At 36.6% G+C, this 120,213-nt stretch overlaps 5 protein-coding genes and 1 pseudogene across 11 annotated transcripts; 3 read left to right on the top strand and 3 right to left on the bottom strand.

Moving 5' to 3' along the window:
- Window positions 1-13,933: 13,933 nt before the first annotated feature.
- Window positions 13,934-42,455, top strand: Pdlim3 (PDZ and LIM domain 3). Of its 3 annotated transcripts, none has more exons than XM_027927044.3 (8): window positions 13,934-14,131; window positions 23,369-23,520; window positions 24,750-24,834; window positions 32,169-32,236; window positions 36,017-36,280; window positions 37,830-37,955; window positions 40,467-40,583; window positions 41,732-42,455. In XM_027927044.3, exons 1-8 carry the CDS (start codon window positions 14,039-14,041, stop codon window positions 41,919-41,921), a joined length of 1,095 nt encoding a protein of 364 aa, XP_027782845.1. In that variant the 5' UTR covers window positions 13,934-14,038; the 3' UTR covers window positions 41,922-42,455. The 3 variants fall into 3 exon arrangements, with proteins under 3 accessions (XP_027782845.1, XP_034492484.1, XP_027782846.1); XM_034636593.2 differs by having other exon boundaries at window positions 37,830-37,954; window positions 40,472-40,583; XM_027927045.3 differs by lacking the exons at window positions 32,169-32,236; window positions 36,017-36,280 and adding an exon at window positions 31,616-31,803 and having other exon boundaries at window positions 37,830-37,954; window positions 40,472-40,583.
- Window positions 42,456-44,768: 2,313 nt separating this feature from the next.
- On the bottom strand, window positions 44,769-45,699 carry LOC114085644 (aldo-keto reductase family 1 member B10 pseudogene; annotated as a pseudogene).
- A 12,877-nt stretch (window positions 45,700-58,576) lies between these two features.
- Window positions 58,577-71,910, top strand: Ccdc110 (coiled-coil domain containing 110). The gene is made up of 7 exons (XM_027927164.2): window positions 58,577-58,676; window positions 59,015-59,266; window positions 66,825-66,880; window positions 67,168-67,233; window positions 68,508-68,618; window positions 69,411-71,538; window positions 71,861-71,910. Exons 1-7 carry the CDS (start codon window positions 58,577-58,579, stop codon window positions 71,908-71,910), a joined length of 2,763 nt encoding a protein of 920 aa, XP_027782965.2.
- A 5,353-nt stretch (window positions 71,911-77,263) lies between these two features.
- Window positions 77,264-96,273, bottom strand: Cfap96 (cilia and flagella associated protein 96). 4 transcript variants are annotated; one of them, XM_027927204.2, is made up of 8 exons: window positions 96,118-96,273; window positions 93,213-93,378; window positions 90,932-91,151; window positions 87,737-87,874; window positions 87,570-87,645; window positions 81,947-82,126; window positions 79,315-79,484; window positions 77,264-78,427 (listed from the first exon to the last, which is right to left on the bottom strand). In XM_027927204.2, the coding sequence occupies exons 2-8, from the start codon at window positions 93,310-93,312 to the stop codon at window positions 78,379-78,381; spliced, it is 933 nt and encodes a 310-aa protein (XP_027783005.1). In that variant the 5' UTR covers window positions 93,313-93,378; window positions 96,118-96,273; the 3' UTR covers window positions 77,264-78,378. The 4 variants fall into 4 exon arrangements, with proteins under 4 accessions (XP_027783005.1, XP_071465338.1, XP_071465339.1 ...); XM_071609237.1 differs by lacking the exon at window positions 79,315-79,484; XM_071609238.1 differs by lacking the exon at window positions 96,118-96,273 and having other exon boundaries at window positions 90,932-91,077; window positions 93,213-93,327.
- A 325-nt stretch (window positions 96,274-96,598) lies between these two features.
- On the top strand, window positions 96,599-115,967 carry Ufsp2 (UFM1 specific peptidase 2). Its single transcript, XM_027927080.2, has 12 exons — window positions 96,599-96,673; window positions 100,556-100,634; window positions 101,727-101,910; window positions 101,995-102,061; window positions 104,147-104,304; window positions 104,710-104,902; window positions 105,942-106,088; window positions 108,899-109,063; window positions 109,287-109,411; window positions 111,561-111,637; window positions 112,628-112,752; window positions 115,806-115,967. The coding sequence occupies exons 1-12, from the start codon at window positions 96,671-96,673 to the stop codon at window positions 115,890-115,892; spliced, it is 1,410 nt and encodes a 469-aa protein (XP_027782881.2). The 5' UTR covers window positions 96,599-96,670; the 3' UTR covers window positions 115,893-115,967.
- A 60-nt stretch (window positions 115,968-116,027) lies between these two features.
- Ankrd37 (ankyrin repeat domain 37) lies at window positions 116,028-118,791 on the bottom strand. 2 transcript variants are annotated; one of them, XM_027927082.3, is made up of 5 exons: window positions 118,528-118,789; window positions 118,161-118,313; window positions 117,306-117,397; window positions 116,494-116,697; window positions 116,028-116,247 (listed from the first exon to the last, which is right to left on the bottom strand). In XM_027927082.3, coding segments are annotated over exons 1-5 (477 nt in total). In that variant the 5' UTR covers window positions 118,555-118,789; the 3' UTR covers window positions 116,028-116,246. The 2 variants fall into 2 exon arrangements, with proteins under 2 accessions (XP_027782883.1, XP_027782882.1); XM_027927081.3 differs by having other exon boundaries at window positions 116,028-116,697; window positions 118,528-118,791.
- Window positions 118,792-120,213: the final 1,422 nt, after the last annotated feature.

Here is a 120,213-nt window from a genome sequence, read left to right on the forward strand (position 1 = left end):
TGCACGGAGGTGACCTGGGTCTTGGTAAACCGTCATATATTCCTATGTTAAGGGAAGGCATGGAGGACTGGGCTTGAATCTGAATCTGAGTGACAATTATGGTGGCACCATTCACCAGAACATAGAGGACAGGGGAGGGGAGGAAGCAGAACATTAAGATTTTGGACAAGCTGAGTCTGAATATTTCTGAAAGAAAAAATTAAATCAATATATGGATCTTTTATCCAGCAAAAAAAAAAAATGAGAGAGAGAGTGTGAGAGAAGAAAAGAAAGAAAGAAAGTCTGAGGCAGGAGGATCTCAAGCCCAAAGCCAGACTCAGCAACTTAGTGAGACCCTAAGCAACTTAGTGAGAGTCCATCTCAAAATAAAAAGGGCTGGGGAGGTGGCTTAGTGGTTAAGCACCCCTGGTTTCAATCCCCAGTACCAAAAAGGAGAAGGAGGAGGAGAGAAAAGAAAAAAAGGAGGAAGTTAGGGAGGAAGAGAAAGGGAGCGAAGAAGGAGATAAAGCAAGCTTTGGTTGGGGGAGATGGGTTTTATTTTCAAGTTTAAAAGGCCACGGGTTTTAATGAAACCACCCAGTGAGATTCCAAAACATGATATGAGTCTGAGAAAAGTTTTTATTTAAGAGGCAACTATAGAAGGGGCCTTTTCAAGGAACTGAGAAAAACTACATTTAGTGAAATATATCAGAGAAAATCTAAATCTAAAGGGTCCAAGGGAGGGACATTTCAACAGTACACCAAGGCCCAGAGCCTTCACTGAGTTTGACTTTCATTTACTTCATGAACATCCAATCGATGTCTCCAACGTGGTAATTTCATTATTTTAGGGGAGTTTCAGCAAGTGTGTTTCCGATGGAGAGAAGGCTTTCTCTCCGATCACACCCACCTAACCAGGATTTAAAACTAAAATGCTCATTTCCTGCCCAATGTCACCAGAAAACTGGGGAAATCAAGGCAGAAGTACTGATTTCTTTCCACTCCATAATGTGCCTCCCTTTTAAGATCTCAGACCCTTATTCTAGAATAATATTTTTCCATATAATTTAAATGTGGACTATTTAAAGTAGTCAATAGTTATTGTTACCAATTTTTCATCTTTAAAGAACTAAAAAAAAAAAAAGAAAACTAGACTCCACAAATATGACTAGATATGGAACCCAGTTCTCTCTCAATTTAACTGACATGTCTAGTACAGAACACACACATTTTATTTGTTAAGAGACCAGCCTTGGATCCCAGTGGTGAACAGGTGGAAATGCTCAAGGAGAAGGCCAAGGCGTCTGTAAGAGATTAAATGCTAGCATGAGCCCTTCACTTCAAACCTTCTGAGTAACTAAACCAAGGCCAGGCACTCAGCCATCCAAACCAAGAGCTCCCTATACAATTCCCCCGGGTTTCTGTCCACTCTGTTCTCGTTTGAAATGTTTTTATAGTGATGATAAACTGACTCCAAATAGGAAAGTCCCCAAACACATGGTCTCTGTTACGGAAGAGTAGGTTCAGATGTGTTTCTATTATAAATATGCACCCCGGCTCTTCTGATTACCCTCCAGTGTTGGCAAAAACAAGCAAAGGTGCTTCGAGAGAGGCCAGTGAACTGAGGCCAGTGAACCCGAGCAAGTAAAATACCACTCAGTGGGAGATCAGGTATTTCTGATTTGGGGAGACACATTTAGGCAGGAATTTCCAGGATCCCCACAACAGCATTAACAAGCTGTTCTGAGCAGAATCAACTTCAGCTTTCACAGGAGTATTCTCCACTGTTTTTTTGTGACTCTATCATTGTCTCCGGGAGAACGAAACCTCATTTTGAATAGAGCTGTTGGCTTTTCCCAAGTTCACTGCACTCACCAGTTGATAGGGGTTAACTGTTAGAAGCGCTCCAGGGCAAAGGTGCATTCTCACAAGGCAACAGGAAGAAGTCAAAGAATCAGGAAATGGGAGGAAGAAGTATTAGGTTGGAATCCAGCTCTGGAACTTGCCAAGAATCCTTTATCTTCTCACAGTCCCGGTATCGTAGGATAATTTCTATCTTGCAGAATTGTTTTAAGAATTAGAAGCAAGAGCCAGGCGTGGTGGCTGTCACCTGTAATCCCAGCAGCTGGGGAGGCTGAGGCAGGAGGATGGAAAGTTCAAAGTCAGCCTTAGCAAAAGCTAGGTGCTAAGCAGTATAGTGAAACCCTGTCTCTAAATAAAATACAAATTAGGGCTGGAGGTGTGGATCAGTGGTTGAGTGCCCCTGAGTTCAATCACTAGTACAAAAAAAAAAAAAAAAACAGAAGCAAGAATGCTCGCTGCCTGGCACTTTATGGAAACTCTTCTAATCAAATCCACTTTCACAGAACCAGAAACATAATTATCCCATAAAGAAAGAAGCATCTTTCTCAACCTTCCAGTGACAGAAAGCCACATGTCCTCATTCAGCTTGAAATCCAACCAGAAGACAACCCAGCAAGGATGTAAATGGCCCAGTTAAGCTGCTTCAATGGGCAAAAATGTTAAAATCTTCTCTGTCCTGAGCCCCCCCACACACACACACACATAGATATGCATGCACCCTCTTTCTTCACAACTCTACTATTAGCAAAAACACTATAAAATGGCAGCCACTACAGTAACAGGATCTGGTGCCCCAGAGGGGCTCCTATTTGCTGCTCATACCACAATGCCTCTGTTCATGTTTCCCAGGATACTAATGAGTCCCTTGATTGTTATTAGTTAATTCAGAACAAACAATGGGAAAACTCAGCGACATTTCAGAAGGGAATACCAAATGAACTTGAGCTGAACCATCGCATCGTCCCAAGGAGTGTGAAGAAGTGGGAATGAAACAATATGAGCTCCTGCCAACAGTAAGGGCAGACACAAAGCATGGAATTCAGTGTGGCTAATTCCCCAGAAGAGATTTCACCAGGGCCCAAATCCTCCAAAGCATGAAAATCACATGGGCGCTTACCAAAGAGGAAGTCAGACACAATGCACGGAAAGGGCTTGGGAGCACTGGCTGGCTGCCCGGGCCCTTGGATAAGTTGGTTTGTCTGGCCAGACCAGCAAGTACAGGCAAATACAGCAAAGCAAGGTGAAGGTGAGGAAGATGAAACTGTAAACAGTGGGGATCAGGGCACTCATCACGGAAGGTGCTTCTTGGTAGGACTATTGTTGAAGGAAGAATGGAGAAGGAAGAATCAACTTCCCAGTCCAACAAATCTCAGAAACAAAACCTGGTTCTACCTAATAACAGACCATCAACTCAGTGGCTATGTGGTATATTCAAGAGTAATATAGTCCCGCTCCTGAAATGCAGTCTAATGTCTGATTGGAAATGTAAAAAAGAGCCCTCATGAAAAAGTCATCTTTGTAAACATATGTCTCTCAAAATTTGGATCAATGTTTTGTGCCTTTGTTTTACCCCATAGCAGCTCTCACATTACCCACTATTTTGTTAGGTAAGAGGATAATTAAATTAAAATCATGTTACATTGCCCAGATTTAAGAATTGAGAGCTGGGGATATAGCTCAGGAGTAGAGTATTTGCCTAGCATGTGTGAGTTTCTGGGTTCACTATCCAACACTGCAGAGAGAAAGCGGGGCGGGGGGGGGGCGGGGGGGAGAGAAGCAGGAAGAAAGTTTGATATAGACACCGACTGTAAATAGAATCTTCTCAGAAAATAACGTTTTAGTGAGCTTTTTTCACTACTGGGACTAAAAGACCTAACCAGAACAACTGCAGAGGAGAAAATGTTTATTTGAGGGCTCACAGTCTCAGAGGTCTCAGTCCATAGAAGGCCAGCTCCATTCCTCAGGGATCCAGATGAGATAAAACATCATGGAAGGACAGTGTGGCAGAGGGAAGCAGCTTACATGGCTCTTAGCATCAGACAGACTCCACTTGCCAGATACAAACATGTACCCCAAAGCCACGCCCTCAATGCCCCACCTCCTCCAGCCACACCCCAGCCTTCAGTTACCAGTCAATCCCATCAGATGATCAATTCATTGATTGGGTTAACGGTCTCAAAACCCAATCATTTCTTTTCTGAACCTTCTTGCATTGTCTCGCACGTAAGCTTTTAAGGGACACCTCACATCCAAATCATAACAATGTGATAGAAAAAAGAAGAAGAAGAAGAGCCAGAAAGAAGGGTCAGGATAGGAGAAAGTACAAGGTATAAGAAATCACAATCCTATGTGTTGACTTTAATTATTGTTTCTTAATGTGTGGTCCACAGACCACCCACAATGGAATTTGGCCCCAGCAGTTTAATTCAAACCTTTTGTGAATGGGGCCTTCAAGTTTGCATTTCTAATAACTTCCTAAGTTCTTTTAATGCACGTAAAATTTGAGCTGGCTAAGGGAAAGTCAAAGTTAAACAAATACATATTCTTCCCTTAAAAATATGAAGAAAGACAGTATTTATCCAAAAGAATTAAAGTTAGCATACTATAGAAATACATGCATACCCAAGTTGATAGCAGTGCAATTCAAAATAGCCAAACTAGGGAACCAGCCTAGATATCTATCAACAGATTAATGGACACGTGCCTGGATAAAGCAAATGTGATATATATACACAGTGGAGTTTTATTTAGCTATAAAAAACAAAATTATAATATTTGCAGGGGAATGGATAGAACTGGAGAGCAGCATGACAAGTGAAATAAGCCAGACCGAGGAAGTCAAGGGTCATACGATTTCTTTTTTATATGGAATATAGAAAAAAGAGGATGTGGAAGATCTCATGAAACAGAAGGGAGATCAGTTAGGGCCCAGGAAGCAAGTCAGAGGGAGGAAGCAGGGGAGGACAAGGGGAGGTACTAGAAAATGAAATTGATCAATTATGCTCTGGGCATGTACAAATATGCCACAAAAATCCATTATTCTGTATAATTACTATGCACCAATAAATATTTTTAAAATAAAAATTGTAATCATTGTTCATTTTTAAAAGATAAGAGGAAAGAAAAGGAGGTAAGGAGAGAAAGAACAGAAAGGAGAGAAGGAAAAAAAAAGAAATTACTTGAGTACTGTATGAAAAACAGCTTTGGAAAAGGCATCAGTGACCAGCTACCAGTCTCTCATGACTGTCCCACAGTGCAGAGACCAACTCTGAATAGCACCCATGGCATGTGCCGTAGGATGAAAGAGCCTCTGGGGCTTTCATCAACAGAGCTTTGCTGTGTCCTAAGGACAATCAAGTACTGGTGTAGGTTCCTGATCCAGAGAATGACCAGATTTCAACCTTGAAAGTATTCTGTGAGGTAGAAAGTATGGTGGAGTTTTTTAGCAGGGGAGCTGTGTCAGAGGGACACTTGGCCCTGTGAAGAGGTGAAGTCCCTAAGTCCCCCAAAAATAGGCAGGTTAGAATTTAAAATGACCTAAAAGTAGGTCATCTATCATTGTACTGCTAACACCTCTTCATTTATGGGAACTCCAACTGTACTCAAAAGAAAAGGGGTCAGTCCTCTTTGAAACCTATACATTCACCTGTCTTTCGGACCAGTTCTCAACCTTGCTTCATCCATTTCCCTCTTCTGTTTCCTTAGCATCTTCTTCATCCTGACTTCAGCAAACATCAATAAGTCCCTCCCATCTTAAAATATATATATATGTTTTCGTGACCGGCATCTCCTCTTCAGTTGACCATCCTAGGTCTTCCCTTCCCTGTCATGAACAATGCCTTGAAAGGACTTTCTATCTTCACCTCTCCTCCTCCTATTCTTCAAACCATGGCAGTCTACCTCCATCCTTGCCATTCTGTTGACATGGCTCTAAAACCTCCAGTAACTTTGTAATTACCAAATCTAACAGGCATAACTTTAACCTCATCTCCCTGTAATATTGGCCTTCTCTCCTGCAATTTCTCTCTCCTTCCAGGTCTTCCATGTCACCACTTTCATGGTTTTCTTTAAACTGTTTTTTTTAACTTTTTATTCTAATTTGTCATATATGACAGCAGAATGCGTTAAAATTCATATTACACATATAAAGCACAATTTTTCATATCTCTGGTTGTACATAAAGTATATTCACACCATTCGTGTCTTCATACATGTTCTTAGGGTAATGATGTCCATCTCATACCATCCTCATTCCTACTCCTATGTCCCCTCCCTTTTCCTTAAACTTTTTATAAGAGAAAGATCATCCTCTTTTTCTCCCCCTTCAATGCTATTGTTTCTGCTGTTCCTCGGGGTTTAATCACTGAGCATCTGTTCTTCTTGCCTTGTACACCCAATTTCCTTGAGAAATTTATTTCAGTATCTGTTACTATGACTGGGAGGTTACAAATTAGACTAATAATTAGCCTCATATTTAGAAGCTTAAAACAACCATTTCATTAAGCTCACAGATGCTATGGGCCAAGAATCTGGGAAAGATACAACGGAGATGACTCATCTGTACCCTACGATGTCAGGTGTCTGAACTGAAAGGACCCAGAGGATGGGGGTGACTTACAGGCTGGGTATTGTGTTATAGATTGAACGTTTGTGCCATCAGAAATTAATATGTTAAAACACTAACCCCAAAGTGATGGTATTCCAAAGTAGGACTTTTAGGAGGTAATTAAGTTTACATGAGGTCATGAGGGTAGAGCCCCCCTAGGAGATTAGTGTCCTTAGGAGAAGAAGATATTGGAGTTTTCTCCTAAAGATGCAGCAATAAGGAGGCCATATGTAAACCAGGAAGAGAACCCTCACCAAACACTGAAGCTACCTACAACTTGTTCTTGAATCCCTCAGGCTTCAATAGTGTAATACATGTCTTTTGTTAAAACTATCTCATTAGTGGTATTTTGTCACTGCAGCCCAAATGGACTAAGACAGACTGGAAAGAGGACTCTTTACTCATCTCCAGTGTCTATTCTGGAGTTATTAATTGTAGTTCCAGCCATAACCTCTCCAAGCACCCTGGGCTTCCCTACATCATGGCATCCAAGAGCTTTTACATGGCAACCTGGGTCTTCAGGCACAGAAGTTAACAATCAACAATGTACTATCTCCACCCTCTTTTCTGACCTCACCTCAGAAATCAGTGTCACTTTCACCTCACTTCATAGGTAACATAGGAGTCACAGGTCTATGCGAGTTCAAGGGAACAGGACATACACTCTACCTCTCGAAATGGAAAATATCAATGAATTTGTAAACATTTTTTAAATGCCTAACATCCATAACCACCAATATATATAACATCAAAATATTTATCTCAAACCCAAATTTCTAGCTATACATATCCAGTTGCTTACTATTCGACTACCACTAATAATAATACAGCAAATGATTCGAGGCACGAGGCATGCCAGACACAGTTCTAAGTATCTGATATTTATCAACTTGTGAAAACTTGATAATAACTCCAGAAGGTCAATATTATTCTCATCACCATTATATATATATATATATATATATATATATATATATATATATATATATATAGTTGGACATAATACCTTTATTTTATTTATTCATTTTTATGTGGTGTTGAGGATCAAACCCAGCACCTCGCATGTGCTAGGGAGCACTCTACCATTGAGCCACAACCAACAGCCCCCTTATCACATTTTTTAATATTTTAACTTATTTCAATTGATACATAATAATTGTACATATTTTGTGGGAGTAGAGTATTATATTTCAATATATGTATACAATGTGTAATGATCAATTTAGGGTAATTAATATATCTGTCCTCTCAAACACTGATCATTTTTGGGGGGAACATTCAAACTCCTTTCATCTAGCTATTTTCAAATATACAATAAATTATTAATTGTAGTCATCTTACTATGACATAGAACTCTAGGACTTATTCCCCATCAAACTGTATTTTTAAAAATATTTTTCCTAGTTGGAGATGGACACACAATACCTTCATTCATTTGTATGTGGTGCTGAGGATCGAACCCAGTGCCCTACATATGCCAGGCAAAGTGTGATACTGCTAAGCCACAACCCCAGCCCCAAACTGTATTTTTGTACACACTCATCAACATTTCTCTAGCCCCCAATGCCTCCCCAACCTCTGGTAACCACTGTTCAATTCTTTACTTCCATGAGATCAACCTATTTAGTTTCCACACATGAGTGAGAACTTGCAGTATTTTTCTTTCTTCGCCTGTCGTCACCATTTTAACAGAGATGTTGGACAAGTTACATTAAGTTCGTCCAGAAAGTACAATGGAGCTCTGTATATAGCCCAGACTGTCTGGCTCCAAATCTTGGTTTTTGAACAAGGGCAATATGTTGCACAGATATTCTACAGGCATTTCAAAACTAGTACAACCAAAACAGTGTTCTAATCCACCATCCCCTGATTAAAATGAAAATATCTTGCAGTACTTCCTTCTTATATATTCTCTCCTTTGTTAATAATTCTACCACTCAAATAAAGCCCAACACAGAAGGTGTAGAGTTATTCAGTTCTCAGTTATTCAGTTATTCAGTTCCCCCTGTGAGTTTTGTCCCCAGATTGCATCAATGAACCTTTTAAGGATTTCTGTACCTGCCCACTCTTCCCTTTTCCTATTGCCCCAATCAACATCTTCCCCTGGATTGTTGAGTTAACTGGATTCCCTGCTTCTTATCTCCTTCAATTGAGATCCAGCTTCCCACTTCCCAGGATGATGCTTGCAAATGCAAATTTGATTTTTACACCACTCCCTTAAAACTCTTCAAGGCTCCTGAAAAAATAAACTCAAAATGTTATTGCAGCATACAAAATCCCCTCGGATATAGCCCGTAACTACCCTGACTCTGGTCTCCTTTCTCTACCCAATGTTAAGTTCTATCCATACCAAATGACTTGCTACTTCCTAATTTGCCGTCTGTTTCTTGCCTCCCCATACACACTCTACATACTACTTTCTACCTTGAATATTCTCCTTCCTAATCCTGTCCCAATCCAGCCAGGAAAACTCCTGCTTACCCTCAGAGATCCAGCTATAACATTCCTTCTTCCCAAAAATTTCCCTTGACACCTTTCCCAAGGAGAGTTACAGCATTCTTATTCAACACTGTACAAAACACTGTCCCATTGTTCCCTTTTAAAGGGGAAAAGAAGGAGGGGGGAGGTATGGCACATGCCTATAATCCTAGTGATTTTGGAGGCTAAGGCAGGAGGATAGCAAGTTCAAGGCCAGTTTCAGTAATTTAGTGAGATCCTAAGCAACTTAGTGAAACCCTAATCAAAATAAAAAGGGGGCTGGGGTTGTGGCTCAGCAGTAGAGTGCTTGCCTAGTGTCTAGCACGTGTGAGGCCCTGGGTTCATCCTCAGCACCACATAAAAATGAGTAAATAAAGATATTGTGTTCAACTACAACTAAAAAATACATATTTTTAAAAAATTAAAATAAAAATTATAAAGGTCTAGGGATGTGACCCATTAGTTCAGCGTCCTTTAAATCCCCAGTACAGAAATAAAGAAAGGAGGGAGGGAGGGAGAGAGAGGGAGAGAGGAAGGGAGGGAGGGAGAGAGAGGGAGAGAGGAAGGGAGGGAGGGAGAGAGGAAGAAAGGGTGAGGGGGGAGAGGGGAAGGGGGAGGGAGAGAGGGAGTGAGAGAGAGAGAAAGAAAGAACCAACCAGTGGGTATGGTTGTGCATGCCTATTATCCCAGTGACTAGAGAGGCTGAGGCAGGAGGATCCCAAGTTCAAGGCCAGTCTCAGTAACTTAGTGAGGCCCTAAGCAACTTAGTGAGAGCCAGAATCAAAATAAAAAGATTTTTTAAAAAGGCTGAGACCAGGCATGGTGGTGTACACCTGTAACCCCAGTGGCTCAGGAGGCTGAAGCAGGAGGATCAGGAATTCTAAGCCAGCCTGAGCAAAAGCAAGGCACTAAGCAACTCAGTGAGACCCTGTCTCTAAATAAAATACAAAATAGGGCTGGGGATGTGGCTCAGTGGTCGAGTGCCCCTGAGTCCAATCCCGAGTATCGGAAAATAAAAAATAAAAGAAAAAGAAAATAAATGAAGGAGTCATGGAAAAAGAACTTCTTCTTATAACAACACCCAAACCAAAAGCAGGAATTTCTAGGAATAACAGGGAATTGGCCAGTGCTTCTTCCTTAGAACACTCTTGCACAGCTACTCTCATTTCTTCCTTGACCGTCACCTCTGAACATTTTCCTCCTGACCTCAGCAAATGTTGGATATAGAAAAACTGCCCATTTCAGGTCCTTGATTCCTTAAAACTCATTATGAAGTGATGTTGTGTAGGTGTTACCTATGTCTAAACAATGCCAAAACGGCTAGTTAAAAAAAGCAAAAATAATACTAAAAAAAACAACTGGTTCTATAAACCCGTTTATGAGATAATGTATATGTTAGGAGACATCAGTGAGCTGTGTGTGGACTGTTGAGCATCGCAGCCTCCTGAGGGAATAGGTCTGGCATTGGGAACTCCCCACCTCTCACAGGGATTGACCACCTGATGCAGGTGAACTTCCCCCTCAAGCTCTGCCAAAGACCCCCTACAGCACCTGAGATGGGTGTGACCTGCCAAGATGCCAATCAACCTTCTGACTGCAAGACAACATGAAGCAAGACTCCGCCCTTGAAAACTTGTCCCTGCCTTTGATTGTACCCCCTTAAACAAACCACTGGAGCCATTTTTCCTTTGGTTCCAGCACCCATATGGACTAGGTCTATTAGGGGCTTCATTTTCTGTAAATATATTTTGAGTATTTTTGCTTTGTTATTTACTAATTATTTGAGATTGTAAGTTTTAGGGTGGCTTGGGTTATCCTGGGCAGGAAGAAGGACCCCTTAACGAGACGCTGGCCATCATCCCCACTTCGATAGGTATAAACAACTAATTGTGACAATTACACATCAAATAACTTGTCTAGTTTTTTTGGGTTTTGTTTCCTGAACTGACTGTGTGTGTGTGTGTGTGTGTGTGTGTTTGTGTGCATGCACACAGCCCGTAACAGACAAAGGAAATGTGTTCTGCAGTAATATAGCCAACCCAAATAGGCAGAATCAACAGATTATATTATGATTATTTCCCCCAAAGATACAACATAGGTGGGTCACTGGAAAATTTTTGGAACTAGAAAAACACAACTATGCCCTGTGGATTTTATGTTACCTACTACAGTGGGCAAAGTAGTACCCATCCTGGTTTTGTGATTTACCCTTTCCCACGCTGGCCCACTTTGCTTATAGCTTCCTGAATCTCCTTTCTCTTTTCTCCATCTGTCTTAAAACTGCATCCAAACAGATTGCTCTACTGAAAGTAACCCTCAGCTCTGCTCTCCTAAACTGATATGGTTCTATCTTTTCGGGCATTAAGTCCAAAACCCTCATTTTTGGGTTTCCAAAGCCTTTCATACTTCTCTTCCCTCATCCTTCCCCACTCCTTGAAAATCAGAACATATTGACATGTAACAGAAATACTTGATTCCATACTGAGACCCAACTCAGACCTCAGGAAGTCCTGGGTTTTCAATTTTGGTTTTACCATTTTTCAGCTTTCGCAAGTTACTCAGCTTCTAAGAATTATTTCACCTGGAAAAAAAAATGAACCTAAAAATAGCAGTCTAGTAGACAGGCACAGATGAACTAAGATCACATGGTATATAAATCAATCACTATAGCACCTGGGCCACAGAGGTGCTCAATGAACAATCAGTCCCTTCCTTTTCCTCTAATTTCATCCAGTTTGGGGATCTTCCCAGTTTCTTATTCACACTCCCTAGGAACCCTCACTTTGGCTGCAGTGTCCACACAGGGCAGCCCCAACTCTTGGTTATTGTTCCATTCACCTCCTTGTGTCAAAAACACATGTCTGGAGACTGAATTTGAGGGAGGTGACAAGTGCTCTGCTCAAAATTATTTATATTCATATTTTAAGTATATCGATTAATCATCCATATATACTTCTAGATGGTTCATTAGATTGGGTATATGTTTGACCAACATTTTAGATTTAGATTCCTGCATTTTAAAAAAATAAATCTTGAATGTATCTATAAATGTGTTAATGTATATTACAGACACTCATAAATACATATGAGTGCATACATATATTGTTTAATTGTAGAAGTTCTTTGTATTTATTGAGCACTTTTATTGTGTCAAGCACTGTGCAGAGGTAGCTCGTTTAATTCTCACAGTAATCCTACTATCTTTACAATTATGACACCAATTTTACAGATGAGAATTTTAATTAACTTGGGCAAAGTCAAATAACTAGGAAGTAAATATTAACGCACTCAAAACTACTAAATAACAGATTGTGTTGAGGTGCTTGTGGGGTTTTTTAAATTTTAAACTTATTTATTTATTCTAATTCGCACATGACAGCAGAATGCAATTCAATTCATAGTACACATATAGAACACAATTTTTCATGTCTCTCGTACACAAAGTAGAGTCACACCATTCATGTCTTCATACATGTACTTAGGATAATGATGTCCATCTCATTCTGCCATCTTTCCTACCCGTTGCCCCCTCCCTTCCCTTCCCTCCACTTTGCCCTATCTAAAGTTCCTCCATTCCTCCCATCCCCACCCCCCACTATGAATCAACATCCATATATCAGAGAAAATATTCATCCTTTGTTTTTTTGAGATTGACTTACTTCAATTATATATTTTCCAACTCCATCCATTTACCTGCAAATGCCATGATTTTATTCTCTTTTAATGCTGAGTAATATTCCATATACCAGTATTATATGGAATATTACACATATTCCATTGTGTAATATTCCACTGAGTAATATTTCATATACCACAGTTGCTTTATTCATTCATTTATTGAAGGGCATCTAGGTTGGTTCCACAGTTTAGCTATTGTGAATTGTGCTGCTATAAACACAGATGTGGCTGTGTCACTGTAAATATGCTGTTTTTAAGTCCTTTGGATATAAACCGAGGAGTGGGATAGCTGGATCAAATGGTGGTTCCATTCCAAGTTTTCCAAGGAATTTCCATACTGATTTCCATATTGGTTGCACCAATTTGCATTCCCACCAGCAATGTATGAGTGTGCCTTTTCCCCCACATCCTCACCAACACTTATTGTTTGTATTCTTAATAGCTACCATTCTGACTGGAGTGAGGGAAAATCTTAGTTTTGATTTGCATTTCTCTAATTGCTAGAGATGTTGAACATTTGTTCATACATTTGTTCATTGATTGTATATCACCTTCTGAGAAGTGTCTGTTCAGTTCCTTGGCCCATTTATTGATTGGGTTATTTGGTTTTTTGGTGTTATGATTTTTGAGTTCTTTATATACCTTAGAGATTAATGCTCTATCTGATGTGTGGTAAAAATTTGCTCCCATTCTGTAGGCTCTCTCTTCACCTCACTGATTATTTCTTTTGCTGAGAAGAAGCTTTTCAGTTTGAATCCATCCCATTTATTGATTCTTGATTTTATTTCTTGCTCTATAGGAGTCTTGTTAAGGAAGTCCGGGCCTAACCCGACATGATGGAGATTTGGGCCTACTTTTTCATCTATTAGGGGCAGGGTCTCTGTTCTAATTCCTAGGTCCTTGATTAGAATCCATGACCAGTACAGAAGAAGAAATGACAGAGAAGGAGCTCAGGTGGTGCTTGTGTTTTGATTCAAAGTATAGGGGCTATAGTTGGACGGCTTTTCATCTCCAGTAAAGTGCACTGCTGAGCTCGGAGTAGACGTAAACAGGAGGACAGGTGTTACTTTAAGAGGGTGATGGAAGCTGTAACCTGAAGCCTTCTCCAGCGCTTGCTTGCTCTCAGCCAGAGGAGTCTGGGAGGCTGCACCCAGCCAGCGCGCATCTGTAAACTCCTGCGGGTCAGGCGCGCCTTGCTTCCAAAGTTGGAGCTCTCCTTGATGGGAGGGGGCGGGGAGGAGGGGAGACCGATGACGTCACTCGGGAGCGGGGATAAAGCTCCCTGGTTGCACTCCGGGCTAGTAAACGGCCCCAGGGAGCAGAGTGGCTTGTGCCGCTGCGGAACTCCTGCGGTGTGCCCTGCCGCCCCTCTTTGCCCCCCATTCCCAGGCATCCAAAGCGCTTCTTCTGCGGAAGGTCGCGCCCAGAGGCACCATGCCCCAGAACGTGGTCCTCCCAGGCCCTGCGCCCTGGGGCTTCAGACTTTCGGGGGGCATAGACTTCAATCAGCCTTTGATCATCACCAGGGTAGGTGTTTTCCAGTGTTGCTTTTGTTACAATTCGGGGACTCGCGACCCTGGTTGCGCAGCGGGTGCCTCAAAGTGAAGAGTGGCCTGGGAACCTGGGGTGGGGCGGGCGGGACGGTGCACTGGTGGGTCTTGGGCTTCTGGCTCCAAGTTCGAAAGGCAACAGCAACTGGCAAGTTGAGGTTTGAAGGATGCAGAACCGTTTTGAGACTTAACAAAGTCAGCTTGAAAGTTCTCCGCATCCTCTGGGTCCCCAGCAACAGACAGAACGACAGGTATCAGAGAAGGTGAGGCTGCGGGGACTGGGGCACCTTCTCCTCTGTGCACCCACCTCCCTTCTGTAACAAATAGATGGGGTGCAGGGAATGCGAAAAGAAGCATTAAAAAACACCCGCGGTTTTTTCTTGGAAATAGATGCGCATCTGAGCGATTTTCTTATTTGAATGACAACTTCAGCAGGGCGCTGTTCGCAGGGCACAACCTCGGCTGGCCAAGCTGGAACCGCTCATATCAGCCCAGACAGGGAAAATATTACTAATGTGTGTTCCTGGGTTCCCAGGCATTTTGAAAAAATGTTTTTCCATGGCTTTGGAATCATCATCCTTTAACAAACTACAAAGAAAGTGTGTCACTTTTTAATTTACCTAGTGGAAAGTTACCAGACTGATAACTCTAAAAATAATACTTTAATATCCAAGTCAAACTTTTCCTTATTTAACGTTTTGTAAAGCACTATCTAATTAGGAAAAATGAGAAAGTAAAAATGAAACCACAGAGTTTCTCCCCATCAGTGAATTTCTAGAATTAATTCTAAAGCATTATTTGCTTTAGTTGATCTTTTTCTAACACAAGTATTTTTCTTAATAGAAAACAATTATTTCAGTTACAACCTATAAAGCATTTTAAACCTAACTTAAAGGAATAAGCTTTCTGAACATTAAACTTTCATTTTCCAACTGTTAAGTTTTTCTCTTTTTTAACTGCTTGTAGTTCATTTTACAAATATATATGTATAATCTGATCGCTCATAGATTTTGAATAAGGCAATATCTTTTAAATTCTGTCCTATTTATATTTCTATGAGATTTGAGAACAAATATTCTTTTAAAAAATATCTCAAAATGTGTATCATAAAGGCCGTATAATAGATCATTTGCAAGCTTGGATTTACATTTTTCAAAAACATATAAACACATCTGACAAGTGTTTTTTATGAGACATGAAAATTTAACATAGCCCCAAAAATGTTCCTAAGTAAATTAAGCAGAAAATGCTCCTGTGATCTGAGCCAAGCAATTCCTTTTATAGACTTACCAAAGAAAACAGTTTCCATTATCTCTATTAAGAAACATTTTTAGTTTATGGAGTATAGCTTTCATTTGTTTATATTAAATTAAACAAGCTTTTGAGTTCTAACAAAGAATAAATCATATTTAGGCTAAATCCTAAAGAAATAATTTTGTCACTTCGGGGAACTAATAAAAGAAATATTTTTGTTATTACTGTACAAAATGTCAGTATAATTAATCATATGTTTGAATTTTGAATTGTTGGCATTATACGCAAAGTTTATTTTAAAGTATTACACCTGCAGTTGGACTAACAAAGCTATTGGTAAATTATCTGATACAATGCTAATTATGGATTCTTTGAAATGCCAGTTCTATCTTGAATTTCTAACTCAATTAATTTGTGTCACTCATTTTGACACTTGATTCAATAATAGTGCATTCCCAGATATGAGTATTTCATTTGAGTTTACCTTTTCAATGATTTTAATTCCAGGAGAGCTGGTTAAACTGAACTGTTTTTTATCCCAAGTGTCCCTGAAGCCATGTACAGCATAGATTGTTGTTGAATGAATGAATTCATATTCACTTGGACTTTAATGCCTTAGTGAACAGACCTAGTTAATATTTCCACCAAGATGATAATAATACTGAAAATCATTTGGAACAAAACTAAAAGGTGTTACTCAGAAATAATTTGTGTTGGGGATGTAGCTGGGGATGTAGCTCAATGGTAGAGCACTTGCCTAGCATGAGTAAGGCCCTGAGTTTAATCCTTAGCTCCACAACAAGCAAACACATTAAAAACACCAATAATTTCTTTAAAAAATGTGTTGTTTTTAGGTGGAATTTTCTATTTTACAATTTTCATTTAATTTTTTGAAGTAGCAAGTGTGTGTGTTATTGTACTCTTGCTTGCCATGCATTATTCTAAGCCCTTTGTATTCACTAACTTACTTAAATCTCACCATAATCCTCTGAGAGTAGTAGTAGTAGCAAAACCAACTTTTGCAGAATAAAAGAAGGAGGATTCACAAGGCTCATTAGCCTGCCAACAATCACAAATAGCAGGACGGGATTTGATGCCAGATCAACTTGCCTCCAAAGCCTGCCTTCTGAAGCCCATACTTGTGAAAAATTCCATTTATTTTTCAGATAGTTCTGTTCTGAGCTGTCCGATATGTCACAGGTTCTATCAATACTATGTCTTCAAGGTCTAATAATTTCCATTTTTCCTCCGTTGTTATTCAAGATTTCATAACTTTCATAACTGTCCCCATCAAGACATTGATCTCTCCAATCCACCCTGCATTTTCTTACCACCCATGTTTTTTAAAAATTTGTTCCAATTAGTTATACATGACAGCAGAATGCATTTCAATTCATTCTAGACAAATGGAGCACAACTTTTCATTTCTCTTGTTGTACACGATGTAGTGTAACACTGTTAATGCAATCATACATATACATAGGGTAATGATGTCCATCTCCTTCCACCATCTTTCCTACCCCATGCTCCCTTCCCTCCCCTCACTCCCCTCTGCGCAATCCAAAGTTCCTTATTCTTCCCCTGCTTGCCCCCAGTAATTAGAGAAATGCAAATCAAAACTACTCTAAGATTTCATCTCACTCCAGTCAGAATGGCAATTTTATCAGAATATAAGCAACAATTAGTGTTAACAAGGATTGCTGGTGGGACTACAAACTGATGCAACCTCTTTGGAAAGCAGCATGGAGATTCCTTAGAAAACTTGGAATGTTACCATCTTTGAAAAATGCAGGGTTGCTCCTCTCTCTCCCATTCTTAAAAATCCTTCAATGGCATCACCAACTTGTGGAGAATGAAGTTTGTAACTTTAGCATAGCATTCATAGCTTTTCACTATTTATTCCAACTCAGCTTTCGAATTTCATTTCTCCCCTCTCCCCCGCTTTCCTCCTCTCACTCCATACCTAAGCAGTGGTACCACTACACTGGGGCTGCTTAAATTTCCCTAACATGCCTTTGCTTCAAATGTACCCCACTCTTCCCTAGAATTGTTTTCCCCGCTGTCATTTGTGCCTGTGGAAACCCATTCAAACACTACTCCCCCCACCTCCTTCTTCTAGGAGTAGTGTGGCCGTCTGTTTGATTACATGGCTTTGGGCCTATTACATCTCCTTGCTGTGGAGCTTTGTATCATGGGTATTTGTGTATATCGTCCTACTAGATAAGGTGCTTCCTGGGGGCAGGAACTTACTACTTCGGGGACCATACAGTGCCTAGCACAATGGTTTGTACGTCATGTATGTTACAGAATTAAATATAGACACAATATGAACAATTGACTAAAATGCTCACTTTTTACATAACTTTTTTGGCATGAAATAGGTGCAGATTGTGTTCTCAAAAATATTCCCCAGTAAAGATAAATGAGAATTATTTAAATTATTATTTAGATAACTTATTAAGTATACAAAGAGTTGAAACAGAAATATCTATAATGTCACAAAAAGTTCCATGAATGATATGTATTTCATCAAGTCAGTTAAATGCTTTTTGTCCTCCTACAAGCCCCGCCCCTCCCTTCCTGCCTTACTCTATACAAATGCAGACTGCAGGTGTTCCCAGGCTAATGTTGGAGCTACTTTACAATGATATAAAAGTGGTACACATTCAGTACAAACCATACTTGGAAGTTTGAATTTTGACGTTTTTCCTGGGCTGGTGATATGAAGTATGCTACCCTCTTTCGATGGTGGGCTGCAGCAGTGAGCTGTCAGCCACAGGACCCTGAGAGCCAACAACCAACACTCTACAGTAGACCGTGTTATTATAAACTATGATGTTCGGTAGGTTAGATGTATTGAATGCATTTTGACTCAGGATTTTTTTCAATTTTATAAAGTAGTGGAGCAACTGTGTAACCATGCTCCTAGACAATGGAACTGCAACCAGTTTGTGAGAGAGGGACAAATATAATTCTCTCCCTCATTTAAAATTGAAGTTCACAAAATTAAGAAAAAGGGTCTCTTCTTCAAAACTGTTTCCAAATTATTCCATGGGGTGAATCTTCCTATCATTGAACACACACATATGCGCGTACACAGACAAATAGTTTCTAGGCAATAAGTGTGCTATACTTTGTGCAAGATAAAATTTATGTTTTGAATATTCAGTTTAAGGGGGGAGAGATTATTTCAAATTCCATATATAATTATCCTAAGTATTTCATAGAATGATATAAAAGTGGCACAAAATGTTTAAGGTTCACATCTCTAAGTGAACTTCTTTTGATATTCTTGCAAGAAGGTTCTAAGGAGGCTCTCTTGGACATTTTTGAACCATCCAGAAAGTGGATCTGCTCTGATAGACAAGTTACAGGTTATTTGCTCTCACCAAATCCAATAAGGATTGCAGTACAAATTAGTGTTGTGTATGTGACATCAAATGATTACATACGTCTGATGCCAGTCTCTTTTCTCTTTAGATTCCTCTTTCCTACCCCTTCACTCTTCCCTTCTTCCTATTCATAGCACACGAAAGTTCCAAATCAAGACTGAGATCATTGTAACTAGGAACATTGTGTGGACTTGAGTAACAACAAAAGTGTCAGTGCATTCATTTGTGTAGGCTCTAACATATATCTTTAATCCAAATGTGAACTTTTAAAAAGGTAAGTGTTGGCTGAATGCAATCCTTTTTCAGGCTAAAGCAAATGTAGTAGAAAGGTTGATGTGAATAAAAAAAAACCTATGTAATTTTGTGCTAGCAAAGACTGCATCTACATGAAAGTGTTTTCATGTGCTTAAAACATTCACACATCCACAAATATCTACTGTGTGTAGAATGGCTTGTGTGTGAATGATATTGTGGGATGCAGTTATAATTTAGACAGATTTCTACCCCCACCCCCAGAAATAGATACATTAAGAAGAGAAGATACTACCAAGATATGACCTGCCCAGGATTCTACGGGAATTGTGGCGAAAGAGATAGGAGGAGGCAGAGGAAGTGATTCCTGCAGCAGAGGCACATTGAGGTAGTGTAAGAGTTTGAGCTATAAAGTGAGACAGACCCAGGGGCAAATTGAAATTTTCACTAGATGATCCTATGCTAGTTTCTTGTGCTTTCTAAACATCAGTTCTCTCCTCTTAAAAGAGAGATGGCTACTTTGTAAGATTGTCTTAAGAATTACATGAGATCATAGAATTACATGACATTACATGAGATCAATAATGTTATTATAACAATAAAATAACAGTTCCCAAGCCTGGCTGCATTGGAATCACCCATATAACATTTGAAAATATCCATGCCAAGGTGCATGCAGAGATTCTGCTATAACTGACACAAGGTACAGCTCTAGAGACATGAATTGTATATGGCTACCAGAGGGCTTTATGCCAAGAGAGGCATGGGAAGTGTATTTGATAAGCCAAATCTCATGATTTTGACCCATGCCCCTAGTGCAGTCTTTCTGTATATACTTGTCTTCCTCAATAATTTTAGTAATTTTTACTTATTTTTGTGTATGAAAAATGATGTTCAGCTGTGCTGTCCAGCCTGGCCCTGAATTCCTGGGCTCAAGCAATCCTCCTACCTCCCGCCTCGCCCTTCTGAAGAGTTGGGACTACAAGCAAGCACCACTGTACCTGACTGCATTTTTATTCTTAACATCAGAATCAAATCAGAGGCATGTCTTGAACTTCCCTTGTGTCTCCCACAGTAAATAAGACATTATACATGCTTTGTGTTTTAAATTATCTTTTTCCCAGATGGACCCAAGTAATAGGTTAATATGAATAGTAGAAATCATCTGAGGCATTTGCTAACGCAAATTCCCTGGCTCCTTTCCTAGAGATTCTGATTCCTGATTCCAGACATCTGGAGTAGGAGGGCGTCTTTATGTTCAACAAGGACCCTAGGTGATTTGTGCAATCAAACAAGTTTGAAAATAGTGCTGCGTGATTGATTTCAGTGCTATGTCCAATTATCTCTCTAATATTTTCAATATTTAAGACCATAATGAATCTGAATAATAGTCCTTTAAAAAAAACTCTGCCTCATTTCAGCTGTCTTCCCCCAACTCAGGAAAACATAGTAATCATCAACTGTGAGCAATAATATAAAGTAATAATATAACAAAAATATTACAGTAAAGTAATAATATAAAGTAATTCTGGGAAGTAATAGATTCTTAATTTAAGCAAATGATTTAACTTACTAAAACCAGGCCGGGCATGGTGGCACATGCCTGTAATCCCAGCGGCTCGGAAGGCTGACGCAGGAGGATCACAAGTTCAAAGCCAGCCTCAGCAAAAGTGAGGTACTAAGCAATTCAGTGAGACCCTGTCTCTAAATAAAATACAAAATAGGGTTGGGGATATGGCTCAGTGGTTAAGTGCCCCTGAGTTCAATCCCCTGGTACCCCCCCCCCCCCAAAATTAAAAAATTAAATTAAATAAATAAATAAATAAATAAACTTACTAAAACCAGCATAATTTAGCAGTCATTTTCTGATTGCCAGTTCTGATGAACTTGAAGAATAACAAGGAGTAGATGCATCATATTAAGAATAACAAGAAGTAGAGGCATCATATTTCTTCTTATTCCCCATCCCTCTCTCTAAATCCATTCATCTTCCTATTTCTCTCTCCATTAAGGCGTAAGGACAGCAATTTCCAAGTTGAATACAAAGTCAGAAGTGGGTTCTGGCTATCAAACACCTTTCCTTTAGCTTCTAGAACACATGGTAAGATGACTGTGAAGCTGCTCTCACCAACCAGAAAGGCACAGGTTACTTAGACACCTCTCCTCAGAAAACAGACAGTCTTCTTAATCCAGTCTTTCTTAGAGAGTTATTGGGATAGTCAAAGATATGAGGGGGTGGGAAGCTTTGCAAATGTAATATCTTGCATAATTATGAAATAGTAGTCTTAATGTTAGTACTAACACTGTTAGTAAATGTCAGTAATCTTCAATCTCTAAGTTACTCAGATGTTCAATACCTATTCAATAGGTAAGTTCAGTATCTATTACTTAGATTTTCAATATCTACATTCCAATAAGCCTGTATAAAATGTGTGTAGACACGTATACACAAAACTCTGCTTCCTACTTATCCTAATCAAAACTGTATTGAATGTTATATAAATTAAATCCATTTACATGACTTAGTAAAATTAAGAGAGGCTTTAAAAGCAAACACAATAAGCTATGCTTTCTCATGTTTTAACTCAAAGAAATGCATCCTGGTTTTAGAAGTTTAAAAATAGAAAATACCGATTTTGACTTACCGTATCTAGAGAAAAATGAAAAGTTTAAGATTATTTTTTCCCTACGAATCACATCAAGAATGGAAATTTTTGCTTGTCTAATAGTTCTAGGTCTGGGAGAATTTCTAAGTGGAAAACAGTGATAAAATACCTTCCAGAGCTAAGTGTAATAATCCCAATTGTCTTCACCCAGCTTCTACCATTCTACCAACTGTTGCTATTGAAAAAGTATCATGATCACCACAGTGAGACTATCACAGAGGTAAAGCAAGTACAATAAATATTTCAGTGATAAGACTGAAGATCTAGGACACATGAGAATTCATTATTTTTTCAATTTTATTTGTTTAGATGAATTGAAATCTCCCTTAGAGATACAAAGTTAAATAGAATATATAGCTAGAATAAGCAAATTGAGGGGAAATGAATTAGTGAGTGATCCTTAAAGAGAGCATTAGGGACTATCTAGTTTATTCCTGGAGCAGTTTGAAATATGAGTCAAGCCTTATGTATTATTCTGCTCTAAATACTAGGAACTTCCAAGCATGACAATGACAGGTTGACACTAGTAACCATAATATTTGAGTACGGAATATTAGCTCTTTTTGTTATGTGAGCTCTCACTTAAATAGCCTTTTTGTTCATTCTTTCATTTATCATTTATTAATACTAAACACTATGAAACATTAGAAATCAAGGTGCTTCTTGACTTAGAATGGAATTACCACACAATAAATCCATCATAAGTTAAAACTGCATTTAGTACACCCAACCTACTGAATGTCACAGCTTGCCAACACAGTGCATTGCAGAGCATTGGTTGTTTACCCACTTGGTGGCAAGGGTGACTGAGAGCTATGGCCTCCCTGCTACCACTCAGCCTAATGGTATCAAGGAAAGATCAGAATTCAAAATCTGAAGTGTGGTTCCTACTGAATGTGTATCAACTTTGTACCATGGTAAATTTGAAGAACCACAAGTTGAACCGTCGTAAGTCAGGGACCATCTGTACACATGATATACATGTAACCAAGAGTTTACAGTCCAGTTGAGAAGACAAATGATATAAAAGTAAATAAACGAACATAATTTTCAGGAAGGAAATGAACAGAGTGTAAAGGTAAAAGATAATGGGGAGAGGGACTAGAGAAGCTATTCCAAATGGATCAGGAGGTTGATGAAAATATAACATTTGAGCCTAGACCTGAAGGATAAGGAACATCCAGATGAACAGAGGGAGAAACATTTCAGGAAGAATAACAGTGCATATAAAACCCCAAAGAGAGGGGAAAGGAGAGGGAATGGGAATGGGAATGGGAAAGACAATAGAATGAATAGAACACAATGTTCTGATGTTCATCTATGAATACAACCACCAGTGTAACTCCACATCATGTTCTACCACAAGAATGAGATCCTAATTAGAATAAGTTATACTCCATGTATGTATAATAGGTCAAAATGTGTTCTACTGTCATATATATCTAAAAAGAACAAATCAAAAAATAAATAAATGAACCCCAAGGAGGTACAGAGTTGGCCTGCTTGAGGAACTACAAGGAAATTAGAAGTTGTTTTAAATTAGATTTAAGATTTCCTGCCTAGTTAAACATTAAAAACGAGGTTAAAATACAAATGTCAGGCACAAAATTCAAGATGTTGGTTTTTAAATTGTGCCATAATTTCTTCCAGATTACTCCAGGAAGCAAGGCAGCAGCTGCCAACCTCTGTCCTGGAGATGTCATCCTGGCTATCGATGGCTTTGGTACGGAGTCCATGACTCATGCTGATGCGCAGGACAGGATCAAAGCAGCCGCACACCAGCTGTGTCTCAAAATTGACAGGTGCCCCTTAATTAATGGTGTTAAAATTCGATCTTTTTTGCAGGAGAACGTGAACCACAGCTACAAATGGTTTCATCGTCCTAGAGAGAAGGACTGTCATAGCACCTAGAATTTTGACTGTTTTTTTTTTTTTTTGTGTGTGTGTGTGTGTGTGTATCAGCCACATTAGTCTATTCTTCATTGAAGTCCATCAATCCAGTAGTTGTTGATAAGTCATTTTTAAAAGTTAGAATTCTCTAGAGTGTCCAAATAATGAAGACGCCAAATGAATTTTTTTCTTCCTTTACTAACCCAGTCAGTCGACTATAATAATAGCCATAGACCTTGTAAACTCTGAACAGAATGACTAGTAGTCCTGCTGTCCTCAATATGGTAGACAATGGAATGGAAAGTACAGAGGCCCCTAAGAGAATCTCTTCACTTGCCAAAATGTGTTAAAAATCAGCAGTTAATATCCTATAAGTCATTGTCATTTTTTTTGGACAAAATTCAGGCCAGAAGAATATTACAAGGTATGAGAATTCATGTGCATATAAGTGTGTTAGATGTGAGATCCTTCTGACCAAAAAAAGAAAGAAAGAAAAAGAAAATGAACCCAAACTCTTGTCATCAGACCCCTGATCTGAAACAGAACCATAAAAATAATGGCCAGTTATAGTGATTTTTTTGATATACATTTATCATATCATTACTGATTCACAATTATTTTTCTTGGTACAGAGGCTCAATGAATTGGCCAATCCACCAATTTCATGCGTGAAATAGATTCTTTTCCCATTTATGCATAATCTGTGCTCCTGCCAAGCACATATTCCCCTAGGAGTCATAAGGTCCCAGAGATGCCTGAGAAGGGCTAGTCAAAGCTCTGTTCCTGATGACAGTAGAAAATCTACCCAGTCCATCCTTCAGTGCTTCCTGTGGTGGCCTGAGTAGGATAAGAGGGAAGAAGGGGTGACCTGGCCTTTGCCTCTTGGGATCTGCATTCTTCAAGGGCAGTGCCATTTCCCACAGGCTCTGGGAGGCCAACTCTTTCCAGTGTACAATGCAATCTAGGCACTCTTGGTCTATTCTAGATTCCCCCAAAGGACACAGAAACATAAGACTAATTGGTATGGAAAAATACAGAATAATAAGTTAAAAAAAATTCCTTTGGCTTAAATTAGTCGCTAGTACTCTCAAAAAAAAATAATAGGAAATTAAAGTATACTAAAACTTTGTTCTATTTCCAGGGCAGAAACTCGCTTATGGTCTCCACAGGTATCTGAAGATGGGAAAGCTCATCCTTTCAAAATCAACTTAGAGTCAGAACCACAGGTATGGATGTTAGAGTAAATGGTATTTGCATTATATTTCCTTTCAATGATGGGATGCTTCCAAGAGGAAGAAATGGGAAATGTAAAAATTGGAACAAGACCTGATGAAATGGTCGTCTGTCTTTACTTTCTGAGATTAATTTATGTGATACATGTTTTCTTACATCAAGAAAAAAGAGAAATATGCCTAACAAACATCTTGCTAAAAGGCAAGTATGTTCTCATCAGGAAGCATTTGGCTAAATTTACCTAGAGTCCACTTGTTTTTTCATTTCTTATCATGGACTCCTGCCAAAAGGCTATGAGGTAATCTAAGAAGTTTAAGTTGTTAAAACAAAGCAAAATAAAAATAGGCTCTGCCACTTGAAACAGGTGTCTCTAATCTAATCGTTGTTGGGAATTTGAGTTCTTCAAGGTCTTTGCCCAGATCTTATTTGACACCCTTCTTTAATTCCCAATTCTGATATTCTGTAATCAGATTTATCTTACAAAAGAAAAAAAGTTTTGTATTATGTTATCATGGAGATCTTCTGCTTATGCAGCTGAATTGCAAAAGATAGAGAACTTTCCCTTGAGGCAACTCTTATATCATGAGCTAAATGAATCAAATAATCTGATGCTTGTCTGTGTCTACTTTCCAAAAGTAAAAAAAAACAAAAAAACTGAAATTAAGTCAAACCTTAATTGTGATATCTGAAAAAGAGGCTCCAAAAAGAAAAAAGGCTGCTGTTAAAATACAAATTCCCACCCCCACCAAAATAAATACCCTATGTAATCTTTAGAGTTATAAGATTCTTGTCCTGACTTTTGACAGGAAGGAAGGTAGAGTTTGAGCCTAAAACCACAGGAGCAAAAGGAAGAGTAAGGAGACCCCAAAGGGAAAGAGCAGGACACTGAATATTCTTGAAGACAGGAACCCTGTGTCTATTCTCTTCTCTTTGGCTCTTCCAGGCCGTAGACCACAACAGCCACTCAATAAGTGGCTAACAAAGGAAAGAAAAGAATACAGGACCTAATGATAAACTGCGCCTTTTCTAACACTGGCCAGGGCCAGTCCTGGGAACAAATTCCCAGAGCTGATCTGCCACCACCTCCAGCTGTTGCATTGTATAAGAGATCTTGAAAGTTCAGTGGGATATTGAGGTCAGGTAAGACTCACTCTTCAGGGTAGGTGAGCAAAGGATAAAATCAACCAGATAGGTAATACAGGTTTAATAATAACCCTTATTTGAAATCCTTGAGACCAGAAGATTTTTACATTTCAATTTTTTTTTATTTTGGAATATTTGCTTATACATTTTGAGATATTTTGTGGCCCAAGTCTAAAAATGAAGTTCATTTTGTTTTACATACATTTATACACATAACCTAAAGATCATTTTATGCAATATTTTTTAGTGTGCCTGTGTTTTGATGGCAACCCATCTCATAAGGACAGCTGTGGAATTTTCCACTTTCTCAAAAAGTCACCTATTTGGAGCATTTCAAAGTCAGGATTTTTGGATTAGGGATGCTCAACCTGTAAATATAGTGATAAAGGATCTGAAAGCTGATGGTGATTTACCCTGGCTAGGTAGGTTGGTGAGAAGAAACACTTCCAGGGGGAGAAAAAGTCAAAGAGGTAGAAAAAAGAGATTGGAAGAAGAAAAAATGAAGTTCTCCAAGCAAAGCTATCACCTATATATAGCCCTTTGGATTACTGCCCAAACCCACCTGTTCTTCCCACCTTCATCTATTCTTCACTTAGAAGCAACACAAGAGAAAAAAAGTGACTCTTTGGTGCTTTATTTAAAGAAGACCAATCCAAATTCTTGCTAGCTCCAGGACAAATTAGATGGAATTCTTCATTCCTTTGTCCATATACAGCATCATCCAAAACTGCACTTCACCATTTTGCAAATTATCTTTCCAGTCAAATTTTCTTCTAATTTTTTAAAACCCTTTTTCATCAATATGAGATGTAAGGAATAGAACTGACTAGACAGATTTGATCCAAGTTCCAAATCCCCACGGTCACTGCTCCCACCCTGACACAAAGATAATTTACCAGGTAGTATTCGATTAAGCACAAAATGCACTTAGACAATCAGAGCCTGCTTTACTAGTATCTATCCAGATTTGAAGGTTAAAGGTAATTCCTGAGTTGTAGCTCTGGAAAGCACCTCTTTTGCAAATCTGTGAGCATTAATTTATGACTATGATTATTCTAAGAATTAGATTTTATGGCTTAATACTAATTTTTAAATAATCTGTCCTCTAGTCAGTCGTGTATTAGCCCATGTGGCCCATTTTGGAGTTAGAAAATATGAACATTTATGAAACTACAACTGGAAAAAAAGGAAATGAGATTAAAAAAAGAAAAGGTAAAGATAAGAGCTATAACCGCCAGTCAGATGGAGCCTTTAAAAATTCCATTAGTTTGAGTCATGACTAACTCTTACTGGCATCCTCTCCATGAGGCCAGTGTTTGAAGGGCTCAGAGATAAGAGCAATTTCAGGGTCTCCTAATGGACCAAATGGTTTCTACTCCTCATGAGACTCTAATGCCAGATTTCCATATGACCAGTTCACGTAACTTGTGCTTCAGGACAAACATTCTCTACACAAAATAGGTAAATTTCAGTGTATTGCCTACTATCTGAAAATCCTATGGCATAAACTAGGGGGGAAAATGTGGTTATGAAGATCAAACAGTGAATTTAACTTGCATACTGAGATCAGAGAAACACTAAGCTATGATTATTTTTTAAAATAATATGAAGCTATGTAAAAAGATCCTTTTTTAAAATCTTAATGAGAACTCTGCAAATAGAGCAGCCTTCTGGACAACAGAGGTGTGCCAGTTTGAGAAAAAAAATTCATCATGCTTTAAAATGTCATTGTAGATAGTGAAATTCCAATTAACAATACAATATTCAAGCTCTTGTTTCTCAACCCAAATCAAACTTTTATCATAGGTATTGTGACCTGTGCTTTACAATAAAATATTCTTTTTCATTTTAAAAGTGATATCTCTTCATTGCAGAAACATTATATCTATCAATCCATACCCAGTCACAAATAATTAAATGTTTATATGTTTTTTTCTGTTGTTCTTTTCTATACACAGGTTTAAGCTTAGGAGACTTTTTCTTACAGAGTAATAATTGACATAAGAATTTTTAATCTTTCCTTTTTCATTTTCCATACTACCACTAAATAATCAAATTTTGTTTTCATAAACTTAAACTTGAATTTTAGGCTTATAAAGGACCTTAGAAATTGTTTAGATCAAATCCCAAGACTTGAATTAATTCTTTCCATAAGGTCCTGAACAGTCTAGGAGCAGATATACATGTTTTTCTATACAAAGCATTACTGTAGTCTAAGAGTATGTCAATAGTCCTTCAAAGGTGACATTCTCAAATAAATCATTACCCTTATTTTTTAATATTGGTTGATCAACTCAAAAACATGTGCCTATCATAGTAGAAAGATGTTTTTCAGGAAAAAAAAGATGGTTCTTCTCTAAATGAGAAGAAAGCTCTCTCCATTTTTATACAAAGGATTTCATCTATGCCATTGAAGATCTGATAATCAAGATGCACTTACATATACACAATGGAATATTATTCATCATTAAAAGAGAATAAAATCATGACATTTGCACATAAATGGATGGAGTTGGAGAATATAATGCTAATCAAAGTTAGCCAATCCCAAAAAAACAAATGCCAAATGTTGAATCTGATACAAGGAGGCTGACTCATAATGGGGTTGGCCATGGGGGGCACGGGAGGATTAGACAAACTCTAGATAGGGCAAACATGTGGGAGGAGAACGGAGGGGCATGGATGTAGAAAAGAAGGTGGAATGAGATGGACATCATTACCCTAAGTACCTGTATGAATTCACAAGTGGTGTAACTATACTTTGTATGCAACCAGAGATATGAAAATTGGGCTCTGTATGTGTAGTATGAATTGTAATGAATTCTGCTGTCATATATAACAAATTAGAATTTTTAAGAAGATGCAAATTACATGCACAGTCACTGTATATTTTCATAGAGTTCACTTTAATCTGCAATGTTTAGATAACTGCAATGAGAACAGGAAACATTTGAAAAAGTCACTGGAGAAGATAAGGGTGACTTTATTTTTCATTTGAGGAGTGAGGATGAGGGAGGGGTAATTGGGCATAGATTTCAAATATGATGAAATGCAATTATTTCCTCATTGTGGCTTGGTCAGATATACACTAGCTTCCTATAGTTTGTTTCTCTCATTTCCCTCCATTTTTAAATGTAAGTTACAGGGAAATGTATTGCTCTGATGGAGGTGAGCATATCCTGAGACTTTAATGGTGGGTCATTTCTCCAAGGTAGAAACTGAAGGTGAGTTGTCCTTGAGTGCTGACATTGCTGAGGTCATTTCAAGGACTCAGAAGACCCTTATCAAGAGCTGCAGTCTCCCAGTGTCAGCAAAGCTCTGTCACATTTCTTAGCCTTATCTGCTAGCTCTAGCCTTATCTAGCTCTAGCATTTCGCTAATTGAAAATATCATCCCTTAATATAAGCTGCTATGGTTTAAAAATAAGAGTTTTTTAATTGTCAATTAATTTTGGATGATTACTTTTTGAATTCCTAGGAGATAAGAATTACTTGATGGTTTTGTCTGGATAGAATAAACACAAGAGCTGGACTATATTAACTGCTATATAAATTTTGTACAGCTATTTGTCTGTTACTCATTATTTTCCAAGAAAAGAAAAAAGGAATTAAAATGGGACAGCAAACTTCTAATTGGATTTGTCTTTTGATTCTGTTTGATGGTCAACAATGATGTAAGACTTGGATAGAAAGTTTCCTTTTAGTGCCATACTTAAATTTCTGTTTACCTTTGGTATATACACTTCATTGTGCTTTTGGGAATGACTCTGAAAACCAATAAACTAATGCTTTGCAAAGCCTAAATAAAAGTGTTTGAAGTCTGTGTTAGAAATATTTCCCCTTATGAACTGAATGGAAAATAGAGTAATTTTTTAACAAAACGTGCATTTGTGACCTTTGCAATGTATATAACCAAAATGGAAAATGGTGAAGAAAAGGCTTGGTGATATTTAACTTATGTATTGCTATTGATAAGACTACAGATTATTAAGATGCAAATAATTTCAGGAAGATTACATTATTTACAGTATAATTACCATCCATGTTTATTCCTTTTAAGGCTAAGAAAAATCAAGGGCAAAGATTTTTCCCATAAAGCCATTTTATTATGTTAATTAATTATAAATTTAATTCTATTCACCAAGATTTTTAAGGCATCTCATGCTTTGTTTAAAAAAAAAAAAAAAACTAAGTTCTTCAAAGCTTGAGCCATTTAGTCCTGCCTAATTTACACTGTAATTAGCCTGAAAGATTTATAATTCACTAAAACTAAATTTCCCTCTATCTTTTTTTCACATCAGAAAGAGTTACAAAGACCTGGATCATGACTATTACCATTACTTACAATTATTTCCAGTTCACTATTTTCATGCCATAATAATGGTTAATCATAAAACACAGCCAATCTGACTTCATTATTAATTTAGCTAAAACAATCAGATTGTACCTCTGTGTAAATTTTTAGCTACACACATTTTCACACGTTCTGCAATTCAAAGCTGGAACATTTCTAAAGTTAAACTTTAGAAATGTCCTTCTGCTACAACAGCAACAATAATGTTGCCTTGGCCAATTCCTCTGCAGTGAGCCACTGTTGTGGAGGAAAAATTTAAATGAAATTTATCAGTAAATTCAATGTCACTATTGAAGAATTGGCTAAATTGCATTCAATTCAACCCTTCTTTTCAATTTCAGAAGATAAAATAAGAGGTTTTTACTGGCTTTACAAATTTATACAACCATTCAAAACTAGAAAACATTATTCCTACATTAACAAATACTAATACAGGATTTCAGATCTCTGAGGCGTGCTTCAAACTCAGAGTTTAGGATTCTGATGTGTGGTCCTTTTCCCTAAGTAAAGAAGTAAAAATCCTTTTATGACTCATATACACTGCTTATCTCTAACTTACTGACTTTCCAGAACTAGAATAAATAGGAAGAGTTCTTTAAATACACAACATGAAATCACTATAATAAAAGGGGGATCTATAAATGTTGTTCCTACTTTCACAATTATTTTAATCATTATCATTTCTTCAAAATTTAAGATTATAGCCTAATCCAAATTAAGAATTTTTTGTTGTTGTAGATACCTTTTAAAAATAGCATTTTTACCTAGATTAGTTAAAAACATTTCAGTGTATTTACTCATAAACCATCATTCTATAGATTATGTCTTAAGACATTGGGGAAGATTTCCCAAGACACTATCAGAAGAGAAAGCATATGTAAGTTCTTCTTGAAAAAATGTTAAGAGTAATAATTTTTTCCGAGCCAAAAATCTCATTTCTGACACAAATTTTCAATATTCAAATGAGTCATTACAATTTCTTAAAAGCATAGATGAAGTCAGTAGGGAGCAGACAAGAGATACAATATTTGAATTATCTCGTGATATTTTAAACAAGGTCAATTCCTTTGCAGGGTAACATTTGGTAGGTGAATATAGCACAAGAAAATTTCAGGGAAAATGACAGAAAGATGCACCTCTAACTCCTCCTTTAACCTTTCTGTCAATCTCATGGCAGGTAAGGATGCCTTTATTAACAATAGCGATGCTGTTAGTTTTGCTTACTAACGGCTTGTTGTGCACTCTGTGGCCTTGTGTATTTTGTCTGCCATTGTACAGGAATTCAAACCCATTGGTACCGCACACAACAGAAGGGCCCAGCCTTTTGTTGCAGCAGCAAACATTGATGACAAAAGACAGGTAGTGAGCGCTTCCTATAACTCACCAATTGGGCTCTATTCAACTAGCAATATCCAAGATGCGCTTCATGGACAGCTGCGGGGTCTCATTCCTAGTTCACCTCAACAGTAAGTACTGGTCTCTCAGTTCTGGCCACAATGTTCTTGACCTTGATAATATGGTTTCTTTTCTTTTCAAAAGTCCAGCTCTTGCTGTTTTTCTTTTACTTTCCTGAAGGCACTGTTGGATTTTTATTTTAAAGACAAGCATCTAGAACATGGTTCTAATTGTTTTGGAACCCAACCAGGCAGTTCCTGAACATTTAGTGAATAGATGGTTAAAAGAAGAAATCGTCCGGTTATATCACCACCCTTCTTAGTCATGTCAATATTTGGTGGTAAATAATCTTGTCTGTACAGTTGTTGTTCAATTGCTTTTATTTTTAAAAAGTCATCTTCCACTGAGGGATTTTTGTAACCCTTTGTTTTTACAGGATGTGAACTACTTTGAACACAAGCACAATATTCGGCCCAAACCTTTCATAATCCCAGGCCGAAGCAGGTCATAAATTCTGAGATTGTGAAGTTTGAACTGCATGCTCCTTTAATTCATTCTTACTAATTACCAAGAAAGTAACTTGTAAGATGTTTGCAGTGGCTCTTCTCATCGCATAGCTCATTTCAAAAGCAAAAAGAAAGGAACTCACTTAGCAGAGAGCAGAGGCCAAATAACCTCCATTTCTGTGAGTAAATATTGACAAGATTATAGAGCTGTGAAATTTCATGTGATCCCCATGTGTATTTATAACTAGTCCCCTGCTGCTCTGGGGATCCCATCCAGGACACGGTGACCTTTGAGTCACTCAGACATAGTCTATCCCAGGTCAGGAAAGCCCAGCCAGCAGGGACAAAAATGGAATCGTGCCCTGGGTCAGGAGTAAGGAAGCCGACAGGGAACACAGGGAAAGCTGAGGTCCCTCCACAGGCTTGACAGGTGCTGGTCATCCCACCTGAGTATCTGCTTCTCACTCCACCTTCAAATCACTAAGTCCAGCCCTTACATAAAGATAAACTGGCATTCTTGTGGATCCTTGCAAAGAATCTTCTCATCCTTGCAAAGGAAGAGAAGCCCTCTGACAAGGAACTTTTCCACTTGCATGAAAAAAAAGTATAAAGTAAAAGTTGAGAGGGAGGGAGATGCATTAGATACCCTCATGGAGAGCACTGTACAAATTAGAACAATAATAAGCCAGGTCAAAATTCTTATCCAAACAATCAGAAAAAGCTATCATCTCTAGATGATCCTTTTCAAATACCTTCTCTGGAAATTGAACTTCAACCTAAGGGGAAAGAACTAATAATGCCCTGTTTCACCACATGGTAATAAGGACAAGCCAGTGTGAGTCTATCATTTGAAGGTCTCCTTTAATATAGCTAAATTTAGAAGATGGGAGGAGAGGTACAGGAATAAGGATTTGCTTAAAAACAGATGCCAGTGAACAAATTATAAAAATGCCTCCTCGATCCAGCACGCCTGTAATCCCAGCAGCTCTGGAGGCTGAGGCAGGAGGATGGTGAGTTCAAAGCCAGCCTCAGCAAAAGTGAGGCACTAAGCAATTCAGTGACACCCTTGTCTCTAAATATTTACAAAATAGGGCTGGAGATGGGGCTCAGTGGTTAAGGGCCCCTGTGTTCAATCCTTGATAGCTTTTTCTGATTGTTTGGATAAGAATTTTGACCTGGCTTATTATTGTTCTGATTTGTACAGTGCTCTCCCCCTCCAAAAAAATAAGAGGCCTCCTCATCTTTCTTTTCTTCTTGTGCCATATCACTATTTTCTCTAGCTTCTGAACTTTCTGCTTCCTTTGAAAGAAGAATCTTTAGAGAGGAAATTTTAGGAGGCTACAAACCAAGCCATTACTGCACTATTAATGAACAGTTTATTTAATCTGAAGTAAATTGGACATGCTAAATTTGTAATAGCTCTGATTCTTTTAATTATTCCATCATAATTGAAGTATTTTAAAACACCCGTGTTTTATGTGCAAATATGTAAAATTTAAAGCCAAAGATGTAACTAAAAATATATGCAATGTATTTTATAGATCCAAATGTTAAAATACAATCCCTGCAAGTGGTTTTTGGACAAATTGCATCCAGAAGCAAGCCCCCCAAAGTCTGTACACACCCCAGAGAAATTCACGCTCTGTCACAATGACCTGAGTGTAAAGCTATTGAATGTGTCATCAACCTTGAAGGTGGTTTTTCCTCCTCAGGAAAACTCACTGATACAAACCTACCCCTTTAGCAAGGTCATGATGACCATGATAATAGCCACAGTGACTGGAGTCCATGAAAACTATTTTATTTTAAGCATCATTTTAAGAGATCTTTAAAAATTGTCCCAGAAATTTACAAAGGTTATTTTGGTTGGCTTAGGGTCTATATTTTCCATCCCTCTAATAGACATGAACCACTAATAGAATGATAAAAAAAAATAGGAAATAGAAGACACAATCCTTGCTTAACTAAAATTATATAAACAACCATGCCAATATCTCAAAACCCCAATAAATAAAAGAGTGCTAATTACAAAGTAAGGCATACCTATAATTTCCATTTGATAATATTTTATCCAGTATCCAGCACAATGTCTGACTTACAGCCAGGCCAGAATAGTTCTAAATGCTTGCTGAACACCTTCAGTATTTTGAACCCCAAATCTCTCAAGATTTCACTCAGTATTTTAAATCCTAAAGTACCATTTCATAAGCTGAGGTCAAATCAATGTAATCTTAACTAAACTCACTACAACTGAAATTTTACTTCTTTTACCAGCTGAAGTTAATTTTAGGATCCAGGGTAGTGTTGAGCCTACAAAATGGGTGAACAATGCCACTGGATATGATCTCACCAAGGTGCAAATTGAGTTTTAAACAGGTTCTCAACAGCCAGAAACTGAAAGAGAAAGACCCATTTACCTGCCTGGTTTGGGCTATGTAGTTCAATTAAAATTGTATAACACAATCTGAAAAGAAATTTAATCCATTTGGTGATATAAGTTGTTAAGACTAATCAGGCTGCAACAAAATCACTATCCAGTATCTTTCTGGGTTTTGCTATCTACATGAGATTGAAGCCCTAGAGAGTATACTCAGAAATGGGATTACACTTAAAACCTGAGAGAATATTGAATTTGCAGTAAATTAATCATATAAATCCATCATCCATCTTAAGTTTATAGTTAGCTACACTAACTGACAGGCATGAGAGAAGTTTACATGAATACTAACATTTCTTTTTTGCTTTGTCTTAAATGATTGAGCTTTTCTAAATCTCTTAATATATTTTATTTTCTCCTAAAATGCATCTAATGCTGCACTTAAAATTGCATGTAGAAAAATGTTGTGACCAACCTCCTATTCAGTTTCGTAAGGAATATGAAATATCCCTAGTTCTTAAATTTGCATGACTGGCCTTTCTGATATATTAGTAATAAGCCCCTATAACTTGTCTTCAAAAGTTAATGAGAAATATGCCTGGAAATATATGCGTGCTTCCAAAATTTTACATGAAATAGCTGTGCATCAAAGAAATATATCTTAGTCCAAGGGGAGCACCTAAATAATCTGTGACTATCTTATTTGTCCTCTAATAATTAATGGCAAGGTGAAAAGCATTTATTGGCTATTTCTAGATCCTGTATTAAGCTATGGGACAGTGTTTTAAAATAAAGGAATAAAACAGAAAATATCAAAAGAGTAATAAAATATTTACAAAATATTTTTAACACAACTTTATCTTATAACCTACAAGGTGCCAATTGCTATTCAACTGAAGGGCCTCTGTATTACTGAAAGATATTTCTTATTTTGAATATTTATTTTACATCTTTGGATCTTCCTGCTACATATTCAGCTACTATATGTGGAGGATCGTTCATTAATGTTTTAATTTTAATTAGTGTACTTCAGAAATGCAAAACAATGTCTAGCCAATATCTAGTCTATAATGTTGTGAGGTGTAAAGTTATTTGGCTTATTTTTTTTAAAGGGAGGATAGCTTCATCTATTCTATTTACTTTATATACAACTCTTTCTGCACTTAGCTTAACTCACAAATTGCCTGGTAGAGCCAACAAATGCGGTATCACCTGCGTCTTTGAATTTCATTAAACTTTTCCAATCATGAATCGTCCTTTTTAAAAACAAATTCTAGCTAGCGTCTTAGTTGGATGTAATTCACCTCTCACTTTTTGCCTTCCGTTCCTCACAACCTATCTGTCCTGTTCTCTGTGTCTGGTGCCTTGTGTTGTCTCTGTGTTGCGTGGTCCTTAACACAGTGGATGCAGCACTCCCTCCGGTATTGACGGTGGCAGTGGACGTAGCACCCCGTCTTCTGTCAGTACTCTTAGTACCATTTGCCCAGGTGACTTGAAAGTTGCTGCTAAGATGGCCCCTAACATTCCTTTGGAAATGGAACTTCCTGGGGTGAAGATTGTACATGCTCAGTTTAATACACCTATGCAGTTGTACTCAGATGACAATATTATGGAAACACTTCAGGGTCAGGTTTCAACAGCTCTAGGGGAAACACCCTCGATGAGGTAATGCCAGTCTTTTTGAACCATGAGCATATTAACTAAACACATGGGCAATGTCAACTTTAGTGGTATCTTTTAATAGTATCTTAATGGAAAGAAAACTATGTGGAAAGCTTTAAAGAAAAAATAATGAGGATTTATTGCAAATATCTAGTCCTGGTGGTCAAGAAGATTGGAGGAATTATCAAAGGCGATAATGTGACAGCAATAAAATAATATTATATAAGAACCAAAGTTTATGTCTTCTGAAAGCTCTAATGATCTTCACAAACATCTGATTTAGTACTTCTCAAACTGATTTATAATTTACACTATGTCTGTCTTTTGAGGGGTCAAAAATTAGGAAGGGGAGGGAGGGTCATAGAACTTTCATGAGATGATATCTCTTTTAATGGCAGTGTGTGAAGAGGTAACTATTTTTCATTTAAAATATTTGACTCACATAGAGTTTTATAAGTGAATACCTCAGGTTATGAAAGTAAATATTTAATTCCCATTGAGCTTTACTTTGACTTTTTTCTTATGTATTATAAATATGTTTCAAGTACTTTTGCCATCACACTTTTTCAATTAAAATAATTTATTATGGGATAAAATCTTATTACATCCTTCAATATTGCAGAATCACTTTTTATAAATCATTGTGATGCTTAAGAATGCTATGTAACAATATCTTAAAGATATTTCATGATAAATTCATTGAGTTAATAATATATCTCAGTCATTTTGCAAAAAAATTAATATGTATGATTATTTTCAAATATAATACAGGCAATTAAAATATGTGCATATTACTATCTTTTCTAGATAATGCAGTTAAATGACATAAAGAGATAAAGTTTTTAGCATCTGATAAATAGTAGTATGGTGATATTTTTAATTGTTCATTATATATATTTGTAGAAAACAAATTAAAATGAAGCTGCTATAATTCTGAATGGATTTTAATGTAGCTATTTTAAAAAGGTAGGATAACCAATTTAACAGATGTATAGATGAAGATTTCTACATTATGTGTTTTAAACAATGACAAATTGAATTGCATTGACTTACAAGTTAAATGACACTTTTGTCATTTCCACAAAACAAATTAACCTTAAAAACAAAATTAAGCAATTTACCCTTAGTGAAATATAAAAGTGAATCTGAGCGTCATTACAAATTTTATGACTGAGAATAATCGAACTGGGTTCACTCCTGCACTATCATGTGTATTTCTTTTTTCTGAAAAATTAATTTTATTCACTTCTATAATTGTATATATCTATCAGACACAAGTCTTGTTTCTTAAAATATCATTTCCTAACAATCACCTTTTGATTTCCCTCCAAAGTGTTTTGCCAAATGGGGAAGTACTGATGTGATTCCCAGGTCTGTTGCTCAATGACGTTTTTAAGGCAACATTTTTAATGTATTTACATTATATTTTTAATTAGAATATTTACTTGAAAGTCAATCTCGGTTCAGTAGTTGTTGTACACATAGTGATGACTGCATATTGAAGTCTGTTGCTGCTCCTGATGATGCTTCACCAGCCATACTTGTGTTTCAGTGAACCCACAGCCTCGGTACCCCCCCAGTCAGATGTGTACCGGATGCTCCATGACAATCGGGAGGAACCTACACAGCCTCGCCAGTCAGGCTCCTTCAAGGTGCTCCAGGAATTAGTGAATGATGGTGAGCAGCCACTAACATCTGCTAAAACATTATTGATAGAGGCCATTGGAAGGGTGGGACAGGAGGAGTACAACAAACATAACTGGATAAAAGTCTAAAAGATGTTTGGGGGGTTTGTTGTTGTTTTTGGTACCAGGGATTGAACTCAGGGGCCCTCAACCACTGAGCCACATCCCCAGCCCTATTTTGCATTTTATTTAGAGACAGGGTCTCACTGAATTGCTTAGCACCTCGCTTTTGCTGAGGCTGGCTTTGAACTCTCAATCCTCCTGCCTCAGCCTCCCAAGCTGCTGGGATTACAGGCAGGTGCCACCTTGCCAGGCCTAAAAGGTGGTTTTAGTCAGTAATCAAATGAATCATTGCTCAGAAGGATTTGGGTGGTCCCTTGTTTAGGAAAGGAGTCTTCAGGTAATATCCAAGTAGCCACAAAATGAAACCAGTCATATAAAGTCACCAAAGAAAAATTCTATCCATGGTAGTCAAGGGTAACCCAGATCATGAATCATAAAATCCAGTTTTAAGTAGACATCATAAAATTCCTCAGCCGCCCAAATTTAGGACATCATCAACATCAAAGTAAAAAAAAAAAAATGAAACATTGTAATGAATCTTTAAAATGTTCTGAATTCTGTGCAGAGTACTTTACACACATTACCATGTAATCTTCACTATAACTTATGGAGGTAGGAGCTATTATTTGCCCTATTTAATCAATAAGAAACTGAGATATAAGGAATGCAGGCTTATCCAAGGTGACACTGCCAGTAAATAGCAGAGCTGGGCCTCTAGCCCATTGCTGCTGTCTACCGATCTTACAGTCTTACCCATGCTTTTCCACCCCCAAAGATATATACTTGTCCTTTAAAAAGTTACACAAAAATGCAAGAGTCCCATTAAGATGGGTACTGTCAAAAAAAAAAAAAAAAAAATGGAGGGCTGGGGATAGAGCTCAGTTGGTAAAGTACTTGCCTCACATGCACAAGGCCCTGGGTTCAATCCCCAGTACCACAAAAAAAAAAAAAAAAAACAGAAACAAGGGTTAGTAAGGAAGCTGGCACATACCTGTAATCTCAGTAAATTAGGAAGCTGATGTAGGAAGATTTTAAGTTTGAGGCCAGCTTCAGCAACTTAGAGAGACCCTGTCTCAAAAAAAAAAAAAAAAAAAATGCCTGGGGATATAGATGAGTAGTTAAATGCCCCTGGGTTCAATCCCCAGTACAAAAAAAAAAAAAAAAAAAAAAAAAGTTGGCAGGTATATGGAGATTATGAGAACTTTTGTGCTTGTGCATTGTAGAGAGAAATGTTAAATGGTGCAGCCACTGTGGAAAACAGAATGGTAGCTCTTCAAAACCTTAAATGTAGAATTAACAGTCGTGCATGCCTGTAATCCCAGTGACTTGGACTGAGGCAGGATGATCTTAAGTTCAAAGCCAGCCTCAGCAACTTAGTAAGGACCTAAGGGATTCAGTGAGACCCTATCATAAAAATAAAAAATAAAAAAGGGCTGGGGATGTGGCTCCATGGTTAAGTTCCCTGGGTTTAATCCTTGGTATGAAAGAGAGAGAGAGAGAGAGAGAGAGAGAGAGAGAGAGAGAGAGAGAGAGAGAGAGAGAGAAGGAGGGAGGGAGAGAGAGAGAGAAAGAAAAAGAGGGAGGAGGAGGAGAGAGGAAGGAAGGAAGGAAGGAAGGAGGAAGGAAGGAAGGAAGAGGGTAGGGGGGAGGGAGGAAGGAAAAGAAAAAACATGGAATTAACCAGTGAAGCAGCTGGAGATATGTATCCCAAAGCAGAAACTCAAGCAGATACATGTACACCAGTGTTCACATTATTTGCAAGAGCCTTGGATAAACAAAATGTGGCATATACATAATATATTATTCAGCTTTAAAAAGAAATGAAATTCTGATACATGCTGGAACATGGATGAACCTTTAAAACATTATGCTAAGTGAAAGAAACCAGACATGAAAGGATAAATATTGTATGATTCTACTCATATGAGACAGCCAGAATAGACAAATTCATAGTGACATAAGGTAGAATAGAGGTTACCAGGGACAAGGAATGGAGAATTATTGTTTAATGAATACAGAGCAGATGATTAAAAAAAGAGTTTTAGAAATGGATATTTAGGATGGTCGCACAACACTGTGAATGTACTTAGTGCCACTGAATTGCACACTTAACAGTGATTAAAATGCTAAAGTTCATGTTATGTATGTGTTCCACAATAAAAATAAATAAATGAATGAAAGCTGCCCTCTGCTCATTTGAGCATTTTGTAAGAGCTTCCTCCAAAAACAAAAACAAAACCAAAAAAAATTTAACTAGTTCTCTTTTTTGAAAGTTCCTATTTCAGAACCAAGTCTCTTCTTTGTCAACTGGTCCTGCTCTTTGGAAATGATAGCACAGATAGAACTTAAGAATTCCTTAGGTTAAAGTGCACACTTTAAAATAGAAGCAAAGTACAAACTGGAGCCAACTGTTCCTTGCCATAAATGGAAACACTTTGTTTTTCAGATGACCGTCCTGCTGGAACCCGAAGTGTGAGAGCTCCTGTTACCAAAGTCCACGGTGGTGCTGGCAGTGCTCAGAGGATGCCACTCTGTGACAAATGTGGGAGTGGCATTGTGTACGTATTATTTTTAACCCAAAATTTCACTATAAATCTTGGTGGCCGTTTTCCATTTCTTATACTTTGAGACTTTATGTAGAAGAGGCAACTATGAAAAACTTAAATCTCTACCCATCAACTTGAAATATAATGCCCACAAACTTTAGCAGCAATAGCAATTTTACTTTTATAAATAACTCTTGTGAAAAAAATGCCCAAATGTGTTTTTAAATATAATTTCCAAGAATTGTAATTTAAAAGCCCTCCCTTCTTTAATATATAACCTTTTAATACTTCCTTTTCTCTGTAAACAGAGAGAAACAAATATAGGGATCATCAGGTTGTTAATTAAAACACATTATCTTTACCCATTTGCTTAAGTTACACAAATGTTAACATATGATTTTTCTAAATAGTCAGGCTCCATTTCAACAGACTTCATGTTTAAATAGCCATGCTTGCTAACTGGCATTTTCAAGTGAACCAGATTATTAGAATCTCTGTGCTACATGTGTCTCATGTAGCCACTTGTCTCACCTCTTTTTGCTGTTTCCCTATCATAAGCTCAGGCACCCAAGCAGTAACATCTGTCAAGTGATTTAGGCTACATAGGAAGAGGGCAGTGGGGAATGAGCCTGATTGGAACCAGGGGAGGAATGTGAAACAGGAAAGAGTAGAGCAGGTCGCTTGGGAGCAGAGAGAATCTTAAGGAAAAAAAAAAAAAAAAAAAAGTCATGATGTCACCAAAAGCAATTATTGCACTAAGTTGGAGTAAACTGTTTCCACCACAGTAAAGGCAAATCCACCCACTCCCTGAGAATCTTTACAGAGTTTGTCTTATCTATATCAGGTCTCTTTTCAAAGAGGAAAGAACTCAGTATAGGATCCTATGGGTTGTTGGGTTGGTTGGTTTTTTGTCTGCAAACTACTTGTTTGATGATATGAAAAAATATTTGTACATCAACCCCAGAGAGAAGCACGGGATGATTCAGTCTGGTTGTCTCCCACCTTCCTGTCACATAACTGTCACCTCCCTGGGCGGATCTACAACTGGAGACAACTGTTGTTTCTAGAATGTGAAGCAGATAACACCTGCCTTCTGTGTTGTGTTCTCTCCCTTTGTGTCACATACTCTGTTTTTCACTTGAACTTGTTCCTCCCAACAGTGGTGCGGTTGTGAAGGCCCGGGATAAGTACCGGCATCCTGAGTGCTTCGTGTGCGCAGACTGTAACCTCAACCTCAAACAGAAGGGCTACTTCTTCGTGGAGGGGGAGCTCTACTGTGAAACTCACGCAAGAGCCCGCACGAGGCCTCCGGAGGGATACGACATGGTTACTCTGTATCCCAAAGCTTAAGTCCCCTGCAGCCGGAGCAGGCTCGCATGCACGCACCCACGCACATTCGCACGCAAGGAATGGCTTTGGGTAGGACCATGGCAACTGTCAACTCCGAACCTAAAGCCAAAGCTTTTAGATGTTTATTGGAGGGGGAAAAAAAGGGAAGACAGATGCCTGCTCTATGACAAAAACATACGTTTAGCTATGTTTTGCAACTCTTTTTATCTTTGGGGGATAGCAATAATAACATTTAGAGCAATATTTTTTTTGTATATCGTGCTTCAGAATTTGCATTTATAACATGATCATTCAAAGCATAAACATCAAGATATTTGGGGGAGTCGAGTTATCTTTCCTAGACAAGTTGATTTTGGAAATTGTGCTAAATACAAAACAATAGTCTTGTATTCTAACATAATTTGCAACTGTCTGTATCTGTTTTAATTATTAGCATGCATGTCCAAATTCCCAGGATTTCTCTGGTTTCATATTCAAACATCTATATCACTGAATGCAACAAACATAATAAATATGTAAAATGTTTTTAAAATACCTAATGATGTGGCACTCAATGAATTTAGTTAAAATCAACATTTCAATGAAAGGGCCCAATCATATCTTGACATGTACAAAAACACCCAAATATTTTAATATTTGTTGGTTTATATAACTCACTCTTTCTTAAGAGCCCAACTTTTCTGCTGATGGGAGGAGCATTTAAATTTTCTAGTTAAAGTTAATTCTGATTAAGTTTACTTGGCTTTGATACAGTCTCTTTCAATTGAAATGTCCCTTTCAGATAAACACTCAGGCAAATGGAATTTTCAAAGTCCATCAAGGCTGTTTGTATGCACTCAATGATTTACCACTGCCTCCTCCTCCTTCCTAAGATAGCATCTCTAGGAGTAGACAATTTAAGAGACATCTTAAAAAAGGTAGAGACAACCAATTTCCTGTGTCCTGCTTATATCCATTGCTGAAATCTATGGTTTCACTTGGGGTCTGTTTCTCAAAATGGTACCAAGCAATAACCCCATTTCCACCACCACCTCCAGAACTCTTAGCTCAGCCTCCCAAGGAGTCAAGCATCCTTTGCATATCAAACATGAACTCCATCTGGCCTCTGGCCCAGGCAGTCTGCCATGTAGGCTCTTGGAGTTATGTTGCCTCTCAGCCTCGTGGCCCTCATGGCAATGCCCTTGACTTGCATCTCTCACCTCCTTCCCATGTTCCTCATCAGGGACACATGGGAACTTCTGAAACTGTCTCCTCAAAGTTCAAACCATGGGGAAGCAGCAGGGTGGAGAGATGGGAATTCTCTCGGGCCCTCTCTCCCCACCTCAGCACACAGGCTTCTCTACCCTACTGCAGCTGCTGGTTAACCTAGAGCAAGTGTTCTCCTCCTGGGGTGTCCCAAATAGGACACCAGTTTTATTGCTATGGGATTCTCCCAAACTTATTAACTAATTACTTCTGACTCTGACCTCCCAGGCATCCAAGACTTATTTTACCAGAGATCTGACTCAGTGAGAAGAGCCAGAATACCTGCCTGGCCCCTGTACGCATTTGAGATGCAACTTCTATGCCCAAATATTTATTTACAGAACTATTTAAAAAATAAGAAATGATTGAGATAAAAATATGAATGTATCCAAAATACATTTTTAAAGGAGTAAAAGTTTATCTTGGAGCTTATGGTTTCAGAGGTCCCAGTCCACAAACAGCCAGATCCATTGCTGTGGGTCAGAGGTAAAGAAGAACATCACGGCAGAGAGGAATGGCTGAGGAAAGCAGCTCAGAACTTCACGCAAGGAAGCAGAGAGCCAAAATACATTTTTATGCAAAGGTTATTTTTAAATATTTTGTCCTGGGAAACTTAAATATTTGGAAACTAGAGAGTGAATGAATTATCATTGGCTTAGAAAACCTGAGAAAGTTTAAAGCTAATGTAGCAATGAGAAAACTGAAAACCAATCCCTTTAGAATCTTCAGAATTAACAGGATGAGGCACTTTGGGACTAGACAATAAAGGTGTAACTACCATAAGAAGGACTGAGTGGAAGCTGTTTTAAAATCTCTTAATCCTGGAAGTAAGTTCCTTTGTCCCCCTACATGCTCAAACATACTCCCCATAATTTCCCAGTAAGTCTGTATTGTCCAGAAAAAGTGAGGCAGAACATCTTTGAACTGGAATATGGACACACAGCCAATGGTAGGTGTTGCATACTGAAAAAAAGAACAAATTAAGTAAGAATAAATGACTCAGGAAAAAAGCGTACATTAGGCATTATGTTGTATATGAATGTACACTGTATACTAGACATTAGTTGGTATTTTCCTTAAAATTATATTTTACATATATGTAGTAGATTACACAATGAACTGCTTAAGTTATGGTTTAATAAGTAGCTTTTTATTATTTTTAATTTTTTTTATTTTTACATCCTCAGTGTTAGCAGAGATCCTGTTGTTTAACAAACATTTGTTCAGACAAATAGGTGGAAGAAACAGTCACTTGCTCATCTGAGTCATACACTTGCCTGTGATAAGTCTTCTCCTAGTTCAATATATGGATCTAAATAAAACCTTGCCTTTGGGAGAGGGAGAAGGGGAAGGAAAGGAAGGTTCTGGGAAGGAGACTGAGCAATTAATGTTGCGTGCATGTACAATTAGGGCATAACGAATCCCATTATGTACAATTATAATGTACCAATAAAAAAATTTTGTTAAACCTTGCCTAGATTCTGACAAGGTCAGGCACAGTATGACTTCATATAAACTTGGCTAAGATAGGCCTCAGGGAGAGGGAGTTCCACTTCAGTGAAGAGAAAGAATCCACCAGGTGTTTCATCAGGAGATTCAGCTTCAGTACTCGGCATTGAAGGGGTATTCTGCCAAACGGGCCTGGTCAGCCAGAAAACAGGCCCTCCGGTTTTTGCTGAAGCTGAGTATGGTTGCCAACTCCTTATCGCTCCATTTGAAGTCAAAGACCTGAAAGTTCTCGACAATGTGTTCTGGTGTCATAGACCTGGGGATCATTCCTCGGAATCTGGAACCAGATCAAAACCTTAGCAGAGGATTATTTTTTGTGTTTTGCGACAATCTCCTTAATCTTGGGGTCCTCCCGTAGTGAAAGGTCTTCTGATTTGGCCCAAGGTCTACCTGGAGAGCCCAAGGGGCTGTAGGCTATGACAGTGATTCCCTTAGGGTGGCAGTACTGGATCATTTTCTCCTGGGTGAGGTATGGGTGAAACTCAACCTATTTAGTCACTGGTTTCCATTTGAGTCCGGGCTTCTTCAAGATCCTTTCCATTTGGAAGTGATTGAAGCTGGAGACACCAAGTGCTTTCACTAACTCCTCATCCTCCAGCTCCTTCATGACCTCCCAGACATCCAAGACTGTTATTTTACCAATGAGGTTGTTGGTTTTATCATCTTTGTGGAAAAAAGTCCTTCCTAGACAGAAATCCCTGGGGCCGATAAGATAGACATCCAGATAGTTTAGTTTCAGATCCTTGAGGGTCTTCCAACAGGCTTCCTTCACAAGATTTCTCTCAAAGAAGATGCACTACAACTTTCTCACAATAAAAAGGTCCTCCTGCTTCACCATCTTCTCCTGGATATCTTCTCCTACCTTATTCTCATTCTGATTGGAGTAGGCACGGTCTATGTGGTGATATCCTGCACCAATGGCCACCTTCACAACTTCTTTGCCTTTGCCTAGGGGAGACTTCCAGGTGCCCAGACCCAAAATGGGCATCTTGGCTTTGGTGCTGAGCTCCACAAAGGTAGCCATGGTTGGAAATGGTTCTGAAAGAGCAGATAGATATCTAGTGTCTTCAAGAGGTTTTTATAATAAAAATAAAATTGTATAGTTCTAATCTGAAATTTAGAAGAGATATGTTTTGGGGTTTTTTTGTTTATTTTTTATTTTATTTGTTTGGTTTTTGCACCAGGGATTGAAGCCAGGGGCACTTAACCACTAAGCCACATCCCCAGACCTTTTTAAAATTTATTTGTTTTTTGTTTTGTTTGTTTGTTTGTTATTGAGATAGGGTCTTGCTAAGTTGCTTAGAGCCTCACTTAGTTGCTGAAGCTGGAACTGAACTCGAAATCCTTCTGCCTTACCCTCCCAAATCTCTGAGATTACAGGTATGCACCACCACACCTCACAGAAGAGATATGTTTTAAATGGGATAATTTAAACTATGTGACTAAGGCCAATTAAGCATGCCCTTACATTTCACATTCATTATTTTGAATAAAAAAATGTTCTTTTAAGAATTCAAGCTAGAAATTTAAACATGGAAAAAATTAACTACAGAGTAAAGAAATAGAAATACATGTTATATAAAAATTGTTCTAAAATATACAAGATACAGAACAAGAATGAAAATAACAACATTGAAATGATAAGAGATTCAAACTTTTGGCCAAGCATAGTGATGCACATCTGTAATCCCAGTGGCTAAGGAGGCTGAGGCAGGAGGACCATGAGTTCAAAGCCAGCCTCAATAAAAGTGAGGTGCTAAGCAACTCAGTAAGACCCTGTCTCTAAAAAAAAAAAAAAAAAAAAAAAAAAAAAAACACAAAATAGGGCTGGGGATGTGGCTCAGTGGTTGAGTGCCCTTGAGTTCAATCCCCAGGGGGGATGGGGAGAGAGATTCAAACTTTGTAAAAAATCAAACAAATATAAAAGCAAGATTTCTTCCTTACACCATTTGTCCTTTAATAATGAATTCATAATAGGAATTATACATAGAAATTCATGCCATGAGCAAAGAATGACAACCAGTTTATACTTTAGCTCACATAATAGCATATTTTCTTAGAAAACAGATTTAGTCACTATTCACAAATTTATAAGCTTTTGAAAGCTAACTATAATCAATTAAGCTATCCATAATTAAGAATAGGGCTTCTATGAACTTTGGACTCGTGATTAACTAAATTACTGTTTCTCAGAGTGAACTTAGGAGAGAGTTGCCACACTCTACTGAAAAGGTGATTGATTGAATGAAAATAATTCTAGTTATCATATTTTTGCAACCTGGTAGGCAGGATAGAATAAAGCTTAATGGTTAATGTGACCCACTAAGATAAAGTTTCCTAATTGCCCAATAAGTGTACACTCCAAGATTAGCAGAATGGAGCTTTGGGTTTCTTAACTACTTTATTCACAAACATCTGTCAAATTGTCCTTGGAACAGATCTGATTTCAGTCCTAAGAAAAACTGCTACTTTTAATGATTACTCTTTATTATCATGTCACCATGGCCTAAAGTTCTTTTCTTTTTTTACACTATGACATCTGTATTTAAGCATAAAAAAGAAGATTGAAGAAAGAATGAGGCATAACAAGTCAATAAGCCATTTGCTTTAAGTATATGACATGTAATGATTATGCTCTCAGGTCTCCGGCCATCGTGGGGAGCACTTAATAAATATTTATTGAGTACCCACTGAAAAAGAAAGGTTAAGATGACATAACAAAATAGTCTTTTAATACTTTTGCCCATATTTATAAATTAACTTTTTAAAGCTGATTAGAATGTTGCATGTGATTAATTTTAGAACTAAATACCTATAATATGTGGTTGCTTTATCATAATGACTTCCATATTTTGAAGAAACATTATCAACTCTCTATTTGATTGTTTGATTATCAAACCTAAAATCAGATACTAACATTAGCTTTTTAAATACCTGAGAACTTTGTCTAAGTAGGTGGAGAATTAAAAAAAAAAAGTTTTCTTCTCTCTAGAAATAAGGGATATAGCACACCTTGATTTATGAATTATCAGCATAATTACATATCCATAATTTAAAAAATAAATGTCTAAGACCTAACTACCATTCCCATCATAAGTATCCTGTAAAACCTGACTTTAAGTCTATATAAAATACAAAATGTTTTGTTAGGGATGAAAATTACTCTATTCATTCATTTCTTTCATTATTCATCTGGTTAAAACGTATACATGGGCTGGGCGCCATGGCACATGCCTATAATCCCAGCGGCTTGGGAAGCTGAGGCAGGAAGATTGCAAGTTCAAAGCCATCCTCCGCCAAAGTGAGGCGCTAAGCAATTCAGACCCTGTCTCTAAATAAAATACAAAATAGGGGCTGGGGATGTGGATCAGGGGTCAAGTGGCCCTGAGTTCAATCCCTGGTATCCAAAAAAAAAAAATAGTATGCATATTATCTATTTCAGCACCAAGAGCAAAAATTTGTTATAAGTTTGAGATCTACTTCTCACAAAGCCAAATTCCCATTCCTCCTCCTTTCACAAAGGACACAAGTCAAAAAGCCCAAGTGTTTATGCATTACCCATCATAAGTATAGGAAAAGCAGTAGAATGAATCAGACGAAACTTTCCTATGTTCTTATGTGAATACATGACCAGTGTAACTCCACATCACGTACAACCACAAAAATGGAAAGTTATACTCCATATATGTGTGATATGTCAAAATACATTCTATTGTCGTGTATAACTAAAAAGAACAGATTAAAAAATAATAAATAAATAATATATAATAAATAAATAATTTGGTATGCACATAGCTGGCTCATTAAAGCGCTTAGGCTATGGTCCCAATGTCACACATGGGCACCTGCATATTACCAATTGGTGCCATTTCCTGCGATGCTGCGTGGCCTACCCTTTCTTGCATCTAGGATTCCAGTTGCTGCATCTGAGTTTCCAAAGTTCCCAAACACCATCCTTCTAGACGATGACTTCATTCTGCAAACCTTTCATTCCTCCTCAAGGATACATTTGTCCTTGACCCCAGTTTCTCTGATTAGCGCTTAATCTGCCAGCTACTCTAAGGGATTAATTCACGCTAACAAGTACTCATAATTTTCTGCTAACCTTTTTTATGTCAGATATTCATATTTTGTTCTCAACTATTCTTTAATCTAAAGGATGGTCTCAAGTGGCAGAAACCTTAGCATATTGTTTAGAGAAAAATACTATGGTGGCAAACACTTAAATGTCTCTCAAATGACTTCTTTTATTAGGAACAGGGAAAAAAATGATCACTCGTTCAATACTCAATTCATCCTTTTGACTTTAACTTTCAGAATTGAGATACTCTTCAGGTCAATTCAATTTTTAACATGTTTTATTAAAGGATAAAACACATACTGAAAGGTATCCACATCACCAGTGTACACACAACACAATGAGTTTATTCACAATGAGTGAAGAAATAGGTGACCTGTGATCATCCATGGGTGAAGAAATGAGATATGGCTAGCTTTCTAAGCCTACTCCAGCCCTCTGTCATTTACTAACATACCCTAGTCTCTAAAGTTTTCTGCTATGCCAGCTCCTAATACCATATATTGATTTTTAGAACACCAAAGTTTGACCTTCATATAAATAAAATCATATAGCAAATACTCTTTTGTAACTTTGTTCCATGTGTTGACCTTTTCATTACTCTTCATTTCTTTCTGTATTTCCATGTTTGAATCTTTAAGAACTCCCTTTATTTATTCTTTTATTAAATATGTTATATATGACAGCAGAATGTATTACAATTCATACTACATATATAGAACACAATTTTTCATATCTCTGTTTGTACACAAAGTAGAGTCACACCATAAGTGTCTTCATATATGTACTTAGGGTAATGATGTCCATCTCATTCCATCTTTCCTACCCCATACGTTCTCCTTTCCCCTCCCTCCCCTTTGCCCTACCTAGAGTTTATCTAATCTTCCCATGCCCACCCCCAACCACATTATGAATCAGAGAAAACATCCGGCGTTTGTTTTTTTGGGATAGGCTAACTTCACGTAGCATTATATTCTACAACTCTATTCATTACCTACAAATGCTATGATTTTATTCTCTTTTAATGCTGAATACTATTCCATTGTGTATGTATACCACATTTTCTTTATCCATTCATCTACTGAAGGGCATCTAGGTTGGTTCCACAGTTCCTTTATTTATTCTTTAGGGAAGATATGCAAGAGGCAAATTTGCTCCATATTAGTTTTTCTGAAACTTTTTTATTTCAGTGTCATTTGTAAAGGCTCTTTCAATCCATGAAGAATTCTAGGTAACAGTTATTTTCTTATTTTGGTATCCTTTTATTATGGTTTTATACACACACATACACATACACACACACATATATATAACATAACATTCACTATTTTTAGGTATATAATTCAGTGATATTAAGAGCATTTGTGGTGTTGTACAACAATTATAAATATCCATTTCAGAACCTTTTCATCATCCCCACACAGAAACTCTGGACCCATTAAATAATAACTCCCCCTTCCATCTCAATCCTTGGTAACCTCTCATTGCATTTTCTTACTCTGAATATGCCTATTCCAGATAGTATCATATAATATTTGTCCTTTGGTTTTATCCACTTAGTAAGATGCTTTCAAGATTCATCCATGTTGTAGCATGTAAAGAATTATATTCCTTTTTAAAACTGAATATTCCATTGTATCAATATACCACATTTGCTTATCCAATCATCTATCAATGGATGTATAGCTTGTTTCCACCTTTTAGTTATTGTGAAAAATGCTGCTATAAACATTGGTATGTATATGAAAGTTATTTTATTTCAGTACCTTTACTTTTAAAGATTGTAATTCATGGTTTCTAAATTATCACTAAATATTATAAATCCAAATACAAAGGCAAAATATGGCAGCATCAACTCCCATAAGTTATGACCCTGTACCTACAAAGAGAACTAATCTCCCTCTGATGACTACATATAATTAATTGAGTATATATGTATATTTTTAATTGAATGCTTTATAAAACTTGACATAATTTATTGCTCACATTCATACCTTATTTCTAAGCCTTACAACAACTTTGCAAATAAATATTTTACAGATGAGGAAAAGTTTCAGAGAATTTAATTTTTATGCAGAACCAAACAAGTAGAATAAAAAACAGCATTTAAATTCACCAACCTACCTAGTAACAAGTAATAAATACAGTTTGGGAATCCTTAAATCTATGAATTCTAAACATCATTAAAATTCCCCCTCTATATTGGGTCATTTATATCACTTTACTTTAAAGTCTATGTTTGTTCTTTTATAATTAAAAATAAATTCTTCCCAGAGAACTAGAAAAAGTAGTGTGGAATAATAAAAAATGACAAACAGTGATGTTACTATGTAAAGATGTCATGTTTGTCTGGAAAGAGCTCTGGGTAAGGATTTGGTTCCTGCTGCAGCCCTGCCATCATTCAGAAAGATGGAATGGATGACCTCTAAGACCTATGCCAGCTCATACATTCAGCAATCTGTACTTGAAAAGTCTTCTTCAGTGTCAACTGGGTTGGGCATTCCATTTAGCAAGGGTGTGCTGTCAATGGGGCCAGATTCTTGGTTCAATTTAGAAGTTTCCTTCTGTTCCATGGTCACAAATGACACCTCTGACTCATGCCATGGCTCACAATAGAAGTGAAGCAAAAAACAGATGTGTTATTTAAAATGCATTAGCTCCGTTGGAAGTACACAGTAGTGGTATCCTTACAGGGCTAGGGAAATGTGCTATTACTATTGATATGTGGCAAACTGACCTGAGGCAGGGCAGCTGGCCAATGTCTAAAAACCAGAAAGGAGTTTAGCTCCAAGGAAAAGAGAACTCAGTTCTGTGAGCTGAATTAAAGACTCCTCAATTTAGAAGACTACTGCTTCTAAATGTGCTGAGACTGATAAACCCCTACACCCACTCTGGAAACTTCACAGAGCAAACACTGATGACCTGAGTATCTGGTTACAGAGAAATGAGCTCACTATTGCTTCTGCCTCTATCATCTCTAGCAAATGGCCAAAACGTCACACATTTTAAAAGACTGTTGTTAATTCTCCTCTTCTTAGTCCAAACCATACCTATTACTCTATTCCTCAAGATCTGTCCTATTCATTTTTTCTACTCAATCTCTCTATCAGTGAATCTTATCCTTACCCTACAAATCAAGTACTCTACTACACTGAGATTTCATTCACTCCAGTCAGAATGGCAACTCTTAAGAAAACAAGTAACAACAAGTGTTGGCGAGGATGTGGGGAAAGGGTACACTCATACATTGCTGGTGGGACTGCAAATTGGTGCAACCACTCGGAAGCACTATGAAGATTTCTCAGATAACTTGGAATGGAACCACCATTTGACCCAGTTATCCCACTCCTTGGCATATACACAAAGGACTTAAAATCAGCATACAGCCACATCAATGTCTACAGCAGCTCAATTCACAATAGCTGAGCTATGGAAGCAACACAGGTGCCCTTCAACAGATAAATGGATAAAGAAAATATGATGTATATAGTGGAGTATTACTCAGCCATAAAGATGAATGACTTTATGACATTTGCCAGTAAATGGATGGAACTGGAGACTAACATGCTAAGTGAAATAAGCCAATCCCAAAAAAGCCAAAGGCCAAATGTTCTCTCTGATATGCAGATGCTAACTCACAATAAGCAGAGTGGAGGCAAGGGAAGAATAGAAGTTCTTTGGATTAGACAAAGGAGAATATAGGGAAGGGAGGGTGGATGGGAATAGGAAAGACAATAGAATGAATTGGACATAAATTTCCTATTCTCATAGATGAGTATATGACCAGAGTAACACCACATCATGTACAACCACAAGAATGGGAAGTTATACTCCATGTTTGTACAATATGTCAAAATACATTCTACTGTTATGTATAACTATAAAGAACAAATTAAAACAAAAAAAAACCTCTCTCTTTTCCTAACACCTATTTATTCTTAAGATACCTTGATATTTCTATGTCTCTATCCCTTTAGTATATGAAACTTCCTAGAGTCAGACTAACTTCACTCTCTCAATAACCCCATTGTACTTCTAAATAAGTCCTCTTAGGATCACAAGTTCAAGGTCAGCCTCAACAAGTTATCAAGATCTTATTTCAAGATTTAAAATAAAAAAGGGCTGAGGGCATAGCTCAGTGGATGTTTTACCATCCAAACATCCCTGGATTCAATCACCGGTACTGCAAAAATATAATAAATTTTTAAGAATATTAAGTAATTCCTCTTAAAAGCAGCAAGCAGCTTCCTAAGAGCCGAAGCTGGTGATTATCCTTGGTTATGGAGTTTATTCTCTTATATAGATAGAATCAAGTTAAAATTCACACATGGGGCTGGGGCTGTAGCTCAGCGGCACAGCGCTTGCCTCGCATGCGTGAAGCACTGGGTTCGATCCTCAGCACCAATAAAAATAAACAAAATAAAGGTATTCTATCCATTTACAACTACAAAAACATTTCTTAAAAAAAAAATTCACACTAAAGGCAAGTTAATGAAGACTGAGTATAGAGGTGTTTTCATTTGAATCAAGCCTTTGAGCTGTGGAAGAAAGGCCCATAAGTCACCCAAGACTAGCGTGTTGGTCCTCTCTGGGCTCAAAAAACAACTGCCCAAATTTGTTATATCTTAAGGGTGGCTTAGTCACTTCTTATATTACTAAAGATGTCATCTATGATTAATGATAGCCTTGTGATCTCAGGTTAAAAAAAAAAAGATCTTATGAAGCTAGAAACCCCAGAAAAGTATTTTAGCCTGGTAATAAGTTTCTAAGAATAGATTTGACTAGCTTGTTTTCTTCAATGCTCTTGAATTTGTTCCAGATTCTTAAATCTGCAGCTGTCGGTTAACAGGTGAGGGCTCTAAGAGGAGAATTCAAAGATTGTAAAATACTGTGATTCACAATTTTTTAAGTTGTAGTAAAGATTTTAATTCCATTCTTTAAGCAATGAACTTCACATCAAAAAAGGTCACAGATTTTTTTTTTTTCAGAGCAGTTGGTAGTCTGATCAACATAGGAGACCAGAGAAAGTTTATCTCCTAGTTATTGCTCTACTTTCTATGTGACATGAGACCAAATGAAATAGAAACAGTATCACCATGTGGAGAAGATAGTACAGGTGAAATGTGATACTATATCAAGAAACAGAAGTCTTTAGCTCTAGTTTATACTAGTTTAAACATGTTTATACTTTCTCTATATGTTTACAAAATTTACATGAAATACTAACTTACTTCAGAGAATTCTATCACATTATGGGAAAAAAATTAAGACATGCTGATTTGGGCAAAATCAAAGTTTCAGCATCAGGAAGTCTAATATTGGCCAGTTTTTAAAAAGTTTTCGAGAAGTTCCTTATAACCATCCTATATTAAAACAACTTTTGTTCATAAAATTCCACAATCCATCAACACCATGAAGTGTCAGCAAGAATATTTCAACAAAAGCAATTATTGAAGGAATAATTACATATAGAGGGAGGAAACCTAAGGTCCCCCAGAGTATTTTGAAACAGGAAACATTGTTGACCTATTTTCAAATGAGACACAAATCCTTCAGTGTCATCTGAGCAGGAGATCTTCACAAACAGTGACCCAGAGATCTGAGCAAGCAGACTGCATAATATGACAGGTTTCTCTGGATATCACTAACCCTTTCTTGCCTGTGCATGGAGAATCTGAGTGCTGTAGAAGACTGAGTACTCAAGAGCTGTCAAATAACTTGCAAGAATCTCAAGAACCAGTTTTTACTGGTTCACCCAGGATAATGGAATTTTCCCCATTTTGAAAGTCCAAAGGAAATCTGATTGTACTATTCTCTTTTACCTAGTTCTCTACTACTATTCTCTTTCACTAGTTCTAATTTGTCTTCTAGATAAGCAAATAATCACTTTATCCGAGTTTCACAACATAGCAATGAGTAACTTTAGGGTCAAGATGATAGATTTTGGAGAGTTTCCATAGGAAAAAAAACAGACATTTTAAAAATACATTCAAAAATATAGATAATATAAGAAATTATATTCTTTGCAATTAATATAGCATCAGACAGACTTACATTTTTTAAAATGGCTATTGACCCCTGTTACTCATAAAAATCAATTTCAGATGAATAGCAAATCTAAATATGAAAATTAAAACAACAAAGCTTCCGGAAACAAAAATGAAAAAATCATTTCAGGATCTTGCAAAAAGCAAAGTTTGGGTGTCTAATCCCAAGGAGGAAAAGAAGATCCCCCTGAAGAGAGGAGCACTGAGGTCAGAGGTTAGATCCCTAATAGGGTGAGCAAGTGATCCTGCATGGAACTGGCTGGGGCATGATGACATCAGCACCCAAGGAGGATGGGGAGATCTTCACAAACAGGAGACCCAGCCAAGAAGTGAGGACAGTGTCAAAGTAGAAGAGAAGCTCAATGGAGTGCTGAGCCCAGGTAGAGCAGCAGAAGGAGAGGGCACAACACACAGGAAGTAGGACTTTGCTCAGAGAAGTGACTCCATAATGGATAATGGATGTTGTGATTCTCATTGTTGGTAAAGGAAATTATAAATTTGGAAAGAAAAACCTAGAAAGAGTACTGTGGTGTTGGACTGGAATTGGAGGTGTCATGAACTTATGATTCCCGTTATATAGAGATCCAGAGAGTAAATGTGTTTGTGTGCAAATGTATGAATGCATGTTTGCACTTCTGTACAAATACAGACCTTCCCAAGATGGCCTGTGAGCAGTTACACTGCAACAGCAAATGCACCCTCAGCACCATATCCATTCTCCTCTTAAACTGAGAAGAAATGGCTGACCACAGGGCCGGGGCAAGGAGAATATAACTGAGCCTGGGATGTCTGGTTGTGTCAAGAAAATTAAAAAAAAAAAAAAAAATACTTCGGCAATGAAGGAAACATGCCAAAAGTACATAGAAGTCTACTACACAAAAACAGTCCTTGGCCAAATTAGGGAAATTTGAACAATATAAATAATGTTAGTAGCAGAAGATAATACAATAGAACCTACTGAATAACAGGAAACACTAATCCATACAAAAAATATAAATAAATGAACAAAGTAAAAGCTGGTGATAAGGGGAATCTTTACGTAGTGTAAAGTATTTCTCTACAAAATACTTATTAATTACAAAGGGAAACAAAAGTAACTTTACCAGAGAATTTTAGCAGGTACCACCTTAGTAAAGCCAATTAATGAACATCATCACTGAGACAAATCACAAATTAGACAACACATTCTCCTGTTATCTCTTTAAAAGACATCCTTTTTTCTGATATTTGACCTAGGATAGTTGAATCTCTTTAAATAAGAAAGAACCACAGGAAAAAAAAATTTCAACAATGGTATGGAATCTCAATCTAGTCTGTGGGCCTTCCTTAACTACTGTCTGTACCCACTGAAGTAGGAGCCTTCACATGGATTGTACTCATTCTCACAACAACTGGTCTCCTATGCTATGGATAGGTAAACTGAGGCTCAAAGAGGCCAAGTTATTAAGTCACTGTTATCAGTTATTAAGTCACTGTTACCCACTGAATTCAGAATAGAGGGAATTTCAAGTATAAGTTGTGACCGGTGGCAAGAGCTTTAAGTGGTCATGAATAATCAGATGAGACTTTCTCCACTTTTCACAAATGCTGTAAAATGCCCCCCAAAGAGCTGGACCCACCACTCATTCCCATTTTTTAGAAACATGTTAATTATCTGTACCAATTCCAGATTCTCTTTTCAAATAACAGGGTTACCAAATTCTGTGGTTCATGTGAGGCCCTTAACAAGGGGTGTTTTCTGAAGTGTGCCATTCTTGTGGTAGGCATTTTCATTATTTAAAACATTTTTCTGAATTTATTATAACTTTGATGAATGTTTAATATACTAATTACAATAATTTTCTGACAAATTAATTGGGTCTTGTTCTAACTGAAAATAACATGATTTCATTTCCAAAAGAGAAATGAGTTTGATCACCAAGAGGCCTGTTGACCTAACACCTAAAATAAGCTGTCCGGCTTACTAACAAGTCCCTTTTATGATGAACTAATTGAGAAGTATCTTAAACTTAAACAAGTCTCTATTGAAATAAGTGCACTGTCTAATTTTGCAAGAACTATCATCATCTGTTTTTTTCCTGTTTTTTTTTTTCTACCTGGTATGACTGAGCCTTCTTATTTAAATCCACACATACTTTCTATGTAATAATCAACATTCACTTGTCATCTGTTTTAGTCGGTTTTTTCTCTGCTGAGACCAAAAGACCAGACTAGAACAATTAAGGGAAAAAAGTTTATTTTAGGGCTCATAGATCTCAGGGCTCAGGTGAGGCAGAACATCATGGCAGAAGAGTGTGGTAGAGGATAGCAGCTCAGTACAAAGCAACCTGAGAAAGTAGAGAACTCCACTCACCAAGAACAAAATATATACCCCAAAGGCATGCCCCCAGGGACTCTCCTCTTCCAGCCACAGCCCACCTACCTACAGTTACCACCCAGTTAATCCCTATCAGGGTATTAAAGCACTGATTAGATTAAGACTCTCATAACTCAACCATTTCATCTGTCAACTTTCTTGCATAGTCTCACACATGAGCTTTTGGAGGATACCTAATATCCAAACCATAACACCTTCATAATCCACAAATATTACATAAGTTGGAGTTATTACAGAATATTAAGTTATGCTATTTATTATATTACTAGAAGTTAATATTGCATAAAATATAATAATTCATTATAGAAATTTCATTAGCATACCATTTAAATTTTTTTAATGTAATGGCTTTCTTTTCTTTATTTAGCTTTTTATTGGTGCTTTATAGGTGTACATTAGGATGGGATTTCTTGTTACGCATTCATACATGCATGCCATATAATTTGGCCAATATCACTCCCCAACACTTCCCCCACCTCCCCTTCTTCCACTCCCTGCTCCCTCTCCTCTACTGATCTCCCTTTGATTTTCATGAGGTTCCTATCCCACAACTTTTATTTTTTCTTTTTTCCTCCCTAGCTTCCACTTAGGAGAGAAAACATGCAACCCTTGACCTTTTGAGTTTGGCTCATTTTACTTAACATAAAGGTTCCAGTTCCATCCATTTTCCTACAACTGACATAATTTCATTTTTATTTATGGCTGAATAAAACTCCATTGTGCATATATGCCACGTTTTCTTTATCCATTCATCCATGATGGACACCTAGATTAGTTCCATAGATTGGTTATTGTGAATTGTGCTGCTATAAACATGGGAATGTAAAGACTTTAATCTACATTCTCTTTTCAAAATAATGCAATTTATTTAGAGTAGTGATTTAACAGACACATTAAAGTTCTCAAAATTATAATGTATTAAAATTGTCTACAATACCATAAATTATCAAATCTAAGAGTAAGATTTTCTTGTAAGAAACAAGAAATTAGAGCAAATGAACTTTGAAACTATCATAAAATTTCATTTCTATTGAAGCAAGCCATATGTTAATTATATAACAAATTATTATATCATAGTGACTTTAAATTCTTTATGACTGTGATTTAAAATTTGAATTTTCAGTGACTATATTCTATGTGTAATGGTTGATATTGCAAAATAAATATTATATACTAATTTAAATGCTGCTCAAATCCCTAAATGCTGAGACCACACTGATGGGTGGGTTGAAATAAGAGGAATAAAACGATAAGACAATGAAATGGCGGCGTGGCAGAAGCAAAAAAAAAAGGTGAACAGCTGTCCCCAAATGTCCCCCTTTCTTCATACAGCTTTGGTCCAACAGGTGATATCTTAAGTCATCATATAATCAAAACCAAGTGCTGTTCAGCAGGAAGGATGCGGGAGAAAACGCCCAAGTGGGATTGTACCCTGGATTTGGGAAAGAGGAGCAAAGGGGAGGTCCTTCCCACCTCGCAGATGTCCTGGGCACTGCTGGGTGGGAAAGTGTCTGAAGGGCCGGAGCAAGACCCACTTGCGCTCGAGGCAAAGGGGTGGGGGTGGGGCGCCGCCTCCCGGTCACCCAGTTACTAGGCAACGGGATGCCCCAGCGTGAAGCCACTGAGGGGCTAGGCAGTTGGTGGAGAGATCTTGAGCAGCAGAAATGAGCCCCGGTAATAACGGGGCCAGGGGGCTGCTCCTCTAGGGGGGACCCTGGGAAGTGGAGGGTAAAGTAGAGCGCAGCTGGGTCGCTTCACCCCTAAGCCGCAGGGATTTCCCGGGTCGTCTGGAGCGCGGATCTTCTTAACTAGCCGCTCATCCCCTGCTCTGCCCCAGAGAAGCACCCACTTCGCTCCCCGCTGCCGCTGCGTGGCGGCAGCGCGCCCTCCGGTGGCCGCAGGGGGCATGGACCACCTGGTTGGGGCTCCTGGTCGGCTCCACTCCTCCCAACGGAACCAAAGACCTTGCTGGGTTCTGTTACAGAAAAGCACACTGAGGAAGAGGACGCGGTCGACTCCGTTCTCCTTTCAGCGTCCAAGATCCTAAATGCCTCCGAGGGGTTAAAAGAAATTGGTGGCAGTGAAACAGGTAAAATCTTCCAGGCCAAGTTGCTCCTATGGCAATGATGCTACATCTGTACTGCATACAGACAACCGGCACATTGCTTAAGTCCACTGGCCCGACGGATGCACTTAGTAACTATTATGATACTAACGATAGCCACATACCACTCTAACCACGTAAATGTATCCATTCATTCGATCCTCACAACAGTCCTATGAAACAGGTACTATCCATTATCCCCACTTTACAAAGAGGTTAACTAACTCCCCAAGGTCACACAGGTAGCAAAGGATAGGGTCAGAATTCAGCAGGTTGTCTCTAGAATACAGGTCTTAACCAACACTCTACTATACTTCATCTTTAGATGGCAAGTATTGAGGTTTTTGGACAGACACTAAAAAGATACTTCTTTTCTAAGAAAACTACTTTTCACAGTAAATATTTGTGGACTACAGATTATTGTACAGGGAGGATGTTTGAAAAAAACCAAGTGGCTACAGTTTTCAAACTTTGCATGAACCGGGAATAAGGTTGTGTAAATATCCAGGTAAGGAACCCGAGGACACTGAAGCTGGAGTCTCATTTCCTTGAGAGAAGCCCTCAGTGATTATGCGCCTGTGGCTAGTGTTCAGGGGGACATGCCAGGGAAGGAGCAGAACACTTGAGCAGAGGCAGTACCTAGACAGACTAACAAAGTGAGGACCCAGTTGCTGATAACCCATGTGCATCATATAGATATCCAGAAGCAGAAAAGTGTTCAAATAGAAGCTTGAAATGGGAACGAGATTTCTGCAATTTCACAAATCCAGAACCTTCACAAATGCCTCGGCAAGGTCCCTGAAAGAAGAGACCAGAACAGCCGCACCTCAGTAGACGAAAGACAACTGGATACTCAGTCACCACCAAAATGAGAAACATCAAGTGGAGGCCAGCAGGACCAGTCTCCTATCTGCTCTTTGGCCCACCCTCCTCCATCCATGAGACTCTGGCTTCCTTGGAGAACTGTGAGGGGTAAAAGGGACAGGAGAGAAAGAGTCCTCCTCACAAAAAAACTTAAACATTAAACTGGCCCAGTATTTTACCTCCAAGAGAGTACTTAAGATTGAAGAGATGGGGATACTTCAATTTGGCAAGACTATGTGCTGTCTAGGGCGCTGGAGAAAGATGCCAATATTTATAGAAAATGAAGTTACTTATAAAATAACACAAATACTTGTTTACAAGTTACAGTCTCTCTTGCGAGAGCATAGTGTTTACAAGTGCAGGATATAGCACAGGACAGGTACTCAGTAAATGCTAGATATATCAAATCAGGTACTGCCAAGGATGGCTGGATTTGCTACAACTGAAGGCACATTAGGAGGTGTGACTTTGGACCCTCTTTCTGTATTGTCTACACTTCACTGTCACCAAGTGATCCATTCTGATTACTAAGCAACAAAATATTTACTTGATTTGCCTAAATAGTGCTAATTATTCATGCAAATAAGAACAATGAGTTCACATAATTAGCCTTTGATTCATTGAAATGAGTATATAAAGAGATACTCTTGAACTTCAGGATGACCAACATTTTTTTTTTCTAGGACCTCTGTCCTACCCAAGTCTTCATTCATTTTGTTTGTCTGCCAAACAAATATTTCTGAGCACTGCTGTGTATCCAGGGCTGTTCTATCTATTGGGATCCAAGAGTGAACACCATATGTAAGACCCCTGCCCATATGAAGCTTACCTCCTAGTCGGGGGAACAGACAGACACAGGATATTGTGTGCAAGATGGCAGTAAATCTTATGGAGAAAAGTAAGGCAGAGAAGGAGGTGTGGAGCATGTGCAATGTCAGAGGTGGGTGGGGAATGTGCAATTTTAAATAGGGCAGGTGATAGGAGAAAACACCTCTCAGCGGGTCACATCTGATGGAGGTCTAGAGGAGGTGAAGAAGCAATCACTGCACAGTTTTAGGGAAAGAGCCAGCAACTGCCATATCCTGAGTCCAGAGAATGTCAAGACCATGTGTTGTCCAGGGCGCTGGAGAAATATTGAGCTTTATTGAGCATTGACGACATATCGTGTACTGGATATAAAGGCTCTACCAACAAACTTGCCTAGAGTTATCCCCTCACCTTGTTTGTGGCAAAGCCAGGACTCAAATCCAGGCAACCCAACTCCATAGTTCATCGCTCTCACAGTCGTACAGAATGTGCCACAACTCATGGGCCTCCTACAACAAGTACTTGAATCATTGTAGCAAACCTAGTATTTGAACCTGAGAGTTACAAATCTTTGAAGCTGAGAGTCATTGCCATGTTTCATTTTTAAAACTCGTTTGCTTCCCTTACTTGGTTGGCCAGAGGTATGGCCCTAATACCTCCCACAAACACTCAATATGACATAACTTTCTGCAGCCTTTTAATAAATCCCTTAATGTTCACATTATATCTCAAGTCACTCCACTGATCTTTTCTTTTCTTTTTTTACTTTTGACACTTAAATATGAGATAGCTAGAGAATTTAAGTTGAATATAATATGAATATTTCTTGCATAGTCCATAGACCATAAGCTTCTTGAGGGATGGGACCTATCTTCCACCTCATCTAAATGCCTCCTAATACCATATGTTCAACAGGAACTTAAGAGGAACATGTGATTATGTGCTATGATAATGTCTATCTGGTTCTTTGATAGTGTCTGTGTTGCTCTTTATTTCTGAATTTTAAATTACCTTTCCTTTGGGAATAAGTAGCAGCCAAAGACTCATAAGAAAAACAAAGGGTATTTTAATAGCTTTAAAAATAGGTGAATCCAACTTTCAGCCTACTCTCTGCCTGTAGTGATCATCTGGACATTGCTAGAGAAAAACACTCATTTTTGAGTCATAACATGAATCTAAAAGGAGCGTTCAGTGCTATTTGGCAAACTTACTTTATTGCCCCCAACAAATTCTTTTTCAAACCTCTCTCTTCCAAGATAGTCATTGCACTCCTCTTGTTCTCAAATCCCCAATTCCTCTTTCCACCACCTCGCAACTCATAACACAGCCCTTTGCTGTGTGAGGAAAGTAGAAGCAGTAAGACCAAAACTCACTCACCCTCCACCTTCACCTTGCTTACCTACCTCCATCGTTACCCATATGCTCTGCCTTCCCCCTGCTTCAATGAAAGAATTGTACCTACTTAATCAAAGATTAAGTAGGGATCCCTTCTCTTCTGGAATTCTAAAGTACTTAGCTGAATTAAGTTGCTGAATAATGAACCACTAAAACAAGAAACAACACCACATACACACACACACACACACACACACACACAAAGCTGAATCATGAAGTTATAAAAATCCTTCTAGACTTTCAGTGAGAGATTTTAGAGTGAAGAAAGATGACAGATCTTCCTTCCTTAGTGTCAAATGAAATGAACTAAAAAGTGCTAGAAAACGAGCAAAAATTTCACTAGCAGCACCTGAAGAAGGAAGGGGGCACTCCCTTAGGTCACAAGATCAGAAAGTGGAGGCCAAAATTAAAAACAGAAGGTCCAGGCAAGCCAAACCATTTCCTGGCTCCTGATTCTGCCCGATTTGTAGAAGCAATAAAGCAAGTCAAAATCCTGAGAATACTCTTGAACATCCCCAACCCATTTGTGAATGAAAAAAGAGAAAACACCTTTCTGTAGGTTAGGATTCATATGTGTAGAGTGTAGCAACTTCTGGAAACAGATGGGTACACACTTGGAGATTGATTAACAAACAGGAATTTACTGTAAGAAATGCAGAGGTTCTGGGTGGTTCTGCCACTAGCCCATGGAATGGCTTTGTGGGGATTTTAAAGAGGCCCATCCTCTTCTGAGTGGATGCACACCCACCCCAAGTGCTGGTTAGTTGAGTAGAAAGAGCATAGGATGATTTGAGCCCCACACAGCCTTTTGGCCAGGAACCCTTGTCCAGTAAACAATCCTACATGACAACCCCAGGTCCAGGGCTCTGAATTGAGAGAATGAGCCAAGTCAGAAGAGTATTTCCTCAAGGAAGGTGCATACTACCACTAAATTTCTAACCAAAGTCTCAGGGAATACCACCAAAAGTATCACCAAAGAGACCAAATCCTCCAACAAAGCCTGTCAATACTGTTCCGAAAGATTTTTCCTTTTGCAGACAGCTACACTCAATTTTTACCCTGGCCCTGAATCTATAGCTCAGAGGGATAGACTAATGGGGGCTAATGGAAGGATGTAAAAAAATAAAAATCTAAAATACTATTCAAAAAAACAGAAATTCTGAACAGAATTGTCAAGGTCAAGTTAAACATGAGCCATATGACAAGAAACAGCATGGTAACTATGTAATTGTACCGTGGCCAAAAAATGAAGAGATGGAAGATAGAAAATATAGAGAGAAGCAATGTATAAACCCCATTGTGTTTTCTTAAGAATCTTTTCTTTACTATATCACTTCACTGAGTCTATAGGTTTCTTTTGAACCCTTATTTCTTCCTTGGTTTTAGCAAAAGGAATCCTATATTTAGCTTTGAACTTGTAAGTTCTTCTAATAGAAGAGGGCGGGTATTGCTGCAGGAAGGAGATGTAATTTTGAACAGCAACACCATTAAGAATAAAGAGGAAGACTAAAATTATTTCCAAGAATAATATCCTATCTTTGGTATTTAAATAGTTTTATGAGTATTATGGTTACAGAACAGAATGTAAACATCATGAAACTTCACTATGAAAATAACACAAACAGCGAATATCATGAAAAGTGGGGGTAGATGTGGAAGGAATTATAATGCTAGCGTTCTCATTTTTCTTGGGAGGAAGTAAATCAACACTGATTCACAACAGAAATAAATGTTTTAAAAACATGATGATTCTGACCTCTTATTCATGATATATTTTCTTTCTTTGAAACATTTTTCTTAACTGACACATAGTAACTATTTGTTTATGAGGTACAGTGTGGCATTTCAATGTATATATATATATATATATAATGTGTAATGATTACCTCAGGGTGATTGGCACATCCATCACTTCAGTAGCGTGTGTAATATGACCCCAGAGCCCAATGAAGGATAAGTACCCAAAATTGACAATGTTAGTTTTGGGTGGTGGAATTCCAGATAATATCTTCTTTTTGATTTGCATGACCTATTTGAATTCATTAGAAGAAGATATCTGAGTGAATAAAAAACTTTGAGATGCCTTCCTGCCTCCATCCCAGCCTTACTTCAGTTTGTTTGTTTGTTTCTTTCTTTCTTTTTCTTTTTTTTTTTTTTTTTTTTTGCCATTTTATTCCCAGTTAGATGCAAAGCTAAGCAACATCCTGGTAAACACACTGGCCCTCTCTGTCTTTGACTGAGGTGGCATTCTGCAATTGGTCACACACATCTCCAGGCTCCCAACCAGTTTGGCCCTATCAGTGATGAAGGCCAAGTGACAAAGGAGTTGGCAACCAGTTTCTACAACACCTAGCAGACTACCAATCCAAAAGAGGCCTCTTAATTAGGCACAGTGGAACATGCCCATAATCCCAGAGGCTCAGGAGGCTTAGGCAAGAGGATCACAGGTTTGAAGCCAGCCTCAGCAACTTAGTAAGATTGTAAGCAACCTAGTGGGACCCTGTCTCAAAATAAAAAGGGCCAGGGATATAAATCAGTGGTTAATGACTCTGGGTACAAATCCGTGATACAAAAAAAAAAAAAGAAGAAGAAGAAGAAGAAAAAAAACTCTTTCAAAGCCCTTATGTAAGGGCAGAACTTGTTGGGCTAGAATTAGCCTAGAAGACCGTTCAATCTTAACTCTCATTTCATTCAGTTTTTTTTTTTTTTTCACTTCTTTAATTTAAAAAAGAATTAACGCAAGTTGCCTAACATATGAACAAAGAGGGATATATGTAAGGAAATTTGCACATATCACATAGTCTCTCCCCTGTTGTATATCTATAACCTATCTTCCAGGAAATGTTGGGTATGTGATAACTATTCTCTATCGTCAAGAGAAGCTTGAGCACTTTTGTCCACTCTGTGTTGGTATTGGAAGCACCAAGGAAAAGAGAACTCAAACACTGGATACAACTACATTTGAGTCACAAAGCAAAGACAGGTTCAAGATAATTTTCTGCAGTAGCTACTGAACTCCAATGGCCAGTAGGTCACTGTTGGTAACCAATGTAGGACAACTGGTCTGCACACACCCCTCCTGTGCTGTAGCAGAATGCCCCACTTCAGGGAGATGGTAGTGTATTGGTCAGGGTTGGTCAGTTTTCATAAAATGCACACACTTGAGTCTCACCCATGGCCCATGTGGATAGTGGAATTTGGGTTTCCTCTATGTGTTGTGGGCTGGCTGCAAAATACAGTTAAGAAAAGAAGGTGGTGAAAAAAACCACATGACACTGAAAGTAATTTTGAAAAGCGAGGGCAGGATGGCTCTTTGACCTTAAGGGTTGGGCTACCACACTGGAAAGAGAGAGTGAGAGCCCACATTTGCTTTATTATATGGGGCAAACTTCAAAGGTTTTTCTATAGAATGTTCTTCTGCCAAATAAGCTAGGCAGTGGGCTGTCCAGCTCCAAATGGGTTACGCCCAACTCTGGAACTACAAGATGGGTCTCCCTAGCCAAGGGAAGGCAGAGGTCAGTGCATTGAGCAATCCATTAACTGGAAGGAACCACAAAATAGCTTGCAATGCCAAACCCGTGAAGATGTTCAAATAGCTCAGGGGAGGCCCTCCACACTTGAGCAGAACAAAGAAATACACATTGAGGCTAAAATGGGGAAATGTGTCAGGAGCTGTGGTGTATGCCTGTAATCCCATTGACTCCAAAGGTTAAGGCAGAAGGATCACAAGTTCAAGGCCAGGCTTAAGCACTTTAGGGAGACTCTCAGCAACGGATCAAAGCTGTCTCAAAATAAAAAAAAAATAAAAAGAACGGGGTATGTAACTCAGTGGTAAAGCATCCCTGGTTTCAATTCCCAAATAAATAGGTAAAATGGGGGAAAAATATTTCCACACAAGGTGATAAGTTTAACATAAACTGTGAGCACTCTGTTCATAAGGAAGTTCTTACGTGGCTGAGAGGGGACCAAAGGACTATGTACATTGAATTGCCTTTCCCAACAGAAGGAACATGTGGATCTTTCTAGTGCTTTGCTTAATAACAAGGCTCACAGTATGTTGTTAATCCAACCTGTTCTGCATTAAAAGGGGGAAAAAGTCACATTACAATTTTATTAAACTGAGAACTAATACAGTATCCTGCCAAGTCTCCCATGATATGAGGATTATTAGTTTGTTTTTTCACAAAAGAAATGTAGTCTGTATCTCAGAATCAAGGATATTTGAGCTTTTAAGATTTTTCAAGTTAGGTGCCGCAAAGTAGTGGTTTATTATAAAAGTAAAACCATAATACTCAAGTGGGTATTTTAAGTCAAATGAAAATTACTTCTTAAATTTGTGATTACCATAATGTCAATGTTAAATATTCTCATTATCTCATTGTCTTCCTATCCAAGAAAGTTAGGAATTTGCTATGTTTATTTATTGAGAAATAAAATTTAAAAATTAAACCACATTTTTTTCAAATTTACTTCTCAGAATATGGCTGCATATCAGAATCTGAAAACCAAATCCAACCACAGTCAGCACTGAAAGTGAGTCTATTTCATTTTATTAGCTCCAAAATCCTATGCAAAGGTTGATCTTGTCTGGAATAAATATTTCCCAAATGCTTGTTGGTTCTTCCACTTTGTCTTCACAAAAATCTTTATGAAAGAGCTCTGGAGAGTCAGCAAAATGACTAAGAATTTGAATCACCTGACTCTCATATGATGCTTTCTGATAATGGTAACATTAGGGGATATAAAAATCAGAACAATCCAAGATTATGTTTAGCAGCCTAAAAATATTCAATTTAATACTTTGTTTAATTTCATTATAGGTCCTTCAGCATCAGTTAGAATCATTTCAGGCTCTGCGAATACAGACTTTGCAGAATGTTAGCATGGTATGGTTCTTTTCATCTCTCTATAGGATACATTGTGACTTAACATTTATCTTCCCATCTCCTAACTACAACTACTTAGCCAGTGGATAAACTGATGTAGAATTTAACATATTAGAAGCCATGACATAGTTCAAGCTCAAAATTGTTTTGAGGAAACTACATTCTCTCTTTTATACTTATTATTTGGATATAAGGCAAAAAGAAAAAGCATTAGCTGAGTTCTAAAGTGCTATTTATACACAGTCAACAAATATGGACCCTCATTGAAAGGTTTAAAATATAAGTCAAACTGGCTTAGCGGGGGAAACATACTCTATTACCTCAAGTAACCAAAAATCCTAGAAATAGCTCACTTCAAGATGGCTTCATGTATATGATCAAGATTCATGAGGTTGGGGTTGTGGCTCAGTGGTAGAGCACTTGCCTACCATGCATGAGGCACTGGGTTTGATTCTCAGAACCACATAAAAAGAATCTATTGAATCTATCTACAGCTAAAAATATTTTTTAAAAAAATTCATGTTATCAGGAACAAGTCTCACTCCATATCTTGCTTTCCAGGAGTGAATTCTCAGACTTGATATGGTGACAAAGGGATGCTAGGAGCTCTGAGACTGTATTCTTCCAGATCAGAGTGGAAAAGAGAAGAAAGCCATGCTTGTTCTCTCCCTTAAGGACTTATACACCCAGTGTTCTTGTGCTAAGAGGAACTGCAGGGAAATGGAAGAGAAGACAAACTCTTCTGCAGAGTGATAGAATGTTCTGTTCTGTTCTGATGACAGAGATCAAAGATCTCATATTTACTAAATAATGTAAAAAAATCAAACACCTAAAATTATTTTAATATAGTTCATAAAATGTTACTGGTTCACTAAGTTATCTTTCTGATTTTGTTATTAAGAAAGATAAAAATTAGAACAATCCAATTTAATTTAATTTTCTTAAAGCCTCCTTTAATGATTCATATTTACAATAAAGTAAGCACACTTAATTTTATATTCTCTGTGATGGAAAGAATTTTTATGTATAGAAAATGAAAAAATATGGGCTGGGGCTGGGGCTCAGTGGTAGAGCGCTTGCCTAGTATGCACGAGGCACTGGGTTCCATCCTCAGCACCACATAAATATAAAATAAAGACACTGTATCCACCTAAAACTTAAAAATAAATATTTTTTAAATGTAAAAATATTTTTCAATTGTAATATCTATTATTCCTATACATTTATAAGTTTATGAATCTGAAATTCTAACATTCTCAATTTATCTTTTACAGGTACAGTCTGAAATCAGTGAGATACTGAACAAAAGTATTATTGAAGTAGAAACCCCACAATTTGGCTCAGAAAAAAATCTAGCATTCAGTACACACACTGAAAAGAATTCGGTATGTTATTTATATAGATCATTCCTACATTCAGGTGCTTCAAAATGTTACTACTACTAGTTTACCTTCAGCTTTACATTCTCCCCCTCTTCACAGGAAGAACTGACTGTCAGAGACGAAAATAAGGAAGTTTCTATCCTGAAGACCTTAAAAGACGTACGTTTACTTCTCTACTTCTGCAGTTTTCCTATTCCTTTTGGAGTCTGTGAGGGATGTTTGAGTTAGTCCAGATACTGAAAGATTTCCAAGTAAATTCAAATACAAGGCAGTTTGTATAGCCTCTCCATACACTTAGGATTGACCCAGTCTGAACTCCCTAGAGCAACAGCTAATCAGGGTGACCCTCACTGTGTCCATACTGATTTGAAATCACATTTTTTCAGGATAGTTATAACTCTAAAATGACCTAAAACTAGGAATGCAAGCAGAAGTGGAAATATTTGCTTTCCTGAAACTCTCCCTTGACCTATCTATGACCTTCTCCACCTATTTTTGATGTTCTGTTGATGGATGTTAAATTTCTATTTCTGAAATTGAAGGGTTAGTCCATGTATCTCATCCCCTCAGGAAATAAGTGCAAATTCTAAACAAATTGAGGAGATCAGAATCACAGGTTAAATGTTGTTAAATTTTCTGGAAAATAAACCATACCTGTTAGGCTTTTTTGCTGTATAAAAGTAGATACCATGTTTATTTTGGTTATATGAATAAATCATCCACAAATTATTATCTTAATTTCTTGATCATATGGCAAATGACAGTACATTTATAGTGTGCTTTTATTGTCAACAGCCTATAGAGAAGCCAGAAGAAATCTTTTCTATGGAAAAAATTCATCATTTTGAGGATTCCATGATTCGTCCTTCAATGGATGAAAAATTCAGTAGCAATAATGTTAACAGTCTCTCTCAAAGTATAAATATCCCATCCCAGACGCAGTTCAAGGACATATTAACTCTTGAGAACTTGAGAACTCCAACAGATAATTCAGCTTCAAACATAATAATTATGAACCCTTCAGAAAATTCTGACATATTGAAGAATTATAATAATCAGTACAGTTTTCTACCTAAAATATCTCAAAATGTGATATCTCAAGCAGATACAAGTATTCTGGATAAATCCAAAATGGACATGCCTTTTCTGAAGCATGGGTTTTGTGAAAATTTGGATGATATTTGCTACTCGATTAAGCAAATGAAGGAAGAGCTTCAAAAGTCACATGATAGGGAACTGGCACTTACAAGTGAACTTCAAACCTTAAAAACCAACCCAAATATTCAAAGAAATGGGAACTATGACCTGTTCCCCATTCACAAGGAAAAAATTGACTTCACTAAGGAGGAAAGCATAGAAAGTAACTTAAATGAAGATATAAAATCAAAGAGAATTTCAGAATTAGAGGCATTAGTAAGCAAGTTACTCCCACTCAGGGAAACAGTGTCAAAATTCCATGTGAATTTTTGTAGGAAATGTAAAAAATTATCTAAGAGTGAAATACACAGGGGAAAAAATAATGAGAAAAACAATAAAGACATTCCTATCAACGGCAAGACTATTACAGATTTAAAATTCCATTCCCGAGTTCCAAGACATACACTATCATTCCTTGACCAAACAAAACATGAAATAAAAGACAAAGAAGGGAAACCATTTATAGTAAAACACGGATCAGTAGTAGCTGAAAATGAGAAAACATCTAAAGTCAATTCTGTCACTGAGCAGTGTGTTGCAAAAATTCAGTACTTACAGAATTACCTAAAAGAATCTATGCAGATACAGAAAAAAGTATCAGAACTGGAAAACGAAAATCTAACCCTGAAGACCAAAATAAAGCCTCTAGTCTTTACCACACAATCTCTGATACAGAAAATTGAAAGCCACGAAAAGCAACTGAAGAATTTGGTTGAAGAAAAAAACACTATTCAGTCCAAGTTAATTAAAGCAGAAGACGACAGCAAAGAATGTCTTAAAGAATTTAAGAAAATAATTAGCAAATATAATGTTCTCCAAGGCCAAAACAAAATGCTTGAGGAAAAAAATAGTCAGCTTGCTTTGGAGAAGCAACAAATGTTGGATGCATTTGATCAGCTAAAAAGTAAGGAACATAAAATTCAGAACGATATGGCCCTTGTCACTAGTGAAAATAATAGAATGAGTATAGAAATGGAAGCAATGAAAACAAATATTCTCTTGATACATGATGAAAAAGACATTCTGGAGAAAAAAACATACCAGCTCCTCCAAGACAAAAGTTCACTTGAAAATGAGCTAAAAGAAAACCAGCTGGAGATCCTGCAGCTAAAAGAGAAGGAAAGACTGGCAAAAAATGAGCAAGAGTCGCTTCTTCAAATCTTAGAAACGATTAAAAATGAAAAACTGAACCTTGAAACAATATTACAAGATGCTACTACTGCTCGACAAATGATGGAAAGAAAAATTGAGACTCTTCAAACTTACCAAAATGCTTCAGAAGAGAGTTTTCTGAAAGAAATTAAAAATGCAAAATCAGAAGCAAATATTTATAAAAACAGCTTGTCAGAAATCAGCAAGGAATGCGAAATGTTATCAAAAATGGTAGTGGAAATTAAGACAGATAATCAAATTCTGAAAGAAGAACTAAAGAAACATAGTCAAGAAAATATGAATTTTGAAAACAGCCTCAGTCGACTTACTGAAGACAAAATGCTTTTAGAAAACTATGTAAGAAGTATAGAAAATGAAAGGAACACCTTGGAATTTGAGATGCGGAATCTTCAGCGAGAATATTTGAGTTTAAGTGATAAAATTTCTAGTCAGCATCATGACCTAACAAAAATGACTCACATTTCAAGACGAGAGAAATTCCATTTTGACAACTATAATACTTATGAAGACACTTCTAATCCTAGGAGTAGGCCTTTAGCTCATGATTTGAAAGGTATGTATGTTGTGGTAGATTAGTAGAGACGTGTCAAGAGTCTTATAGCCTATTGGGCACTAACCAGAATACAGAAATAAGAAGGAAACTTTAAGATGAATACCATTTAGGTTATGAATAACATTCATAACCAATTTACTATATAATGGAATTATTGGGGGATTTTGTGTTTTAAATGAAATTCATATTTTATTTATATTACTCATATACATTGAATATGCAAAAAGAATCTTTGGGCAGGGAGCAAGAGTTTTAAAATTATTATTCTGAAGTATATTAAGCATTCCCATTTTAAAAAAATAAATACTCTTTTTTTTTCCAGGAATTCCAAGTAAACTGTATCAAATGTTTCCATCCAAAATATGTAAATAAATTTCCAAAACTCAATGTTTCCAATACTTTTGTCCAAGTACTTTTTCCCACAGCATAGGATTATAATTACCTTTTAATTGATTAAACTAGTTTTTAAAATCAGAATTTGTCAAGAACTGTGAATAAACTGAGATTTTACCCAATTAGTAAGCAAATGTTAGCCTGCCACAATTTTATGGAATCTAGTAAAAGACATGAAACTCCTGGATCAGAGATAAAGAAAAGGTTTGTTATAATGATAGCAGTAGATAGAGTATTGACATTTTTGCATCATTTCTCCAAGGCTTAATTCCTGAAGAGAACTACAAAGTGGGCTGCATTATAGGAGAGAAACCCTGAGTTTATGAAAGCCAAATATTTTATAGTGTGCAGTAAGCATGACTGCTCTTTGCTCTAGATGGAAACACTATTTTATTGAGAGTAAGATTCCTAACTTGTCTCCAAAGGAAATACAAGCTGTAGCTTCCAAAGCTATGAGCAAAACTGTCCTTTGCTCCAGAGGACAGCACTCATTATTCTTGTCTATAAGCTATACAATTCCTTGTTGAATTTTGTCAAATGTTTTTTCTGCATGGTTTTCCCCCTTTAATTTAAAGGGTAAATTAAATTAATTTTGAAGTATTACATCAACCTTGCATTCCTGGATCAAGCCCCACTGGGTCACTTTATATTATTCTTTTAATGTATACTCCTGGATTTGTTTTGATAATATTAATCATTTTGTTAAGAATTTCTACTTCTGTATAGGATATTGGTTTGTTACATTATTTTTTGCAAGAATTATTGGGGAATTGGTATTATTGATAAGTAATATTATTTCTTCCTTATTACATAATGGAATTCACCAGAGGGTCTGGATTTTTCTAAATGCAATGGTTCCAAATTGCAAAATGAATTTTACTAATTGATATACAACTATTCAGGTTTTCTATTTCTCTTTATATTTTGAAAAATTGGACATTCTGAAGAATTTGTACATTCAAGTTCTTAAGTGTAGTGGCATGAAGCTGTTAGTAATAGTCCATATGTTTTTAATGTCCAGAGGACCTGTGACAATATACTCTTAACTTCTGACACAGATAATTTGGGGTTCTCCTTTTTTTTAATTTCTTTTTCCTTTATCAGTCTTGCTAGAGCTATATCAATGTCATCGCTCTTTTTTGGATACCAGCTTCTTGTTTCATTAACTTTTTTCTCTGTTGATTTTTTTATTCCATTGATTTCTGTTCCTCATTTAACCATTTTCTTCCTTCTGCTTATTTTGGTATTAATTTGTTCTTTCTTTAGTTTCTTAAGGTGGAAGATTAGGTATGTGGTTTGAAACCCTCGTCTTTATCTACTCTGTACATTTAAAGCTATAACTTTCAAGCACCACTTTAGCTGCACCACACTCATGTTTTTTCACTTAGTTCAAAATATTTCCTCTTTTATTAGTTATTGTTTGATCTAGCTGAATATTTAGAAGCAACTTGCTTAATTTCAAATATTTGGAGATTTTCAGATATCTTACTGTTACTGATGCAGAAATTATGTATGATCACAGAGCATACTACACATAATTTGGTTGTTTTGATTCGGGAAGACTTATTTTATTGCCCAGAATATGTTCTATCCTGGTTAATGTAAACTTGAGAAGAATGTATATTCTGCTATTATTGAATGGAGTGTTCTATAAATGTAACTCAGCAGAGGTGGTTACAGTGTTGAAAAAATCTGCATCTTTACTGCTCTTCTGTCTACTTGTTCAATTACTGATAGAGAAATAGGAAAATGGGTTTTCTCATTCTATCAGTTTTTGTTTCATGTGTTTTAAAGTCTTTGATGTGTGCATGCACATTTAGCACTATTCTATCTTATTGGTGAACTGTTCCCTTTATTATGAAATAACCCTCTTTATCCCTGATGATACTCCTTGTTCCAAAATCTTTGACTGATACTACTCTAGTCCCGCTAGTTGTTGTTAGTGTTTACATAGCATTATATGTTTTTCTATCCTTTTATTTTGTAATGCTGAATTGGAAGGAAAAATTTTTAATAATCAAACAGTATATACCATCAAAAATTGACTACTAAACCCTGAAAGTCAAATGTAAAATCAAATAACTGAGAAAAGAACTAATGATGAGCAGTATACCCTTTTAAACACAGAACTAAGATTAAAGAATAGTAAGAATTATAATTACAAAGTAGTATATCATTTAAAAAACATTGGCAAAATAGAACAAAGCAAATATAAGCGAACAGTTAGGTACACCCTTTTACTTTTATTTAACCTGTCTTTTGTCTATTGTGTTTACTGCCACATCTCAGTGCCCAGAAATATGCCTGGAACTTTTGTTAAATAAATAATAAATGAAAAAGCTGCCACTGTGCTAGAGAGTATCCGATAAAGCTTGGATATTCACTTGGTAGGAATGTTATGAAGACTTTTAAGCATCAAGAAGTTTAAATGAGACAACATTTTAGGTCTTTTCCTAACGGAAGTGTAATGACCCCACATTTCTTTGTGAAGATTTTTATGGCTTTCCGGCTATTTCCCATAGGTTTCTAACCAGTGTCCTTAATAAGATATGGGACAGCACAAACTGGCAAAAGACCTTTCCAGTCAACTTGTGCTCTATACTTGATCTCCTAGAAGTAAATAATCTCCACCTTACTCTATTCTCTAATTCTGATAATACATTTAAGAATTATCATTCTTTCTATGGAGAACTGGTAAACTAGGGTACAAAATGGAATCATAAATTGATGGAAAGCAGACAGAATGCCTGGCTTTGTTTTTGTTGGTTGTGCTATGTTGGACAATATACTTGACATCTGTTTCCCTCCATTTCTTAATTTGTTAAATGAAGATTAAATAATAAATATAAACAATATGTAATCATATGGGGTGGTGTCATGACACAAGGCTAAACCAGTCAGGATCACTCCAGGTGAACTGAGCTGGCACACAGAGACAGAGAAATACCTTTTCCTTTGGGTTCTGGGATGGCTCCTCTGACCCAGCTCCCACAAAGGAGGCAAGGTAGGCAAGAAAAAGAAAGAGCACAACTGGAACCTGGTTTTATTGGGGATAAGCCATTCAAATGAGGCAAGGGGTAGGATTACAAACGAACAGGTGAGTGCAACTCAACCCACCAGGTGACACCTACTCCTGGAGCCATGCCTCATTATCTCAGTGGAGATAAAGCCCAAGTTATTGTAGGACTTAAGGACTTAAGGGCATGTATTTCCAGAGCAGCTCCCAACAAGATAGTACTTGACACTATTATAATAAACATTCTATAAGCATTTTTGTATTTTAAATGAGTTAATATTTTTAAATCAATTATAACTAATAAAATTCAAATTAGCAAATACAACTTATTTACAAAAACTACTTGATGGATGGATTCTCCCTGTGACCTACCTGCACGGCCAGTGAACAGTTGAACAGCTCTGAAACATGAGCCATGAGCAGATTGAAAATATAGTGAGAATAAAAAAATAGAAATAAAGAAAAAAAAGGCAAAGACATGAAAAATAGATGTAGTGGGCCAGTTGGTGAGAGAGTCCTAAAGGAATCTTAAGCAACAAGAGCAGGGGCTCCGTGTGTTAATTTTATAGGTCTTAAACATCAAAGGGATTCACTGTGAAAAGGCTTCTTGAGGTGAATAGGAAGATGTTGTGAGCAAAACAGTTTAATTGGAGTTTATCAGTTTGCACTCATCTACTTCTGGGCTGCCAGGATTAGAATTCAAGGCTTTTGAACTAGTAAATTCCATGACAAACACGGAATTCTATCAACAGGAGTTATTTACAAATGGGCATTTGCCTCCTTGCCAAAGGATTCCCAAGAGAGGAATCTCATTGTCCAAGGTTACAGAGAAATACCTTTTCCTTTGGGTTCTGGGATGGCTCTGGGATGGAGTCCCAGCTCCCAAAAATGGATAATAATGATTAGTCTTTTAAAAAAATGTGTGTGTGTTGTATAGCCAGGGAAATATTTTTAATTTGGTCTTTGTGATAATTCTTCTAGGTAGATTATGAGCAAAGAGTCTCCAGAGGTTAAGTAATTTGCTTCAATATACATAGCTAGTAATAGGTTGAACCTGGTTTATTATTCTTAATGTATGCTGCATACACTTTAATATAAAAAGAACAAAAAAGTCTCTAAAGACTTTAAATAAGTCTCTAAAATCTCCAAAGAAACAGGATAAGATTTCCAGAAATGGGTGATGTCACTGCTTAACTTTTTCTCTAGTTCCCTTAGAAGTGTCTTGACACTCTCATTTCTTTGGAATTAAGTTTTTCTTCCATGATCAAATTAACATCCACAATCTTTGTTTAGATTCTGAGCCTTGAACAAATACAATTAGATGATATGTAGCAGAAATTAATGGCTGTCTAAGCAAGATTTTTCTTCCCTTTTTCACTGTTGGTGGACACAGAATATTCAAGTCACATAGGCTTCTTTTGGGAAAGCAGATACCTTGATGTCGAAGTCTTCAAGAGATAGGATGCCAGTGACTCTTACCTGCTCATGCCTGAGTTCTGAACAATAAAGCTGCTTCACGGGAAACTATTTCATGCTGTATTTTTTTATTTCCAAAGCTTAAAAAAAAAAATGAACTTGTAAGAAAACAATCAGCCAGGTGCACTCCTGGCACATGCCTATAATCCCAGTGATTCTGAAGGCTGAGGAAGAAGGATTGCAAGTTCAGGACCAGCCTGAGCAACTTTGTAAGGCACTAAGAAATTTAGTGAGACCCTATCTCAAAAATGAAATATTTACAAAAAGGGGTGGGGACGTGGCTCAGTGATTAAGCACCCTTGCTTTCAATCCCTAAAACAAAACAATGGGCATCCTTGTTTGCACCCCTTTAATTGAATGCGTGTTCCTCTCCTGAGTCCCAAAAATCTTAATTTGTTTACATGTTTTATGATTCCTTTTACTGGTTTCTGCATCTACTTTTCTGAAAATCAATACAGTGATGTAGACCCTAGATGAAGTCTGCCACTGTCATACTATTAATCATACTTTTCAGTAAGGTTATGAGTGTTCCCATCTATGAATATATTATGTAAACCATGCATTGCTTTAAAAAGACACACTTTTAATAAAAATTAATTGCAGTTAATAAAAGATAGAGTTAAAATGGGCAATTACATAGATATTCATAAAGTCTACATATAAAGCTACAACCTCAAAAGAATATATAAAACTCAGTAATATTTATCAATATAGAACTATAAATTTGATTCAGTTATGTGCTGAAAAACTAATAAAGCCATTTCTATTTGGAAGACATAGGTCACCTTTGAATCAAATTATACCCATGATAATATTTTTAAGACATCCATTGCCCACTAATTAATTATAAAGCATGAATTTTTTTAAAAAAATTAAAAATAGCAAAAATTCTTTAAACTATCTTTACCCTTTCAAAAACCTTAACATAGTTCTCTCCAATGGAAAACAATGGGACACAAAGGAAAAGAGTCCTAAAACCTCTCCAGTCCAATTTTCAGCTCTGAAGAGCCTAGACTGGTAGGGGAACAAATACTCAAAAAGCATCATTGGTCAAAAATAACTTCCCTAATACATTTTAAGATTCCTTTTCAAAATACAAACATCACTACCTCTTGCCCCATTGAATTGAAGACTATTGGAGACCACACTATAAATAACAGTAATATATTTAATCATATTTAAAGCACATTTTTAAAAGAGAGAGGGCAGATTAAGAAGAAAGAACTTGGGAACTAAAGCATTGGAGTGATCTGGATGCTCTAAGAGAGGCAGCTTTACAGGAACGTGAGAGAATACCAAAAACAAATCCATCTTACAAATTATAAGAATGAATCCATGCATTCCCCCTCTCCCCTTCAACTTATCTTGGAGCTGCCATTGGCTAAGTAATCTGATGTTCTACCTAAGTTACAAATAGAAGATATGACACCATGAGTTGAAACATATGTCTCACTATAATGTATACATATATAAATTGTGCAATATAAATGGATCTAATATGTTTCTTTGTTTAGAGTGTTAATGGTAAGCTATGACAGTTGGATAACTATCAGTACAGTTTTTCAACACTCTGAGAAGAAGAAGCAAGTTAAGAATTTGTGGTGTACAGTCTACTCCTCCAGCCTTCTCTGTTCCTGTCCTCAACTGTGAAATTTTAAGATTCCAAGTAATAGATTATATTTAAAGATTTTATAACATTTTTCAGCATTATACTCTGCTTAGGAACACAAATCTAAAACATAAGTCAGAAATCGCATGTTAAATTATTAGCAAAAACTATTTATTAAGTAGTAGTACTAAAATCAGGAAGAATATTGGAGTTGGAGGTTAAATTTCTTTTCAAGGCTCGAGCTATCTGTTCCACACACTTTGCATTTTGCATTTTTTCAAATAATTAGCTCTTGATGACAAGTTACTGGTAGTAAGGATTTAGAAAGTTACGTGTCTTGCAGTTGCTAATAGGACTGTAATGAAGCAGTCTTGTAGTTCTTCATATTGAGTGCCCTAAAATTGAAAAATAAAGGCACATTTAATTTTATACATGCAGATAATATATCCACATTTTCTATAAAATTTTTACATTAAAAATTTACACTGATATATTTGATGACATATTAATGATCCAGAAACAAAATTTGTCTCACAAACTTAGAAAACTTATCTTTTATTAAAGTCAGATAAATTTAGAAAACATAATTTAACAGGAGAAACAATTATGTAACAAATTTTAACTCTTATTGTCCAAAGGTTTATTCATTTTAAAATTAGGGGAAAAGAAGCTAAAACTAGATGTGGGATATTTGTAATAATGTAAAATCAGATTTCAATAAAGTCAAAGCAATTAAACAGACAAATATAAGTATTATAAGTACATAAGTATTATATATGCATTTTTAATCAACCAGAATATTTCCTGTTTGCAGAGAAGGTTATTTCAAAGCTAGGAGCAGAACTCTTAAGCCTCATTAAGATTCCTCACAATTAGCAGGGCATGGTGGCACATGCTAGTGTCCCAGCCACTCAAAAAGCTGAGGCAGGAGGATCACATATTCAAGCGTAGCCTCAGCCTTACTAAACTATAGTAAGGCTCTAAGAAACTTAATGAGACCCTGTCTCAAAAAAGAAAAAGAAAAAACGATTCCTCACAAATGCTGAGAAATTCCCTTTAAGAAATAGCCAATGATAGTGTATACTGTTAAAGTACAAATATCAAGTAGTTTTAAATAACTAGAGATAAGGTGCTTTTTACAAGGGAAGACAGGTATATTGAAGGTGCTTAGATTTCTAAAGTCACTCAAATTTTAATTTTTAAAAGTGTATACATAAATATTTTGAAGTCTAAAATTTGAAAATATTTTTTGACTCTTAGGCTAAATATAAGATATTCCTACCTTTTGACATTCAAACTCATTATACTTTCAATTGGTCTGCTTTTTGGTCCACTTGGGGGATGAAAAACCTTATCATCTTTTTTGGAAACCTCCTTTCCTGGTTTAAGCACATAAGGGTCAGTAGAATGTGATGGGTAAGGTTCAAATGTTCCTGCTTTCATTCCACCAGGCTACAAATAAAAATGAGTCCATTTAATGTGATTTTATAACATACTTTTTAAAAATTAGGTTGTGAATAAGTTAATAGATACTTTTGTAATCTATGAAGTTAGTTTTACATTTAAAGAAGTTATCTTTTTGTTTAATTCAAATACCAGTAAAAGGTCTCGCTACCACCAATTCTATAAGGCTAAGATATTATATTCCAAAATTTCTCCATAAAGACAAAAAAAAATTATAGTAAGGTACTATTCTCAGATGTTACCAAGCATTAATGTTAGTGAGTTTCATCAAGCTATTGCCTTGTTAGGGTGAGTCTATTACTGAGGAAATGAGACCCAGCATATATTTTGATAGAGAAGGGAATAGGAAGTCTGAAATTAACATGTGTGTGCTAACCAGCAGGCAGTGATGGGGTAGACAGCTCCCTCAAAAAATGAACAACACATAGAAATAGAAGGTGAGAGGAAAATGTGATCCACTTTATACTTTTCTTGTAGTCTAGAGTAAGACAAAGTGCTTTTCTACCTATACAACAGACAAATATTTGCTTTCACTTTTTAAATGGATTTGACAGGATTTTTACCTATATATTACATAATCATTAAGAAAATTCTAGTTATAATAATCCATTTAATTAAGCCAAAATACACATGAAAATTTAATTGATTTGAAAGACATGCTTATAGTTTTGCAAGTTTTCCAGACTGAGATTACATAGATTATTTTGAATAATAATAAGAAAACTTAAGGAAAGTAAAATAAATTAACTTGAAAATAAAATTTAAAAAATTTAAATGAATAAATTATAAATAGGAAAATATATATGGTAACTAAACCTACCAAATGGTTCTTTAAAGAATGAACTAAACATATGAAGCAATATTAGAAATAAAAATTTAAAAATAGGGTAAATCCATGCCTATGAGGAATATCAAAATATATAAAATAATATTTTGTAAACTTCTGTATTAATTTGAAACTTGATTTGAAATTTGAAATTTTGACTTAAATAATTTTTTAAGATCTTTTCATATAGTAATGTAAATTTTTCATATAGTAATATAGTAAATTTTTAAATTTGAAAACTTGATTTAAATAATTTTTTAAGAAAGTATAAATGATCAGAATTGACCAAGAAGAGATAGAAATCCTATAGAAAACAGATACAATGTAAGAACTGAGAAAGCTGACAAAGAGCAACCTCTCTACTTCCCCTGTGAATTCTGAGGAATGGAAATTGATGGTAATATTTAAACTGTTACAGAACATGACGTAAAGGAAGGAAATCTCCCCAAGTATTTTAAGATGCTAGCATCTACTTATACCAAAATAAACAAGGCACTCGCACACACACAGTGCAGACTGAGAACTTACCTAGCATGGACCAGGCTCTGGGTTCGACACACAGCACCACACATAAACACACACACACACACACACACACACACACACAAATGTTGGCATTTCATAAATAATGGCAAATTAAATATAGTACTATGTTTAAAGATTAATATATCACCAAATCAGATTCATTACAGAAATATATTTATAATATATATTATTCACCTTATAACTAGTAAAAAAGTGAAAAAAATGATGTAATATTATACCATTTGATAAAATTCAACATACATCTGATAAAATTGAATCTGATAAGGCTAGCAGAAAAAAAAATAAGGCACATTATTCTAATATCAATGGTAAAACAACAAATCCATTCTGAAAATGACACAAAACTTCACCAGAAAGGATTGATCAATTTATTCAATTTCTAAATAGCACAAGATAACATAATCAAAGTCAAGAGATCTAATAGAGTAGAAAAATTACTTTCACCACAAATGAAAAAAGGATACATCCTTACTGTATGAAAAGATCTTAAGTCAATATGGAAAGCACAAACACCCTTACAGAAAGTTCACAGGCAAATGAACAGGCAACATCATGAACAACCCCAAAAATGGGAAGGATATATGTAAAAATACATTCTATTGTCATGTATAACTAAAAACCAATTTAAAAAAAAAGAAAATGAACAGGCAATTCACAGAAGGAAAAAGGACAAAGGAAAACTAAGGTTTATAATTTGTCAGAGCATTTTAAAATTTTTACTCTCACTGATTATAAATATCTATAGTAGGGAGGTAGTTCATTTTAATCACCATTTTAAAAACTAAAAAGATGACTTGGAAATTTTATGGTTTTGAAAAAACCCAGGGTTAAGGTCTTGAGAGCTACTTGGAAAACTCACTGTAAGTCCAAATATATTTGAAATGATTAGTAACTACTTTATTACAAGATCTTCATTACATACCTTAGCCATGTTTTTATATAATTTTGGAAAATTAGGCTTTCATGATTCTTGGCATCCATACAAAGAAAAGCTTATTATATTGATGAGTAATAAAACAATTTATAGCAAGAGGCTATTTATAATGCTTTTTTTTGCATTCTGAAACTTTTAACTTACCTTTTTACCAGGAGAAGAGGGCTTAAAAGGACTTAAAAGTGATTCTTTCTTCTCTTCTTTTTTAATTGGAGGTAAAGGTTTTTCAGTAAAATAAGGATTAGTGTCAAAATAGTCCCTTGGGTAAAGATTTAACTTGAAAGGTGCCCCCTTCAGTAACCGATGATGCTCTTCATTTTCTTTCTGTAAATTAAAGAATTTGAAATTACATAGCATATACTATGCAAGTTGGAAATAAAGTGAAGACAAATCTCCTCTTAAATTTTAACATAAATATGTAGATTCTTTAGTGTATACTGCTGGGTGTATGCTGAGGTAGGAGGATCACAAGTTCAAGGTCAGCCTCATCAACTTAACCAGGCCTTAAGCAACTTAATGAGACCCTGTTCTCAAAATAAAGAAGTTAGAGGATCAGGGCTATAGCTCAGTGGTTAGGCACCCCTGTGTTCATTCCCAATACCAAAGAAAAATTTTAATAAAATAAATAAATAAAGCAGCTGGCACATTGTAGGCCCTCAATAAATGTCAGCTTTTACTTCTAAGACTAAAGAATATAATATTTGTATGTTACAATATCTTTAGCTACCTAGTATTCAAACAAATCAGAGGATTTATTTTTCCTCTTATGCTGCAATCTTTTCTATGGGACAATACCAAGTTATAAAAATGGCTAGCATTTAATAAAGTGCCAAACAAATCGTGCTGTGATATAAAACTTTTAAAAGACAACTATGAAGTGAATATTGATTTTTTTTCACTTTTTACAAATATGAAATCTTATATTTCATCAGTCAACCATCTGAACTGAAAACATTTGAATAAAATCTAAAATTGTCACGAGAGAAGACTAATTGTCACTACCAGGAACCTCACTATATTTCTTTAAGAATTTTTTCACTCCTCCTCTTGTGTGTCCTCTACCTTTCTGCAGTCTACCGGACCTTTACCAGTTTTTGATAATCTGCCCTGCCCTCTTCCATATCTCAACAGTAGTACTGACAATTTAACTATTCCATATATCCTTTGGAGTAGTGTTTCTGAAAGTTAGCTTTCATGGGAATCACTTGGTAATATATTTAAATTAGAAATTACTAAGCTCTTCCTTCAAAGATTTCTGTTACATAAGTCTGTTGTATGGTCCCACTAATCTGCAATTTTAACAGGTAACCTAAGTGATTCTGAGCATGATGTTATAAGGCAATGTTTTAATGAACACCTTTTTACTTATTAGAGTATGATCACTTTTTATGAGAATATTGTATTTGTTTTACCAACTTCTGACCTAGATAGTCAGTTGAGTACTGCTAAGCATATATGAGAAAAAGACCACCTGGAAGAATTAGAGGTAAGAGTGTGTGGTTCTCACAAAGTACTGTTTCCCACTAGTTATTCCAAAAAACTTTAAAATTCACAGAGCACTGGGATAGAGTACATCAAAAGACCTTGCCTCAACAGTGGATAATAATTACCCCTAGACTGAGCACTGCTCCAGTCCCCATCTAACAATTCTTAAAAGCAAGACCTGAAAATATCAAACTGCTTTTAAGTAATATATCTGCATCCCAGAGCAAAACTCAAGAAAATTTATAATACAAAAATATACAATATTCAACAAGGTAAAATTCCCCATGCTTGACATCCAATCAAAAAGCGCTAGTAATGCAAAGTGGAAAAATATGACCCATCCTTAGAAGAAAAACCAATTGCTCAAAAATAAATTCAGAACTAACACAGATATTAGAATTATCAGGGAAGGGCATTAATATAGTAATTATAACTATATTCCATATGCCCCGTAAATTAAGTGGAGACAGGTAAGATATTAAAAACATTCAAAATTCTAAAATAAAAAAAAATTAAAAGAATTTAAAAAACCTTCTACAACATAAAACCACAATTATGATATTTAAAAATACATTGGATAGCATTAACAGCAGACTGAAAATTTAGAATATATTAATTATCTTGAAGATATAAGCAATAGAAACTAACAAAGTGAACTATAGAGAAGAAATCAAAGAACATTTTTTAAAAAGTGAATAGGGCATTGGTAATTTGTGGACAGTTTCAAGAGACCTAAAACACATGTAATTGTAATCTCTGAGAGGAAAAAGAAGAGGGATTAGGAAAAAAAAAAAAGCTGAAGAAAGATTGGCTGAAAACATTTTCAATCTGATTTTTAAAGTAACTATCCAAAAATTTAATAAGCCCAAGCACAAGAAGTGTGAAAGAAAACCCCAAGGCATATGATAATCAAATTGCTTATGTAGTGATTTTTTTAAGTAGCCACAGAAAAGACATAGTATATACAAATGAACATACATGAGCATGACAACAGATTTCTCATCATAAATAATTCAAGCAAAAACACAATGGAGTAATCTCTTAAAATACTAAAAGAAATCAAATACATTCTTCCAATTACCTTCAAAAATTACTTTAAGAAATCCAGGTACACAAAATATCTGACATATATAATAAATTCTGAAAATGAAAAGCTTAGGATGAAAGACAACTTACCAAGCCTCTGATAAAATTACATTGTAAGTAGTTAGGTAGTATGTATGCATTATTATTTTTACAGATGAAAAGTAGTTTACATACAATTTTATATAAACTGCATAATCCATTACACAAACAGAACTGCTTATTTTCAAATGACAAAATGTTCTATCCAACTTAATTAAAAACTTTTCTTGGATTTGGACATGCCCCTTTGCAAAATTGGCCACTATTCTAATTCTCAGTCACCAATTAAAATCAGCACAGCAAAATTACTGAAGACTGCATGCTGAAAAAAAAAAAAACTAACAAAGGGATGGCCTATCTGTTTTAAGTACAAACTAACTTGACTTTTCACTACCAGCTTTCTTTAAATTACCCTGATACTTTTAAATTATGCCAGGCAAGGTGGTGCATGCCTATAATCCTTAGTGGTTTGAGTGGTGGAGACAAGCAAGTTCAAGGTCAGTCTTAGCAATTTGGCAAGGTCCTAAACAACTTAGTGAGACCCTGTCTAAAGATTCTTAAAAATTTTAAAAGAGTTGGGGATGTAGCTCAATGGCAAATTGCCCATGGGTTAATCCCTAGTACCAAAAAAAAAAATTATGTTGATCTTGTTCTAAAATTTTTAAGAGTTAAGATTTAAGCATATGTAAACGCTCCCCACATAACTAAATATTTTTGTTATATGTAAAATATTGTGTAAAGTAAATGTAAAAGATATTATGCCAGGATGTTTTAGTTTTTAGTTTTTCCATTTAATTCAGTATGCAGTTTTCTCAGATCCTTTCACTGTCTCCTATAGCTACTCATCCATTCTCTACTCTCCCCTTTCTCCCATCACCCCATAACTCCTCCATCCTATAAACTCACCCCAAAGACTTACCATTACTTTCTCACACATAAGATATTAGTGTGGGATGGGAATATGGCTAAGAGATAGGATATGACTCTTCCCTTAAAGCAGAACATAATTGATCAGGCCAAGTCAACATGTCTCCCTGAGGAGGCTGACACCTTGAGGTCAGCTCATCCGATGACGGGTAAGAACCATATGTAGTATTGGACAACCTAAGACAGGCACGGTTCCTAAGCCACATGCTTGTTATTTAATTAAACAGAAAGGGGGAGATGTTGAGAGCCACAGTTTAGTCAGAATGACGCCTGGCATTTTTGCCAGAGGGAATGGTTGAAAGGTGACCCTGCTCCAGGATTAGGGCAGCTCCGGGATTAGGGCGGATCCTGCTGGGAATAGGGCAGCTCCGGGATTAGGGCGGATCCTGCTGCCTTGGGCGCCTGCTACTTTGGATTTCCCGTTGAGTTCTCGCGGGGTTCTGAGAGAATTGGCGCGGAGCCTGGTGGAGGGAGTGTGTTCCCGGGAAGTGTGTGTACAGTGCCAGTGAGAGTTCGGGAATAAACAGTTGCTGTTTGAACCTACAAGGCTGTGTGGCGGCTCGGTTATTTGTGCCCAGCCAGACTGCGGCATTTGGTGGCCCTTGCGGGGAACGCCTGAAGCTTGGAGGTAAGTGAAATTGCTCGCCCATGAAGGAGAGCGAAAGAATGGGTGACCATTTCAAAAAACAATGTGTTCTTGTTTTGATTTATTTTGTTTTTATTTCAAGCTGCCTGTCCCTAGAACTTTCTCAGGCAAACTGGGGAAAATGGTTGGCTCAAGGTTTGAAGTTGTTCGCCTCTGAGGAACAGATAGAGATAGACCACAAATGCACATGTCAAGAAAATAGAAAAACTGATACAACGATTTTTTGTTCCATTTTTGTTTCATTCTGTTTTGGTTTTGTTTTGTGTTATTTTGTTGGGTTACGTTATCTTTATAATAGATCAGAAATTAGGAAAAAAACAAACCGAAAGAATGTTAAGTAAATTGTTAGAGGTCCAGACTATGGTAGATCAAGTAAAAGAGAAGGTCTCTCAAGTTAGTCAGACTGAAGTAGAAAATTTAAAGGAAAAGGGGCTATCAGAAAAAAAGTTACAACAGGAGGCTGCTACTAACACCTTTCTATCACCAGAGGGCTACCAACCAACAGCTCCACCTATAGAGACAACATATGCTGTGGGGCCCCCAACCCCCGTAGTTGATAGATGGGATCCTGAGACAGGACCTCAAAGATTAGCATGCCCTGTATTTGAGCAGACAGGAGGGCAGTGAATTCACCGTACTTTAGATTTCAAAACAGTGAAGCAGCTAAAAGAGGCTGCAACAACCTATGGTCCCCAAGCACCCTTCACTGTAAGCATGGTCGAATCCATTACCAACTTGGACATGACGCCAGCAGATTGGGCTAGCATGTGTTAAGCTGTGCTAAATGGAGGGCAATATTTGTTATGGAAGGGTTGCCAATCAGGAATTTTGCACGGAGACGGCTAGGCAAAATGCAGCAGCCGGTTATCCTCAGAGAAATCTAGATATGTTGTTAGGACAGGGACCTTATGAGGGTCAGCGGCAACAAATTGAATATGATCCTGCTATATATTCACAAATTGCTGCAGATGCGGTTAAGGCATGGAAGACTTTACAAGGACATGGAGATTTACAAGGACAATTATCTAAGGTTATACAAGGAGCTAATGAACTTTACGCTGAATTTGTAGATAGGCTTATTCAAACAGCTATCAGAGTTTTTGGGGATACAGAACAAGCAATGCCATTAATTAAACAGCTAGCCTTTGAGCAAGCAAATCGTTGGTGCAAGGAAGCCATTAGACCATGGAAACATGAAGATTTAAACACATATATTAAATTATGTAGAGACATTAATAAACAAGGGCAAGTCTTGGCAGCTGCAGTACAACAGGCTTTAGATGCCAGGCATCATTCTGACTAAACTGTGGTTCTCAACATCTCCAGCTAGCTGAGAGAGAAATGTAAGACAGACATGATCCACTACAGCAGGAAATAAAATTCATCCTGGCAAGAGCTGGGAGGATCTATCTACAGGAAGATGTGGAAATCTCATATCAAATCTCATATTATAATCGATAAACATGTCTGCTATTGTCCCAATTATACAAATAGAACAGAACAAAACTTAATTAGATAACAAGTAAATTCTCAAAGTCAACCAAATAAAAGAAGGGTTGAAAAATTAAAAATAGATTATTTTACCTTAAAATTTTGTCTTGCTGCATCATATAAATCAGAAGAGTGTGAAAACTGTTTACCTATGGTAATATTTGCATAGCTAAGGAAGGGAAATAAGTAATGGTGACTTCAGGGTTCAGAAAGTTTATTAAATTTTAAAACATGATATGAAAACATTAAAAATATCTTACCCATATCCGGTTCCTTTCTTTCCTGGGTTTGTGTATAAATTCTTTCCAGGTGGCATATATTGTTCCCTGGGTTTGGCCTGTGCACTGAAGGATGGGACTGGACCACCTATTGTTCCATAGTAGCTTCCTAGTCCACATCTTAAATACAGTTATTTTTTAAAAGGAAAAGGTTAAAATGGCTAACTTAATGTTACATATTTTTGTATAACTTTTTTAAAGACTGAAAAAGGAGAAAAATAGGTGCTTTAGTAACTCCAGTGAGAAAAAAAAAATCAAGCTTTTTAGTATTTAACTAGATTTTCCTCATTTTCAAGGTTATAAATTCCAAGATATGTTTTTAACATTTTTATATTTATTTCAAATGTTCCATGTAAATACAATTTCACAATCTTTAGTAAGTTAGAATAATCCCCATCCATTCAGAAATTACACAAATCTCTAGGCACCTTAACGCAAGTTAGCTAACAAATGGTGAATGTCTTTTGATCATCCACTCCTTAAAAAATACACTTTCAAAACTACATATTTGAAAATATGTTTCACTGCTGATGGTAAAGTGAATCTTATGGAATTTTGGTGCTATTTTTTTTCTTTTTGGTTTACACTTATTAGTGTAGGAAAAAATTAACCAATCTTTTCTTCAATTTTAATGTTAGATTTTTCTAGGGACACAATATATAATCCAGCTATTTATTGCTCAGCCCTTTATTATTTTCACAAATGTTTTCTTTAAATTTTGCACAATCAAAACAATAACTACTGCTAATCAGTTATCATTGAAGTAAACAAGTTGTAATCATCAGAAAATGGAACATTGTTATAAGAAGATGACACTATGCATTCATGTTTAAATTTCAAAAATCAGAAAGACATAAACATTGATTACTCATTATCTCCAGCCTACAAATAAAGGTTCCAATTAAGAGAGATTACTTATTTTCATTAACCCTTCCTTATGAACATATATCATACATTCTAAAATACAATAAGGAAGTAGAGCAGTGATATTGCAGAGAAAAGGACAATTATGGAAAAGCATGATTTAATTAGAATGTGATGTAATGCCAACAATGTAAATCACTACATTCAGAATATATTAAATGCCTATGATCAGGAGGAGAGTGGATAGAGGGAGGCTGGATTTGATTCATCCATGATGTATACATGTGTTGCACTATCATGCTGAACCAAATTAATATGTATAATTAACACATGCTAATCAAAAATAAAATATTTTAAAGTCCAGCAGAGAGATTAATAAAATAATCATGAAGATAAAAAATATGCCTATGGTTCCATAATTTGGTTTTGAATAAATGCCTATATGAGGGCTTCTTATGCTACCAATTTCTCTTTTTCAAAATACTTTTTGTTGGACTGGGGTTGTGGCTTAGTGGTAAGCGCTTGCCTTGAACATGTGGGGCACTGGTTCGATCCTCAGCACCACATACATAAAAACAAATAAAAATAAAGATATAAAAAAAAGAAATACTTTTTGTATGTCACTAAATTAGAGATTTTTTTCACATGTTTATAAGCTTTAAATAAAGGAAGCTAGTCTACTATCATATAATTTTTATTTCTTGGCTGGCAAATCAATATAAACATGTTATGAACTAATGTATCAAGGTAGCAATTCTCAATTATTACTACCTGGGTTCATGTCGATCACAAGTGGGAAAAAAGACTGAAAATCAGGAAAAACTTATTTAAAAAAATAAAATATATATTACATTAAAAAGGAATGAAGTATCTACAAAGAAAAATAACACTTTTTAAAATTTATGTCTAAGTAGAAATGAATAAGTCTACAAAACAGTGGTAATTTTAAACTGTAATAATATTCAAGTCTAAGTGTAAAAAGGAGAAAAGTTTAAAAAAGAAGAAACTTAATGACTACAGCAAAGAAGAAATCCCCCACTCTTAATAAAGACAATAATTTTGGCTGAGAAGTCAAGATTACCTGTTAGAATTAGAAGGATGACTAAGTTATAGAAGTAGAGCTTCACTGTTCTCAAGAAAAATTAGCAAATTAAAAAACAAATAAAAGGGAGAACAGTAGAATAGAAGAAGAGGATGGGAAGGGAGGAGAGGGAAAGGGGAGGTACTGGGGAATGAAACTGATCAAATTATACTGTGCACGTATGAATATAACAAATTCCACTGTTACGTATTATTATAATGCATCAGTAAAAGAAAAGAAAATATAGCAATGAAGCACAAAGTTAAGTTTTATCAATTCCTATCTACCATCTATTTTGAATTGAGAGAGTCCAAGTTACTGAGTGTGGATGAAAACCATATTCTATATTACATAGTATAACATACATGGTCTTACTTAGTAAGGTAATGATTTCATGGTAAGAAAAAAATATACTTTCACATTGATAACTGTTCAAAATTAAAATTTTATTAATCGCCATGAGTGTATCTTCACAGCAATTTAAAAATAATATATCTTTTTTTAAAGAGAGAGAGAATCTTTTTTTTTTTTTTTGTAGATGGATACAACACAATGCCTTTATTTTTATGTGGTGCTGAGAATCAAACTGGGGTCCCGCCCGTGCTAGGCCAGTGCTCTACCACTGAGCCACAATCCTGGCCCCATAAATAATATATCTTTGATAAATTATGTTTTTTCAAAAGAGCATTTCTCCCATGCACATTTTTTATTTATACTTTTTTAAAGTTTTTTAACAACAGAAAAAATAGTCCAAAAAAAAAGAACAACTCAAGGCAATTCTTATTCCACCTGACTTTTGCAAGGTTTTTGAACAAATTATTTTTATTATTTAATGGCTTTTATTGTCTAAACACATAGAGAACAGTGATATAATAAAAAAATTACTATAATAATGAGATTCTATTTTAAATTATCTATCTAAATCATCCAATATAGTTGTTTCCACCTAAGACAAACCATCCAAAAAATCCTACTTAAAAAATTAATCTTCCTGGGCTGGGGTTGTGGCTCAGTGGTAGAGTGCTCGCCTAGCATGCATGAGGCACTGGGTTCGATCCTCAGCGACACTTAAATATTGTGTCCACCTAAAGCTTAAGAATAAATATTTTTTAAAAATTAATCTTCCATAAGTAAGTCCTATAGAAAAATAAACATTTTCTTTAGATGAAAGAGATAAAGAAGTAAGAGATATATTTAAAACTCCCCCCTCCCCCACCTCCCAAAACACTTACGGTTTTTTATCTCCACTACTCGGGAGAAAGGCTTTGGCAAGATTTTTTTTGGCTTCTTCCATCATATGCCGTCTTCTCACTTGATTTAGATTTACATAGCCTTCGCCTTCAAAAATCCTTGCAAATTGGGGATCAAAATAACCTGCCTGGAGATTTGACATTTTTTTGGTTCCCCCAGGTAGAATCTGTCTATTTTTGCTTGCAGCCTCATTAAAGGGTCCTTTAAAAATAAATTAGCCATACTATAAATTTGAGCTGTCTAGTAATTAAGGACATAGAGAAAACAGAAAAGCTTCCAAATGTGATTTGTGCCAATTCTGGGTTTGAGCTCTAAAATAAATGTTGTTTAAAATGTTAACTGAAAGCTCTGTGTTAATGGCTAACATTAAGACCTGAGAGGATTCCATTAAAATGTTGAACATGATCCTTGTGATACACTGTGAATTCTGGAACTGGAAGAGACTTAATAGTTATTTTACCCAATGTTCCTCTGGCTACATACTAGGAAACTGTTTGTGTGCTTGTATGTAATGTCAATAAGAGCATGTGTGGAGGTTGAAGAGAAGGCTGGTATGTACTCATATTGAACAATTCACCTCCTGGGTATATGCTCAAGACAATGAGAGCTAATGTCCTCTAAAAAATATGAACAAAAATGTTCACAGTAGTTTCATTCTTAATAATTAAAAACAAGAAACAACTCAAATGTCTACCTATTGAACAGATTTTTGTGGCATTTCACATCAATGTTTATAGCAGCACAATTCATAATAGCTAGACTATGGAACCAACCTAGGAGCCCTTCAACAGATGAACACAGTATTACTCAGTCATGAAAAAAGAATGAATTTACCTCAGTTGCTGGTAAATGAATGGAACTGGAGACTATAATGCAAGTGAAATAAGCCAGACACAGAAAGTCAAAGGTCAAATGTTGTCTCTGATATGAAGAAGCTATTCTAAAACAAGGGTAAAAGGAGGAGGGAGGGAGGGGGAGAGAGAGAAAGAGAGAAAAGAAATGGTAGGAATTTCATCAAAATAAAAGATCAGGGGAGATGAAGAAGGGGAATGAGGAGTAGGGAGAGAATAGGGAAAAACAGTGGAATGAATATGACCTAACTTTTTAATGTAAATATATGAAAACTACAGTGAATTTCACCACTATGTATATCCACAAAACATTAATATTTTTTAAAACATAAATAGATGAGTAGAGTAGAAGAAAGGGAACAGGGGGAGAGGGATGGAGGAGGGGAGGGTAAGGGTAAGTACTGGGAACTGAATTGAAGCAATTTATAGTCCACCCATTTACAATTATGTCAAAAGGAATCTTGACATTATGTATAACTATTATGAGTCAATTAAAAAATTGTAGCATTTCTACAATTGAAATACTAGCACACATTTTTTGAAGGCTGCATTTGCAAATATTTAGATCTTTAATAATTTGGTCATAAGAGGGCTTAATTTAGGAAGTCTTTCCAAAATATGAAGAACTTGTTGAAGTGCATACAACTCTTATTTCAAGTTGAAATATAAATATAAATAAAATTTATATTTTATTGAAATATAAATTTTCATCACTGATTTTTTAATTTAAATTTTGAAAAGGTAACATTTTCAAATAGTTTCAAATTTGATAGAATAAACAGCCTCACAATAAATTTTCTTCCTGTACTTGTCCATGAAGTTCCTCTCCAATGGAACAGGCAGTGATATTAATTTTGTCTTCCAGAGAATGTCCAGTCATGTTTGAGTGAATAGTCTCATTTTAACATTTAACATAATAAATACACTGTTTTCAATCTTGTTTTTTTATTTAACAATTATTGTTGAGATGGCTACATATCTGTGCATTCTTTTTTGTCACACAGATGTTCCATTTGGACATCCAAATGTTTAAATGAGATATTAAAAGTGTATATTTATTTTAAGTCTTTCTATTATGATTTTCCTAAAAATCCCCTCAGCTATTCATACAGCATTTCACTTTCCAGGAAAGTGATAATGGATAGCCTTCTTAGATGCACATTTAGAAAGAAGTAAAATCACCTATGAGGACAATAAATGAGGACAAGGTAGCCCAATAAAATGAGCTTCCCATTCTTATAAATTAAGTTCTCTCCTAACTATTGCAATGTCGCAAGTTAGTCAACTTTAGAGCTCAATACTTTAAAATATAGACCATTAAAATATCATTTTTAAGTTAAATTAAATATTTAATTTAAAAATTTAGGTAATGATCACTAATTTGCCCATAAAGAGTACCCAATACACTTACGATTAAATGGTGACACATATTTATCACCAACAGTAATATATTCCATCTCACTGAAGAGGCCAATCCTCTCCATATCCGTTTTTCCTCCTTCTATAGGCATGGTTGCTTCTTATGGTGGTAACTTCAAAAGTTTCTTTCTTGTTGCTTCGTTTATAGCAAAAGCTTACTTTTACATTGAGAAAAGGGGGAGAGTAGCCAAAAAGCAATTATTAAATTTCAATCCACATTATTTTCAGTGTAAGAGTTTTAATATTCACTATAAAACAACAGTCTCAAACTAAGTAGAGAGAAATCAACTCTGTGGAATACTAGAACACTGAGATTTAAAATTGTCTCTTGACTCTTCATGTAAAGTGCCCATAATTCCAAAGGAATGTGTGTGATATCATCTGCCATTTCTCTGTTGGAAATGATAAAATTATTACCATAAAGTGTACTATAAATATGTATAAACAATCTCCTTCATTTGAGAAGTTCAATGTAGATTCAAAATCATAATTATATAAGGTAAACATTTTGTAGTTTAAATGAGATCAGGCACATTCAGAGTGGTATGATCCCAGACTACACATTTGATAGTTTACATAAAATGTTCCCCATATTGAAAATTATAACAGTTTTTCAGAATGCACACTGCATATAGGTCTTGCCCTGCTGACCTTGGGTTTTTTTTCAAGTTCAAATTAGTATAAGAAATGTGCTACTCATAAAATTAGTTCCTAAAGAGAATGAGGGAGAGGACAATTGTTTAAGGCAAGATGAAAACACAAACAAAACAAAAAAATCCACAGTGAATTCTGAAGATTTGTTAAAAGGCAGACTGCAACTTTTTAAAATAATCACTTCAAACAAAGGAGAAATGTCACATTAAACATGTAAGTATTAACTCAAAAAAAAAAAAAAAAAAAACCAAAGAGCTAAAGAATACTTGCTTCCATTCATCTGTTATGGCTTGGATATGAAGTGTCCCCCCAAAGCTCCTGTGTTAATGAAGGAATGTTCAGAGGTTAGATGATTGGATTGTGGTGGCTGTAACCTAATCAGTTCATCCTAGATGGAATGTACTGGGTGGTAAATGTAGAGTGGGGCCATGGCTGGAGGAGATGGGTCACTGGGTATGTGCCATGAAAGGGTTCATCTTCCTTGTGGCATCTTTCCCCCTCTATGCTTCCTGACCCCACTATATAACTGAGCAGCTTCCCCACAAGTCCCAAATAATCTTGTTCTCTAATAAACATTTCCTCCTCTAAGTTGTTTTTGTTAGGTATTGTCACAGCGAAGCAAAGCTGATTAAAACATTACTCTAATGTTTTTGAGCTATTTATTTATTCATTTTTCTTGGTGCTAGGGATCAAATCCAGGGCCTTTCACATGTTAAGCAAGCACTCTACCACTGAGCTACATTCCCAATTTTTCTACGGAAAGTCTTTTTCCAGGGGTGGTATTGGGGAGAGAACTTAGGGCTTTTGTGAATTCCAGGCACGTGTCTCCCATGAGCTACATTCCCAGCCCCTACATCTTTATGTATTTAAGCAACTATTAGGAAGTAGGCACTGGGCATACATTAGTGGGGGGAAAAAAACTTTGGTTTATGCTTCTTGGTTTATAATCCAAGGTAAGAGTCTTTTATCTTTAATTTAAAGCAAGCTGTTTCAATGACTCAGCAAGCTTCCCTATTTGGAACTGTGCTTATCTGTGTATGAGTCATTACTTAACTTGTAACATCAAAGGCCTAAGTGAAGATTCAGCCTAAAAATACAGCTTGAGAAAATACAACACACTTTCCCTATCCCACCTCTTCTTCTGATCAGGTATGTCTGGAGACTACACATCAGTCATTAGGGGTGTACTATATGGTTTACAGTTTATTTCAAGCTCCACCCCAACTGACCAACTAACTAGAATCCTGTGCTGCTACAGGGGTTCAAATCCTTAATGTGGCCCACCAGGTCCATTATCGGCCAGCCTCATTAGTCACCACCGGAACCTACTCCCTGGATACTTGGCTGCACTTGTCTAATTTTCAGGTTGGGCTTTCTCACCCGCAGTCGCCAGTGCATGTTTCATTTTGGTATGTCAACCCCTTTCTTTCTGTCACCCCAATAAAACACTGATCTTCCTATTGCTCAGTTTGTTCATCATTTCTCTAATACCCCTCATCATAGCTGCATGTACATCTCCTTCCACACCTTCATCATGTTATCTAATAGGTCAACATTTTATATTTTTGGTGTAGGAATTCTTTGTTTTCCCCATTTTGTTTCAGCTAAAATGCTGACTCCACAAAAGCAGGAACTGTGATATGAGTTTGGTTCATCTTCACCAATTTTTTTGAGAAGGGAGTCCTCCTTTGTTGCCAGGGCTGGATTCAAAACTCTTAGACTCAAGGAATCCTCCTGCCTCAGCCTTCCAGTAGCTGGGATTGCAGGTGCACGCTACCTCCAATGGCTAATTTGGTTCATTATTGTGCTATTATTCCCAGTACACAGCATCTGGCACCCAGTCAAGTGAGCCACAAAGCAAGGGAAGGAGAAAAGTTCTTGCCCTTAACTTTCTCACTACTTAACTCTTCTTGAGCTACAGTTACAAAATCATTCATTCATTCATTTAACAAATACTTGGCAAATCCCTCCTCCGGGGTAAGGCTCCCAGGTAATAGCAAGGAAAACTGAGACCTAAAAAAGGAATAGATCCTACCCACCCCCCTCCTCGGGAGCTGACAATCTGCTAAGGAAGAAAATAAGTACAAGGCAAGTGGAATGCGGCGGGTTCTCTTCAAAAGGCATGGACAAAGTGCATAGCGGGATGAAGAAGGAGCAGAAAACTTCTGGCTGAGGCGATGATGAAATTATTTCCCATTAGGAATAAGAAGGCTTGGAGTAGACAGGTATCTAGGGGACAACACCTGGTGTCTGCGAGGAACAAGTCGCCTCTCCGAAGGGCACCTGATCCGACAACCAAGATCAGATCGTCCCAGCTCCGGTCCGGATTTACTGCGCTGCAGGAGCAACTAGGCTCCGCGTCGCCCTCCCGCGCGCTAGAGATTCCCGCCGGGCGCGCAGGCTGCGAAAAGACTCCGCACGTTCGGTGCACCGCTGGGGCTTATTGTGCTGCGTTGCCCCGGGTACGGGAGAAACTATTCCAAGTAGGCTAAGGGAGGACACGAGGAGAGTTCCAATCAGCATAGGAAAACACACGGGACGACTTGTGAGGGTCTATAGGATACAAAAGACTCAGTCAATCCAATATATCGAAAAAAGTCTTTCGTTTCCCATCCTTCTAGCCATCGGCGAGGAGATGTAAAGTGGTACGTTCTGTGACGTATTGCTACCGAGCATGCTGGGAATTGTAGTCCCCCGCCCAAGCCCTACCCTTTGGCTGGCGGTGACGCCACTTCCCGGGCGGCCCCAGATCCTCTAGGCAGAAGTAGACGTCCTTGTCACCCCCACGTCGTGGAAATGGTAAGCGCTTGTGTTCGTCACCGACCCCTGCGTTTCCCCTCGGACCTGGGCAGCCGGTGCAAGTACGGGTCCGAGCCCCTGAAGGGAGGCGGGCTCCCCGGCCCGCGAAGGTCGCTGCAAACTACGTTGTCTGGAGTCTGCAGCCTTGGCCTCTCTCCCAGCTGCAGCCAGAGGGAATCTGTCCACTAACTCTTGCACCCTCGGCTCAGCTGCGTTGGGATACTCGCTCCCTGCCTCTCCTCCTTGTGATTTTTTTTTTTTTTTTTTTTTTTTTTTTTAGAATGAGGCATTATTCGTCGTATTTGAAGGCTATTATTAAGAAAGAGGATTTTGAACTAGGAAAGAGGAATAGCTGTTCAAATAAATACTCTGTTCCCTTAGCTTCGGTGTTGCACTCTCCTGGTTTCCCTCCTGTCTCATAGTTCAGCCAGGTCCTCCAATCCCTATCCTAGATTAACAGGAACACTTTACATCCTATGCTTTCTCCCAATTTTGTATCTCCCGCTTAGTCCTTTCTTCTGAGCTCCAGATTCATAAATCTGCTAACTGTGCCTCCACTTGGATTGCTCATATATATTTCAAACCCTGCAGGTTCAAAATTGACTCATCATTTTCACCTTCCTCACTCCACATCTGCTCTTACTCCAGGAATTTCCATCTCTGCACAGGACGACACAATCCACCTGCCAGCCAAAAACTTGGAAATCACCCTTATCACCTTCCTTTTCTCAAATGAATGTCCAATCCGTAACCAAGTCCTATAGATTCTACTTCTAATTGCCTGTCCATTGTCACTCTCTCCACTGTTGCCATCCTTGTCCCTGCTACTGTTAGTTCTAACTATCTAGGGTAGTCTCCTAAGTGGTCTTTTAAGCAGGCCTTCGTGAGTCCATGCCCTTGTTGGAATGGGCTCTTCTATCTCCAACCCCACTCTGTTCCTCTGGAAGTGTTAATACTTCTGCTACTCCTACCTACTCAACTGTCACATCTTAGCTTAAATATTATTTCTTCAGAGAGGATCTTGATTCAGAAGTCCAGGGAGACTCCCCTGTTTTCACATATAAAATGTTCATGACAACCCTTCTTTTCCCAGTTTTACAGAAGAGAAATAGATTTGAGCAATTAAACTGGGCAAAATCATGCAGTAAGTAGCAGAATTAAAATCTGCTCTTGCCTGTCTTTTTAGCTTTTACCTTCTTTTTAAAAATATTTTTTACTCAAATGTCCATATACTGTTTGTATGGTAGTATTGATCTTTATATAACCAGCTTCTTACTGAGAGCTACTTCAGTGGTTTCTTCCCCCCCCACCACCACCTTTCTTTCTCCTCCCCCTCCTCCTCCTCCTCCTCCCCCCCTCCTCCTCCTCCTCCCCCTCCTCCTCCTCCCCCTCCCCCTCCTCCCCCTCCCCCTCCTCCTCCTCCTCCTCCCCTCCTCCTCCTCCCCCCCCCCAGCAATAAGATCAATGGACAATAGTGAAGCTGAATATGTCCTGAACTTTCTTCATTATTTCCTTAGAATAAATTCCCAGAAGCAGAATTGGGACAAAGGGTGGGATCTTTCAACAGGTTACAATTTTTAGAATAAATAAAAGCAGTTACTCTTAAAGAAATACAACAAGATATTTGTGAAATGAGAAAAAGTTGTAATGGTACCTACTTTATGTTCTGAGGATCGATGTCCATAGTGGATGTCAGTATCTATTTAATTCCAAATACGGTTCTCACTGTGCAGTATGATTTTTCAGCCTGATTAAGACATATTTTGAGAATATGACAAAATCTTTGAAACCTCTCCTCAAAAGCAAGCTCTCCCTCTTCCCACTCCCTACCTTTGCTGGTGTCTTTTGGTCACTTTCTCATACACAGTGATAAAGTTTGTTTGTCATATATCATCATTGACTACCTGGAACTTGGCATATGGACTCCAGTTAAGAACCGTTGATCATTTCCATTTTGCAAGTTCTCCCTCTGCATGTTCCACATTGCAAGTGTTATCCTATGCCATTTAAATTCTATTTTAAGTGGTTTTTATAGTTGTACGATATTCATAATTATTTAACCAATCTTCTGTTGATGGTAATTAGGTTAAAATACCCTAATTTTTCTGTGTTTTGCAGATTTTCTTAGAGTAAATTTCTATCTGCAGAACTACTAGCCCAAAGACGAGACTATAAAAGGCTTAGATTCTTTTTTTAAGTGTATTTTTTTTAGTTGTAGATAGACACAATATCTTTATTTTGTTTATTAATTTTTATGTAGTGCTGAGGATTGAACTCAGTGCCTCACACATGCTAGGTGAATGCTCTGCCACTGAGCCACAACCCCAGCCCAAAAAGCTTTGATTCTTATTGCCACCTTCCAAGAAGAGTTTCCAGTTTATACTGTCACCATCAATGATTTGTTAGTTTCCTCTCATTGTCTTGTTCACCAGGTGTCATCAGATTCCATTCAGTGTTCTTATTCTATTCTTAAACTGGTTCTTTACCATTTATGTTTTCATGTCGTTGTTAAATCCCTCAAGACTATAACTTAGAAATATCATCTTAAAACTGTAGTTCTCAACCTTTTTTTGCACATTAGAATCACGGGCATGGGGGCAGAGGAAGCTTTTAAATATCCTTTTGCCTAGGTCTAACTTAGACCAATTGATCATAATTTCTGAGGGTGCAACCTAAGTATCAAAATTTTAAATTCCCCAGGTGATTTCAGTATGGAAGGTTGAAAACCCTTGATTTAAAATTTAGGGATATTATGATTTGGATATTAGGTATTGAATGTGTTCCTGATCGATGGTCATTTGGGTACTTTGTCATGGGGGTGGGGCGGGGGAGGTGGAGACTCGGAATCAACACACAGACTCCTGAAGCTGGTGAGAGAACTGGCTGGAGACCCGCCTCAAGTCTTTGTCTAGTAGCTCAGTTTATTTTTGGAATGCACACAATGGTTATAGGGTTTGAGTGGGGCGTGCCTGTCAATCATACATAAGCAAGACAATATCCATAAGCCAATCATCTTCTGCCTAATGTAACCGCACTGTGAGGAAACTCTAAATATTGCTGTCGTGGCAGAAAGCAGGAAGGGTCTTTAACCCTTACTGAGTCAGGGGTTCCATGCCCTGAAGCCCCTGACTCTCAGTTTCTTGGCCAGGCAGTTTGGCAATGCTAACCACAAGTGCTGAGGATGTGGTTTCACCCCATCCTGCAGGCGCTCCTGTCAGGCCTAAAGGAAGGTGGATATTTCAGGCACTTCTGAGCTGCTAGTAGCTGCTAGCTGAGACTGAAACTTATTCCAACAAGGTATCCCCCCAAAAGCTCATGTTAGGCAAGATAGGAATGTTCAAAGGTGAAATGAGTTGATTAATGAGAGTTGTAACTTAATGGGTGGATTAACCCACCTGGTAGTTTAATAATTTGGATATATTCCTGGGTGGTATCCATAGGCAGGTGGGACATGGCTGGAGGAAGTAGATTATGTTTTGTCATTAGCATCTTAAGTGCACATGTGCTGTCTCTCCTTCCTGGCTGCCATGAGCTGAGCAGCTTTCCTCTGCAAAACTCTTTTCCCATGATATTTTGCCTCATCTCTGGCCAAGAGCAATGGAGTCTACTGACCAACCAGAAACTGAACATCTGAAACCCTGACCCCAAAATAAACTTTTCCTCCTCTAAGTTGTTTTTGTCAGGTATTTTGGTCACAGCTATGAAAAGCTGATTAAACACAAGGCATTGCATTCTATTTTTCTCCATAAAACAAGGAACTAATTCAAGAAATAATCCAAAGATTCAAGCTTAATTAATGCCTTACTCTAAAGTCTAATAGATTCTAATTTATTTGAGGATGGGTATGTTTTGCTTTAAAAGGGAATTTTTGTTTTATTCTAGGTAATTTCAGAAACTATGGATATACTCTTCAGAATAAGAGGAGGCCTTGATCTGGCTTTCCAGCTACCAACTGCTAATGGTAGGTGTTGAGAAAACTTCTACCTTTCTATCATAAAATTAATGATAAAATATACTGAGATTCCATTTGGCAGATGAAAACAATTGAAAGACAGGTTAAATGAACTAAGGTTATATATTTAGTAAGTGAATTAAATAGTATTTAAACTTAAACATGGTTATAGCACCTTTACCAGTCCATGGGTACCTCTGTGGCAATTAAAAAAAAAAAAAAAAAAAGTCCCCTCCTTCCCTTAGGGAATTTTTCTGCCTCTTGCAGAAAATTACTACAATAAACATAAATATTGCCAATGAGCATAATGTACATAATACATCCAGAGCCTAATGTAAATAATAAATCTAATACATTTGTACATTTTAGACTTGCAGCTGTACATAACCCCACATCTCCAGACCCTACTTTTAAAAATACTATTATATAGTATAAGAAAGTCCACAGGAGAAAAATCAATGGGATTTGTATAAAACACGTTCTAGGATGTCATCCTGCTTCTGACTTGGACTACTGCCATAAAAAAAGATAAAGAATACCAGAGGAGGAATGTGATGAATTGTGTTAGAATTTCAAGATGCCTATGGGACATTAAGTGCAGATTCCCAACAGACATTTGTCTGAAACTTAGGGGAAAGTGGTCAGAATTGGAGCTAAGGAATGTGATGTCCATTAAAGATGATAGCTAATACCTTGATAATAAATGAAATCACTCATTAAAAGTATGATCAATTATGTTACAGCCACACAGAGGTTCAGAAAGATAAGAAATGAAAAGTGTAGGAGGATTGAAGACTTAACTGCTAACAGGGATGGGATTTCTTTGTAGGGTCATGAAAATTTTCTAGAATTGGTGATGATTGTAAAACCTTGTGAATATATTAAAAGCCACCTATTTTATACTTTTAAAGAATGAATTTTATGATTTGTAAATTTTATCTCAATTTTAAACAAATAGAAAGGCAAAAATATTTGTTATAATTAATGGAAATGGGTATCTGAGAGTCAGTTTCACTATGTTCTACTTTCCTGTGTATTTGAAAGAATTCAGATTGAAAAATCGAATATTTTTCTTACCTTCTACATATTCTTTTAATTTAGAAATTTTTATCAAGAAGGCGTTAAAACGTGTATTGAGTGACCTGTCGAAAAAGCTTTCTTCAAATGCACTTGTATTCAGAATTTGCCATAGTTCAGTGTATGTATGGCCTAATAGTGACATAAACACCATTCCAGGAGAACTGACTGATAGCTCTGCTTGTAAGAACATAATGCGCTTTATTAAGTAAGTATATTTAAAGATTTCTAGAAATGTTTTTCAAAACATCACTTAATAATTTTAAATGTATCTGTGTATCAAAAATTTTAGATCTGAGCAGGAAGAAGATACAAAACGAAAATTCATGAGAAAGAAAGACAAAAAATTATCAGACATGGTAAGCAAATCACTTGTCTTCTTTATTAATAAAAATATTAAATCTTCAAATTTGGAGCTGACTAAGATCTTATAGATAGTTTAATCTAACCTTATTTTTATAGGTCAGAACATTGAGTTTCAAAAAGGTTTTGTGTCTGTTTCACATATCTAAACTTTATCTCACTATAATACATATCTTGGAAATTTTTTTTAATGCTTCCTTTGTTTCCACAAAAATAAGACAGACTTGAATACTTTTACAAGTCATTTAAAAGTAAATAAAAGTACATAAAAATACTCATTCTTACACATGACAAAGGGACACATTATGACATGTAAAATAATGAATGCTAAAAGATTTCTTGTTCTTCACACTGTTTTTTGTTCTACTGATTTTTGCACCAGTATTACTGATTACCTGCCATATTCCACAAATTTTTCCAGAGATGAAAAATGGAAACACTTCTTCCAGGGTACAAAGTTAGAGTGACTATAGTGTTTTTTTTAATCTGATTGGTGGACAATGGATGCCTATGAGATTAGTGATACCTTATTAAACCACCAGTTATGAGAACAGAGAAGAAAAAGTGGATACAAAAAAAATATTTAGAGTATACAATGAATTGTATTTGGAAATTGATTAGATATGGCACAACCAGTTTCTTACTTGAGAAAAGATGGAAAGTGATGAAGACATGAGGTCATCGTGGGTATGTTTGACAGAAGTAAGACACAGACAAGCTATTAAATTTACAAATGTGATGTGCACAAAAAATTGTGAGGTGGATATTGATTTGAAAATTATCAATAGTTAGAACTTGACATTTTGAGTAGTACATGTCAGTTATTTCATAATATATTCACTTATTTGAGTTTGTTTTTATGCTTTCTGGTCATTAGATTCCTGTATTATGGTCAGGAATATCACTGAAGAGATATTATGTCCTTTCCAGTATAGTGTACTAAAGAGGCAGATGCTATCAGTTTGTTCCAATTCTTAGTGATATTAACTTTCATCACTTACTTAAGATGATATCTACTAGTTTTCTCTATGGTAAAGGTACTATGTATTCCATTATGATTAATATCCCATGAGAGAATACTTCTAATCCAGCTCTTAACCGCCATTGTCAAATTTCACCAGAATCCAATATGATGCTTACAACCTGGTGATTTTTCTATCATTTCCTTCTACATTTATTAGATAGCATTGTACTATAAGGAAGAGTCCGCCTGCCCCCCACCCCTCTTTATTTTTTTCTCATTTGCATGGAAGCTTAGATTCTTATTTTATGAAATGAACTATAATCTGGTACTATCATTAGTTATTTTGACATATATTTTCTAAGATTTGACCAATAGAAGCATCTTCAAGCCACCTCTGTTGTCTTTTCACAATTTTATCTTTGAGCACTCCTTTCTATCTTTCCGTAAGATGGTCCAGGTGCAACATATTCTTTCCCTGTTCCAGCTCAGGAATCAGTCATTCTTCATGGAATAGATAGATAGATAGATACACACTGCATATCTATCAGTGTGAGTAATATTGATTCCTTCAATACCACTTCAATTCCACCAAGTTATCAACAACTCCCAATGAGAAGCTTGACTGCCAGTATCCTCAGTATTTTGTAAAATTTGTTCAGATACAGAAAATAGTTTTAGAATCATTTCTTACCACTGCAAAAATCAAACCTAGTAAATACAGCTGAACATTTGTTTATAGATCTGTATGTATTTAAACCAGGGGTATATAGTCAAAGTTCCTTTTGTGTGTAGTTATCTTATGGTGTTTGTTTGAATTTTTTAACAATTAAAATCCATACAAAAGTTGAGAGACTAGTATAATGAACCATGGTGAACCTATACCTAGCATTAATATTGTGTCAACATATGACCAGTCTGATTTCATCTTTACTTCCTATCCACTCTCCCTCTTTGCCCAGATTATTTTGAAGCAAAAAGAAATTTCTTAAGATTTATACTTTTAAACAATTCACTGCAACTTTATGTATTGTCCTTAAAAAAAAAAAGGTCCTTTTACTTATCCTTCATATTTTGAGCTTAATGTTCAACAAGTTGACATTGCTGTTTATCTATATAGCATCAAATAGTAAACATAGATCTTATGCTGGAAATGTCAACATCTCTGGTTGCTGTAACCCCCATCATTGAAAGGGAAAGCGGAGGACATCACTATGTTAATATGACCTTGCCAGTCGATGCAGTTCTTTCTGTTTCTCCAGAAGAAACATGGGGAAAGTAAGTATTTTTATACTGTTACTGCCACATTTAAATGAAGACCCTTCCTGCAAAGTAATCAGAGCCCATTTTTAGATATTAGAATGGCATGTTTGAGTGGTTGTTGTTTTTACTATGATTTATTCCTTGTTTATTATCAACCAAAGAGTCACCTAGTAATTATTTATTTAGAGAAAGTAGGGTAGTATGCCAAAAACTAGAGGGTTTCCCTTTATCCACACAGCGAAAATAGTTTCTTTTACTTGACATAATTTAGACTTCTTTTAACAAACCTGATCCAGACATGTTTTAACTAACCTGATCCAATCATGTTTTTACTATGTTAGAGATATATTAGCTTTACACTTTGATTCAGTAGCCACTAAGACTTTTGTTAATACACTTGTGAATTTCCTCCCCCCACAGAGTTCGTAAACTTCTAGTGGATGCAATTCATAATCAACTAACTGATATGGAAAAATGCATTTTGAGATATATGAAAGAAACATCTATCGTGGTTCCTGAACCATTGCACTTTTTATTACCAGGAGAAAAAGGTCTTGTAACAGTTTCATATCCATCAGGAATTCCGGATGGCCAGCTGCAGGCCTATAGAAAGGTAAAATCAATTCATTTATTCTTGAAAAAGACAATGACCATTGTTCATGTTATATTTATTTATATATTTCCAGTAAAAGGAAATTATTTTGTAATTTACCTTAAAAGTATGGAAATAAATTATTAGTTTTTTATATTATTTAGTTTCTGTTTTCATGGAACTTTTTTTTGTATTACTAATGAAAAAATATTGTGCTGGTTATATTTTAATTTTGAATGCTCCATTGGTTCATACATTCTATGGAATTTTTATAATTTTTCTATAATGAAATGCAGAAATGAAAAGATGTAGCATGTTTAGATTAGCTGATGATTGTTAACAAATTGCTTTTCCCTTCTGTTACTTCCAGATTTGTGGGGGGAAAAAAAAAAACAAGATTACAGTTAAGGAAGGAATGTTAGAATTTATGCGAATGCTGATTATGATCTATGATAATACTGTACCTTAGGTAGGGTTAGGGTTATTAGGTTTTATTGGAGGAATTTGGGTAAAAACATAACTAGCATTTAAAGAAATGAGATTTATTGGTAAAAATGACTATTTTTTTAAGTGTATCTTTTTGATATGTGGCCTTACCTATAACCCATCAAATTGTATTATGGGGCCATTTTCCTAAAATCTATCCCTAAGAAGTAGTGTAATATTCTAACCCTGTATACCTCTCTGTAAATGCAAGGTGAATTGATTTGCAGAGGTAACATCTGTCCAAGGTGGTCTTTTCAAACACTAGAGTACATAGGAGTGATGTCAGAGTTTTAAAAGTAACCATTACATGTTTTTATACAGTTGAGAAAATATCACATTTTAAACATGTACATATATTTTTATTTTCATGCCGTTTTGGTTGGTTTAATACCACTAACTTCTACTCTATAATTTAATCAGTACCATTTATGTTTGTAAAGTGCTCTTAACATGATTTTTCAAAATACTTTGATATAGTTTTATCTTTGTCAAATATAATTTGTTTTATATCTTTATTTATTGACAAAGAATCTTATCATTAACTTTTTTCTTTGTTGATTCTGATTTCATTTAGGAGTTACATGATCTCTTCAATTTGCCATGTGACAGACCTTATTTCAAAAGGTCTAATGCTTATCACTTTCCAGATGAGCCATACAAAGATGGTTACATTAGAAATCCACATATTTATCTTAATCCACCTAACATAGAAGCCCATATGGTGAGTTTTAACTAATTGCATATAAGAGTCATTTGATCATTTGTCTCATTTATTTTTTGTTGGTACCCAAGAGAAGTTTTAAGGATTGATTCATAATATATGTCTTCCCTAAAAAATTAATTTATCACCTATTTCTTTGCCCAGTCTTTACGATAGCAGTAATTAACAATGATCTAAAAGAGTAAGTAATTAATAGTGACCTGAGAGTGGAGAGTATATACCACATTTCTCTTACTCAAATTTCATTCCTTGATTTCTTTGAAAGTTTGTCCCATTTTTTCATTCTGAAACTGCAAAATCATTCTAATTAAGGGCATATCTGCACAAACCACACTGAAGGATATATCTGACAACTTTTTGGTCTTATTTTCTGTATGTAATCTACCTGGTTATAAGGGATAGATTCTCACATAAAGGATAGATTCTCCCTTAAATAAAAGGGATGGAGAAAGGAGTTAAAGATACATGTAGACCAATGAGAAATAGGAATAGGAGCACAGCTGGCCCTCTTAAAACAAAGGAACCCTGAGACTGGTAGCTGTCCGAGTATCTCTCAAGTCCTACATGGACTCCTTGATGGCTGTTCCATTGCTTTCTATGTGTCTCTTTTTGATCCTGAGTGGCCTGTTCTATCTTCTCAGTTTCATACCTTCTGTATCCTCATTGTTTCAGTTTGTGTAGGACTTTTTCCTATCCTTCCTCTTAGCTGCTCAGTGTGTGCTTCATTTCAACTTCATTACCTGCTCCTTACTGGTTCACTCTGCACTTCTCAGTTCAGATTCCCAAAAGCAAGAAAATTTAATTGGCTATCTTTTCATGACAATTATTCAGCACCTTCTGAGTGTCCAGGGGCTTTTGTAAGAAAATCTGAAGAACTAAAATTGAATATATGATACAATAGGGGCCTACTTTTAGTCTTATCCATCTGAATGCACTTAACTCCATCTGACAGAACTGTGGACACATCACCTCCCCTAGAAAGAACTCTGAGCACTCACTGTTACATGTACACACAAGAGTCTTTAGAGAGCATTTCAGGGATATTAAATGACTCACTTATTTTGAAAAGATGGGAAGAAATCTTGAGACCTATTCCTTGTTAAAAATCTTGCTCTGTCACAGACATAGAATCATAGAATAGGAAGTATAAAACAGAGTTTTATACTTTTTGTTGAGACAAAAAGTAAAACTCTTGATGGTTTTTCTAGTAGATGGTTACATAAATGTTTTCTCTTTCAGACTATATTCAGAACTCCTCCAGGGTAGATATTATATCATATATTCTCTTTTAATTCTTTAAAGAGAACTTTGACACTCAAAATACTAAGTGAATACTGATATATTTGTGACAATGAAATTCCTTATCTGTATTACAAAGGAGCCAGAAGCATTGATAATAATTTTTAAATATTTATTATGTAATATTTTATATGTACATATAATACATATGTAAAATGTATAGCATAGCAAGGAAATGAGTACTGAGGAGCCCCTACTTATTTAAGCACTAGAACATTATCAGTCTGACAGAGCACTCCTTCCTTTTTCACTCCCTGCCTCCACAACAGTACCAAGAAGGATTCTTACACAGTTGACCCTCCATATCCATGGTTGTGCATCTGTGGACTCAGTCAACACCCTGATCAAAATTATTTTGGAGAAAAAATTATGTCAGTACTGAACAGACTTTTATTTCACAAGCAATTCAATTGTTTTAGAAAATAATATTGGTTTATAAAAAAAGATGTGCATTCTTAGCATTATACTACAACTAAGAATTTTATAATATCAACCTTTATTTTAGAGTTATTAAATAACACCCTGGGCTGTTTATAAAATGCAGAAGCATTTTATGAATCCTTCACTTATTTGTTTATACATTCCTTTAGTCCTTCATTTATTCATTCAGGAAGATCATCATTTATTCAACAACATTTGTATCAATAGAGTGCCCAGTCTGTTATAGAAGCAATGTTAAGTTAAACATCAAATAGTGATATGCTTTGGAATAAAGTAGGCTAAAGATGATGTCCAGGGCAGAAGACGGGTGGTGAGAGTGAGCATGCCATCTTTAGGTTGGATGGTCAGGGAAGGTCTCTGACAACTTAATGGAAACCTGAGTGGAAGAAGGGTGAAGCTGTAAAATTATTTGGGTAAATAGTTTTTCTATCCAAGAGAACCTTAAGGCTCTGAGGTCAGATTATCCCTGGTGTATTTGAACCCAAACCAGATGAAGAAATAGGGAAAAGCAAAGGAGATGAAGTTGGAAAGGAGACCACTGTTGGGTCCACTGTTGAGGAACTTTGGTTTTTAATAAAAGCCAAGAAAGAGGGTATAATGTTAAGCCATAGTTCTGTGAAGGCATATTTATTTATTTATTTTTCTAATTTGTTATATGTACCAGCAGAGTGCATTACAATTCACATATTACATATGTACAGCACAATTTTTCATGTCTTTGGTTATATACAAAGTATATTCACACCATTCATGTCTTTATACATGTACTTAGGGTAATGATGTCCATCTCATTCCACCATCTTTTCTACCCCCATGCCCCTTCCTTTCCCCTCCCACCTCTTTGTCCTATCTAGAGTTCATCTAATCCTCCCATGCTCCCCCTCCCAACCCCACTATGAATCAGCCTCCTTATATCAGAGAAAACATTTGGCATTTGGTTTTTGGGGATTGACTATTTTTACAAGGTTCTAAAGCAATAGTCAGAACAGTAAACATGCCTCAGGCATATGTATAAAATATGTACTTCTATCTTAAGTTAATATTGTATTATATTTCTTCTTTTTATGTAGATTTATGTGGTCCAGGGCATATATGGTTATCACCATTATATGCAGGATCGGATAGATGACAATGGCTGGGGCTGTGCCTACCGATCGCTGCAGACTATCTGCTCTTGGTTCAGACATCAGGGATACACAGAGAGAGCCATTCCAACACACAGGGAAATTCAGCAGGTACTAAACACCCCATTTTAAATTATAAGCAAGTATATGTTTTATTAGCCATTAATAATTTAATATAATACCATTAATAATTGTTATTGCCCTGTGGTGTAGACATATTGTTATTTTGAAGGAAAAAAATATTCTCATACTGGTAATCAGAGAAAATACCCTAAATGTAATTTTTAATAGTTGTCATGTATATGGATTTTTTTATATTTTTAAACACATAAAGGCTCTAGTTGATGCCGGTGACAAACCAGCAACATTTGTCGGATCACAGCAATGGATTGGATCTATTGAGGTACAGCTGGTACTAAACCAATTGATTGGTATAACTTCAAAAATATTGTTTGTCAGGTAAGAACACTTTAAGAAATTAGGTAAATCATTTCAAAGTGACAGTTTGTCATTTTTATTAAAATAATTTTTAAAATTATATATTTTCCCCTATTTATTTTCACTCCTTTCTCTTTCTCCTTACTTTATAAGTTTCATTTTTTAACCCTAAATTTTTTTATTTGCTCTTAGAAGACTTTTGAGTTTACAAATAAACTGTGGTATATACCTTCATTGTCTAGGCCTAATTTTAGCCTATACAAAGAAAACTTACAAATATTTTAACCTTTGTATTTACAAAGTCTAGTTTGGGGTATTTTTGTTTTTTGGTACCAGGGATTAAACTCAGGGGTGCTTAAACACTGAGCCACTTCCCCAGCCCTTTTCTATTTTTTATTTCGAAACAACATTCTGATAAGTTACCTAGGGCCTAAGTTGCTTAGGCTGGCTTTGAACTTGTAATCTTCCTGCCTTAGCCTCCCAAGCTGTTGGGATTATAGGCATGTACCACCACATCCAGCAAAAGTCTGGTTTTTGAGTGCTTAATTCTTCAAAAATTCTTGAAAGGACAAAATCAAATCTTGATCTGTGACTGACATTTTTGTTTGCCTCTTGCTCTTTTTCTAAGATATTAATAAACCATTAATGTGTCCAAATAATATACTTATCTTACAATTCTAGAGAATTCTATTATTAAAATGAGAAAATATAAATTAAGTTATATCACTTTCTCTAACCATAACTAGCTAACTCTATATTGTATGACCTCAGGTGTTTAAATGTATTTTTTTATTGATAACTATAGTTATAGTATTCTCATTATCAAGTGCTTTAATATGTCTGATTTCACAATTGGAATTTGGAATAGTTATGGAAATCACTGCTAAATAATGACAGATTAAGAAGCAAATAATTTTTTCAAGTGAGTTTTGGTACATTAAAACAATATTTATTAAGCCAAAAATTAAGGTTTAGCATCATCTGGCACCTCCAAAAAAAAGTAAACACAAAAACAAAAACAAAAAAACATACTAATAGTGCCTGATTTATAATGGGCCAACTTATGATTTATTACTTTACAATGGAACAAATGCAATAACTCATTCAGTAGAAACCTTACTTTGAAATTTAAAAAAAAAATATTTTTTAGTTGTAGATGGACACAAATACCTTTATTTATTTATCTTTATGTGGTGCTGAGGATGAACCCAGTGACTCACCCATGCTAGGTGAGTGCTCTACCACTAAGCCACAAACCCAACTCCCTTACTTTGAAAATTTGATCTTTTCCTGCGTAGTGATATGCAGTTTAATACTCTGGTGGTGGTGGGCTAATTCCCAGTTAGCCATTTGTTTACAAGGAGAAACGCAATGTACTATGTTGCTAAACTGTGATGTTTGGTATATGAGGTATCTTAAATGCATTTCCAACTTATAGTGTTTTCAATTTAAATAATGGGTTTTGGGGATGGAATCCTATTGTGAGTCAAGGAACATATATGTACCTCCCTTTACCTCTCCATCTTTCTTTCCTTTTCTCAAAAGTAGAAATTGCATAATAATTATGTTGTACTTAACAACATTTTGCAATTTTCATACCAACTTCACAGACATACATTTCAGTCCTAGAATCTCCTCTGTCATGTCTATAGGTAGGTATTAAAGAGCAAATACAGACTCAGAAATGCCATAGCTGGGGATGTAGCTCAGAGGTAGAATACCTGGCTAGCATGCTTGGCCCTGGGTTTGATTCCCTGCACCACCAAAAATATATAAATAAAAAACTCTCCTTTTTTCTAATAATTAAATTTCTGCATAAGAGTGCCCTGGACATCAAGATGAACAGTTTGAATCTCATATTAAAAATCTAGAACCTTCTTTATGCAGTTCCAGAAGCAGAAAATCAGGCCTTTCCTAGCATAGTTAGTAGCATAGTTAGTAGCCTTAAATATTTAGAGTTTCTGTTGCTTTAAATTGCTTTCTAGTCACCTTTGGCGGTGGGTGGGGAGGGATGCTTTCTAAGTCTGTTCTCTACCACTTGATTTTTACTTTTTTGTTTAAGTAAAAAACAAAAAGGAAAACAAAAGGTAGAAAACATTGGCTCACCAAACTCATTATTTGACCTCAGTGTTCAAAGTAGTTCATCTAATGGAAAATGGTTTCTTTCTAGCCAAGGCTCAGAAATGGCTTCACGAGGACGGGAACTGGCTAATCATTTCCAGAGTGAAGGCACTCCAGTAATGATTGGTAAGGTATCTTGAACATCTTAGGCTAATTTGATAGAGTGGAAAATGTGTGAAATGACTTAGTAATACTTAAATGTTGCATAAAATAAGTCATTTTAAAATTAAATTCTATACCAAAATATTGGCTCTCTGGATATTTTAAAAATTTACAAGGTTCTTGACAGGTTGTAAAAAAGATTATAATAACAAAAAGAAAAGCTAAGAAAAGAAACCAATAACTATATTTAAACATTTGGAAAACTAAGAGAAGTATTAAAAAGGATAAAGCTGCAGTGGCACACACCTATAATCCAAGCAGCTTGGGAGACTGAGGCAGGAGGATCAAAAGTTCAAGGCCAGCCTTAGCAACTCAGTGAGGCCTTGAGCAACTTAGCAAGATCCTGTCTCTAAATAAATAAACAAAAAGGACTGGGAATGTAGCTTAGTGGTAAAGTACCCCTGCATTCAAGCCCCAATAGCAAAAAAAAAAGAGGAGATGGTCACTTGACTAGACATCAAAAGTCATGGCTCAGTCACTTGGCTATCTGTGTGACACTGTGCAAATGATTTAACCTCTCTGGGCTTTATTTGTAGAATAAGAATATTGGGTTGGTTGATCAAAAGATTCATGAGTCTCTGAAGAGGCAGAAAGAGTAGGTGGGCAATATCATTGGAGATATCAGAGCAAATACAGCAGAGGCTCCACAGCAGTGATTATTCTGTTGGGAGGAGTTTGGAGCCTCTGGCTCTTATCCAATTTAGATAATTTAAAGGATATGGCAGCAGAATACAAGCTTTATGTGATTATGAATACAGGTTGCATCTTTCATGTGTCAAGGATAAAATTTTACCTTTTCAGAGTATATTTGACATCATGGTCTTTTACAATTAGGGTAATGAATTTTAATGCTATTTAGGTCAATAAGTAGGCAAAATAATCTCTCTCTTTATTTTAAAATATAATGGCAGTTTGAGATTGGTTTATGCCTCTGATATGTCATGTCTTCTCTAGGAGGAGGAGTCTTAGCCCACACAATACTAGGAGTTGCATGGAATGAGACGACAGGGCAGATAAAATTTCTGATTCTAGATCCACATTATACAGGCGCTGAAGATCTGCAAGTTATTCTGGAAAAGGTAAGTATCCATTTAACACAAATTTAGCAACAAAGCCAAGAACTCAGAAACGAAGGATAGCAAACTAGATATCAACAGAAAGATGACAAGCTGAGGGCAGTGAGGAGGCATTCTAAGGCTATCATTAGTAACTGTCTCTCTATACAGGGAGACTAGAAGGACAAAGTCAGTTGGAAAAGACAAAATTTAGGTTAAACTTGTAAAACCTTTCTCAGTTTTTATATTTAATAATGGAACACAAAGTGCATAAATATATTACTTTAGAGATTTTATAGCTTTATATAAATAAATACATCAAGGTTTACTGATGACTTAAAATATAAGGGTAGAACATATAAACTTTTATAATTTTAAAATTAACTAGAAATAGCCAAGAAAAATGCTGGAGATTATGGAGGATTGACTGCTTTTGATTTATTTACATATAACCTGATCTTATTCTATAGAGATTTTGAAGTTGAGACCAACTCAAGAATATTTGTTGATGTTTTACAATATCAGTTAAAAGAAGAATTAATTTAAATTGATTTATAGGGAACTAATTCTCACATATGAAAATTGAGTACTAAATCTTCAGGAGACAAGTATTTTAAGCCATAATTAACCCAAATTTTAAATAACAATTATGTTCTATACCAAATATGTTAAAATTACAAAGAACGCATACAACCTTTTAAATCATCAACTAATGAATGTATCCTACTATTTTATTACTCATTTATTACTCTTCATTTTTGTCATGTTTTCCTTAGGTCAGTATCATTAGTATCAAAGAAAGGTTTCTCTGAACTTTGTAGTTGAGTTTAATTAGGTCACTTTTTGCAAAGAATGGGATGGTTTTAACATTGAAATTCATTGGTGAGGTATTTTCAGAAATTAAAAAAAAAAAATGTAATTACACCTTTCTAAAGCCCTAAGGATAAAAAGTCAGCAATCCTGAAAGAAAGGCACAGGCTGCTGCAAGAACTTACAGGAGTTGGATGTACTCAGAGCAAGCTGCAGAAGTGTGGCTGGAGAGACAGGCAGGAGCTAAAGCCAGGCAAGAACCCCAGGAAAAGCCTTATTTTCATCAGGGGAGTGACATAGATATTACTTCTTTACCACAGGCTTGAGGTGCTTTGCACCAGATGGAATTATCTATGCAAGATTTTCTGAAGTAATTAGAGGAAGTCAGGTTGTCCCCAATTGTTTTTTCTATAAATTGCAGTCTCCTCCTTTTGGGCTATTTTGATAGAATGCAAAATGTGTGAAATGAATTAGTAATATTTAAATGTTGCATAAAATAAGACATTTTAAAATATGTTTTTAAAAAATATGTTAACATTATTTTAGGAGTTATATTTCTGTAGAACTTCTGCAATAGCAGGAACCCCCTTGACACACAGTGCTTACAAGAAACTATGAAGCCAAAGCCAATGCAGCCATCAGTCTAAGAGGCAATTCTGCCTCTTCTGTTCCTCTTTACTCTCTTGTGGAGCTTTCCTGTTTACATTCCCAGGCCAGTCATCTCCAAGAAGCATCGTCCTCCATATACTTGCCTTTTGGCACATTCTCCACCCATTTCTCATTTAAAAAAAAAAAAAAAATTAGATCTGGTTGCCAGGAGAAAACCTACATGTCTGAAAGTATCAGAAGAGGTTAAAACAAAAATGGTATAAGCCTTTTTATATATGTCTGTTAAGAAAACAGATTTTAGGGCATTGAATTAAAGTTTGGTGAAAAACACACGCCAATAAAATAGATTATTAATGTTTAGAAACGTCTAATACATGGTAATCCAAACTTAATGGTGGTTGCCTAGGGAGAGGATTTTTTTTCACTTTGATCATGTTTGAATTTTTACAGTATATGTTTTTGTAATCAAAACAAAAAACACAGCCTAGCATGGTGGTGCACACCTGTAATCCCAGCGGCTCAGGAGGCTGAGGCAGGAGGATCATGAGTTCAGAGCCAACCTCAGCAACTTAGCAAGGCCTAAGAACCTCAGCAAGACCCTGTCTCTAAATAAAATACAAAAAAGGGCTGGGGATATGCTCAGTGGTTATGTGCCCGTGGTTCAATCCCTGACCCCCTTCCTAAAAAAAAAAAAAATTTAAAAAGATCTTTTCCAGTAAGACCTCCCCTCTCTCTACACACACACACACACACACACACACACACCCACCCACACCAAAAAAAAAAAAAAATGGAGCTAAGACACTATCTTTTATAGCTACTCTAAATTTTAGCCAGAATATCCTGACTTAGTTAAAAGAATAAGACGACTATTTTTCTTTCCATGGTATCTGAAGAGTTCTCAGCTAGCCTCTTCCCAATTATTTCTCAAAGCATTTCATTCTGAAACAACATAAACCAGTCATCAGCTTTTTCTTCTTTAATAAATCAGTGGTCCTAGAAGAAATTTGATAAACTTTCATATAATCATATGATTTTGTTTGAAAGTAATTTTGTCTGCATGAGAAAAGGATTAATACTGACATGAAGAATGACAAGTAGAAATGATTATAGCCTGAGGAAAATGAAAGAACACAGAGTGCAGCTCATGGGGCAAGATCAGTTTCTCACTACCATATTTCATCCTATCTAGGATACAACCAAATAAGCTATACTTGTTATTGACTGCCAGAGATATAAAACTATGCATCTTAGGACCCATGAAGTATGTGGTATCTGGACTAACAATTACTATTAGGGAGTTTTTCTTTTTTGATAATTTCTGTGACTAAATAATCTAGAATTAAAAGTTTAAAATCTGGGTTGGGGTTGTGGCTCAGCAGTAGAGCGCTCGCCTAGCATGTGCGAGGCCCTGTGTTCCATCCTCAACACCACATAAAAATAAATAAACAAAAGTATTATCTCTAACCAAAAAATAAATATTAAAAAAAAGTTTAAAATCTGTGTTGAAAGGACCCAAATAAGTTACTTTTCTACAGTTAGAAAACCCTTGAATTATATAGGTATTGGAGTCCTATTCCAGAGCTTTGTGCTGCAATTTCTAGTGAGTGGTCTTAAAACTTAGTAAAATGTTTTCCTTTCCCTTCTTCCAAATCCAGGGCTGGTGTGGATGGAAGGGCCCAGACTTTTGGAACAAGGAAGCTTACTATAACTTATGTCTTCCTCAGCGGCCAAATACTATTTAAATTATCTTGGACTCAAAGACTATAGTAAAATGGTATTATAAACTTGTTAATAAAAAATTTTAATTTCAAAGTAAATCCTGAGTGTAGTTTGATATTGAACTATAACTTTTTGCAAACATAATAACTATTGCACAGTTTATTCTTTAGACATCCCTTTAATAACAGAAAAAGACAACATGCACAACCAAAATATTACAGGCATGTAAATACATGTATTCTTAAATATTCTCTTCACTTGGAAGAAAGTTTTCCTCCTTCTCAGGAGTTTAGACACATACAGTATGCCAAAAGCCATCACTTGTACATCTGCATGGATGAATCCCTTCTTCATGCAGCTTCATAACCAACATGACATCTGTTTTCAAAAAATGTTAACATTAAAAACATTTTTTAAAAAATGTTTTCTCCCCAAATTTCCACTATGCAGAGTAAATGTTAGTCTCTAGAATCTAGTAGTAGTAGTAAACTATAATCAGTATTAAAATATTAATGAAGAGATAATCCTAAAAATAAGAATATCAATTTTAAGTGAAACAATAAATTCTATGCTAGAAAAGAGAATCTTGAGTGAGAAAGGAAGAATCAGATATAAGTGACTTACCAGCACCTCCTTTTCCCATTTGTATTTTCTGTACTTCCAAAACTTCGTTTCTGTCTGAACACTGGAACACAGTGATCCCCGTCAGATTGTTCACTTGATTTTATTGTCTGCATACATTTAATTGTTGTAAGAAACTTAGCACATTCCGGAAATCCACATGACCAAGCAAGATCTTCAGCTGTTTGCCCATTCTTATTACATAAACTGAAATTAAACAAAAATTGAATTAAATAAAAATTGATAATTGTTTGGTCTTTTTATTTATATCTCTTTAATAAAGGAATTTGGGACTTATACCAATGTCAGTGGCAAAAATCAAAGCAGTATTAAACTGGGGGGTGTGTAGCTCAGTGGAGGTCCTGTGTTCAATCCCTAGCAGGCACCCACACACGCATGCACTTGTAAAGGACGCTGAGGGAAATTTTGCTTTTGCTCACTGTTGTATCCTTAGTGGCTCGCAAATTCAGCCCAGAGTGGGCACTCCATTGTATTTATATTTCATTGTTGAATGAACGCAAGAGTATTTGGTGTTTAATACAGTGTATGAGTATCCAAATGTAGTCAATAAGAAAAAGTGGAATACTGCTATAAAGAACAGAATTGCACCCGTCATTGCTTAGGTTCTATTTTTTTTTTCACTTACTCCAATTGATAGTATTAGATATCTCTAATAGCTTAGATAAACATTTAGATAAATAACACTAAATTAGCAATTAGGCAAGCATTATTTTCAAAATCATGTTCTTAAGCTTGAGGAGTCTGATATTTTAATCGAAGAAAACAAAATTTGAAGCCACTGATTTTATACTTACTCAATTTGGGCATCACTGGCTACAAGCAGGCTAAGGCATTCCAGGCTTCCAACTTTTGCTGCCTTGTGGAGTGGAGCTTCTCCCAAAACATCCTTTAGGATAAGAGGGCACATTTTAGTCCCCAAAACACTTACTATAAAAGCTGGTAAGTGAAGTCTAATATTAGCTATTTGAAGAAGCCAGTTAGAACTTCATTACCTGGACTAAATTTTTAAATTTAAAAACTTTTCCCTTAGCATGCTATTTAATACAAAGTTTTCATTAATCAAAAATATGTATAATCACATCCACTAAAATTTAAGTGAATACAAACAAAATAAGTTCTACAGAAGTCAAAAATTTAAGGTCTGTAGAAAACTGTAAAGGTTGTGAGCTTGCCTCCTGAGTATTATTTCAGTTGCTATATTGAGGCTTTTGAATTGTAGCAATTCTGTTGAAATAAACCACAAACCTATGTTGTCCAATGTTATAGCTAACAGATACTGATGGCTATGAAATGTAGCTATATTGAATTGAGATTGGCTGTAAGAGTAAAATACATACCAGAGTGAAATATATGAAAAAGAAAATGTAAAAGTTAATAATTGTTTCATATTAATTACACAGTGAAATTATACTTCAGATAAATCATGTTAAATGACTAAAATTAACCTCGTTTCATTCTACTTTAACACAGATACTAGAAAGTTTTATATATATATCTCGCATGATATTTCTGCTATAGTCAGGCTACAGACCTGTCTGTAACAACTGAAATGTAACAACCCTTCACAACTGAATGTTCTGGCAGCTAGGAAATGTTTGTGGATTTGCGGTGGAGGGGAGGGCTGTACACAGCAACAGTTACCTAGTTACCTGTTGGTTGAGATCAGCACCTGTTTGCAGCTGCCAGAGAAGAAAGTAAGCAAGGCCGCCACCTGCAGCCAAGTGGACAGGCGACTGCTCCCAAGGATCCGGGGGTGCATTGACAGAAGCCCCCGCCTCCAGCAAATACTTCAGGCTATCCACCTGTGGGAAGAGAACAGATTCAATACCCGTCTCTCTCCTTGTTCAGTCCTGAGACCTCTCAGGGGTTGGAAATCTTTCCCACTACAAAAACCCTTCCAACTCTGGCAAGGCTTGATTTGGCAGCACTCAGCAGTCCGCTCCTGTCAAACTCGCTAGTGCTCCAGAGAAGAGGGGCGTCAAGTAACTTTAGTCTACAAAAGGGTCCATGTCTCACCTCCGGATCGCAATCAAGCAACAACATCTCCCGTCTAAAGCAGTGGACAAGAGTCTCGGAGCGTAGAGAGATGGGCCACTCGCTGCAGACTAGCAGGTGAGTGCACAGGGCAGCCCAAGTGCGTGAGAATTTAAAGACTGCCGGGGTAGCGGGCGGGTCCTTTGCTACTGTGCCCCAGCAGCCTAACCCTCAGATGCCGGAACTTTACCAGGCCTCCTGCTGCCGCTGCACGTACACAAACATTAACACGTGCAACCCGGAACCCTACAAAACAAGCTGAAGGGGGAGAGGGGGCAGGAAATGCGAGTCTATTTTCCGATTGGCCGGTCCAGACCATTCTGGGACCGCCCACTTAGGGGCGGAGCCTTTGTCCTCCCAAAAGAGTCCCAATACGCATGCGCCGTGAAGGAAGTGGGTGGGAAAGATATCAACTGGGGTTGGGGTTCAGCGGCCGCCATGAGCTTCGCACGGGCTGACACGTAGACCGCCACCGTGCCAAACTCTAATCCCTCTGGAAAAGCGGCAGTCGTGAGTGAAGGTTTTGGTGGCTGCGTGCACGCACGTAACCAGGAAAGAGGGAACTATAAGTAGCATCCGCCTACACCGCCTCTGGAAGCCGTTCTGTGTGGTGCTGGCGCCGCGCCCACCCCCGCCCCAGCTCCGCAGGAAAGAGTTCCTTCTGCCCCGGGTTGGCTCAGCCTCGTCCTGGCACTCCCGGGACGTTCAGGAAGGAAAGCCAGAGTAGGGCCGTTGGAGGGCAGCCTAAAGGGAACCCGAGGGATAGCTTTTACCGCAGGAAGTGCCCCTTTCCAAAATTAAATGAATTATCAGGCGAGGCCCGTTGGGCTTAAAATGAGAACATGCCCACAGTGGGACTTCCTGTGAAGCAAGCCACCCGCCACCCGTTGTAACGTGTCCCCTGGTGGACAGCTGAAACCGCTACCAACTGCTTGCCTGTTAAAACCAGCGACCAAGCCAATAAATATAAGGAGTTTCCTGAGACAGGGTAGCACAGAGGAGGAAACCTGATGGTCCTCACCCTGATGATCTGGACAGGTCTAAGGGGACCTGGGCCATTGGACGGCCATGACATAGAGGGTCTCTTCTTGGTGGGCAAGGCTAAACCTGTAAACCTGGGGGCTGAAATGGCTGCCTTGGAGCACCACTTTATACTATTTAGCTGGAGTCATTCCTCTTTGTAAAACTTCAGAAACGGAGGGACTTCAAATTGTAGCCACTGACATCCGTGTCTCTCTCTTGACTCTCTTGCCATTAAGTCAGAAAGATTTCAGACATGTGGCTCAGGGTAACGGGTTTAAATTTATTGAAGGGATAGGAAAAAGAACACTGTAAAGAGAGTGGGTCATCTCAGAGAAGAGAGGGACAATGTTCTTCTTCTGTACTCCAGTTTATGGGGGAACCCAGAGGAGTTTTCAGAGTCCCACCCAGGTCCATCTATTGACTTTTGACTGACAGCCAGATGAAATCAGCCTTTTAAGTCTTCAGTGCCCTGCTGACTAGGTTACTTTAGCACATGCTGAACAGTTCTAATTGACTATAATACTGACAGGTTTTACAGTTAGGAGGAATTATCTTTATCTCTCTGAGTTTCAGGATCTGGTCTGTGAAAGGGGACCAGACAAGGGTCTGTGAAAAGGGATCACAAAAGTCTCCCCATTCACAAAC

Source organism: Marmota flaviventris, chromosome 3 (assembly GCF_047511675.1).
Source record: "Marmota flaviventris isolate mMarFla1 chromosome 3, mMarFla1.hap1, whole genome shotgun sequence".
Classification (NCBI taxonomy): Eukaryota; Metazoa; Chordata; class Mammalia; order Rodentia; family Sciuridae; genus Marmota; species Marmota flaviventris.

Bases quoted from the DNA above. Each gene is read 5' to 3' on its own strand.
- Cfap96 (XM_027927204.2), bottom strand. From the start codon at position 93,312: ATGCCTATAGAAGGAGGAAAAACGGATATGGAGAGGATTGGCCTCTTC. The intron at 82,127-87,569 runs GTAAAATAATCT...TTTAATTTACAG, and splicing joins CAGCAAGACAAAATTTTAAG to AAAGAAAATGAAGAGCATCA. The intron at 78,428-79,314 runs GTAGGAATATCT...TTTCAATTTTAG, and splicing joins ATGAGTTTGAATGTCAAAAG to GGCACTCAATATGAAGAACT.
- Ankrd37 (XM_027927081.3), bottom strand. From the start codon at position 118,554: ATGTTGTTGCTTGATTGCGATCCGGAG. The intron at 117,398-118,160 runs GTAACTAGGTAA...CTTATCCTAAAG, and splicing joins GTGCTGATCTCAACCAACAG to GATGTTTTGGGAGAAGCTCC. The intron at 116,698-117,305 runs GTAAGTATAAAA...GTTTAATTTCAG, and splicing joins GCCAGTGATGCCCAAATTGA to TTTATGTAATAAGAATGGGC.
- Ccdc110 (XM_027927164.2), top strand. From the start codon at position 58,577: ATGCGGGAGAAAACGCCCAAGTGGGATTGTACCCTGGATTTGGGAAAG. The intron at 58,677-59,014 runs GTGGGAAAGTGT...GCTCTGCCCCAG, and splicing joins GATGTCCTGGGCACTGCTGG to AGAAGCACCCACTTCGCTCC. The intron at 59,267-66,824 runs GTAAAATCTTCC...TTTACTTCTCAG, and splicing joins AATTGGTGGCAGTGAAACAG to AATATGGCTGCATATCAGAA.
- Ufsp2 (XM_027927080.2), top strand. The intron at 106,089-108,898 runs GTGAGTTTTAAC...CTTTTTATGTAG, and splicing joins CTAACATAGAAGCCCATATG to ATTTATGTGGTCCAGGGCAT. The intron at 111,638-112,627 runs GTAAGGTATCTT...TGTCTTCTCTAG, and splicing joins AGGCACTCCAGTAATGATTG to GAGGAGGAGTCTTAGCCCAC.
- Pdlim3 (XM_027927044.3), top strand. From the start codon at position 14,039: ATGCCCCAGAACGTGGTCCTCCCAGGCCCTGCGCCCTGGGGCTTCAGA. The intron at 24,835-32,168 runs GTATGGATGTTA...TTGTTTTTACAG, and splicing joins ACTTAGAGTCAGAACCACAG to GATGTGAACTACTTTGAACA. The intron at 37,956-40,466 runs TGAGCAGCCACT...AACACTTTGTTT, and splicing joins CAGGAATTAGTGAATGATGG to TTCAGATGACCGTCCTGCTG.